Source organism: Triplophysa rosa, linkage group LG13 (genome assembly GCF_024868665.1).
Source record: "Triplophysa rosa linkage group LG13, Trosa_1v2, whole genome shotgun sequence".
Lineage (NCBI taxonomy): Eukaryota > Metazoa > Chordata > Actinopteri > Cypriniformes > Nemacheilidae > Triplophysa > Triplophysa rosa.
The window spans coordinates 21656258-21773757 of NC_079902.1; the positions used below are offsets into that span (position 1 = coordinate 21656258).

General features: G+C 39.0%; 9 protein-coding genes across 13 annotated transcripts in view; 3 read left to right on the forward strand and 6 right to left on the reverse strand.

Annotated features, from left to right (window-relative positions):
* si:dkeyp-115e12.6 (centromere protein F) overlaps positions 1 to 7789 on the forward strand; it is an 18630-nt gene extending 10841 nt beyond the window's left edge. For both annotated transcript variants that reach the window (XM_057349389.1, XM_057349390.1), the window contains exons 10-16: positions 984 to 1106; positions 1938 to 2073; positions 2468 to 4788; positions 4932 to 5119; positions 5343 to 5451; positions 5959 to 6811; positions 6906 to 7789. In XM_057349389.1, the coding sequence (XP_057205372.1) occupies positions 984 to 1106; positions 1938 to 2073; positions 2468 to 4788; positions 4932 to 5119; positions 5343 to 5451; positions 5959 to 6811; positions 6906 to 7036 (3861 nt within the window). In that variant the 3' untranslated portion in view covers positions 7037 to 7789. The remainder of the gene's footprint in view (positions 1 to 983; positions 1107 to 1937; positions 2074 to 2467; positions 4789 to 4931; positions 5120 to 5342; positions 5452 to 5958; positions 6812 to 6905) is intronic.
* Positions 7790 to 9584: 1795 nt separating this feature from the next.
* kcnk4a (potassium channel, subfamily K, member 4a) lies at positions 9585 to 18616 on the forward strand. 2 transcript variants are annotated; one of them, XM_057349559.1, is made up of 8 exons: positions 9585 to 10256; positions 10946 to 11061; positions 12127 to 12362; positions 13573 to 13687; positions 13765 to 13925; positions 14124 to 14310; positions 15747 to 15883; positions 16044 to 18616. In XM_057349559.1, the coding sequence occupies exons 3-8, from the start codon at positions 12174 to 12176 to the stop codon at positions 16890 to 16892; spliced, it is 1638 nt and encodes a 545-aa protein (XP_057205542.1). In that variant the 5' UTR covers positions 9585 to 10256; positions 10946 to 11061; positions 12127 to 12173; the 3' UTR covers positions 16893 to 18616. The 2 variants fall into 2 exon arrangements, with proteins under 2 accessions (XP_057205542.1, XP_057205541.1); XM_057349558.1 differs by having other exon boundaries at positions 12145 to 12362.
* Positions 18617 to 28868: 10252 nt separating this feature from the next.
* Positions 28869 to 34552, reverse strand: tgfb5 (transforming growth factor, beta 5). The gene is made up of 7 exons (XM_057348930.1): positions 33338 to 34552; positions 32181 to 32344; positions 31802 to 31934; positions 31573 to 31683; positions 30831 to 31008; positions 29882 to 30032; positions 28869 to 29405 (listed from the first exon to the last, which is right to left on the reverse strand). Exons 1-7 carry the CDS (start codon positions 33684 to 33686, stop codon positions 29247 to 29249), a joined length of 1245 nt encoding a protein of 414 aa, XP_057204913.1. The 5' UTR covers positions 33687 to 34552; the 3' UTR covers positions 28869 to 29246.
* A 1451-nt stretch (positions 34553 to 36003) lies between these two features.
* Positions 36004 to 37611, reverse strand: trmt112 (tRNA methyltransferase activator subunit 11-2). Its single transcript, XM_057348931.1, has 4 exons — positions 37438 to 37611; positions 36767 to 36868; positions 36533 to 36625; positions 36004 to 36344 (listed from the first exon to the last, which is right to left on the reverse strand). The coding sequence occupies exons 1-4, from the start codon at positions 37510 to 37512 to the stop codon at positions 36246 to 36248; spliced, it is 369 nt and encodes a 122-aa protein (XP_057204914.1). The 5' UTR covers positions 37513 to 37611; the 3' UTR covers positions 36004 to 36245.
* LOC130563434 (uncharacterized) lies at positions 37565 to 42838 on the forward strand. Its single transcript, XM_057348929.1, has 10 exons — positions 37565 to 37678; positions 37791 to 37919; positions 38476 to 38647; positions 38720 to 40144; positions 40221 to 40360; positions 40438 to 40639; positions 40720 to 40824; positions 41534 to 41718; positions 41803 to 41944; positions 42085 to 42838. Exons 2-10 carry the CDS (start codon positions 37905 to 37907, stop codon positions 42705 to 42707), a joined length of 3009 nt encoding a protein of 1002 aa, XP_057204912.1. The 5' UTR covers positions 37565 to 37678; positions 37791 to 37904; the 3' UTR covers positions 42708 to 42838.
* Positions 42839 to 43244: 406 nt separating this feature from the next.
* On the reverse strand, positions 43245 to 60495 carry atg2a (autophagy related 2A). 2 transcript variants are annotated; one of them, XM_057348928.1, is made up of 42 exons: positions 59953 to 60495; positions 58886 to 59048; positions 58431 to 58580; positions 57810 to 57912; positions 57313 to 57451; positions 56990 to 57208; positions 56655 to 56757; positions 55778 to 55945; positions 55516 to 55658; positions 55349 to 55424; positions 54991 to 55243; positions 54781 to 54922; positions 54592 to 54690; positions 54261 to 54428; positions 53891 to 54155; positions 53662 to 53749; positions 52579 to 52747; positions 52348 to 52490; positions 52109 to 52257; positions 51864 to 52018; positions 51549 to 51699; positions 51250 to 51434; positions 51095 to 51175; positions 50897 to 51003; positions 50715 to 50807; positions 50557 to 50627; positions 50326 to 50402; positions 49339 to 49509; positions 49132 to 49258; positions 48822 to 49045; positions 48492 to 48721; positions 48284 to 48419; positions 48002 to 48214; positions 46951 to 47052; positions 46761 to 46845; positions 46514 to 46667; positions 46358 to 46427; positions 46193 to 46275; positions 45945 to 46066; positions 45604 to 45758; positions 45284 to 45436; positions 43245 to 45060 (listed from the first exon to the last, which is right to left on the reverse strand). In XM_057348928.1, exons 1-42 carry the CDS (start codon positions 60121 to 60123, stop codon positions 44824 to 44826), a joined length of 6093 nt encoding a protein of 2030 aa, XP_057204911.1. In that variant the 5' UTR covers positions 60124 to 60495; the 3' UTR covers positions 43245 to 44823. The 2 variants fall into 2 exon arrangements, with proteins under 2 accessions (XP_057204911.1, XP_057204910.1); XM_057348927.1 differs by having other exon boundaries at positions 45945 to 46102.
* Positions 60496 to 61171: 676 nt separating this feature from the next.
* On the reverse strand, positions 61172 to 71628 carry nxf1a (nuclear RNA export factor 1a). Its single transcript, XM_057350079.1, has 22 exons — positions 71319 to 71628; positions 69782 to 69838; positions 69164 to 69320; positions 68886 to 69030; positions 68553 to 68636; positions 68092 to 68196; positions 67773 to 67853; positions 67608 to 67677; positions 66978 to 67066; positions 65208 to 65315; positions 64941 to 65050; positions 64782 to 64818; positions 64416 to 64484; positions 64274 to 64329; positions 64103 to 64195; positions 62916 to 62974; positions 62709 to 62824; positions 62580 to 62622; positions 62425 to 62497; positions 62074 to 62256; positions 61727 to 61787; positions 61172 to 61557 (listed from the first exon to the last, which is right to left on the reverse strand). The coding sequence occupies exons 1-22, from the start codon at positions 71383 to 71385 to the stop codon at positions 61519 to 61521; spliced, it is 1902 nt and encodes a 633-aa protein (XP_057206062.1). The 5' UTR covers positions 71386 to 71628; the 3' UTR covers positions 61172 to 61518.
* A 127-nt stretch (positions 71629 to 71755) lies between these two features.
* si:ch73-22a13.3 (inositol-trisphosphate 3-kinase B) lies at positions 71756 to 77497 on the reverse strand. Of its 2 annotated transcripts, none has more exons than XM_057350082.1 (8): positions 77133 to 77497; positions 75948 to 76762; positions 74685 to 74769; positions 74117 to 74330; positions 73443 to 73647; positions 73077 to 73178; positions 72628 to 72699; positions 71756 to 72532 (listed from the first exon to the last, which is right to left on the reverse strand). In XM_057350082.1, exons 2-8 carry the CDS (start codon positions 76722 to 76724, stop codon positions 72290 to 72292), a joined length of 1698 nt encoding a protein of 565 aa, XP_057206065.1. In that variant the 5' UTR covers positions 76725 to 76762; positions 77133 to 77497; the 3' UTR covers positions 71756 to 72289. The 2 variants fall into 2 exon arrangements, with proteins under 2 accessions (XP_057206065.1, XP_057206064.1); XM_057350081.1 differs by having other exon boundaries at positions 77124 to 77497.
* A 101-nt stretch (positions 77498 to 77598) lies between these two features.
* Positions 77599 to 81903, reverse strand: bscl2l (BSCL2 lipid droplet biogenesis associated, seipin, like). The gene is made up of 8 exons (XM_057350083.1): positions 81341 to 81903; positions 80948 to 81029; positions 80577 to 80720; positions 80105 to 80239; positions 79134 to 79231; positions 78828 to 78972; positions 78658 to 78751; positions 77599 to 78500 (listed from the first exon to the last, which is right to left on the reverse strand). Exons 1-8 carry the CDS (start codon positions 81598 to 81600, stop codon positions 78229 to 78231), a joined length of 1230 nt encoding a protein of 409 aa, XP_057206066.1. The 5' UTR covers positions 81601 to 81903; the 3' UTR covers positions 77599 to 78228.
* Positions 81904 to 117500: the final 35597 nt, after the last annotated feature.

A 117500-nucleotide genomic window follows, 5' to 3' on the forward strand; every position in this document is an offset into this window, starting at 1 on the left:
CTCTCTCTCTCTCTCTCTCTCTCTCTCTCTCTCTCTCTCTCTCCCTCTCTCCCTCTCTCTTTCTGTGAATCTCATGGGAGCTACACTTTGTGTGTCCACTGGTCAATGTACTAATGTCACCTCTCCGTGTCTCTCTCTCTCTCTCGTCTCATTCTCCCGCTGCTTCTGTGTTTTCTCATATGTTTCTATTCCTCTTTTTCTGTTTTATTCCCTCTCAGAGGATACAAGAGCAGAGGTCAGTGTCGTGGTGTCAATGTCAGTTCTGTTTGAAACTCATAGCATGGTTTCGCTGGGATGTCGTGTATTGAGTACAGGAAGGAGATATAAGGATTTGACCTCACACATTCCATCTCATGTTTCACCAAGTAAAAATCAATTCTATTGCAGTGTTTAATCTTGGAACAAACAGGTTGTTTTAGAGTCTTATTAATCTCTAATTATTGGTTCAACGTTGGACATTTCACTATCAATATCATTTGTTATTTGTTATTTATATATTTTATGATTTGTTCATGGGCTGATAAGAGCTGTGTGTTGAAATTAAGACACACGTAATACAAACATACAGTATAGGTCAATGCAGAAATCAATACGCATACAGAAACATTCTGAGCTGGTGTGTCACAAAACTGATACAAATGACCTGACATGAGGTTTTACAATGTGAAGTTTGTGATTCTGATGCATTCTGTGGCCAAAATAGATACGTTTCCACGTTATAAAACATTATTAAAACAGTGTGACAATTTTAGATTTTAGTTTGATCGGGAAATGGCGTCATGTATGTTTCCTGATAAACCATTTCATGAGTTGAATACACTCGCAAGCATTCATTTGTTTGTCATGGGTCATATAACACTGTTTGCGTTTGACATCCTGCATGAGTTTGATTGACGTGACTCAATATCCAATTCAAACATCTTGATGAAGATTTCATGAGACTTTCTCCCGGCACACCCACTAACCCTTCAGCTGTCTGTCAGGTGTGTTTGCAGAAGCAGGGTCTGGAGAGAGATCTAGAGGATGTCAAAGGAAAACTGAAGAACACGGAAGCTGACCTAAAAGAGAGTCAGAAGAGAGAGACTCAGACAGAGGCCAAACTCACGGTACAACACGCACACAGACTTCAGACTCCATCAACCAACACATTTAGCCAGAAGGTTTTCCTTTGACTTGCTGCGTTGAACCAGGGAGAGAGAACCAATGAGCATAAAGAGACACTAAACAGGCCTAAACATTTAACCTAGCTGTCTAACTCTAAAGGACAACTTGGATGTAAGTTAATTTAATTTATGAACCATTTTTATGTTTAAAAAGAAGTTTGCCACTATTTGTTTCTCCAGAATCGTGTTGCCAAAAGTAGTTGTACTGTAGTTATAATAAGATCGAGGCTGTCAAAGAGAGGGACACAAATAGGCCCGAGCTCCCGGCACTACAATACCGTTACTGACTCAGCAGAATTCACCGGCAGCCCCATTATCTCATTAAGACTTAGGTTTCACTCAGGGGCTCGGGTGTAATCGCTTTATTTTTAGTCTATGTATTGTCCAGCATAAGGGCCATGAATTATAATCGCAGAAACCTTTCTGTGCAGTTTAAAGCACTTTATATAGCACAGAAACCAGCGCTTGAGGGCAGTGAAATAATATACACGCCAATCAGATTATATTACAGTGTTAGTTAAACTCTTTGTCCTATTAAATTCTTTCGTTGTGTGTATTTTAGGTGTGTGTCCTTGTCAAACATGACTCTCCCCAATCATGCCTTTTTGTCTTTTATACAAAACTTCTTTTTGATTTAATTACCATTCATGAAAGTGCATTTCTGTATGTAGAATGTAGTTTGTGTCTGCGCTGGGTTGATAAGTGTACAGTATTATCTTGTTTAACAAGCTGCTTTAGCTTTGTTCTTCATGCACCTCTCCTCTCGTCCTGTAGGAGGCGCTGAGGGAGAACGAGAACCTCACCGTGTCTTTGGGGCAGGTGAAGAAACAGGAAAAAGCTCTGCAGGAGGAAGTGAAGAGGTTGACAGATGAGCTTGCCGAGGCCCTCAAGCTCATAAAAGAACTGCAAGGTGAGACGGGGCACAATCTTATCCTTTGGGGGGGCATTGTATGCGGTTTAGTAGGCACACCTTGTTTCTCAGTGTGTTTTTGTCTCCCCCTGCTGACCAGAGTTAGACAGCGCACCTCACAAAATGTCTGTGATGTTTTTAAGAGACAAGCCAATCAGACTCCAACTGGTTACCGGAATTAACATTCTGGTGCTGTACAAAACCAGTTGACAACTAAATAGTGAAAGTTTTGGTAGTAGATTGCGTTTTTGTGCAATTGTGTGTTTGTAGTTGTGTGTACTTTTTTTGCCAAGTTACACTCTGAGCACAACTACACAACATACATTTGAATATGTCTTTAATAAAATGTTTAAATAAAGAGCTAATTTTTTGTTTATTTGTGGCTTTCCTGCAGCTCAGCTGGCGGCTCCTCCTCAACCAGTGTCTGTTCCTCACTTCGGCTCTACAGGAGACTGTTTCTCTCCCTCTGTTTCCTTCCATCACGACCGCTCTCCTCCTCACCAGCACTCTGCTCAGAGAAAGAGAGCACCACAAACCGGCCGAACGAGAGAAGAGGAGAGGATGAAGTACCCCTCAGGCAGAGAGCCAGGCGAGGGCATCGATTCTGAGCACATTGGCAACTTGGGGTCTGAGGAGTCACAGAGGTTTAGAGCGAAATGTGTTGATACACAACAGAGCTGCTCACTGAAATGCAGTGACACTGATGTGGACATCTCACTGACGGAACAAGACACCGGTATAGAGGACGTGGACACAGACTCGTTCATGTCTGACTCAACCCTCAGCACAAGGTCCAAAAGTGAATCGGGCATCACTCGCAATCTACAAGACGTCACGCACGACACAACAGGTAATGTAGGAAAATGTGACTCTGCGTCTCTTAAAGATCTGAAGAAAGAGAACTCCGAGCTCCGTGATGAACTCCGAGATGTGAATTACGAGCTTCAGAAGCGTCTGGACGACCTGGAGTCCCAGAGGAGGGCGGAAGCGGAGGCCAGGACCAAACTCAAACAGCTGAGCCGCAAGCATTCGACTCAGACAGAGCAGCAACGCGCCAAAGCTCTGGAGCTAAAAGACAGCATGGCCAAACTGGAAGCTCAGCTGGAGCAGGAGAAGAAAGAGATCACAAAACTACGAGAAAATCTTGACGTGTTAGAAAGAGAAGCTGAGAAGAGGCAGGAAGAGAAGGAGAGGGAGCAAGACGAGAGCGCCGAGCTGAAGGAAGTCTTAGCTGAGATGGAGCGAAAGGAGACGTCCGTGGAGGAAGAGATGGAGAGGATGAGAAAGGAGCTGGAAGACCTTCAGCGCAAACTTGAACAGGAGCGAGAGGAACGGGAACAGGAGAGAGAAGAAGAGAGGAAGAAAATCCGAAAAGAAGAAGCGGAGGGACTAAAGATCGCACGGCTACAGGAAGAGCTGGACAATCTTCGGAGGTTTGGTCAGTTGGAAGACGAGATATCCAAAGAAAATTTTCCCGTCGCTTATTTACAACTAGACCACCACCTTAACACTAGCAACAAAGACTCTCCTGAATCCATCTGTGACTCTGTGAACCTTCACAACACTATGATCTGCCAGGAAACCAGAGCCGTGGAGCTTATTATGGCTCTTGGAGCACAAACTAACCCGGGGACAACCACAGAGGGCAAGACGGAGATGGAAGAGCCTCTGGCAGTAAGCTTGGACGACACTACCATTTTAGTTTTGGAGATTGAGCGTTTGAGGGTAGAGAGAGATCAAGAGGCAGAGAATGCAAAACTAGCTCAGGGAAAGCTGGAAGATCTGCAGAAGCAAGTGAACACTCAGACCAAACACCTGACCCACGCTTTTGAAAGCCAGAGCAAGAACATCGAGAACCTGCTGAGAGAGTTGCATAATAAAGAGTGCGCCCTCCAGAGGCAAGCTGAAGAACTGCAGAAATGTCAAGAGAAAATCACGCTTCTTGAAGAAGCACAGCACAATAGAGAGGACGTCGTCTTCGGTGAGGTCTCCATGCATCCGGAACCTTCTACAGAGATCTCGAGAGAACTAAGCTGTGATTCGGTTATAAGCAACATGAGCATAAGCGACCAAGAAATGTTTAATGATGATACACAGCAGATTTTGAAGGACTCTAGTTTACAGCTGCCCGTTGAACACTCTGTTAGCCGAAACGTTGAACAAACCAACACTAAAGATGCATCTGATAAGCTACAAATAGCAACTGAAGCTTTCAGTCCACATGAATTGAACTGTGAATGTCCTCCATCTTCTAGTGTCAATTCTGAAGGAGTGTTTACCAAGAATGCTCAAGAAACTGAAAACTCGTCTGTAACGAGTTCTCGCTCGCAAGACGAACAAGTTCAGAACGTTTCAGAAGACTCCACAAAAGATGATTCTGGGTCGGAAAGGGTGACGAAGGAATTACAGGAAGCTGAAAATCAATTGAATGTGTTAAAGACTCAGAATGAGACGCTCGGTTTGGTTAATGAAGAACTGCTGTCTGTCAAACGAGAAAATGAAGAGTTGAAAGCAAAACTGAGATGGTTGGAGAAAGACACGTGTGCTGACAGGACCTCCAAAGAAGATCAAAACAATGAAAAGCTAAATGAAGAAGGTTTTCTAGACGGCGCCGCCTCAGGACGGGAGGAGTCTGTTGTTCCTGATGAAAACTCTGAAGATAAAGGGATGGAGGGAATGAAAGAAACAGCAGAAGTTCATGCTCTTCATAAACGGGTACATTTAAAATCAACATTTACCCATTTACATCTGTGATACATGTCACTGGTCCATGATTCATCTCTTATATTCCAATGGAATAAAACAATGGATCTGTTTTTAATGTTGTGGTGTTTTTCTTCGTATTTTGTGCGTCTCAGATCCAGACGCTACAAGACCAGATCCAGAACCTCTCTGAGCAGAACAGGACACACGCCGAAGAACTAAACCTCTGGAAGATCTCTGCCATGGGAGAAACGGCGGACAGCAGTTCTCCCTCCATCACGCTGAGAGAGTTCCAGATATTCCTCCCCTGCAATTCTATCAAACCGTGCACGCAACAGACAAGGTAACACACTGCTGTTTGACTGACATTTGTTTGAGATGAATTAGCGGTGAGAAATATAGTCGTGTAAATAACGTTTCTTCATATTGCGTTCGGAGTGCAAGATACTTAAAGTGAATTATGAGCATGCTGGACTGGAGATGATATGTTTTGGGGAAGGTAAACATAGATTCTGTGTAAGAGAGATGTTTATACAGGACGCTTCTGTTTCTTCTGGCTGCTTTAGGACCACAGACATGACACATCAGTGTGGATCAGAGGACGGGAATGAACAGACCAACTTGCCTGAAACACAAATGACACATGCTGGGAGTAAATCTCAGGGACCTGCTGAGGTATCGTTTAGTAATTAAAATGCAATACAATCATTAAAGGTGCAATGTGTCATTTTTTAGAGGATCTATTGACAGAATCGCAATATAATATACATAACTTTGTCTTCAGAGGTGTATAAAGACCTTACATAATGAAGCGTTATGTTTTTATTATCTTAGAATGAGCTATTTCTATCTACATACACCGCGGCTCCCCTTAGATGGAATTCTCCATGTTGTTTCTACAGTAGCCCTAAACGGACAAACTGCTCTACAGAGCGCGTTTCGTAAATACGTTATCTCATTCGGCGAAGAAGTGTAAACGCGACGACATCTTTGTGCTGTGTCGGCCACCTTAGTGCTTCGAAAGGGAGGGGTGAACCGTTGGTTGCAGTTCGCAACCTCACCACTAGATGCCGCTAAATTTCGTACTCCAGACCTTTAAAATATAGATACAAAAAAGTTTAGTTGCAGGTGAAAATTACAATATTAGAATATGCTGTTAAAGTGCTGTTTACTTGTTTTCAGGGCCTAATGACTGAAAATGAAACGATGATCACAAAAAACACTCAAGAATGTGCCACCAGCTCTTTTACACGCCGAGATGAAACTCCTCCAGTCTGCACGTCACACACGACGACTAGTAACAATAAAGATGGACTATCAGATCTTCAGCAGATTGCCTTAATGTCTTCTGTGTCTCACGGCAACACGACTGGCGCCGTAGCAAACAGCCAGGAAGATGCCTTAATCAACATTTCCATTTCAAGCGAATATCAGACCAAAGTAATCAGCACCAAGCCAATCGCAGTCGAGTCCCGTGAGATCCATGATTCCCAGAATTCTGTCTTGCGCACTGCGCGTAATCAGATTGAAACCAAGGAAACCGTTGCTTTGGATAAACACGGGTATCGCCACGGAGACGCAACGGATAAACAGAACAACCGTCACGTCGCTGAGGTGGGTTCGGCATCACAGACAAATGAGTCTTCTATGGGTCAAAGGGCAGAGAGCGACGAGGTTAATGGAGATGGTAACAGGACAGAGGTCAGAGAAGTTCAGAGTGTGTCTACACAGACAGAAGAGAGCGGAGAGTTGAGTGACACGACAGTGAAACGCTCTCTCGTCCACACCGGCACTCAGACGGATAACGTGCCGCTGGAGACTGATGAAGATGAGGGTCACGAAGGACCCGCTGACTCGCCGCCCCTCTCTCGCACCCTACAGTCTGTTACAAACCAGCTGCTGTTGTCCAAGGCGTTCCCCATGAGTGACCCGGCTCACCTCGCAGAGCGCATAAGACAGAACCGCAATCGCATGTCTGCGGCATATGACGACACTGAGTATGAACCGTACGGCCTGCCAGAGGTTGTTATGAAAGGTGAGATTAAACAACCTGTGAAGTATTGTATGTTTGCATTTTTGATGTTTTTTAACGTTGCTAAGGTTTGAAATATCTTCTTTTCTCTCCATAGGCTTTGCCGACATCCCCAGCGGGCCAGCTTGTCCATACGTCCTGCGCAGGGGGCTTCTTGGTACCGACGCAATGCCCCTCCCACTCAAAGAAGCCACACCCCAAGACGAAGATGAAGACATAGAGCCATAGCTCTCACCTCATAGCATAGCATTCTACTAAATCCCGTAGGTACTGGATTTCTGTGCATATGTTTGTGATGCATTTAAAGAAACATTTCACATTTTCTAGACCCTTTCTGTTCTTTCCGTTCAATGCTGAAGGAACATCATTGCCACTTTAATCATAATGTAAGTGTCAATGGTACCAGGTCACCACAGAACACTCTGTCTCGAGTCATATACTTCAGATTGAAAGACATTGCACTTTTCTCCAGCTGAACTGCCTTACGGTGTATTGATGTCATATGTTTTGGTTTGTGTAGTGGAGCCGTTTTCAGCTTCGCTTATGTGGATGTAATATATTTTTGTTTGCATAGAGGTGGTGTTAGCCCCTGTTTTATATGAGACTTGAATTTTGTGAATAGCTTTATTTATTGACGGACACTACTGTGTGTGTGTGTGTGTGTGTGTGTGAGTGCGCGTGCGTGTGTGTGTGTGTGATGACTCGGATCAAACCTGAGCCTGTTTCCGATCCTTGTATGGTGATTCACTGTCAAAGCCTGTTTCTCTTTCTCTCTGTCATCTCACGGCTTTATAATGCACACTGGAGTATTTATATTGTTTGTCAGTTGGCAAAGCGGCGTTGGATGGATGCATTTTTGATGTAATAAATTTAATTGACATCATATGTCTTTTATGCTCCTCAGTGTGTTTATTGTTTTTCTGTGATTAGTGTTTTCAGTTGGGAATGTTTACATTGATTAAAATGAGTTATTAAAATACATATGGCAATTTGTTTTGGGGTTTTTTCATCTGCAAGTATACATAACAGTCTGAAGTTTTTAGGAGATTCATTTTCAAGGTCATTCCAGTCATTTTCATGGTTGAAGAAAAAGGGGATAAATCTGTGCTGTGCTGTGCTGATGTTAAAGTTGCTTGAAGGATTTCTTGGATGAGCTTTTATTTCACTGTGCAGATATTTTAATTTACGGTATACTTCATTCCGATTGGTTCATTGCAGAATTCTGCAATCCAATATTTTCGTACACTGAGCAATTCTAAATATTGGTTTTCTTTGACAATTTTACCATTTTAACATATTGGTTCTGTCTCTTGACTGAACGGGTGGTTTACAGACTGTGTGTTTAATCCAGACCGAATGCATTTCTGTGGTAACAGCTGGCATAATTTCGTCACGCACACCTGCTTCGGTCATGAGTAATTTACACGGTTTAAGTGCGACCTGTTTGGAGAATAATGTAATAATAGATCGAGTTAACCCGTGTACATGATGTTATGCACTTGTGTTTTTAAAAGCCAAACATTAGTCAGAGTTGGAGCAGAAATCAAAGACGCGTCTGGGGATGTGATATCCCGTATCAGCGCTTTAAAAGGACGCAAAGGCCATTTGGGTCTTTACATCAGCCCGGTCACAGAGTTCTGTTTAATCTCCTGTGTGCTTTGCTTGGTTCCAGAGGGCCCGCTGCAGTCCTTATAGAGAATGTTTTGAATTCTGAGCTTTAATGTTTCAGGTTATTGCTTAACTGTTGCACCGCTGCTCACAGATGAAAGGAGCTTGAGGAGATGAGGAGACGGTACAAATACATTTACATGTCGTTTCATTACCACAGATAATATCGCTAAAGGTTGGTTTAGATTTTATTACCACACATAAAATGTCTCCTCCCTACACTTTAGGCTCTGTAAATGGCAAAAAATAAGAACAGTAAATGGAGTGGCCTGCCCTTTTATAGCTGTTTATATATATATATTTCTTTCTTGTATCTAGCCAATCAGAGACACCCTCAACCTGTTGGTCATTTTTCACATTAAGGTTGGATGTCTTCAGGAGGAGGGGTAACAGAGGCAGTTGTGTGTAGATGAAATGGGCTGAGATCATTATTGCAACAGTAATACAACCAAATCCTTTTGCCAGGATTATATTTATGTAGCGGGCCTTATTGCTTTAATGAAACAAACCTTAAAGATAAAAATTGAACAAATTAAAACGTAAGCATTTTTAAGGCTATTGGTATTTCTATGGAGGCCATGCAGTATTTAATGTAGGTGAAAGTCAAAGCCATTTATATATAGTTTATCTTCTAGTGAAAGAATGGGATTTGCCATATTTGGTTAAAACGCCTTTAAAAATGTTTAGTCATTTTAATAGAAAAATAGTAGCAATTATATAATAATATACTATAACTTATATATGATAAAACCTGTTAATTGTTAGGTGTGAATATGAACAAATATGAATTATTAAAAAATATAAATAATTTATCAGTACGTTATATTTAGTTTTACTGTAAAATAAATGGGTTCTGAAAGTAAAATGTCCCATATTATTTACACTTCTTTGATAAAAGTCCCTAATAATTAACATGACATTAACTATGACAGTAAAATATTGTTAATTATTCTTTTAAATCCTTTACATTTTCAGTTTAAAATAGTAAACGGTGGTTCCCACAAGTGACTCTTTACATTTAATGATATTTTATTTAAATTGTTTCTTATTTCTAACCAGTTATATATATTAGGGTGTTCTGTTACGTTTTAGATTGTTTTATTATTTTTTATACCATTATTTATTGCCACGTGTTACTGATGATGGTGCTTTGTTTTTTAAGTTTTGGCAACGGTCTATGTATGAAAAGTCCACTGGTGATTTCAGCACTTGACCACCTTCATTCGGTTTCACTAAATCTTATTTTGCCACTAATAGCTCAATTTTACTGCTGGTATTTATGATTTATAACACAACATGTGTGAGCTTGTGCTTATACAGTAACGACGAAAGAAAAACCACATGCAATATCACAGAAATGAAAAAGTATTAATAAACCGAATATCTGGTGTCCAAGGTTATTTTGGGAACATAACGGAAACACATTCCCCTTTCATGACACTCTCTCCGTGATTTCCATGCAAACAGATGAAAGATAAGTAGAGAGAGATAGAAACAAAAGGATTAGAGAAGGTTGCTCAAACATGTCGAGGTAGAGATGAATAAACTGTCAGCTTACATTTGTGTATAATTTGTGTGTCTGCCAAGCCATCGTCTCTCCTCCCCCTTCTGTTCTTCTCGTCTCGTCTCGTCTCTGCTCTTTCTCCGTTCTCATGTTGGCAGGTTCCCGTAAGTCCTGGTAATGGGGAAAGACCTGATGAGTTTGTATATCTTCACGCTCATCTGCCGGAGGAAGGGAACTCCTGATCTCACACACGCAAGTCAGAACTCCACATCTGAGGTAAGATCGCACGTCTTCAATAACTTCTCAAAATCTCCATCACTGTGTGGAATAGTTCACGTCGTGTTGTAAAATATTGTATACTTGTTTGTTGAATTGGGATTTGTTACGGATTGCATATTAGGTTCTCGAATAGTTAACATTTGCAAATAAGATGGTCAATCTTTGTTTCTATGGTGGCAGACAGTGTTGTTGTCGTAAACAACGCGTTTGATGTTTGCAGTGCAGGAGTTCACTATTTATTTACTTAATTAAAAAAAAGACTTTTTTACGTTATTCATGTAACGTAATGTTACCTGTCATTGATTTCTGTTTGTTTCAAATTCATTTATTGTTATTTTCAATTTGTTTACCTCCCAAACATTTAGAGGGCAATGCATGTTAAGTCCAAGATAGCAAAGAATGCATTAAATTAAAATGTTTCCATGTCCAAAAAGTGACAACTTTATATATACCGTAAAATATGGTACTTATAAGCACGTCTTAGGAATCCCTGTTGAACATCAAGATCTTGTCAGAAGAGTGCAGATCTGTTTACGTGGAGCTGTGCCAGAGGCTCTGTTCTGATGCCGTCATGTGTTGACTTCTTACCTCTGTGCCTTCACTCTCCTGTCATGTGTCTGGACTGGGTCAAACGCACTGAAGCGCAGACCTGATCTGGGGTCAATATTTACTGTTGTGTTTCATAGGTTTCTGAAGAAACCAATGAAAGAGGCTGAGCGGAGGAAACATCAAAAGAAAGACAGACAGGCTGATATGGAGGAGAACGAGAAAGCTGTTGGTTTGGAAAGGCAAGTGTTGTAAGGTAAACACTTAAGCTCTTTTACATCACATATACACCGGGCTGTTAAAATATTTGGACATGTAAGCCACACTTATGTAAAGGTAGGAATGTTATTGCGAGGTTTATAAACACGTTCCGGTTGTCAAGCATTAGTGGAGCACAAACGGCGTCACTTGTGAACCTGAGAGGAATTGACTTCACGGGGGTCAAAGTCTGACTGGGAGATGCTGGCACTACTTTAACATGCAGCATCTTTCTCCGTTGATACGAAAAGATTGATTTATTCACCCTCATGTTGTTCAAAACTTGTATAGGACTCTCTTTTCTGTGAAACACAAAAGAAGATATTTTGAGAAATGGGGTCTAATGTTTGGCTACGAACATTCTTCAAAAAATCCTTTATGTTCTGCAGAAGAAAGTAAAGTCATACAGGTTGGGATGACATGAGAGTGAATAAATGATCATTTTAGGTGAACTATCCCTTTAAGGCCTGTACGAACACACTTTATTTTTCATGAAATACTGCTGTGGAAAAATAAAAAAAAATTCAGTTTTTTTATTTACTATTTATAGGCACGTGTTTAGGTAAAATGTGAACATTCTGTGAACTACTAAAAACATTTAATATAATAATAAAAATATAGTCATTTTCATTTAGTCGCAGAAAATGAAAACTGGAGAAACGGGTCAAAATAACAGAAAAGATGCTCTGTGTTTTTTTCAGACCTCAAATACTGCAAAGAAAACAAGTTCCTATTCACTTTTAAGCAACACAACAGTAATATTTATACATGTATTTAGTAAAAGTTAAAAAATGACTTTTCATGTGATTTTTATCACAGTTGACAGTACATGTGTCTTGTCATGCTGTCAGTCTTTCACATTGTTGATGGATGACTTTATGTCACTCCTCAGGTTTGATTTGTGAACAGACACTGGTCTGGAATGACCACAATACATCTAGAAATGATGATTAAATAAAACATTTGAATGGTCTCTTTCTTCGTTTAAAATATTAAATTGTCGGGACCTAATGCTTGGTGACATGGGAATCAAAAACTCTTCTCAGCTTTTGTTTCCATCCAGAACGCATGTGTTTTTCAGTTTGACGTCACCCAGCGCTCGACACAGCCATGCGCAACTCAACGCTGTTGACCATCCTGGCGGCTGTGCTGCTGTATTTGGTGCTGGGAGCTCTGGTGTTCGGCTGGCTGGAGTCCTCCAGGGAGGAATGGGCCCACCGGGAGCTGCTGACCTCCAGAATGGCTTTTCTACAGAACCACAGCTGTGTCAATCCATACATTTTGACAGAGTTCACCGAGGTCTTTATAAATACACTCTCACGCTAATATACTTTACAAAAACACATTTAAACACCCTGCAAAAAATTTACATTTTAGTAATTGTGTCTTGTTTTGCAGTACAAATATAAAAAAAACATCCTAAATCAATTCCAAATTCAATATACATTTACTTGGCAAGAAAAGTGTCCTAAGATCTTGCATCTTGTTTTCTGGGAAAAAAAGGTTTTAATTCATTAAAGCATTTAATTCACTTTTTTGACCTCCCTGTCAGATACTTTTGCTTGTTTTTAAGCAAAGACGTCCTTAATTTAAATATTTTTGTTCAGAAAGCAAGATTTAATATCTTGGGTCACTTTCCTTGAAAAGAAATACACCTTCATTTATCGGTGCAGTGTGTCTTTTTTTAGAGGATCTATTGACAGAATCGCAATATGATATACATAACTTTGTCTTCAGAGGTGTATAAAGACCTTACATAATGAAGCGTTATATTTTTATTATCTCAGAATGAGCCATTTCTGTCTACATACACCGCGGCTCCCCTTAGATGGAATTCTCCATGTTGTTTCTACAGTAGCCCTAAAGGGACAAACTGCTCTACAGAGCGCATTTCTATATCCTTCGGCAAAGAAGCGACATCTTTGTCCTGTGTCAGTCACCGTAGTGCTTCGAAAGAGGGGGGTGATGGGTGAAGTGAACCGTTGGTTGCAATTCGCAACCTCACCACTAGATGCCGCTAAATTCCAGACACTGGACCTTTGAGAATTTTTGAGATTGGGAAAACAAGACAAAAATATAAAAAAGTACATTGTTATTGATCATGTGTTTTTCATAATATAATACATTTAAATAATAACTAGCTTAGCATGACAGAGGGTTGTTTCCATTTCCATTTATGCATTTGGCAGAAGCCTTTATCTGATACACTTCAAATTGTATTCAAGTTATACAATTTTGCCAATTTTGCTAACTAAGTTGCTAATGCAATGCTGTCCATATGAGGTCCAGAAACAGGTTAAAATGTTTTTCTACTTAATAGACCACTTTTGAGAATACATTGTATAGTTAATATGTGGCATTAACAGTGAAGCATTTCCAGACTTTTGAATCCCACTTACAGAATATTTTAGTATTTTTAAATGAAATAAAATATTTTTAAATAAACGATTTTTTGGCATCAGTTAAGACCCTGACAGTTCCATGAAAAATGTCCTCTCCTCTCCTTTAGAAAGTGGTAGATGCCATTGAGGCGGGCGTTGATGTCAAAAGCACATCAAACTTCAGCAGCAGATGGGTGTTTTCCAATGCGTTCTTCTTCTGTGGTACCATCATCACAACTATTGGTGAGACTGGTGCACTTTTCCCGTCAGAATATCAGAACGATTGCGAGCTTCACGATCTCCTCTCCTATGGTCTTTAGGCTTTGGAAACATCTCGCCCAAGACTGAAGGTGGTCAGTTGTTCTGTATATTTTATGCTCTGGTGGGGATCCCCATGTTTGGCATTCTGTTAGCAGGGGTTGGAGATCATTTGGGCACCCTGCTGCGGAAAGCCGTGGCAAAGATTGAGACTTTATTTCTGGTGAGTCTCAACTATGAGATTATTCGATTATCAATGATCTTTGATAATGTGGATAAAGGGAGGGAATAGTTAGTGATGGCATGTCATATTAATTCAATTCATGCACCATAAAGAGACCTAAATAGCCTGTTTCTTATTAGGGTTTTTGTGACTGTCAAGACATAATTCTACAAATTTTATTTATGTTTTCTACCACAGCGCAAGGGTGTGAAGCCCACCAGCGTCCGCGTAATCTCCGCTGTCTTCTCCATCCTGATTGGCTGTTTAATCTTCATCGCCGTGCCGACCATGGTGTTTCAGGAAGTGGAGAGCTGGAGTCTGTTGGAAGCAGGATATTTTGTGGTCATCACTCTGACAACGGTGGGCTTCGGGGACTACGTGACAGGTGCGCAAGACACATGAAGTCTACCTACTTACATACGTGTAATTGTAATCCATTATTTAGTTACAATGTCATGTGGCAGTCTGATAATTGTGTTTAGGAGCTCAATATTGTATTACTGCAGGAAGTTTTGTGGTTATTGGATCCAGACAGCCATAGATTTGCAGTCATTTATATCAACTAATTTTCCTTTTTTAAACCTTGACACTAATTGTGTTAAACCAGAGCTGGCAGCTTTCTGATAAACAGTCTCATCTGGCACAGATAGAAGACTAAATAGTAAATAAATGTTTCGTTTTATGTACATATGTATCCAAAGTGACCTACAGAACATTTGAAGACTTCACAGTCAAAAGCCTCTAAGATCCGTACTTCCTTTTCGCCATTAAAGTGAAATAACTTTTCATATAAACATCAGAGCCTGATCAAAAACAATCATTTTAGAAACAAAATGACGGCTTTTGCATCTGAACTTTTCATTAAGTGACAAAAATAGTCTGCGATGATGTTGAAGGATTTCTGTCATTTGCCATGGTAAATTTGACTTGTCTATGTTAAAAAGAGTAAAAACTGCATGTACTGTTAACACTTTCATTTGGTAGACATCACAAATATCGCCCCCTGGTGGTGCATGATACGACACACACACACAATCAATTGTATATAATTTATATAATATATGTAAATAAATATATATATGATTATATGATATTATCAATGTTTAATAAATATGCAATTTCTGATTAATGGTTATATAAGTTATAGTTTGTGCATACTTGTTTATATATCATTGAACAATTGTAACTAATGCATAGCAACAGCACACGTGAACTCACGTGATATTGTTCCATCTTTTTTTACTCTGCTACATCAGTAATGAAAGTCCTCAATTCACATTACAATAACAACAACAAAAATAATGGTGCTTGATCTGAAAGTTGGTGAGGCACTGGCCTAAATCTTCTTACCGATGTACTTAGTGTGTGTTCTTTCAGAAAACGTACAGATTAGTACGGGACAAAAGGCCACGCAGCATTAAGACCCACCATTAAAAAGATCAAGTTAAAAAAGTTATTGATCAGATAAAACACACTTTCGTCTGGAGACAAACCCTTTTCTGTCTTTAAATCCTTGGTGATGCCTTGTCCCATTGGTTTCTATCGTTGACGCATCACTGTCAACATGGTTTGTGTTGAAATGATTTTCTGTGGTAGTGGTCATGCCACAAAAGCTGTTCCTTGAACTGCTAGAAGATGTATTTATCCCAGAATAAGTTCCTGTAAGGGGATAATGGTGACAGCTCATGGCTTCAATCTTTGCTGGGCTCAAACCAGCAATCTTCCAATTATTGCGGCTCGGAGCTTTGAAGCACTTGGCCACACGGCTCCTGTGAATTATTACAGATGTGAAATATTATTATTATCTTTCCTCTACCCCAGAGAACAGACGAGATGGCACGCCCCTGTATAAACCATTGGTGTGGTTGTGGATAGTGTTTGGTATGGCCTATTTTGCATCCATCCTCACTATGATTGGAAACTGGTTACGGGTTTTGTCTAAGAAGACTCGTGCGGAGGTGAGAGACGGTGTTTGAGCAGACAAAATATTATGAACACGAATGATGGGAAAGCATTTTAAGTCTGGTTTTCTTTGCACAATACCTTGAAATAGAAGCCAGTATATTTGCAAAGAAAGACGTCCAAGATAAAACATGTTTTTGTTTACTTCGCTTTCAGATGGAGGAGCTGAGAGCTCATGCCACAGACTGGACTCAGAATATTCAGAACATGTCCATGGACTTCCGCATTCCTGTCCCACTCGATCTCAACGACCCCTTTCAGCTCCAGCGCAGACGCAGACGGAAGCGCCGTCGCCATCACCGCCACCCGAGGGCGAACGTGACGGGATCGGCCCACGGGATCTCTCTAGATGCCGCCGCCGCTATCCGAGAAAACGGGCACCTGCTGGTTGTCTGGCCTGAATCTGTGTATACCCCAGCATGTGAAGCGATGTCCCAGTCCAGATCATGCTCGAGATTAGACGCAAGATATGAAACGAGACCAGGATCCAGGCTGACGGAGGGAGCCGGTTCGAGATCCATCTCACGGTTAGAACCGAAAACGCCACCCGGATCCAGAGGCCTTTCCGGGTCTCCTTCGGAATCCGGATCAGAATCGGCATCAGGATCCATCTCTGGGTCCGAGACGCCGTCGGGATCCTGGTCGGAATCCTACTCGAACTCCCGGAACTCGGACGAGCTGGAATCTGGAGAAGAGTGCTCTCAGAGGTCACCGGGTAGTGTGCAGGACGTCTCTGTTCTTATGGTGTCCTCCCGTTCACCGCCTCAACCCTCCCTGCTGGACTTCTTCGGTGAGAACTTGGCGTACATCGATGAGTCGTCAGACACTCTTAGCGACCGGGGGAAACCAGCCGGACCGAATCGCCCTCGTAAGCCCAAGAGGAAGAGCATGAGGAGACAAATTCCCCATTCGCATCCCATTGGACTACTAAGAGATCTCAGTTGTGAAATACAGCCGTTGTCGCACTCTCCGACCCCTCCACCTCAAACCTCACCCAACACATGAGAAAAAACACTTATGACCAAGACATTATTATGCGGTGTTATAAAATGCATTCTGTTGCAACGCAAACGTCACGGGTTCGAATCCCAGGGAAAACGCACACCGATCAAATGCTTGCCTAGAATGCACTTTGATAAAATGGCTAAAAATATCAAATTGACTAGCAGGTTTTTGGACAACTAGTCGACCCACATGGCATATCCCTTCACCAAGTGTTCTCGTTCAACCGCACTCCTTCAACCGGCTGTTTTATTTGCTGGAGACAAGTCAAATATCCAAGTTGTCGTCTCATAAGTTGTTCATCACAGTTAAAAGATGCCAGACAGTCCAGACACATGAATGAGCTGTTGGCTCACGGGTCATGTCCCGATTCCACACGTCTCTTACCCTCATGTTCCTGTCTGCCTCCACTGTCCTATGGATAAAGTAAAAAAAAAGATGGCAAACATCTTAGATATGTGTGTAAATATAGCATCAATGAAATACAGAGAGTTAAGGAGATTTCTAGATTTAGTCTAGAAATGTGGGTCACTGTGTTTTTTTTATACAGTAGATATTTAGGCAAACTCAAGTTCACTGTATGTGGTATCAAGTCTTGAACCAGTGTATTGTGCCTTTAACTCACAGATGTTAAGTTATTTTGTGAAGTGATTTTTTATAGTGCCTTGCATTTATATCCCCCCTTTATGCCTGCATTATTTAGTGTTTGTTGAGTAAAGGAAGTGCTATACGTATTCAAACATCAGTTCTTTATTAATCCTTGCATTTCAAACAGAGACAGTTGCTGCGTCCCAATTCGCCTACTTAGTCACTAAAAGTATTTACTGTTTTTGTTATGGAAAAGTATATACACTTTAGTGCGTATAGCTAAACTGTATGCATGCACTGGGACATACTAACAGGATACGGAAGTGGCCGTTGTTGCCTAGACGACACTGTGATCGTTAAGTGTCAAGAATCTATTATATCAATATATCTATTCTTTGCATTGAAGTATTTATTCATTCATTATTTCATATGAAATGTTTACTGTATACTTACATTTATTGATTCAGCGAAGCATCTTTAACTTTATGAATGCAGTGGAGTGTCACTGATCTCCGCCCTCACGCAGTAAGTTCACACTTCAAATTTTCACGGAAACCGAGAATACTCATGTTAGCATACTATGATTTGGGACGTACTAATTCTATTTTCGAATACTATTTAGGATGGATGCGAATTGGGACGCAGCAAGTGTGAAAAGTGAGCGGCACTTCTGTCACAATAAAGTCAGGTGGAGTTTGAGGATCCAATGGAGTTTCGATTTCTTTGTAATACATTTCATTGGTTAAATATTTGTATTATATTCAGGCCCTGGCTCGACTGGGGGGGGCAATCATATGTTCTGGTTGGGCAGATATAGTCATAGTTCATTGCATGCATTTCTTTCCCACAGATTCAATTGACGGATAATTATTTAATAGATCATACAAATAAGTATTTAATAATAGGTATTTAATTTGTTATTATCTTTATTGTCAGCTGGATATTTTTGGTGGGCCCAAGAAAAATCTGGAGGCCCCCCTAGCCCCCCCAGACCTAGCCTATGGTACTCGCCTTCATGTGTATGAATTTCATTAGACACAAAATAATATAAAAACATTTCCCTCTACTGCATATCTAAATTCCACAGATATTCTTATGTGAAGACGTCTGTGTGATGCTGAACAACATCAATTCTCGTTCATCACATCTAGTTCTTTCCTGAAAGAAAGTGTCATGGGTTTGAAATGATATGAGCACAAGTAAATAAAGACAGAATTTAATAAATTATAGTTTTATATTTCGCTTGAGATACTGTATGCAAACATTACATATACAGTATATATATATTTGAACAATCGTCAGAATCTTTTTTATTTCTCAAATGGAGCACATCTGAGAACTCCATCCAATCTCCCGAGCTATGAAGAGCACCATCTGAACCATTTCTCTGGGTCACCAGCATGTGACTTCAGACTTACGTCAGTCGCCCTCTTGTGGTTATCTGTTGAAATGAGGGCCGCATTCACCTTCACATAGACCGGTTCTCTTTTTCTTCATCTTTCTGAAATATTCTTTGTTTATGTGTTACGTAACAGGTTTACCGCGGTTTAAATCATCCTGAAGTTTGCACACACAGTATATTTATACCGCGGCTTGCGGCTGAACTCTCATACACAGTAGCCCCGCTCTAAACACACTTCCCAGGGCAGATAGCCATACGTTCCAACTGGTACACAAACACTGATATAGAACACAAACACAAACAGCATGTTTACAGACACGTGGAAGCTGTTTGGACCGTGCAGGGGCTAGATGAGGTTTTAAATGCTCTTGGTGTGGGAAGCTTTAGAGAATGAGAGCGAGTGAGATATATCCCAGCGTGAGACAGCTCCAGGAATGGCTTTTGTAAGGCCCTGGCTGTGGGGATAAATGCTGGTTGCAGAGCGAAGGGGGTATTTAGAGGGAGGACGACAAACACATGGTGGTGGCTTACAGAGGAGCTCTTCCGCAGCGTTACCAAAGCACCCTTAAATTCTACCTCTGCAGCTCAGCCCCACCTAAACGGCCTCCACACCCACAGCCAACCGGATGCTTTTTTACCCATTCCACTTAGAAGTCAATTGTAGTCTGCGCGTGACTAGAGTCCACCTCTGAGTTTGTTGTAGAAGTGAACAAACAAACACCTGCAAAGAGATTTTACAATCTCAAAGTGATAGTTCGCCCAAAACTCATCCTTATGAGGTTTAAAACCTCTTTCTTCTGTGGAACATAGAAGAAGGTATTTTGAGAAATGTCTCGGTGGTTTTGTGTCCATGCAACGGGACCGATGTTGTTTGGTACCAACGTCCTTCAAAATATCTTCTTTTGTGTTCTGCAGAATTTTGAAATGACATGAGGGCAAGTAAATGATGAGAGATTGTAAATGTTTTGGGTGAACAATCCCTTTAAGAAATATACGATGTGGACATTGTTTAAGATAACATATTGTAAATGTGATCATGTATACAATTGTATTAGTTTAAAAATAAACATTAGAATGTAAAAAATGGTGAAGACCTAGATTATACTAGACATAGATCTGTTATTTGTTTTAGGTTTTCTTTCAGTGTTATGGTTAGCGCAGAATGTTTTCAGGCATATTTGGGTTTGAAAGGTTTTGTTCCTAGAGGTTAGTTTTGAGAACTGTGACAAATCAGACGAAGAAAGTCATCTCGCCACGATATTTCAAGATTTAGAAACCTTGGTCTCAAAAAGTCTTAAAAGCCTTCTACGGTAAATGTTCTGTTAATGAAAAAAGATGCGCTTCCAATGTGTTCTTATATTTGAGCTGTCTGAAAACATTTGCTCCTGAAAACAATGTCATTGCTGTGATTGTAGCCTCAGGTCTTGATTTCAGCATTACGGTATGGAAAAAAATGACTGCTTTACCGGAATAACAGGATGATATTTGATTTCATATTTGATTGTCTCTGTGTGATCGATGATCTATCATGTCCTCGCAGGAATTGTTCCATTCTCAGATAGCCTTTCAGAACTGTCGGTGTAAAACAGCATTGTTGAATCTTTGAAACACTTAAAATAACACTTTTGTAACGTTAAGAAAGCTGACCGAGTGTTTTTCATGGGTCATTCAGAATGAGATCGAGTTAAACCCATGAGTTTAGCTGAGCTTTAAAAACATTATTGAAAGTTTCAGTCTCTTCTCTGAAGAAGTCTTCAGATTGTCTGAATGTAATTCCTCTGTTACTGTGCAGCTGTGATCAATAACAGCTGTTTCTTCACTATTTCTTTTACTCTGAGGCACATACAGTATAGTTGTTGTGGCAGGGGAAATTTTGAGTAAGTCTAGAATTACATTCTCGTTTTTTTGTCCTAGGAGTTGATGCAACCAGAGTACGCAAGACAATCTCAACACATATCAAACGTAAACATCACAACAGGTAATACATTATATTATATCCCGGTGGAGACCTAAACCTGAATGCACACCAACACGTAGGGACCAAAATTGAGGTCCCCATGGGCAAAAAAGCTTATAAATTGTACAGAACAATATGTTTTAAAAATCTAAAAATGCTAAAAGTTTTCTATGATCTTTAGGTTTAGGGGTTGGGTTAGGGGATAAAATATACAGTTTGTACAGTATAAAAAACATTACGCCTATGGACTGTCCCCACGGAGATAGTCAACCAGACATGTGTGACCACAAAAGGGAAACTAAAGTTTGTGTTTATACAGAAAGTCAAACCCCAAAATTTGTTTTTCTGAAATGAAACTTCTGAAACTGCTGTCCTACATGAGATAAAAACGACATTTATGTCGATGAAGGAAAAAGAACTTTCAAATGAATGACGGCTCCATAAAAAAATATCTGTATGATGTTGTCAGATGATTTCAAATCATGTCTTAACCACCGAATTGGTGTTTCCATTCTATGGTTTCAGTCTTGATTCACTTTTGGCAGAAAATATGAATGAGTTCAGTATTTCAGTAACACCAACCTCATGTCTTGAGATGGCTGATAGTTTTACAAAATACTCCCCAAATTACATAATCCTCAAATTTAAATCAGTTAAAGTTTCTCTAAATGTGTTCTCTGCTCTCCCTCTCCCTCTCCCTCTCCCTCTCCCTCTCCCTCTCCCCCTCTCTCTCTCTCTCCCTCTCCCTCTCGCTCTCCCTCTCTCTCTCTCTCTCTCTCTCTCTCTCTCTCTCTCCTCCTCCTCTCCTCTCCCTCTCCCTCTCCCTCTCCCTCCCCTCCCCCTCTCCCCTCCCCTCCCCTCCCCCTCTCCCTCCCTCTCCCTCTCCCCTCCTCTCCCCCCTCTCCCTCTCCTCTCCCTCTCCCTCTCCCNTCTCCCTCCCCCTCCCCCTCCCCCTCTCTCTCTCTCTCGCTCGCTCTCTCTTTGTACTCTGTTGATGCACACACAAGATTTCAGTAAAATCTCAATTGTTTCACCCAGAATTAAACGTATATCGTATACATTTATCTCCGGACAATCTCACATATTTTAAAAGAGAATTTATGTGAAGTCTGCAATTTGAACTTGAACAGTTTTGCAAGAACTTGTACATGGATGTTCTGGGCTGTGTATTAACAATCCTCTCATTCATATCTAGTTTAATGTCTTCTATAAGGAGCTTTAGGAGAAACATCTAAGACTAAGTTGACACATAAATGAAACTATTGAAGACTCCATCTCTGACAGGCTGTAAGATTTTCTTCTGGGTTCACATTAGCTTTATATATAATCATGCATGTGTAAAGCAACAATGCAACACTAAACATATAAACGAACTATAAATAAGCCACTTGTACTTCATTCATGCGAGCATTCACAAGACTTCCTGTAGGTGCTTTTATAGAAGCATATATTTTATGTAAGGCTCAAGGAATGCAGTGATACATTTTTAATGAAATAATTCGATCCAGACCTACGCGACACAGATAGAGGTATGTGAAAACCCACATCTGCTTGTTGAACGTTTAATTTCAAAACCATGAGCATTAATCCCTCCCCTTACTGCTATAACGGTCTCTGTTCTTCTGGGAAGTCAATGTTCCACTAGATGTTGGAGCATTGCTGTGGGGATTTGCTTCAGTTGAGAGCCGCGAGCATCGGCGAGGCCAGATCCTGATGTTGGGTGATGGGATCTGGCTCACGGTCCTGGATTCATCAATGTGTTGTTCAATAAAGTTCAGGTTTGGGCTTTGTGTCGGTCAGTTACAGTAAGTTGTTCCACATCAGGTTCGGTAAAGAAACCATTTCTTGATGACGCTGGCTGCGTGCACAGGAGCAATGTCATTCTGGTGCACAAAACTCTTGCCACAAAGTTGAATGCATGTAATTCTCCAGGATGTCATTGTGTGCTGTAGAATTAAGGTTTTACAGGCCAGATGGACTTATTGACACTTAACTATAGTGAAGATGTTGGTTTTGTCTTTTTCTTTATCCTCTAGGTTTTGCTCAAAGGTTTACTTGGTAATGACAAAGATTTGTTTCATTTAGTTTCTTTTAATATCTGTGAATATCTCATGTCCAGTTTCTGGGTGTAGATGAGTGGGGATGGCTACCTACTAGAGTATCATAGTTTTTTACGTTAATTTTATTGCTTTTTATTATTTATTTGTTTATTCTTTATGTTGCCATATATAGGAATCAAAATTTAGTTTAGTTAAAGTTTTTTAATTTTACTGTTTCAACCGTTTTATATATTTATTTATTCCGGGTTCCCGAGGTTACGTTTCTAATATTAGTTTAGTTTAAGTATGCGTAATAATAGGTCGATATTTTATTTACAGAAACGTTTTTGGTGGACTATAACAATTTGCACATGTAAAATTCAATATTTAATATATCTGCTTTGTTTTTGTTTTTTTAACGGGTGTGAATTTAAGGATATGGCGAGGAATTAAAAATATGATCTAAGATGCTGGAATGGCAACTAATTCGTGAGCACATCTCTGATTTCTTAAAATTGTTTTTTTTTATATTGTTTATTTAAACCAATTTGGAATTTGATATTTATGACCTCTAACTACTCCCACATGCTCATTGATTGACGCATAAAGTTTTGATTTTGTCAACACAAAGTAAAACTGCACCCTTGAAGCCAAGAAGTCATTTCAAAGAGTCTAAATTAAATTTGATTACACTTGCACCAGACTGCGCCCCAAAAAGCTTTCACTGTCATAACAAGCCAAAGATCCGGTGCTTTTCACAACCATTTCTCTAAATGGCCTAGATTTAAGCAAATGACCTTAACCGCCGTCTTAAGGCTCACACGCTTGTGCGTATAACTCTCACAGCACATTTGACTTCACACCCCATGAAAACCATGAGGCCCAGCGCTGCGCTCACACACCTCTTCCTAAACCACACGCTCCTCAGACGGCCCATCTTCCTCTCTCTCGCCCCAAGGTTTAGACTTTCTGCTCGCCTGTCTGCTTCCGCGTGCTGAGTCAACGTTGCGCAAGAGACGATAAGTCGATTCATTGAGGTCCGTTATGTAATGATTTTCTACAGCTCTTCGTTCTCCTGAGTCCCTTCGATAGGACTTTCTAAAAGTTGTTTTCTTCGAGCGAGAGACTGAGGCATTGGCTCAATTTAGACCTGGCAGCCAAACACAGAAACCCTGTCATTCCCTACAGATCAGTCTCGCTGGCCACAGATAAACATTTAAACTGCAGGGACAAAAAAGCTACGTTTCCACTCAAAAACAAACTCAAACTCTTATGCCAGCAGCTTTAAGGTTTGAAAGGACACATTGAGGGGAGAAAAAATACAAACAGGGAGTAAATGTGGGTCAAGTCAATATTCTTCTCTACGTCCCACAGTTCAGGATACTGTGTATTGCTCAGCAGGGTGAGAGGGGGGAATCAAAGCGATGACACGGCTCCTTCTTTTCTGAAGTCCTGCCATTCATTTTCACCCACTGCTCGTTTTGCCGCGTCACCACAAACCTTGAACCCCAAGCGTTTAAATTTGGCGTTCCGTGAGCGGCCGGTGTCTGGAAATTGTTCACATCCTGTTTACGCCGAAGGTTTTCTAACCTCGAACCGCATCTGGCTGGCGAGTCCACCGGTCAAATCTGCATTTCCAGCGAGAGCGGACCACACAGTCATCGTCTGAAAAAACAACATTAACCGGCCACTTGCTGTGCGACAACACGACTTAATCGACTAATGATCGACTTTGGGAGAATTCTAAATATGTGATGGAAAACAAATCAAAAGGCCACAAATAAAAGTTTTATACAATCAAAATTTATTGTTTTAAGTAAATAATCAAATATAAACTTCACCAAAAACTATTTACATTTGCAAATTTCAAAAATAAACCAATCTGCAGTACACTTTGTTTGACAACTAAAAAGAATGAATTGCTGGCGTATATTCTCAGTCACTGTTGCGATACGGATCATGCGAGGAGATACTGTCAAAAAGCTCATCTATTAGAATATGACCGTTGGTTCCTGTTTTTAAGATGCGTGCTGTATAGATGATTTTCCACCTGTCAATTTACATTAAAGACCTCGCCATCCGTCAAGGTTTGTGAGAAATTGCCCTTATTAGGATGTCAGTTGTGTTTGTTACTCGTCCACCTGTCTCTCTCTCTAAAGACTGCTTCAACGGCACTTACAGGACTTGACCACCATGTTAGAGAGCTGTTCCACACGGGGGGTCCGGCCGAGGAAATAGACGATGGTAAGGGGCTCCAGATCCTGCGGAACACAACACGGAGACGCAGAGGCTTCGGGATTCATCTTATTATACAGCGGAAGAATCTGAGTGTGGAAAAAAGAAACATGTAAGCGGACAATGAAAGTACAAGTGTCTAAAAGAAAATATTGTGCAAATAATATCACGTTGCGAAACGATGAGATCACCGATGAAATCTCACAAACGTGTCTGTCATTAGAGTTTCAAAAGAGATGTCAACAATGTCACAAACTGAGCTCAGATTTGTCAAGTCTGCAATCAAAAGTCAATAATATTATTGAATTTTTTTTTCATTGAGTATACCCAAATCCAGATTCTTTTACCTCTACAAGCTACATTGATTTTACATCTCCATACTCTTCGTGGAATTATCTCTTTAGTTTCTGTTTTATTACTTCATAGCAATTTTTGGAGAAACATCTCAGACTAAGTTGATACTTCAATGAAAAACAACAGAGAACTCCATCAAATCTCTCGAGTCATATAGGAGCAACTTCTGAGCATTTTTTAAAGGCTGAGCATTCATATTTTCTTTCCTCACCATGTTGTAGTGATTGTTTGCGCTCCATAGGTAAGGACAGTTCCCTGCGCAGAAATTTGCTTTGTACCCTTTTGGTTCGTGGATCNATCTATCTATCTATCTATCTATCTATCTATCTATCTATCTATCTATCTATCTATCTATCTATCTATCTATCTATCTATCTATCTATCTATCTATCTATCTATCTATCTATCTATCCATCCATCCATCCAGCAAAACCAAATACGTTCTAATAAGAAACTTAATAAACCACATAGATTTTGCCTGGTTGTGGTCTCTCTCTCGCTCGCTCTCTCTCTCTCTCCCTCCCCCTCCCCCTCTCTCTCTCTCTCGCTCGCTCTCTCTTTGTACTCTGTTGATGCACACACAAGATTTCAGTAAAATCTCAATTGTTTCACCCAGAATTAAACGTATATCGTATACATTTATCTCCGGACAATCTCACATATTTTAAAAGAGAATTTATGTGAAGTCTGCAATTTGAACTTGAACAGTTTTGCAAGAACTTGTACATGGATGTTCTGGGCTGTGTATTAACAATCCTCTCATTCATATCTAGTTTAATGTCTTCTATAAGGAGCTTTAGGAGAAACATCTAAGACTAAGTTGACACATAAATGAAACTATTGAAGACTCCATCTCTGACAGGCTGTAAGATTTTCTTCTGGGTTCACATTAGCTTTATATATAATCATGCATGTGTAAAGCAACAATGCAACACTAAACATATAAACGAACTATAAATAAGCCACTTGTACTTCATTCATGCGAGCATTCACAAGACTTCCTGTAGGTGCTTTTATAGAAGCATATATTTTATGTAAGGCTCAAGGAATGCAGTGATACATTTTTAATGAAATAATTCGATCCAGACCTACGCGACACAGATAGAGGTATGTGAAAACCCACATCTGCTTGTTGAACGTTTAATTTCAAAACCATGAGCATTAATCCCTCCCCTTACTGCTATAACGGTCTCTGTTCTTCTGGGAAGTCAATGTTCCACTAGATGTTGGAGCATTGCTGTGGGGATTTGCTTCAGTTGAGAGCCGCGAGCATCGGCGAGGCCAGATCCTGATGTTGGGTGATGGGATCTGGCTCACGGTCCTGGATTCATCAATGTGTTGTTCAATAAAGTTCAGGTTTGGGCTTTGTGTCGGTCAGTTACAGTAAGTTGTTCCACATCAGGTTCGGTAAAGAAACCATTTCTTGATGACGCTGGCTGCGTGCACAGGAGCAATGTCATTCTGGTGCACAAAACTCTTGCCACAAAGTTGAATGCATGTAATTCTCCAGGATGTCATTGTGTGCTGTAGAATTAAGGTTTTACAGGCCAGATGGACTTATTGACACTTAACTATAGTGAAGATGTTGGTTTTGTCTTTTTCTTTATCCTCTAGGTTTTGCTCAAAGGTTTACTTGGTAATGACAAAGATTTGTTTCATTTAGTTTCTTTTAATATCTGTGAATATCTCATGTCCAGTTTCTGGGTGTAGATGAGTGGGGATGGCTACCTACTAGAGTATCATAGTTTTTTACGTTAATTTTATTGCTTTTTATTATTTATTTGTTTATTCTTTATGTTGCCATATATAGGAATCAAAATTTAGTTTAGTTAAAGTTTTTTAATTTTACTGTTTCAACCGTTTTATATATTTATTTATTCCGGGTTCCCGAGGTTACGTTTCTAATATTAGTTTAGTTTAAGTATGCGTAATAATAGGTCGATATTTTATTTACAGAAACGTTTTTGGTGGACTATAACAATTTGCACATGTAAAATTCAATATTTAATATATCTGCTTTGTTTTTGTTTTTTTAACGGGTGTGAATTTAAGGATATGGCGAGGAATTAAAAATATGATCTAAGATGCTGGAATGGCAACTAATTCGTGAGCACATCTCTGATTTCTTAAAATTGTTTTTTTTTATATTGTTTATTTAAACCAATTTGGAATTTGATATTTATGACCTCTAACTACTCCCACATGCTCATTGATTGACGCATAAAGTTTTGATTTTGTCAACACAAAGTAAAACTGCACCCTTGAAGCCAAGAAGTCATTTCAAAGAGTCTAAATTAAATTTGATTACACTTGCACCAGACTGCGCCCCAAAAAGCTTTCACTGTCATAACAAGCCAAAGATCCGGTGCTTTTCACAACCATTTCTCTAAATGGCCTAGATTTAAGCAAATGACCTTAACCGCCGTCTTAAGGCTCACACGCTTGTGCGTATAACTCTCACAGCACATTTGACTTCACACCCCATGAAAACCATGAGGCCCAGCGCTGCGCTCACACACCTCTTCCTAAACCACACGCTCCTCAGACGGCCCATCTTCCTCTCTCTCGCCCCAAGGTTTAGACTTTCTGCTCGCCTGTCTGCTTCCGCGTGCTGAGTCAACGTTGCGCAAGAGACGATAAGTCGATTCATTGAGGTCCGTTATGTAATGATTTTCTACAGCTCTTCGTTCTCCTGAGTCCCTTCGATAGGACTTTCTAAAAGTTGTTTTCTTCGAGCGAGAGACTGAGGCATTGGCTCAATTTAGACCTGGCAGCCAAACACAGAAACCCTGTCATTCCCTACAGATCAGTCTCGCTGGCCACAGATAAACATTTAAACTGCAGGGACAAAAAAGCTACGTTTCCACTCAAAAACAAACTCAAACTCTTATGCCAGCAGCTTTAAGGTTTGAAAGGACACATTGAGGGGAGAAAAAATACAAACAGGGAGTAAATGTGGGTCAAGTCAATATTCTTCTCTACGTCCCACAGTTCAGGATACTGTGTATTGCTCAGCAGGGTGAGAGGGGGGAATCAAAGCGATGACACGGCTCCTTCTTTTCTGAAGTCCTGCCATTCATTTTCACCCACTGCTCGTTTTGCCGCGTCACCACAAACCTTGAACCCCAAGCGTTTAAATTTGGCGTTCCGTGAGCGGCCGGTGTCTGGAAATTGTTCACATCCTGTTTACGCCGAAGGTTTTCTAACCTCGAACCGCATCTGGCTGGCGAGTCCACCGGTCAAATCTGCATTTCCAGCGAGAGCGGACCACACAGTCATCGTCTGAAAAAACAACATTAACCGGCCACTTGCTGTGCGACAACACGACTTAATCGACTAATGATCGACTTTGGGAGAATTCTAAATATGTGATGGAAAACAAATCAAAAGGCCACAAATAAAAGTTTTATACAATCAAAATTTATTGTTTTAAGTAAATAATCAAATATAAACTTCACCAAAAACTATTTACATTTGCAAATTTCAAAAATAAACCAATCTGCAGTACACTTTGTTTGACAACTAAAAAGAATGAATTGCTGGCGTATATTCTCAGTCACTGTTGCGATACGGATCATGCGAGGAGATACTGTCAAAAAGCTCATCTATTAGAATATGACCGTTGGTTCCTGTTTTTAAGATGCGTGCTGTATAGATGATTTTCCACCTGTCAATTTACATTAAAGACCTCGCCATCCGTCAAGGTTTGTGAGAAATTGCCCTTATTAGGATGTCAGTTGTGTTTGTTACTCGTCCACCTGTCTCTCTCTCTAAAGACTGCTTCAACGGCACTTACAGGACTTGACCACCATGTTAGAGAGCTGTTCCACACGGGGGGTCCGGCCGAGGAAATAGACGATGGTAAGGGGCTCCAGATCCTGCGGAACACAACACGGAGACGCAGAGGCTTCGGGATTCATCTTATTATACAGCGGAAGAATCTGAGTGTGGAAAAAAGAAACATGTAAGCGGACAATGAAAGTACAAGTGTCTAAAAGAAAATATTGTGCAAATAATATCACGTTGCGAAACGATGAGATCACCGATGAAATCTCACAAACGTGTCTGTCATTAGAGTTTCAAAAGAGATGTCAACAATGTCACAAACTGAGCTCAGATTTGTCAAGTCTGCAATCAAAAGTCAATAATATTATTGAATTTTTTTTTCATTGAGTATACCCAAATCCAGATTCTTTTACCTCTACAAGCTACATTGATTTTACATCTCCATACTCTTCGTGGAATTATCTCTTTAGTTTCTGTTTTATTACTTCATAGCAATTTTTGGAGAAACATCTCAGACTAAGTTGATACTTCAATGAAAAACAACAGAGAACTCCATCAAATCTCTCGAGTCATATAGGAGCAACTTCTGAGCATTTTTTAAAGGCTGAGCATTCATATTTTCTTTCCTCACCATGTTGTAGTGATTGTTTGCGCTCCATAGGTAAGGACAGTTCCCTGCGCAGAAATTTGCTTTGTACCCTTTTGGTTCGTGGATCCACTTCCAGTTCAAGTCCCGACGGAAGTCGATGTACAGAGACCTCAGACAGCAGTCCTGGTCAGCCCTGAGAGAGGACAAAAGATAAGAGCAAACCATCATTGAGTTTTCCATGTTACTTGCTAAAAGTTTTTTACCCAAAAGTTTTCTTTCCACTATATGACTAGTGGAGCAAAATCTGAACGTGTTCCAATAAACGTTACCACAGCTAACTAATCCACTGAAAGCTGCGATTCGCAACTTATTTTTAGTTAAAAATGAACAAAACCAGTTTATTCGTCCAACTGAAAAGTGTGTACTTAACCTTTTAACAAGCGTCTCTTTTTTGGCATTGTATTTATTGCAAAAACAACTTCAGAAAATGAATGTTGAGTCTTTTCAAATGGTGCATATAGTTTTTGATGGTTGATTGAATGTTAAAGTAAAACAAAGATAATAAAAAATGCTAAAACGCTAAAAAACGCCTACGTGCCCTGTGCATGTTAAGTTTACCCCGATTCACAATTATAATAATCATTTATAAGTTGTGCATTTTGTGGGAAGTGTCCATTTTACATCGTTTCGCAGATTGTAGTATTAACATATCCACATTAAAATAGCATTTACATCCAGGACAGACAAAATACAGTTTACAGTATCAGACATGACACTCCCCAGGCAGGTTACCGCATGTGTTCTCTTAGGGTGTGTGAATTTTGGGTCATGTTCTCGATATCTCTGCATGCACGCATTAGATTGCAACCCAAATTTGATATAAATGCATTGGATTGGTTGTCTGTCTTCAAACACACATCCACTCAGAGACACAACCCTCTCTCTCTCGCTCTCTCTCAAAATCTCTCGCTCGCTCTCTCTCTCTCTGTACCGTGAGCATATGGTTGTTTCCGCTGCGGATCTCTTCTTGCGACTTTTCTTGGTGGGGTTGTCCAGACGGTCGCTGGGTAACAGGGTTAGTATCAAGTGTGGAGTTTTAGTGCTAAATTCAATCCGTCCTTTAGTGGCACCTGGTCTTCTGTTCTGTTTTATGATGTCATCATCAATCCCTGTGGAAATATAATATTACTTTCAAGCTTTTCTTTTAATCCCTTTTAATAACAGACTGTATATAAGGGAACACTTAAATCAATAAATCAAATTTTATGCATTGTATTTAGATTTCTAACTTGAATGTTTGGATCATAGAGATCTAATGTTCCCTTAATGTGCCTATGCCCAAACTTATCCAAAAACTATATAAAAACACGTTTTAATGTGAAAGAAATAATGAAGGAAAAGCAGCCAATAAGTGTCCTGCATACTAAGGGACTTCTGTTCAAAAACTATTCCAGGATGCATACATTTGTGCACACCCTTTGGACACGGGTGAAATCCTCAAAACATTTTAAACACGAGGCCACTGGATTCATTTGCCAAATTTTGCTTACTACATGTGGGAAATACTAATAAAAAATAAAAAACAAGGTGCATCCAAACGTTTGAATAACAGTGAAAAAAATTGTGCAATAATACATTTCATTATATTTTGCATACATGCATCACCATGTGACATTACAGCATGCATTAGATATGGAATCACACAAACAAGATAACATTTAAAGGATAACAACCTGCAAATCTGGCCTCCAGCTCTTCACTCTTGTTAGGAACGATGTTGTTTGTGGAGGGGACAAATGTGCAGCAGGGACAGTGAACACTGATCTTGAGCCCTAGATTTCTTTCTGAGAGAGAGAGAGAGAGAGAGAGAGAGAGAAAAGGAAACATTTCTCATTTGAATGCTAATCCTGATCTAACATACACAATAAACATATGTTGAAAACCATGAATGAACTCACTGACCTCTGAGCGCCATCCATTCCTTCACAGTCTCTGTGACGTCGACAGACAGCCACGACCCTTTGGCACGAGGATCGACTGTTCTGGAGTCGATGTATCTCTGAGATGGAGCTGTTACATGATCAGATTTGAGAATCTAATGGATGTAAAGATCACAAGTTAGTTGTTATTTTTGCCACTAGAAATACCACTATATTAATCATAAGCTGGTTACCATGAAAACCATAAAAAAGTATGAGTGTGCATGTTAACTCGCATCAATACAACTGCCATTTTAACCATTAAACCAACAGAATTTGTGCAATGGTTTCTACCGTTGCACGTGCACATCTGGAGAATGAAACTCTTTTGACTGTGAAGTTCAGCACATGCATCTCCTCACCTGGTATATTTCCACGCGCTGTTCTGTCGTGCGCACCTGCGGGTTTGGCACTCTGAAGATGCGAAATTCTGCTTTGACCAAAGTACTCGAGTTTCGCTCCACGTTGGTGACATCGAAGACCACCACCCTGAAGTACGGGCTCTGAGGAAGCGGATGGATCGAGTCTGTGGGACAGAAGCAGGATTCTCACTAAGGTCTTTTTGTTTACACGGTGCGGTCTGTGTTTGGTTTTCAGATGGTCGACCTCAAGGAAAGAAAACTTGCTGCGTTTCCAAAAACGGCAGATGTACTGCCTAACCCCGTTCTGAGCAGCTTCGTTGCGACTGATTATTGAACCAAAGCTGCCTTATGCAACATTAAATGTTATACAACAAATGTGTGCTAAAGAGGAGATGCTACATCTGAAACTAGGCGGTTGTTGTATTGTAAGAAAAACAATATTTTGCATTAAAACATTTACAATAAAATATTTCACAATTACAAATGTAAGTACTGCTAAATTCTATTAACATTTATAATGCTATAATGCAAATCCTTGCTTTTATTATAGTAACCACTTATTGATTATTGCCATGGCTTTTTGCCAATCCAATGTTTATTAAATACTGAATCGTTTTATGCATGTGCCACCAAACAATATGTGACCCTGGACAACAAAACCAGTCTTATGGGTCAATTTTTCAAAATTGAGATTTTTACATAATCTGAAAGATGAATAAATAAACTTTCTATAGATATATGAGCTGTTAGAATAGAACAATATCTGGCTGAGATACAACCGTTTAAAATTCTGGAATCTGAGAGTGCAAAAAAATTTAAATATTGAGAGAATTGCCTTTGAAGTTGTTAATCAGGGGCACTGTGGCAGACCATCCACTCACAAAAATAAAGTTTTTATATATTTAAGGCAGGAAATTTACAAAATATCTTCATGGAACATGATCTTTACTTAATATCCTAATGATTTTTGACATAAAAGAAAAATCGATAATTTTGACCCACACAATGTATTTTTGTCTTTTACTAAAAATGTTCCCGTGCTACTTAAGACTGGTTTTGTGATCCAGGGTCACATATGTCCAAAGGACTGGACCTTTGATCACACATGTACATCCACAATGCATTCTTAAAACAGTCCATGAATTCAAAGCACTCACTCGTATCTGTGCGCTGTGGTATCATATTCACCCTCTGCACTTCTTTCGCATAGTAATCCTCTTCACTGCTCTCGCGGTCGCACGCGGCTTCGGCCTGACGCGCGCGCTCCTTCAGCAGCTCTTTCGTGCTGTTGTAAAGTAACATCACCTCCGCCGGTACAGACTCCGGCGGCGGACTGGATTCGCGATCCGGTGGACTCCGGATGCGCAGCTTGCTTAAAATCTGTCCGCGCACCGCTTCGATCCTTTTGGATTTGTGGTCGTCCAAGTTGTATGACTGGCACGTGGAGAATCCCTCCGCGGACACGGATAGTTTGAGAACGATCAGAGCCAGATTAATGAACCACATGACTGATTTACAGGATGAGAGGATCTACTGTAAAATCGTCTGGATGTCCTCGGGAAGCGCGCCGGCGCAGCGCGCACACTGTGCGCAATGGGACAAACCCAAAGTGCGTAGGTCGCTCTGCTCACAGTGGGTATTCACCAGGTGAATGAGCTGCTCTACTGTCATGCAGGGTGTTTTTTCCTTCTTTAATCACTTCCGATGATTTAACTTATGTGGTCAAATATCATTTTAAACGGTCCAGCTAAATACAGATTTCGCTAAATGCGCACAAAAAGCACAATACTTAGGTAAAAAGTGGGTGAAATAAAGGCCTAATCGCTTCTAGTATGCTGAAATTTCTAAAGCAACGCTCCATTGTAGCTATAAAAATAATAAATCTGTATGGAATAATATAAACAGACCTTTTCATTGCTTTCCCATCGCGCTATCCTGGATTTTCAGTATTTACCGGTAAGGTAATAAACTGAATAGTCCCTCATGCGTCTCTGGTATCCAGGGATCCAAAAAGAAACTCCAATTGCTGCTTTGAATTCTTGTGGTTTCACTTGGAAATTCAGAGAGGACTTCTAGTTCTTTCTCTGTAGGTTGCTCTCAGGTTATTTTCACATGAGACACAAGTCGTTTATAAGAGATCAGGTCACATTTTATTTCTTCTCGATTTTTCTCCTTTTCAGCATCGAGTCAAAATGCACAACTGTCGTCCAAATGTGTAATCATGTCGTTAAACCTACATTAGAAAAAAGAAATCCCATGAAAAATGCGCCAGGTTGAACTGGATTTACGGTATAAACAACGAGACTGGCTGAAAATGCTAGTCTAGGCTGGACTGAGAGTGATCCGTTTAAGGCAGAAGGGAAAACGAGAAAACCATCAACACGTCAGAAGGTAAGGTGAGTCTTTGAAGGTGAGATGCATTATTTCACATCTCTATAATTAAAAACACAACGCCCTTTTGTGGGGTTTAAATCTACCAACATGCTCTAACTAACTCTCAGCCAAAACATGTCTCTAAAGACGCTGTGTTTGTGCGTGCGTGCGTGCGATCGAGAGAGAATCGATTGGCACATGTGGTAGAAAAGCCAACACTTACAGTACCTTTGTATCCTTTGTAAATATACATCACATTATCTATACAAATGTTCATTCTTTAAAGCAAAAGTTAGTGTTCAGATAATGTAAAAAGTTAATAAATAAAATGTTTCTCTTGGAAGAGTTTTTTCCCTCTTGTTAAGCATTTTAGTACGCAGCGGCAATGTTGTGTAATTATGAAACAATGTTTCACGGCAAATAATACGCAATTCAATACAAACGATAAAAACAAAGATTTGTGGAAAAAATCAAATATTTCTGTTCACTTCGTGGTTTTAGCAAACGAATTATTTCTAATTGTTAGAAAGAGAAACGATAGCTATCCAAATAGTTCCATCCTTTCATGTTTCATTTGACTTCCACTCTCATAACTTTCCTCTTATTTTAATTACAGTTCACAGACATGATCGTTAATCTTTCAGAAACGGCTTTATAGCTGCTCTCCCCCTCTCAATTATTGCATCATTATAGTTTGGCCATGTGGGCTGTAATTGAACTTCTTCAAGCACAGAGAAGCTACAACAACACACATGCCTTAGAGAAATTAGATAGGAAGCAAGTAGGACACACCAGAGGGCTGACATTTTTCATGGGATGATATCATTTCCAAAGAACAACTATATTCTTGTTCAAGCACGACTTCAACGCTTGATCTTTTATACTGGAAAAGTGGAAAATTCCGACGTGGGTTTGAGCTCGCGCGCGCCGTCTGGTGGCAGGTGAAGGTAAAGCTCCAGGGCTTTTCTGGTGGTTGGTTGCGGTCTTGCAATATGAGATGTCAAAATAGACCATAGAAAACAGCATACTCCGTTTTTTTCCTTTTAACCTCCCTAAACTAAATATAGTATTCGCTTTGCCACGTCATCTTGCTCTGCGAGCTTTCTGTGTGATTTGAAAAAATCTTTGGCTGCTCTGCACAGAGGAACTACTATAGCTGACCTACTTAAACTGAACTCTGTACAGTAACAACAATCCAAAATACACATACACAAAGTGTATAGTGTTATATATATGTGCATTTATAACTTAAAAATACAGATCGGTATAATTTCAGATTAATTCTCATAACATGACACAACAAAATACTTGTATAGGTGTTTTCATCACACATCTTGAAAAATAAAAGACTTGAGAAGAAATACATTACATTACTGCTTTTCCAACATTCTGAATGGTGACCACGACCAGCATTGAAGGAAAGTAAATCTTATAAAGAATTAAACCGATACATATTTACTGAATACTTTATATAGTACATAACAGAATGGTAGAAACAAGAAAAGTACAATTAAGAGGAATTCAAATACAAATGAATTTGTCTAAATTTAGATTATCTTGCGGATTATGATCAAACGTTTTTTTTACCATCCAAACTGTCTAAACAAACATGGTTCAGTACACAGTATAAACCTTTTGTCTGGGCTGCTGTAGGAATTTGATAACAGTGAAAAGGGTGTAACAGCACCCCCATCACTCGTCTTCATTGAGTAACATGTTGGGAACACCTTTGGAGATGGGGAATTCTCTGCCAGACTCCGGGCACTGTAAAGATCCCTCTATAACCTCAACCTGAGAGCAGAGAATGCAGAGAATACAATTATCAGCGCTAAAAACTTTTCTTTAATTGTGTAAATTGGGCTTGCACTTCTGCTGTGTATATCAATCAAAGCTTCAATATAAATGACCTCCTTTATTAAAAACACAGTTAGCTTCCATTGAAACAACCTTATCTTAATGCTTGAAAGTGGCTTTCTCACCTCCAGCAGAATTCTGTGAACTTTGCGCAGAAAATCTTCATCGTTTTCATAGTTTGGTATGAGGGTGCTGGGCAGGTCTTGGGAATGTCCAAGCTGTTAAAAACAACTCATTAGATCGTCATGATCAGAATCATTTCTCTACAAGTAAATATTCTAGGTAAAGAGATGCATCTTCACTGTGTCACATGCTGACAAAACAATAAATATATGGGTTATATATCTCTGCAGACTAACCACTTCTGCCGCCTGGATCAAGGGTCCCCACTCCAGCTTTGGTATCATCCGGGTCACGAACTGAGGGTTAAAGTCCACCTCACTCACTTTGACCTCTGTAGCCTTGATGCAAACAGGATCCAAGACATAACCGTACAGAAACAGATTTATTACTACAGTATGTTACTATTCGGTTGTTTAGTCTGACGTCACGCACCACCATATATGGAAGGTCATATCCTGTTTCCGGGTCCAAACGCTCAATGGATGCTGTAGGCAAACAACAAAAAATGCTAATATGCGCTCATGGCGAGCTGTAAAACTATCGGAAAACCACGATCCTTTCTCTTCGTGACGAAATCCCACATGGCCAGTCAGTGATTCATTTTTCATAATTTATTCAAATATTGATGTCGGCGACTCCGTAAGCCTGGTGACTGCAGTGTATACTGTGAGTTAATAGATGCTCTGCTTAAATACGCGATGCGAGTAAACAGTGCTCATTAACAGCTGTTTAAGCTGTAGCCCCGCTTGAAACGAATAGATGCTTGGACCCGGAAACGGTGTTATTTACGTCACCACTTAACAACCGAATATATTTTAAATATATACACGTTTAACCAATCATTTTTATCCATATAACCCATGTCCAGATTTCTAGAAGGGAATATTTATTCTGTGCGCAAGCCTACCTTAATATTGAGCGGGTATCCTTTAGTCACGCCTTTCACGTGGGATGTTAGCATGTTATGCGTTAATAGCTTCATTTCGACAGTATGTAGCTAAATATTTCTGCAACAGATAACAAAAGTTGGATTACAGAAGCATAACAACCACATGTGTGTAAAGCGCTGACTGTGTGCAACGGCGAAAACAGCACGGGGGAAAACAACCTGCTCGTTTTGGTTCCGCCACCTGAGGATCAGTTTCAAAGTAAGTTACTTAAAGACTCGGATACTGCTTATTTAACTAATTTTACGTTTAAAACAATTTAAATGATTTGCTTGCCATACAACACAATTGCATTCTGGTGATCTATTAATAGATAAATAAACAGAACAGAGGAGCTGCAGAGTCGCCGAGTCATGACGTTACAGCAGTTTCCGGACAGCAGCGCAGGGTCGCACACTGTACGAGATAATTTTATTGATAAACAACGATGGCAGAGAGCGTGGTAAGTTGTCTTTCTAATGTTTATTTTGCTAACGATGCGGGTGCATGTTGGGCTTTAAGCCGTTACTTGCTAAACAATTGTTGACACGTTTCTCGTTAAATCTTAGAAGCCTAAATGGGACGTTATTCTTTATTATGCGATTACTGTTGCTTTGTATCCACGTCAGATCAGTGATCCATGTATTTGTATTTTAAGAAACGCCAAGCTAAGATAAAACAACTTCATGTGGCGCTGGAAATGACCGCGAGAGCGATTCGATAATAGCGCACTGGCGCAGCTTTCCAAACGCTCTCGCGGCACTTCGATGACGTCATACTCCGATTGTCTGCGCAGCGCTTATTTAGACGAATACACGTGTTTTTTTCTAATGAAGACATCCAGCTATGCATTAGGTTTAATTGTGAATACTGATGATGTCAATGATTTACATCTAATAGTCTCGAGAGCTGTGTATCACCTAGTAGCAGTTGCACTATGTCGTAATGTTGCATTTTAGTGCTCTCAAAGCTGCGTAAACCAAGCACCTCTATGTTCCTCTCTTTCCCCCTGTTTTTAGAGACATGTTACGATTCAACAAGGAAAACAAGCACTTCAGTTGCAGAAATGCAAAGAATGTTGCAACAGTTTCCACTGCCCCTTCTGTGCAAGGAACATCTTTAAACCAACAAGACTTTTGAAATTAAAAATGCATCTCAAAAGTCACTGTAAAAAAGCGATCGTCCATGAAGGTATGAGCATGACTTGCTAGATATACCGTGGTACAGTATTTTCCTGACGTATAGTTCCTTTTTTTCTTTTAGACTTCACTGTTCACAGATGTGGATTGGGCTGTAGACCGTCTCTTCATTATCACTGCATGTACTGCGCGAGCACAGTCCTAAGGAGAGATGATTTTAAAAACCATTTGCAAGTCTGTAAACACAAACAGCAAGTGACCGCAGAAAAACGGTCAGCCGCAACGTCACACGTAACCAAAGAAACATCATCAACCTCCACAGAAGCTGTGACCGCTCCAGCCGTCCAACAATCACCCGCCTCCAGCACCAGTTTAATAGCTTCATTATCATTAACCTCCACAGAAACGGTGACCGCTCCAGCTGTCCAACAGTCTCCCTCCAGCAACGGTTTAATAGCTTCCATGGCGAACTTGAAAACAATAAGCCCATTGACCCAGGCCGAGACCCCACCAGCCACCGCAGTTTACTCGAGCAAGGTTCCCGTGCGAGCCGTTGTCAAAAAAAGGTGCCCGATTTGCAGTGCCCTCATGAATAAATGCAACATCCAGAAGCATATAGACCGCAAACACACCGAAGGGTCTATGAACGACATTAATGCCACGTCCCATCTCACCAGCCAGTGCGTTGATAAAACAAACGGCATGTTCACAGTCCGCAAAACCGCAAAGGGACGTAGCGTGCCGCTTCACGTCCAGTTCAAAGCATGGGGAGAAACTCACAGAGTCCTGTGCGATTCCAGTGAGTGTCAGTCAAACATGGAGCTCGCTCAGAGAAGCGGCCTGCCGTCTTATCAGTGCAAGCACATCCGATCTGTGACCTACTGCAAGTCTTCGGCTGAAGAGGTGTCGCTGACCGACAAAGTTTTAACGGAGATGGTGAGAATGAGATGGATAAATGAGGAAACGGAAAAGACGTGTCTGGCTCAGCGGCAGCTTGCAGAAAGCCACCGCGCACCCCTTTCCGTCCACACCACGATTGCCGTGCTGCCGATGAAGAAATGCATTTCGGTTTTCGAGCCCAACCACAGTCAGTTGTGTCGTGTCATGGTGGTATACAACACGAAATTGAACAAATGGTTTTGCCCCTGCGCAAAAGTGCGCCGTTCATGTATACACAAACACGTTGCCCAGTGGCATCTGTTCCAGACGCATCGTGAGCTGTTCCAGCCGACCCCGAGGGCTGACGAATCGCTTGCAGGAGACCAGTTTGACTGCTATTTCGAGGGGAAGGATGACACGGATGATGAGACCGCGTATCCGCCAACTGGTCTGCGATTGGAAAACTTAGTAGATTACGTGTTCCAGAACAAGAAGATACCTGCTGACCTACCGGAGAATATTCGCCTGCTGTCGACGGAGACGAACTACCCAAGAAGCCTCTGTCCAAATGAAAGCGTATGTCAGAGATGTCCAGAAGCTGTTCCTCTTGGTGAGCCTACCCTGATAACACAAACGGCAAAAATACTCACCAACTGGCACGTCATTGAAGGTAAGAGATGAAATGATGCAGATGCTCGTGCATAGCTGTAATGCCATCTAATGTATTGATTGTTTTCCAACGTTAGACGTCGCCGTCTACTATAAGCAGTGCCCACAGTGTGAAATGTGTTACCGGTACCAAGAATGGAAAGACGGCCTTCATAACTACAACGATGACATCATCCTGGACATACCTTTGTGTTTAACCCTCAGAAACCTCTTGGAGGTAACACGTAGCCTAATATATAACTCGCCAAATATTAACGCAAGCATTATTTTGAAATTGAAGTCTTCGTCGTTTAGGTCCACACTTCAGTGAGCAGAGCGGTGGAGTTTTTGCAGCTCATGGCGGGTGTGGAGTTTCCACCGCCGGATACTGTTCTGCGTGCATACTTGCACTTTGAAGCTCTTACGGAGCACGAGTACAGCTTCTCATGCGTCTCCTGTGGAGATCATCCGCCGGTGGTCATTATGGGTTTACACAGACAAGCTTTGCAGTCCTCAGGTAGGACGATTCTAAAAGGCGTCTGTGTTCTTCTTTTGCACTTATTTTTCAACACGTTGCTCTTTTTCTTGTGTTTTCAGTGAAGCACGTTGAAGAACCGCCAGAGAATTTCAAAGGAGAGATCGATGTGGAAAGATTTTGGGAGGCCGTGTCTAAAGAGATGATCGCTCGAGGTTTTGTTGAGAGTATGTGCGCATGCTCTAGCGTAAAAGAAAAGTAAAATGATGCATATTTAGGCTTCTGAAATTCATTTAAAGTATACCATTTTGATGTGTTCTCTATTCAATTGGTGAAAGGCAAAAATAGAAGTATGTTCATAAGTGGACTTCTGAACCTCACTTTTCAGCCACAGGTCAATTTTAGAGACCATTCCAAATTTGTATTTAATCGTAATTTAATCTAGATGTATTGTGGTCATTCCAGTCCAGTGTCTGTTGAATTTCAACAAAAACAAACCTCAGGAGTGACAAAGTCATCAAACAGCAACGTGAAAGACTGACAGCATGACAAGACGCGTGAAAACTGTGATAAACACAGAGAGTATCACATAAAAATGTTTTTTTTTTTACTTTTCTAAATACATGTTGTGTTGCTTAAAAGTGAATCTGAACTTGTTTTCTTTGCAGTATTTGAGGTCTGAAAAAATACAGAGCATCTTTTCTGTTATTTTCACCTGATTCTTCAGTTTTCACTTAATAAATGCAAACAGAAATAATATTTCATTTGAAATTTGGGAGTAAATATTGTTAGCACTTTACAGGATGAAACAAGACGGATAATTTTATCTAAACACAATACATCGAAAATTCAAAATATTTTGAAACGGTCTCTTAACTTTTTCTGCGGCTGTACATACAAATAAATTGATAATTATTGTTCTTTATTATGTTCCAGGTGATGTTCATAACCCATTTGTAGTTCCTCCATCTTTGCACTTCTGGGCTCCTTGGATTGGCAGAAACACACGGCTCTCCGACACGGTGCTCAACACGGAGTTTGAGAAAGTTCACTCCACGAATTCGGTTTCAGAGAACGTGATCTCAGAAGACAGACTCACGGAGGAACTATTCAAGCAGAAGGTTTGTCCGTTTCAGAGTTCAAAACTTTTTTTTTTAAGTTAACCATTTGTTACATTAACGTTAATGAAATGATCTTTTTGATAGGTTGATGTGATAAGGAGCTTGTGCGCAGACTGCGGTTTGGACTCCACTGGATCTCACAGTGACCTCCTGCTTAGATTGACAAATGAAATGAAATCCAGGCCAACGTATAAAAAAGTGTTTGAGAAGATCTGGACTCCCGCTGGTGAGCTGCTTTCTTGTTGAAGAACAAGATTTATTCAAAGTATTGCAATATTGTAACTCACAATACGGTATGACTTCCATGCATTGCTATTTTTATTTCCGCGGTCTTATCTCCCTTTCATTGTTTCTGTTGTGCATTAGGCGGCTGGGGTGTGATCATGTGTCCCTGTGGGGTTGTGTACAGTCTGAGAAACAACCTCCGAGCTGAAAGCCCTCAAGACTTCGCCGATTTGTTATTGTCATGGAAACACATGCCCAATGTCATCATTTACGAGCTGGCGGATGATCTGGCGAAGCACACTAATCTAAGAGCACCGGAACAGGTACCGATCTCTCCGTATGAAGGATGCTTAGCGGAACCCACTCCAGTTAATATAGATCTGGCCAGAAGAGGAAAGCTGCACGTGTCGTTACCTTGGCTCCAGAGTAGGAAGACGGTGGCAGATCTTCATGGACATCCAGTCACAGGATCTTCCAAGCATTACGTGCTGTATGACCAGATTCCTGAAGGAAATCCCAAAGACAGTGGAGGTGTTTTGAGGAACCTTGCATCTGTACCTCAACTGGCTGGAAAAGTGAACCGCCGGATTTTAGAGCAGCTGTTCGCTGAGATCAAGCAAAACGGCTACTTTTTGAAGATGTGGTCAGCGTCAACACAGATGTTTCAAATGAGGAACATCATTCATCATTATAATCAACACAAGAATAACAAAGCCATCAACAGGATGGGCGATCTGTGTTTAGTCAATCTAAGTTATGTTTAGAGAAAGTGATTTACCGGATATTCAGATCAAACGCTGACCAACTACGCGTTTATAACTTTATAATGCTTATTTTGCTTTATTACCAGTTAAATTTGTTCACTGGATATAAAGGTGGTGTTTGAGTTGTTGTTAAACGTTTTTTGTATTGTATATAATTAAACGTTGATCTTTAAATTCTCATGCTTCGTTTAAACTTTGGTTTACTTGCATTGTCCATATTTAGGGAGTTCATTTGCAAAAACGGATAACTCGGTTTTTAGTTTAGTTAGCTGTATTTTCTTGAGTTATTATTACTTAATCAGAACAACCCAACTGCCGTTTGATATTACTTGGAATGCACAATAAAAAAAACATGATTTTCGTAAATGAACTTTTTAAATGATAATTGATAAACACACGTCTATAAATCATCACATTTGATACTGCATAAAGAAGAGCAGACGAAAAAGTAGAAATTTTACATAAATCTAATTTTGTCAATAAAAACAGAAATAAATGTCTTATCCTTGTGGATATCACGTACACCAGGAATTGTTCGAATGCACAATTTTATTTTTTGTATTAATTTGTTTGCACATTGTCTTGGTACTATACAGGTAATTCTTACAGCGTATTATATCAATATAATTACAGAAGAAATAAACGTACACTGGCGGTAGCTATGAAGCATATAGCCGGCCAGTCATCGTAACGTAACGACCATCAAATCACAAACATGCATGCTCATACACACCCACTCAGAACACACACTGTACACATAAACACAAAATATCCCAAAACTCACTTCCCTCACACGGTATGCATTTAACGAAAATAAAAGCGAGAGAGAATGGGCACCAAATGCTTACCATCACTTTTACATTTCATTAGCCATTATTACAAATATGTAGGAAGGCAACTAATGAAATGAAAGCAAGCATGTTTGGTTTTGGAGAAAACGGCCAAATAAAGGGTAAAGCGAACAAAACTCGTCAAGATTATGTATGTGTCATATTTTAAGCCAAAATCAAAAGAAATAAGAATTATATTTTGCATTAAGCAAGGTGTGTTTTCAGGATTTTTTGCCTTGACTGTTCGGCACACTTCATTAACGTGATGCAAGAAAAAAACAAATGCTGTTCTGCCTTTTGCTGATTTTAAAAATGACCGCAGTCCAGTAATTGTTTAATTATAATACAACTTAAAATCATTGTATTACAGTATTTAGAATCATTTTGAAAACATTAAAAATGGTTGGATGCATTTTGTTAAAAAGAAACTATGTAAAGATTGTGTCATAAAACTAATATAACAAACAATGTAACGTGTCATGGCATAGGCCGCATTTTCTACCGAATCATTGTTTTTATTTTTGACTTATCTCTTTGATTTTGGGGCGAAAGGTTTGCCAGACATGTTTCCTTGAGGAAAAGACAACACGATCACATTCTGAAAAATACAAAGTAACAAGAATGAGTTTCTTGAATTACTGTGACTTTCAAATAATAATGTTAGTTTAGGCTCAAGAGATTTAAACAAAGGGAAACTTATATTGAAAGTGTTTATAATGTCAATAAAGCAGAAATATGGCACTAGGACATCAGGAGAACAGACTGTGTTTGAAACACAATCAAAACATCAGAGGACAAAGAATCATTTCACTAGTGTTAAAAGAATCAATATATATAGTAAGGCCACCTCAATATAGTCATTTTAATGATCGATTCGCCTTACTTAAACCAGAGATTATGAACAAGTTTGTTCAACTTTACGTTTGTAATACTTCAGAGAGAAAATGTAGGTTCGGCCAAATGTTGAATGAGCAGGAAAAACATCTGGTCTTGAGCTCACAGGTAAACAGCGTTACAAACTGATATGATTGCATACGTAATACATCAAGATGAGGGTGATCTGCACTTTGAGAGCGCCGCTTCTAGCTAAGTGCAAAACCATTTGCATCGTACAAAAAAAAGTGTGCAACTGTGTGGAGGCCACTTTAAAATCTAGTTTCCTTTAAGAGTTTGTTGTCCTTCACTTTTGCATTTGTGCTCAGGAACAAACTCACATTAATACTCGTACATTCATTCACGCTTCATTCACACTAACAAAAATCTGACTTCTTCAACCCCCGTCAATCTCATTCTTGGCCGTCTTCTGTGCGCCATTTCAAGAAGTCCTCTTTCCGCGCGTCCGGTTTAATTTGGTTCCTCATGCCTCCGAGCAGGTTGGACGTGGCCTCCGAGGCAACTATTAGGGGGCGGACGACGGTGGGAGGGATCTGACGCAAAACCCCGCCCACTGCTCCCGGAAGACCTTTCTGCTCGTGCCCGCGAGATGCCACATCGCACAGGGTCTGCGCTGTGTCAATCACTCCCTGTGAAAGCCCAGATCACAATATGCTTTAGAATACCAGACCGATCATAAAACCGTTTAAAAGTTTAGATAAGCAAGATAACACATCATGTTAAAACGCTTTTAGAGTTAAGCCACTTGTGAGATGACTAGCATGAATAGCAGAATAGCTCAAGTAGATGAACAGCAGTCAAAAGATGTATTTAACTCATTATTAACCTCATAGAGACAATACAAAGACGTACTTCTCTAACGGTGTCGTAGGCCTTGGCCACACCCTCTCTGAGGTCAGCTGGTTGAGGGGTGCGTCTGGGACGTTGGGTGGGCCGTCCCTCTATAATGTAGCGTGTCAGAGGAGGGGTCGGAGATAAGATGTCATACACGGTCTCAGCAGTGGCCTTGAAAACGCACAGGAATAATAAAGCTTTCCATTATTAAAGTCACTCAACCACAGGTCTCCGTAACTCTCAGAAAAAGAGACAATTTAGCAGCATCATAATATCATATTTATAATAATATGTCCTTTTTTTTACAGGTGTATCGCTATATTCGGACGTGTGCACACCTGAATTGCCTGCACCAGTCTGTTGCTGAGCTCCAGGGCAGCTGAAGCCGTCGACGTGCCGAATGATGCTGCCCCCCTCTGGAGCCCTCGAATAATGCGCCCATCCTTCCGGTACTGTTCAATGGGCATCCAGAAGAGATCCCGCACGCCGTGAACTACAGAGTGAAAGGTCAAGAATAAGAATGCCTTTATTTGTCCATCTTGTTGCTGTCAATTTATATATTTGACATGCGCTCTTAAAGGGACATATGACATGAAATATCACATTTCTAATGCGTCACATCACTGATCCAAACAACACAGCACTACAGTACACACAAGCAGAAAAGACCTGCACTCACAGAGTTGTACAACAGAATGCATGGGCCCCACACCTCCCAGAATCCCCGGCAGCTGGTTCTTCCTGATGTCAGTAAGCCACTCGTTCACAGCGTACTGAATCACCTTATCAACACCCAACAGCCTGAGAGAATAGAGAGTCGTGTGTAAGGCTCCTAAACTAAGTGAAAATTTGGCTGTGTGAGATTAGCTGGGGCATAACAGTAATGCAAAAAGAGTTTTGAGATTCAAAATGAGAGTGATTATTTACCCATGTCTACAACACAATCTCTTCAGCTTCAATTCAGAGCAGTTCAGCTGAGCCAGGCCAATCAGAATGCCCGCAAACGTTCCCTAAGAAACAAGAGGGATAGCTTATATAAACCTAGGCTATGTTCTGATGTGTACCAGTCATTTTTATGGTTGATGTTCCAACCTGCTCAATGACCACATGCTTTCCGTGATAGTCCAACCAGATGGGAACTTCAGAGGTGAAGCGGAACTCTCTACAGAAAGAGTGTAAGACATTAATTATGATTCATACGTATTATTGGATATTGTCATGCGGTTTGATGTCAGTCAGATCTTATACCTGAAGTAGATTGGTTGGTCAGAGGAAGAGGAGGAGCCGGCAGAGGAGGAACTCTGCTCACTGTAGGTTGTTTCTATTGAGGCAGCGAGATCAGGACCCAATCCAGAGCCAGCATCTGTGTCGTCTGAATGCTTTTGAGGAGCGTCAGTCCTCACTGGAAAGACAAATGAGAAAAGATCACACATTATGTGACCGGCTTCAATTTTTCGTTTACAAACACATTTGGGATTCCCTGATCTAGACTCACCCTCGGCCGCAGGGTCGACGGGTAGGTATGGATTAACTCCTGCTGCCAAGTTACTGAAAAAGTCCTTCAGGAAGAAAAGTGCATCCTGGAAAATGAAAACATAATTGTGTGACTTGCGCTGAGCTCTTTTGAAAAATATTCACTTTTTTGCTAAATAATGACCGATATGACGTGACCGAGTATAGTGTACCTGGTCAATGTTGAGTCGCAATGGTAACAGACTCACTCTGAGACAACATTCTGGACCGCCCAGACCTGACTCGGGCATCACCTGCAGCGCTTTCACAGTCAGCTACACAAACCAAACAAGAAACAAAGTTACAGTCAACAACACAATCAACATAAGAGAGAAATAATAAATACAGGAAGGAAGGAAGGAAGGAAGGAAGGAAGGAAGGAAGGAAGGAAGAAAGAAAGAAAGAAAGAAAGAAAGAAAGAAAGAAAGAAAGAAAGAAAGAAAGAAAGAAAGAAAGAAAGAAAGAAAGAAAGAAAGAAAGAAAGAAAGAAAGAAAGAAAGAAAGAAAGAAAGAAAGAAAGAAAGAAAGAAAGAAAGAAAGAAAGAGAATAAATAAATGAAGATACAAATAAAGAATTAATAAAGAAAGAAAACTAAACAAATAAAGAAAGAAATAGTAAAAATGAATGAATAAGTAAAAGATAAAAACAAAAATTAAAATAGAAAATGAATAAATAAATGAAATAAATATAAAATAAATATAGAATAAAATAATAAAAACAAATACAATTAAATTAAGAATAAAAAACAAATTATATAAAAATAAAGAAATAAAAAATAAAGGAAGAAAATAAATAAAAAGCAGAGAGAAAGTCAGACACAAAATAAATAAATAAAATGTAAGAAAAAAAAGAAGATACAAAGAAAAAACTAACCAACAAAATAATAAAAAATAAAACCCCCGAAATAAATGAATGAAGAAAGAAAAAAAGACAGGAAAGTAAGAAAAAACAATAAGACAGGGAATAAATAAATTAAATTAATAAATAAAAATAAATGAAGATACAAAGAAAGAACTAACCAAATAAATACAAAATAAAGAAAAAGAAAAAGAAAAGAAAGAAAGAATAAATGAACTAAATAAATTAAGGAAATAAACTAAAACAAAAGAACTATAAACTCAAATGAACAAAAATAACTGACTAAATAAATATAGAATAAAAAGAAAAACAATGAATAAATTAAGAAAGAAAAACGAAATAAAGAGGAAAAAAGGCCAGCTCACCATGTTGGAGTGTGCTCTGCGTGGCATGCTCTCACTGGTGTGCAGATACAGGAACTTGTTAATTTGAGAGGAAGCCAATCGATCTCGCACCTCCAGCTCCTGAACGATAAACACCTGACGGGAAATAGGCTGTTCGCCAAGCCCCGCCCCCTCTGCGTCCTGACCCGGCACAGCAGGCAACAGCACCGGGTACGTCTCGTGCTGAAAACTGACCTGAAGAAACGGGAAGTATTTACAGATCTACCAGTCTCCCACAGGTGTTCCATCACATACTCTCTTTACCTTCGTCAGCTGTATCTCCATGAGCAGCGTGTGCTGCCTCCCACTGCCACCAACCCAGCGCCAAGAGTTCTGAGGACGTGAGGGTCCAGCTGAACGAGACGGAGACCCACGTGCTCCGGGAGTGGCCGCTCGAACCCTGACAAACACAAACATCTCAATGACATGTTTGTAACGTGGGATTTACTCAAGACCGTGACCTGAAACGTACTTTTGACTGTGCTGCGGGTGACCGGAGCTGGGTTTGCCCCCGAAGTCTTTCCCACCGTACAGGTGCCAGATAACGGACACTTCTCGGAGCACCAGTCTGTTCTGAGGCACTGGAAAGCAGGCGGGAGCGCGCAGCAGGTCTGAACTGCCACGTGGCCGTGAGAAATACCCATCACGCACCTTTATAGGGCCCTGAGAGAGCAACGTCACCACAGGCTCACCGTCTCTAGGCTGTCAGAGACAAAGAACATTTTGATAAAAAGTTATTTGATAAAAGGCAAAAGCAAGCGATTGAATGGCGCGGATACAGAAAAGATTTGCGGATACAGACCGGGATGCCCATCCCAGGAGCTTCTAGGATGCAGAAGTCATCATTATCTGTGGAACATTCTGAGCCTTCCTCTGACATCACATCTGCATGAACTTCCATAGCTGTGGTCACCAGTCCGTCAAGATCAGACTCCTCCCCTTCCAGTACAGAGGGGCGGGGCTTAGGAGCTTCTCCCGGGAACAGGTAGACCGAGACAGGTGAGGCTCGTCGGGTGGATGGGGAGCCTGCTTGTCAAACACAGAGAGGACTCATGAATGTTATATTACACACATACTGCTACAGACGTCTGCATCAAAACTCAAAGTCTCACCTGAATCTTGGTTCTCTTCGTGTGGGATTCTCTCCGTGTCAATCAAGGCATCTGTGAGATCACATTGGTTAATCTCTGCCGTCTCCGCTGGTGGGCAGGGCGGAAGGGAGGCGGGGCTTTCTGACAGCTGAGAGAAACAGACCGCTCGAGTTCAAACAGCAAGAGTTTGAAGATAAACAAAAATAAACGGTGGCACACAAATCTCACCAGAAGCTTCTGTCCGGCGATCTCTGTAGGGGACGTGTGGCGAGGGGGGGGGTGAAGGTCACCCTGAGAGACCAGATACTGCAGCATGTTAACAAGGGCAGCGCACGAGTCCGCACAGGTGTGCACGTGAACGACGTTATTAGAACAACGGAGCTCGAACAGCGGCTGAGTCTGGAAATATCGCAAAAAGAAAATGACTCATAAAAGAGTAATCATGACAGAAATGATTCGTGGGTAGTAAACATAAAATCAAAAACGTTATTAGTAGGGCTGTCAAACGATTAATCGCGATCAATCGCATCCAGAATAAAAGTTTGTGTTTACGTAATATATCTCTGTGTACAGTGCATAATAATTTTGTATTTATTAACACATACACATACATGTATATATTTAAGAAAAATCTCAAAATTAATAAACATTTATACATAATTATGAATAAATACATGTAAATATTTCCTAAATATGTATTCATGTGTATGTGTTTGTATTTATAAATACAAAATTAACATGCACAGTACACAGACATATATTATGTAAGTACAAACTTTTATTCTGGATGCGATTAATCGCGATTAATCGTTTGACAGCCCTAGTTATTAGTTTAGTCATTGACAACTGTAGTTGTTCTGTTCTAAACCTAAGGCAGGGAATAAGCTGCAGGATAAAAAATCGAATTACAAGATTGACAAACCGACACCTTGGAATTATAACTGCATTCTGAGATATTTAGCGTCAAAGTCTTTGCAATCCATTTGACTTTGTAGATGAAACCCTTTTTGTTTTCTGAAAAAGTTCCAAAATGTACACAACGGAAAGAATAAACACCTTGATGTTGAAGGGTATAATGTTCATGTTTATGTTATGTCGAATACCTTTATAACACTTACACGTTATTGAAATTGCGTTACTGACAGCACACTGTAAATATAAACAAATAATTCTAATGTTATGAACGGTTTATGTGAGTGATGGTGTGACACTAACCAGTTTACTGGAGTCTGTTCCTTTCCATGTGGTGATGGCCAGTTCCAACAGATCAATGTCTAACACACACACATAATCTAAGAGAGAGAGAAAATGAGCATTACATGATGCCTTCATAAAAACTCACATTTTGAAAACTATTCTCGACATTTTAATCCATTTGCACTTAATATTGCTTAATATGAACATTTCAATCAGAAGAGTGTCATTTGCTAGTAAGTGGAAACATACCTCGCCTCAAATCCACTGTGTCACTTTCACATTTATCAGACAGGTACAACGCAGAGTCATCCAAGATAAACCTAACAGGAATTACAGAGCAGTTAGATCTGACAAAAAAAAACAAATCCTCAGTAGATCTGTCAAGATCAGAAACGGGTCGCCAGTACCTGAGGTGAAAGGTCGCGGTGTCCACGATGATGTTGCTGGACAGAGAGAAGGACTCTGCGGTCAACAAAACTCGCAGAGAAAGATAAAGAGGTCTGAAGGACAGAAATGACAGAAAAATGACATCTACTTTCAAATGCATGTAGGGATATTTGATAAACTACTATCGTGGGTAGTGTGACACCTGTAGTCGACCGCACATGTGGCCAGGTGAGTGTGTAGAACTGTGATGACAGCAGGTGGGGTGTATCCTAAAATATCATCATCTATAACGTCAAGGAAATCAACTATCTGCATGAAGAATAGAAGAAACATGCACATTAGATTACTCTGACACACCGGTAAAAGAGATGTCAACTTTATTTGTCATGTGACAGCCGACCTGTTCGTGCCAGCTGTGATTGGTCAATGCCATGTGATGTCGTAAAGTAGCACCGTGGAGTCGCAACGCCACCAGAAACTCCTGAAGAGAAATGAAAAGGGTCACAAACGCACACAAATCATCGTGACGGGCAAACAAGGTAGGAAAATACAAACCTTGACATTTCTCTCCAGGTCTAATGTGATTTGGATGGCAGTCGATAGCATTTGGATGTTGGTTTCTCTCCCGCCGACGCTGCTCACCCCTACCTCCGTGGGGTAAATGGTGGGGTCCAAATGACCTGGGGGTGTGAATCTGGGCATTTCTAATCTCTCGGGGATGGGGGAGTCTGGGACCTCCGCTGTAAAAAAAGCCCACAATATTGACATTGGGCATATGAAATATCCATCTCCATCGCATGCCAAAGCACCTTACTTTAAATTTTAAATTGATTAGTTATTCGTTCACAGGTTACCTTTATGATAGAGCTCCACTTTTCTGCTCTCTATGGTCAGGAAGTTAAGATTTGGATTGTTCTGGTGCTGCGTCACACTAAAAATCTTCCCCCCTTCCAAGTCCAAAACGAGTTCTCCATGACACCGTTCCACTTTACGCCCAGCCTCGTTCTACAGAAGAAGAAGAGCATGGCATTTGCCACGTTAGGAATATGAAAACAGTTTCTAACATTATGCCAGCGTCTGAAATCTTCGGCTGCTGACTAGATCACGAAAACTTCTTAATTCTCAAGCGGTGACATAATATGACTTTCTGAGCGTTTCCTGAGAATGACCTTGCAGTCAGTCATGGCTTGTAGGCGACCCTTGCCAATCAGCACGGTTAAACAGAGCAGACTGAGGGCGTGGCCAGACTGAGACGCCGACTGCTTTCTTCTCTTTGATTGGCTGGCTGAGTAAAACTGAGGCTCCTCCTCCTCAGAGTCAGATTCTACAATAAGTAGAAACACAAAACATTAGGATAGAGTTTTTATAAAAAAATAAAGCACGTCGTACATTGAAACATGACATGGAGACTGACCCAGTCTGAAGGCAGATTTACAGAGGTAAAACTCGTCCTTCTCGGGTCTGCGCTGGTGAGAGGGAATACGGGCACCTCGTGAAGAGAAGGAGGGTGCTGGGGGAGGAGGAGCGGGAGGAGGCTCCCACATCAACAGATCATTATTAATCCTGGCATAAGAGAGAGAATGAGTTGAAATACACTGTTTGAAGATAAAATAGCAGTTTTTAAATCAGCGTGTTGGTGCGAGTGACTTCTACCTGTTGTAGATGCTCTGGAAAGCTTCTTTGCTGGGCAGGAGGATAAAAGCTACAGGAAACGTGATATCAACCACATACTGACACTGACATATACACTGAGACTGAAACTCTTTCATTTCCTCTGGGTCAGCTGGGATCACCATCTGAGACAGAAAGAGAGAGGCGTTGCAATGATGGAGAGAAGACAAAAGGTTCTGTAAATTACTGAATGAGAAAAAACAAAAGCGAGACCTCTTCCGTCTCAAACATGGTGCGGTTGGAGGAGAATGGCGAGCTGGTCTTCTCTCTGAGCTCACAGGGATTCTCCAGAGACATGGAGGCCAGACCCAGATCTGTGTTGAGCCCTTCACGCGCGCCTCGGCTGTCAGAAGCTGCTCCCTCATTCACACGCACCTGAATCCTACAGACAACACGGACGGTTGAACATCAGAACACTATTTACATTTGAAAAGGTTTTTGAAATGTCATTGTACAAATATTTCTGGAGATTTCAGTCTTTCCTCACGAAATTCCCCAATCCAATTTAGGCAAATCTGAGTCGTTGACCGTGTCTCCTCTGTTCAAGAGACAAGATTTACTTTCTAAAGTACTATAGACTAACCCTAACAGAAAACTATTTGCTGTTTTAAATGTTTTATTTTGTTGCATTAATGTTGCTATTGTTGCATTATATAATTAAGTATATATGAAGAGTTCCAAAATGAGCTGGCTTTGTTTAAAAAAAACAAAAAAAAAACATGTTTTTTTATTGTGCATTCCAATCAATATCAATCAAACTGCAGTTGGTTTGTTTTGATTAAAGCCATAATAACTAAAAAAAAAATACAGCTAACTAACACAATAAAAACATGATAACATAATAAAAAACATGATTTTAGAAAATCTCATTTTGGAACCAAACTCTTCAAATATTCTGTTTTTAAAAATGACAACATCCCAAACGGGACCATAAAAATATTGGTAACAATAAGGTGCTATTTGTTAAAAATGAGTTAATGCATTAGCTAACACGAACTAACAATGAACAATACTTCTACAGCATTTATTAATATGAATTCATGTTAATTTCAGCATTTACTAATACATTATTAAATTCAAACGTTGTCACTGTTAACATTAGTTAATGCACCATGAACTAACATGAATAACTGTATTGACATGAACGAACATTGACAAGGATTAATAAATGCTGAAAATTGTTAGCAAATGCATTTACTAATGTTAACTAATAGCGCCTTATTGTAAAGCGTTACCGAAATATTTGATCAGATTTGTACAATATAAAGGAATAAATACAACTAGTCACTTTCTCACCTGGGCATGGCGTCAGGGTTGTGTGGATCTGGACTCTTCTGTACACAGATGCAGGGAAATGCTTCTCCCTCCCAACCCTCGTACACTCCTAAAACAAACACAACACCACCTTCCAAATGAACCACTTTTCTCAGCAGAGTATTCAACTAAATCTATAGATGTATTGTGCACTAATAAGACCAGGCAGGCATATTTATTAAGACCGTTTTGAAATCGTGCGTTTTCTCACCGTGTAGATCTGTAAAACAGGCCTCCAGCAGTTTGGTAAGTTTGGCTCCAGGGCTGCTCGGGCCGTCCTGAGGAACATCCGGCCCCTGCTGAGACCTCAGCTCCAGGTTGGAGATCTGCAAGCTCAGGATCTCACTGCACACCGCACGCTGGCTCAGGGGTCGCCTCAGACCCGGGGGTCGAAGGTCAGGGACGGGGAAACGCACCTTCAGCACAGCGTGAGGAGATCGAAGCACCAGGGAAGAGTGAAGCTCTAACAACTGAGACTGCAGAGAGAGGGACAAACAAAACATCAGCGCCCATTTAACCAAACGAATTACAGGTCAGGAAGAAGAATTGGTTAGTATTTCTAAGCAATAAAGTCTAGTGACCTCTGGTGCGTGTGCTTTGGTTCTTTGGGGAGGTGTAGGACAATGACTCAAGGCTTGTAAGATGTGCTCCAGTCGGCCCAGAATATCCAAGTCCAACTCGGAGCTGAGTTCTCCGAGCTCAACCTGTAGAGAACTGTCTCTGCGCACCACACGCCTCCTGGTTCCACTCTACACATCAGAGAGATAGACAAACAGCGTCATACATACTGATACACACACTACAAACATTTACATGGCACATGTGCAAAAACGTTTGTTAAGAAAGCAGTATTCGTAATAAAAAATGGTTTGATATTTTGTCCGTCACATATGGATCACGCAACTGTGTTACCTTGCGCATGTGCTTCTCACACAGACTGTGGTGGAACTGAGCGCACGGTCTGGCAGCCGCACCCATCGTGAAGAGACCAGCCGACTGGAACTGCAGAAGCTGGGAGAACAACACGCGTGGTAAAATATGTGAAACGAAGCGACGTTTCCAGAACTTTTTTCTCATAAACAGCCGAGATGTAGCGTGTACCTCCGTGTACTGCGGACCACCAGAATCCCACAGGGACTCCAGTAGCTCCAGCCTGCTGAAGGAGAGGTCGGAGGTCATGGCTCGGGTGTGCCGCCCTGCGCTACGCATCTCACACGCCAGCTGCACCGCGGCACCGGTCACCCTGGAGACCGGAGGAGAATCAGAAGATATGCACGCAGATATATATAGTAAGTGAGCATCCTGCTGTACCTGATGTGAGAGTGAGGACACGCTTTAGCAAAACTCCCGCGCAAATTTTGGAAGTCTCTCTCGCTGAACATGCCATCTTTAAAGTACGCAAGCTCCCGGAAAAACACCTGCGACACCTCGGCCAATGAGGAGAGCCCGTCGGGCACGGGGGGCGGTTCCTGCTCAAGCAGAGTTAGCGTGACTCCGCCCAGCGAGAGGCGGAGCAAGGAGTCTGGTTTCATTGGCTCGGATTGGCCACCACGAGACGAACGTTCTAGAAGAAAGAAAAACAAGTTCCAAACTGTTGACTGACCGCGTGACATCACGTACTGTAAGTTATAGAAAGAAGTGTGTGTTTGTTTAAAACAAGGATACATACTTGAGGGTCTGCTACATTGTGGTAAACTAGTTAAGGATCCTGGTACAGGATAACGACGAGGACAGTTAAGCATTCCCTGCAGGTTAAATATGATAAAAGAACGAGCCAATCACACGCTGTACAAACACAACCACATGAACAGAATAAACGTCTTTAGATGTGCAGACCTGTGGAGACAGAGGATTTGACTGGGCCACGCTGCTTTGACTATGAATGGACGACTCCATGTCGCTGTCCGAATATTCACTGCCAGAGCGTGTGGACAACACACTGCTGGTCATACAGCCGGCACCCATGGAGTAAAACATCTCTGAGGAAATAAAGAAGTCCCATTTAAAACATACAACATGATGAACACGGATTGTATGTCAATCAGTCAACTCGTGTAACTATAATATCCTCAACCAGACATTAGTTTTCTGCACTCGCCTCCGTTCTCCACTCTGTTGACATAGGGCTCTGCGTCCAGCTCCAGGTCTCTGTCCATCATCTCTGCATTCAGCTGTTTACTGAGATCTTCCTCAATCAAACGCAGATCATCAGAGCCCAGAGGTCTGGACACCCCTCCACCGGACACCCCACCACCACGGCTGCCTTCTACCAAACACAGAACGATAAAAACATAAAACACAGTAAAGGCCTGTTCGCACGAAGAACAAGTTGCATGTTTTAAAAACGTTTCTAAAAGAATAACAACCGGGCATTTCCAGCTTTATGGATGTGACATTTTCAGTCAAAACTTGAAATATAAATTAATAAAGTGCCATGGGATCTTTAATGACCACAGGGAGTCAAGGACCTCGGTTTAACGTCTCTCCTGAAGGACGGTTTTCTTTACATGGGTAAAATCTCTGACATCTTAATCTGTCATATTAAAGATGACATTTGCATGGAATTGCCCAACTATAAATACACAGACAATTCACGATGATTCATTTTTGTTCAAGCTTATGAAGGATAAAACATTGACAGCCAATCAAAAGCCCATTTGAATTTAAAGGGCTCACGCTTTTACGAAACTGTGCGCTGGATTATAGCTAGTGATCTAGTTGTTATCCTTGGTGTGAACGGGCCTTTATTCTTCTGGACAGATTAAACATGAACATCAACAACTTCATCCCGTCATCACGGAACGTTTTAGAAAACGTACGATAAATGTACTCGAAAATGCACTTTTATGACAGCGAACTGATCTTGGATGTGTACAGCTTTGCAAATGAGACGCAAAGAAAAGGCTTGGGTTAAAAGTCAGAATCTGTGCGAGAGATGAAGAAACATTGTGCCGATGACCGTATGAATGGGGTACCTGACGTCTCAATGCAGAGGGCAGACAGGAGGTCCGTCAGGCGAGTCACTTGACTTGGGGACAGCAGCAGGTGGAGGCAACCAACCTTACCGTCCAGCTCAAACTATGAAAAGAAAGACATAAATCAGACCCTCAGAGACTGAAACCACTGGAATGAAATCAAACCGGAGATATTTTAGGCTTGACTGATGTGATCTCTCATGCACACCGAAGCAAAACGATTATAAAATTTATTTATAAATCTTAAATGAAATATTCTCTTTTTAACTTTTGGTTTTGCTTATGTATAGCACTTAGGAATAGACAAAATGCTTTTTTCTCAGTCGGACACAAACCTTGGGTCCAGGCAGCATTTCGTTCTGTTTAATTTTGACCGTCGTCTCTATGAATCCTGAGCATTGCCCGATCAGCAGGGGTTCGGGCGGCTTCTGGGTATGATGCAATGGTTGAGAAGGTTTGGAGGCATCGTCTACATCTTCACCCTCCTCATCTTTCTCATCCGCCTTCTTCATGCCCTCCCTGCTGCCCACCATAACATCCGAATGAATCAGCCCCTGTAACACACGAAAGAGGATGAAATAAGACACAGTCGATAGCAAACCAAACCAAAATCAGACTTTTATAGTTGTATCCCAAAGTTTGATATTCTGACCCTGACCTGTGATCCTCCCAGGGTCTCATAAAGCAGCTGTACAGAGTTAAGCTGAAGGATCTTGTGCAGGAAAGCTGGTGGCTGGTGGATGTCCACAGGCACTGTCTGGCTTGAGTCTCTCACAGCCTCATCACAATAGTCCACCCTGCAGTACCGCAAACCGCCACCGGGGACACAACACAGTTCAGTCACTAATAAACAAGCGTATTCTAGGAAGAGGTGTGCGTTTATGAGAGACTATGACTGTATCTGTGTGTCAGTGAATACGTCATCACAGTGTTTTCAGTTGAACCGGTGGATCCACTAAAAGAATGTCTGAAAAGTATTTAACAAAAGGAATGTACAGTATTTTCTTTTACATTTTTTGAGCAATTAGAGGATTTGTTTTACAAAAAAGCATGCCAAGGTCAATCTAAAAAGGACACATTCTCAATATATTATACAGTATAAATAAACATACACTACGGTTTAAGATGCATCTGTGGGAAGATGTATATTCTGACCGTTTAATGCGCATTTCTAAGGCAACCCCCGTCTCGGCATCCAGGGGATGGTGTTCTACTCGCACTATGGTGTCCAGGAAGGTGACTTTAATTCGACGTAGGACTGCAAAAGACAAATTGAATATATTATATAATATAATACACAGACTGACAGGCAGAAATACAATACTGTAACGCTGATATCCAGTAAACAGTGCATTGGAAATTTGTTTGTCATGAAAAGATGATTCGCATTGGTCAATAGTGGCATTCTGTAGTTAAATATTTGTATTTTTTGAGCACTACAATTTTTCCACATAACTTTGCCAATTTTGTGCGTCTAATCATTACACTATCTAAAATCAATCATATCTCATATCCATTTATGTCTAGATGTATAATAAACAAAATAATGTTCTCAGTTTTAAGAGCTGACCATTGATTTATTGTCTGAGTTTATTTTACCAATAATGCCTCGTTTACAATTAATCTTCAGACATGAAGACGTGAACCACATGAAACTAGACATAAAAGACTGCCGTTAATCAATAACAATTGTGATATACAGGCAAAACCCAATTTAAGCCTAAATCAGACCAGCACATCCAAAATATACACAGTCTCAAGTTGACTGATACACACCCGTCTCGATGGTCTGTGCAAACATTTCCAGCCCCTCCAGCGGAGCAGGCGGCTCTTCGGACGCCTCTGGGGGGTCCTTCAGGCACTCCTGGGCCAGCTGCATGCTGGACGTCATACACGAGGACCACCCTTGGGAGTCCCAGCTCCCACCTAACAGAGACAATTTTATGAGCCATAAACACTGTAGAGACTGAGGAGCACATGACCCAAAAATCAATAAGTCCCGCCCCAAACTTACGCCATTGGTTAACCCAAGACAGTATGCTTGAACAAACATAGCATGTTTTGATAAACGCCACAATGTTTTTTGCTTTTCAAGAAGCCTATGAATAGCTTATAGAGAGTATTTAAACCAAAAAAGGACACACACACACACGTTTTAAATCATTACATTTGGCACATCCCAGTGCTGAATATGTGGTTACATTCTTGTATCACGCTAGATAGACACTTACTCATTCTGTATTTGGGTCTGCATGTTATTTGCAGTCCAGTGACTTCAAGGGTGCAGTGGTCCGTCACGAGCGCCGCCCAGGGAATAGTCACCGAAATGCTGCTCACAAAACCTTCGACAATCTCTAGCGGAGCTCCTAAAGACTCCAAAAACTCATTCACCGCCTGAAAGAGAAGATTCAAAGTGCATGTAGAGCATCTAAAGGTGGACAACATGCCAGGAAAACAGAACAACATGCCAAAAGAAGTGGTGGCTTTGAAACAAGGAAAGGATGATGTGGCTCCTGTAGCTCAATTGGTAGAGCTTTGCATTAAAGGTCATGGGATCGAATCCCACATAGTTCAAGAGTTTGAATCCCCCCAATGGGTTTGACTCCCAGGGGTCAAAGGGTCGAACACACATGAGTTTGAATATTCCAAAGGCAATGAGATACACAAGATCTTGGGTTTGAATTCCACATAGGTCATGAATTTGATTCCCAGGGGTCATGAGTTCAAACACACATGGGCTTGAATTCCCAAAACGCAATGGGTTTGATTCCGAAGGGTCATGGGTTCGAACACACACGAGTTCTATTAAGAGGTTATAGATATTCAGAGAATACTCAGAAGGTAAAATGATACACAGGGTCTTGAGTTCGAATCCCTCAAAGGTCATGAATTTGGTTCCCGGGGTTACAAATTCAAACACACTTCGAATCCCCCAAAGGTCATTAATTAGATTTTCAGGGATTATGGATAAGAACGCACATGGATTTGATTCCCTTGAAGATTATGGGTTCGAATCACCCAAAGGTACAAACACACATAGTGACACAATGTACAACGCTGCGAGTTGCTTTGGATAAAAGGCTTGAATACATTTGTGACAGATGACACACACAGCTAAGTGACCAGACCAAGAATGTGAAAGCAAAAGTGGTCAAAACACCAATCTCCTCAGCAGTGTGAACTTGAAAGTTGTGTTGATCTCAAATGTTTCCAGCCATTGCGAAACAGTGGCAGGGGTAAATGAGAGGCACATGGTGGACATATCCTAAAGAAGCCGGCCTGGACATGTCTCACTTACCCAAGCGTCCAAGTTAATTTCCCGAATGACACCGCTGCCATTGTACAGGTCCAAGCTCAGCTGGTCCAAACTGAGTCTTTCCTCCAAAAAGTGGCCCAGGTAGTGCTGCAGGAGGTACCGACAGGCCCGTTTCTTTATTGAGCCCGACCATGGGAAGAGCCACCGAGACATAGGGCCACGACAGACGGGGAGAGGGAGCTGAGAGGTGGCGGAACAAGAGACCAGTCCTGCATAACAGATTTAAGGGCCCTCGGTAGTGTGTGCAGACGAGAGTAACAGAGTGAACGCGAGCTAGTGTGGACAAGAGCGGACGAACCCGTCTAACTAACTTCCTGTCCTTTGACACCAAAATCCCCCGAGCCTTCGCGTTTGGACCTGGGTTTGTACAGAGCGCCTTTTAAAAACGATTATTTGCGCTGAAACGAGACGCTCCGGTCCTTATTTTGATCGCATATGTGAGCGAAATAAGCGATAGGTCCTCTACGGCTCTCGGAGGCAACGGGTTGTTTATTGTTTTCATACCAGGACTGAACGAGTAGCGTCATGACGTCATTGCGACTGGAAGTCGGAAGTTGCACTGCGAAGCCGCCATGTTGGGAAGGTCAAGCCACCAACACTGAACAGTAGTACTTGTTGGATTTAACGTTGTAAACGTGTTTTAATTACACATAGAAGCCAGGTTATTTAAAGTTGTATTACTATATCAGGTTTGATATATTTTCTATAAACCTTTTTTCGTTAATGCACTTACATCCCAGCTAAACATTCAGGTTCTTATATCACCTTAAGAAGTGTCGGATGAATACCAGAAAATAGTAAAATAATCATATCACTATACTGTGCCATTAAACTGTACTTAAACTTCCAGAATCTGTTTATTCATTATCATTATTAAACAAAATCCATATTTGTGAATAGCGGTAAACACAAATTCTCTAAAATACAAGTAACTTTTAGTTCTTTCAAAATCAAAACAGATTATATTTGTGCTGCACTTACCAGTGCTACTTTATGTCTACAAAATCAATTTCATATTGAAGCCTTCATGTCAAAATCCTAAGAATAGTTAAATTGTTTTCAAACAACTTATGGTTGCAAGTTTTTCCTCACACAATTAACTGCATTACATTTTTTTAATCAAAAGAATCCGTTTTCATATAACAATGACTTGATGAGGTTTATATTCGATGTCAGTCTTGCACAGAAAACCAGAAGAAAACATGCAATAAACGTAAACTTTATTTTCTTGTAAACATTCACGTAAACGTTTATTACTATTTAGTAAAACGAAAAGGCACGTTGGATTTTGAACGTCACAATTAAAACAGAAAAGTGCTTTTTAAAAATGATAACAGAATCAGTGCCGTGGTGTCATTTGTTCAAGTTCAACACAAGGTATAATCGTTAATAAAGAAAAAACAAAACTAAAATTCAACAATGTAAAACAAACCTCCGCGTTTCATTGCAGTTTGACACATCACAAATTAAATGCCAAACAACAAATAAAACTATGTACGTGCACACAAGTATACTTTCACGTGCATATCTGCATGTTTATTGGTGTCTTCACTTTATAAAAGCTACTTCTGGAATCTTCCCTTGTTCCTACAAGAGACAGAAATGTGTGAATGAAACAAAATGGCTAGTTTTACATCCATATAAAAGGCTTGACATGAAAAGATTTCTTTGTTTAAATTCAGTCGAATTTTTATGTGCGGTACATGTGTGGATTTACGTTTAAGGCCCTCGAGTCAGAACACTTTTGTGCTTTTACCTTTAGTTCTGTAAAAATCTGGGCAGCTCGATGAAAATCCCAGGCATTATCCTGCAGACATCTGACAGCAAAACAAACACCTTCAATACAAGACTTATCAACAGGATAACACTGAACGGGGTGGGTGGTATGACCAAAATCTTATACTCTGTAATAATGTAAACCATTCTTACCAAACATCCACTAGATGATATGTTTCTACCGTCTCGCTGCATTTATTATCATACCACCCTTCCCACTATTATAACTAATATTCTAATAGATATATACATCTGGTTCTTCCCAGTAAGTATACAAGTGTGTAAGAGTATGTTTGTATTAGATGTAATTCCTGTTTCCCCTCTCACTTTTGAGACCATTCCAGGTTCATTTGAGAGCTCTGGGAGAAGGCAGAGAGCATTTGCTGCTGGAATGCAGAGAGGGTGGACACTGGGCCGCTCGAGGCGATCGGGGCAGGTGTTGCGAATGCTCTGTGTTTCTCCTCAGATGTGGCCGTCCTCAGGTAGAGTGCATCGTTGACCACACACAGACTGCAACACACAACCAAGATTCTTTTACTAAGAGGAAAATTTGAGCAAATCAGATTGCATGTTGGGAACAGAGGTCGCGTTAACCGAAATGTTTCTGTCATTGTAAGTTGGGAACCATATCAGAACGTTATTATTTAGTTACGGTTGTGTTTTACTGGTCTTTCCTACCCAGAATTTGGAGCTGGAACTGCGATGAAGACTCTGGTAAACGCCCTGATGAGGTCGTTCGAGCTGCCATCAACTACATCAGAAAAACAAAAATTAAGATCAACATGTTTGTTGATCACCACAGAATTACATCACCATTTTACTTTTACCCTCACCCTCTTTGAACACTCCATTCACAGTGAACGCCAATAAAGTGCTCTAGGGAAGAGACAAGATGACATTTATGTGTAAAAAGGAAAACAAAAGCTTCAGTGATAGCATGCAGATGTCATTGAAGAACTTACCGTATATGTATTAACATCGATGGTAAATGAAGCGAAGTCGTGCTGGGTCTTGGGCAGTTCATTGATGAAGGCGACAACGTTCAGCCGGGACCTTTTCAGCAAACGGAAGCGCGTGTCTGTCAAAGAAAGCAAAAGAAAGTTCAAGATTTTCAGGTGAAGCCAAGCGAAGAAACTCAAATTGATTTGTTTGTCAGGTACGACACTTACGGGAGTCTTTGACCTGCTTCATATTGCGGTTGTCTTTTTGATACTCTCTCAATAAGTACCTGTGTAATCGAAATTAAGCAGTGACATCAGCGTCTCTGCTTTAAAGATTTTTAACTCTTGTATTATAACAATTTTTATGACCCTTCATGAATTGAACGACTACATGCAGTCTTGTACTAAATTGTAACCAAAATGTAATTCAGATTTAGATGAAGTACAAAAAATAGAATAAAAGTTCACACTATAACATTACAACTGATTGTATGTTTCATTGTAATAACATCAAAGCAGCAATCTGTAACTTGTAAAATGACTTGAGCAAGTACATAAAAAGCCAGCGTTCAAAATGGTTTCTTAACCTTACCCCAAATTGCAACAGTGACACCGGGTCCACACAGGACTCGGCACTGCACGATGCGACGTGACAAAAGACATTAGAACCCATTATAATTGTACATTTTGTCCACACTGGATGCGGCGCAGCGCGACAATCCCATCAGAACAAGCCGTGTAAACTATCTTAAAAAGTAACTATTAATGTTCTTAAAATGACATTTTATGCAGTGTGTAATGTTTCTGTGTGTAAATGTAAGCAGTCTGCCAAGTTGTAAAGCCGAAAGTGAACGAATAACAAAGTTATTGGCTTGTGAAAAAAGGAGTAGACTCTAAATCACGCGAACGAGTCACTCGTCTGTCGTTCGAATTTCAGTTCCGGGTTGAAATTGCGTCACTCGGTGTAATGCCCGCCTACATTCCATTTGCGACGCTGTAGACCAATCACAGCAGTGGGCTGACAGAAAGGAGGGGATTAGACGGATGAATCGCTGAACGAATCATTTGAGAGTCAGTCAAGAAGTAAGGTAAGAATAACTGCCTATGATTAGAAAATGAAAGTGTATTTACACTCCATAAACCAAAGTAGGGCATTAAAAATCACAAAATATTTCTTCTTTAAAATAATGATTTATAGGTACGAAAACCTCAAACCATGTAAAGATAAATGCATAAATTAACCCTCAATGTTTCAAATAAAGACAGTGATAAGGAGTCAAGTTACAGATTGTAGCTTTAAGTTCTTTTTCAGTCTCGACAAAGCATGCGTACATTCAATTTGGACAAACTTTTAAATGCCAAATGAAACATTCAGTTGCATGTGAAGCACATGAGGATACAGAATAATGCTGAACCTGGAGACATCGGTGCTGAGGGAGAAACAGGCTCCATCATGATATGCATCCAGCAGCTGCTGTCTGTGTCCGGAGTCGTACACGCTGTAATACCTGCCACGAAACAACACATCACTGCTGCCAAAAACATTAGAACCTAAAACACTTACAAATGAAAACACTTGCACTTACTGTTGGAGAAAGGGCTGGATGACGGCGCTGATTTCATCTGAGACAAAAAAGCTGCCCTGGATTGATTACACATACACATCCAGTCAAAAACCTCACATGGACCTGCTTTTTACGTCGATGTAACAGTGAGACCTTCATTTACCTTACAGGGAGGAACAGCAGTGCCGGGGTCTACACCAAAACAGATGGGAGGCGGAAGGACATGACCGTCCTGCAAACACAACAGCATTAGAAAAAGATTGATTCACCTCTAAATTACTTTTATTAAAAGCCGCTTGCAGTGCATTCAAGGAATGCATTTTATCGATTTGTGTGTTTCCTAAGAACTTGTGTAATGAGACATTTCTGAGTCAAATAAGGAAAAGAGGATATGAGAGCGTTTTTTAAACCAACAGAGCCACACAGGAGTCGTGGGATCGGGGAATTTCCGTCCTTGACAAATGAATGGTTGACTTTATACCTGATAAACAGAACGTATTCACAGAGAGTTCATTTAGTTTAAAATTACCAGTTTGAGAAGGCTGGGAAATCGCTTCCGAACCGCTCTGTCAGTGTAAGAGAAAACAAAGACAAAAGAAAAACACAAGCACTGTGCTTTTCATTTTTTTTTTGGTTAGGGTATTTATGTATTATGCATATAAATCCAACAAGATAGACAGACACTGACCTGATATATGTGGTCTGATCTTCAAAGTTATCGCACAGCGGGTTCCTGTCCAAACACAGTTCAACCAGCCCGAGACCCTTGAGGTTATCCAGTTCCTGTTCGGACTTCAGCTACACACACACACACACAGATAGAAACATAAATAACACGTTAATGCAACAGTACATTAAAGCGCGAAGCAAACAGAAACAGAAGAGTGCAGAACAAACACAGCCCTATGTGCAACACTATGAATCATGCAGGCGCAGTGACCCGAGCATCTCTCACCTCATTATGAGACAGATTCAGTGCCTTCAGTCGGGGGGTTTTCTTCACCAGGTCTGCAAGGTCAGTCAGCCTAAACAGCTTGTTGTTGCTCAGATTCAGACATAACAACTGTGAAGGATCATAAAGAAAGAGCACACAGAGAAAATGTTACTTTTCACAACAATTTGGTTTGAAACTTCTGCCAAGAATACTGGAACACTGTTTCTCAAGTGAAGACATTTTTATTTGGACTAAAACATTCTGGGCCAGAAAATTATGGTTACAAATATTTTAACTTAATTATTGCTTTTTAAATTATTTTTTATTTACGCAATTACTTTAATTTTAATATTTGAATATATGTTTTTTCATTTATTACTGGTTACACATATTGTAACCTAATTGTCATTGTCATGTTTTATTTACATATAATTACTTAAAAATGTCTTTTTTTTTAATTACTGGCTACAAATATTGTAACTTTTAATAATTGAAATAATGTTAAATAAAATGTATTTTTGATTTACATATAATTACTTTAATTTGAAAATTAAAGTATTTTTTTATTACTGGTTACAAATATTGTAACTTTTAATAATTTAAATAATGTTTAATAAAATGTATTTTTGATTTACATATAATTACTTTAATTTGAAAATTAAAGTTTTTTTATTACTGGTTACAAATATTGCAACTTAATTATTGAAATATTTTTTTGATAAAACATATAATTACTTTAATTTTAATATTTAAGGTTCTCATTTGATTACTGGTTACAAATATTGTAATATAATTATTGCAATAATATATATATTTTTAAATAATTACGTATAATTACTTTAATTTTAATATTTCAATATTTATGGAGGGGTTATTTAGTTTTGTTTTGAAAAACGAAAACTGAAGTTTTCAACCTGTTCTTGTAACAAAAATACCATCATAACACCGTATTCCAAGATAAAAGCTTCAGCAATTATCGTCATATGTGACAAGTATATCACATGCCTACATTAATAAAGGAATATACATCTTATGAAACGGATTGGCTTTCACTGCTGTCAGATCTCAGATGGTCTGAAATGGCCTTGTCGCCCTCTATGACCCTTCTAAATACCAGTTCACTCATTTATTTGTAAACAACCCCCCACACCACTAAATTCTTGGTGTCACATACACAACACCTCTGAGCCGCAGTGCTCATCAGCGATCATATTCATTTCCTGAAAACCTGTATAAGGTATCAGTCCGAGACTTACAAATGTGTTTCCTGGAATCCGAGTCAAGAGTCTCACACGCAGCTGTTAAAGGCAGAGTAGGCAATCCTGTCCAGAAACGTTTTTTTTGTCATGCTGGTTGGAAGTCTCTTAACATCCTGATAGCGATCGATAAGTAAAGCGAAACATTGGTATTTTTATAATTATATATCATCTGTGAAAGGCGTAGGGTCAAAAAAGGGTTTGTTTAACCTCTTCCACCAGCTGAACACTTTGATCTCCTAGTATTTATGTCCGGATATTGTGGAGGAGCTTCACTGGATTAGATGCTGCTTTAATATTTATGGTCATTGGCAGTCAATGTGCAGCGAGAACTTGGTCTCTGACACAGTTTTGAAGCGATCAAAGTGAATGTCATGCAACCAACCAACCAACCAAAACCCCACCAACAACGTTGCAACCACGCAGAGCATTTTGAAGTTCAGCATGTCAAAAGACAGCTCACATTTCCTTCACAAAATGTAAAACCACAAATGCAATGTAAACTCTGTGACCTGTTTAGCGTTTCTCATCTTACCTCAGGAACATTTTCCTCGATGATTCGTAACGTGGCCTGCATGCAGCTCTTTCGGTTTAATATCACTTCAATTTTATGTGAAACCAAGTCTGGTGGAAAAAAATTCACATAAAAGACAAATTTTTACATTTAGAAAAGTACTTTACCTAACACTGTATGGTTAATAGTTCACAACATAATGGTTGAATAACCAGCCTAGTAAACAAATCAAGAGACCATTTCAAAACTATTTTTTTATTTTTCTGAATTTTATATTTATAGGTAGGGGTTTAGGTAAAATGATCATTTTTGTTAATTTCAAATAACAACATCGTTTCTATTTGCATTTATTTGCAGAAAATGAAAATTTGAGCAACAGGTCGAAATAACAGAAAAGATGCTCTGTATACAGAGTTCAGATTCACTTTTAAGCAATACAACAGTAATATTTCTATATGTAGGAAATTATTTTTATGTAATAATCTCATCTTTCACATTGCTGTTGACTGACGTTATGTTGGATGACGTTTACAAATGCTGAATAAATAAAAACAATCTTAATTTTGGTCTCTTAATTTTTTCCGCAGCTGTATTTTGCGGTCAAAACACGGCACTGCAGTAGTTTGATCAGTACAGGAATGCTAGTTTTACCATGATCAGTGCCGATGCTGCTCAGATCAAGACAACACTGGGAACCATTGAAACGTTTAGACATGCATCTCTGTAAAAAAGAACCATAATATGAAGTATTAGTGCAGCAAGAGAATGTCTGAAAGAAAAGCTGTTTTCATTCTTATAAGAAGCTGCCAATCACACCTTTATAAGCTCCAGATCTTCTTGCTTCAGGTTATTTTGGTAGAGAGGAGGTTTGACCCAAGGGGTCATGATAACAACCACCTGCAAAACAATATTCTATAGTCGATACTGTAATATATAAACTTCAAGTCACTGAAACACGTGTCTTGACATTTAATACTGCATTTAGATACTGTAGAAGCCTTACTAAAAATAAACAGATTCATTCATCTTATTTCAATGTTGACTTTAACTGTCAATCCTACATTTCTAATTACAGGCACATATACAGTAGAAATGATAATGAATTTTGAAACCGAGTAGAGGAACGGTACAGTACTTTGTACCCTTCACTGTCTGTGATCCTGCATGATAGTTTGCGTAGGGCGCTGGCTGCGGCCGCATCATTCAGGTAGAAATAAACGCTGTGACCGTCTGTAGAGTACTTGATACAAACACATTGAGACACTATCAGACAAACACAGATTTACTAGACAATCTAACAGACAATTTACTAGAACACGCTTGTACTGTACTGTATGCAAACATTTTGTATACTCTTCAATGAAAGAAAGTCATTCAGATTGTAAACAACATGAGGGTAAATAAAAAATGACAAAGTTTAACAAGAATCAAATTCTATATTAAATAGTTAAATTAATGGGCAATAAAAAGTTAAAGATAATCAATCAACAAGCAAGACGAAAATAAATGCATGCCTCTCATAAAAGTTAGATCATCAGCTCTGCTGCCCCCTAGTGGACTTTTTAAAAACACCCTCTCTACGTTTGGATTACTCACCAGCAATGGACTGAAAGGTATAGGACTGTGATCCTGAAGTGCTTTTATCAGCCACTTCTTGTCATACTTTTTCCCATGCGGTATCTGTGCAACAGATGTTAAAGATTTCAGCCCACATCTAGAAAACTCACATGCTCCTATTATCACATATCAACCATTTAAATTAATTCATATCTTCAGATAAATAACTGGACTTTGGGTTTCACGGTACATTTTGATCTGTTCATTTTGCACTCTTTGTTTATTACGGATTAAAAATGACCATAAGGACATTTTCTCTGCTGTGAGTGTGATGTCAAAAAAATGTATAGTGCTTCTCCGTTTGACTCTTACTGTCATTCTGAACCACGGTATTCCTCCTCCACCTTTTTCTCTTCCTCTCTCCGCCCCTCCTGCTCCTAAACTACTTCCTCCTCGTCGCCCTTCCATCCACCCCTTTCCTTTCCAGCCACCCCGGCTGAACTTTCCATATGTAATCCTGCAGCACAAGTTAACATGCATTTAGAATTACACGCAAACATTTTAAACATATACAACAACAGCTTTTATTAATCAAGTCTCCCACAGGCTCATTAGGGATTGTTTATCCTGACAACAATACATTCACCGACCCGTCAACAATGCCATCCTGAAACCTGCCACGAGGTCCAAAGTTTCCCAAGGGTTGAGCACGATGCTGAAAACCAAGTGAATCACTGTTTACATTCCTGAAGGACCTCCGACCTTCACGGCTACAAAACTGCTTGTTGTCGACACGACCATCACGCTCTGAAACACAAACACAGAGCATGTACTCGAATATACAATAAAAGTTCATTATTCATTACATTCTACAAATACTAACAACGTCTGTTTTCTTTTTTCAGAAATCTCATGTTGTCACCTGCATTTGAAATGTACAGTTTGTTATTTACTGTTCTTATTTACAGTATTAAACAATTGTTGTAGACTTTCCTAGCTCACATACAGTATGTGCATATGAAGAGTTCAGGTTAAAAGCCACCTCCTTCACAAATGAGATTGTGATGTTGAGGGAATGCTCTCCACACATTGTATACGTTACTCAAATCATTTGGCTTCAAAACCTGCTAAATACCACACTATGCTCGGTCTGAAATACCCGGTATTGCTGAAAGTAAATGTAGGAGCCTGATAAAAAAATGCTAATTTAAACGAAAAATCATCTGATGGATTTAGATGGTTTTGTAACTCTTCATATATCGTTTTACCTGTCGGATTGTTGTCAGTTCTCCACACCGTTCTCACCACTGCAGTGCCATTGGGTTCTGAGGGAAGGGTAGATTATATCATAATTTTATAACCTATTTAAAAAAAAGAGCAGCGAGCTGCGTTTTTTATGTCGCTAAGCACCAACGGAATAAGCTGTCCTGTCATATTAACAGCAAATTAAAAAATGTCCAAGCATCAGAACGCTTTTCGCAGCAGGCAGTGTCGTATCAAAATCTGACTCCCCGTCAGATTATGACTCCCCTGTTTTCCCCTACGAAGTTTAGGGTTAGGATTAGGTGTGGGGGCGGGCTTTAGAGATAGGTACCAATCACAAAGCAGCCTCCTAAGTGAATGAACCAATCAGAAGTAGGGGAGTCAAAATCTCACGGGGAGTCGAAATTCGGTTACTGCCAACAGAAAACAATTTTTAAAAGGCGCCTCTTGTTCCAAAAAACGCGTCCTGTGTGATCGAATTGTCCTAACTTGTCAGATTTTCCTACCGCAGTGCAAAAATGTATTTAATCTAAACCACATCGACAAAATAAACAGGTAGGATGATTTTGCCCTGTCAGATTGTCCTGCCAGTTTAAAATAAACACATAGAATGAGTTTACAGTGCAAATACCCTATCAAATTGTCCTACCAGAAAAAAATAAATATGTAGAATGAGTTAACAACGAAAATACCCTATCAGACTGATGTAGCAGTATAAAATGAACAGGTTGGATGATTTTACAGCGCAAAAAACATCGGACGTACACTCAAAATCAGAATGCATTGTTGGTAAAAAGTAGTGAACAAATGTAGGGAATGAGTTGTCTACTCCGAATTCGGACAACACTACAAAATGGCGGACACACGATACAGTGCACTATATAGGCGACGAATTCAGACACAGCTAATCTGACGGGCTGGATGAAACGACACCTGCAGGTGTCCACTGAGTAACAGAAGCCAATTTAAAACCAACTGCTTGCGCAAAAAAATGCCGCACATAATATAACATATTAAGTTCATCGTGCCTTACGACTCAAAAAATTAAAACTGCGCTCTTTTAAAAAAACATACCGTAGCGGACTACTTTTCCCACAATGCCTTGCGAACACTTACGACTTAAAAAATGTTTTGCTAGTTAATCAACACTTACACTTTAACAAGAAGTAGTACAGTTGTTGTAAAAAATGTAAATAAAAAAGTCATTTTAGATCGCTAATGCTATAGCAACTTTGATTTTGACTTGAACCATCCTTAGCAACGTGACAGCGTAAAAATGACACGTTCCTGAATGAAACACATTAAGGAGTATTCCAATCAGATTTATCACAAACGAATCAGTACTCACACTCACAAACACCGTCATAATCCACTTTTACATAATCACTCTCAAAACCCAACACAATTGATGTGATGTTTGACCACACCTGTCAATCAGTCGGTATTAATCAATGTCATACAGTAAGCAACTCTTATTAAGGTCCAGTTAAAGACGCAAACCATGTCGATTCAATAAAGTATAAATTATGTGAACTATGGTACCTGTACGACAAGGGTAAACGCGTGTTACCACGGACAGGTTGGGGTAATATTCCCGGGAGCAAGTCATCGTGCACCAACTAAATCGATCTCATATTTGCGCGCCACTGCGTGCTCTCAACGCTGCACGTGCTGACAACGTGCTTATTGTATCTAAGCAGATATTCGTGAGCATTACTATTCAGACGAGAGCAAAAATAACGTTCTCTTTAACTGACCAATATGCACACAAAAGCTTTTTTCTACTATTAAAAATTAAATGTATGATCTGATTACATAAGCAGCGATAAACCTTTTATATGCGAGAGCCTCACATTTTTATATTTCTTAAATGGTTCCATATTTATTTTTTATTAATTCTAGTAAGCACAGTCATCACAAATGAGACAGTTAGTAAACTACACTCAGAGTATGGAAGTGTCATTTTGATTGTAGATGTAAAATAATCTGGATTTGGATCAATTTAATGTGAAATGTTTGAGTCTTCAGTGTGTATTGACTGCGGACTTGACAAATCTGAGCTCAGTTTGTAGCATTGTTAAGACCAATGGAGACATTTATAAAACTTTTTGACTATTTCTCAGGATAAATATTTGAGACAAAAAAGTATCCACTTGTCTCTATTTAATTGCATTGACATCTATGAGAAATAATGTTATCTCATCTAGGTATCTCATCTCTGATTTCTCTTTCCCATGGGTAGACAGTACACAAGCAGTGCCACTTATAAAGCATTTAGTAGACAGATATGTAAAATGGATAAAGCAATGCCGTTACATTTCACAAGAATCGTTGGCCAAACATTGCAAGCAATTTAATGTTTTATTAATACTGTTAACTGCTGCGTTAGAAGATCCAGTCTTGTAGTCTCATTGGGTTTTTATCTAAATATTGTGCTTTTACAGCCGTTTTCCTTTTCAGTGGCAATAAAATAAGCTTCTTTCCTAGAGTCTCTAGCTGTATCCAGTGTAAAATCAATGGAAATCTGAAAGTGATGGCTCTTTATCTTCCTCTGCTTGTCCGATGGCTTCACCCAGCAGAGAGATGAGGGAGATTAGACCGGTGAGGTACCCGTCCTCCCTGTTTCCCTCCACCCATGGAACATCATGCTTCAGGTGGACATTATCTGGGGTTGGGATGGTCTTCCCGAAATCAATCATCCATATGTTAGCTTTGTTGTTGCTGTCATGGACGAAGAGCAGAGAACTTCCTATGATCTGTGAGAAGATGTTTAGAGGTAAGGGTGAAACCAGAAAAAGTCTAATTGGAATGAAAATAGTGTAGCAAAATAAAAATAAAATTTTGTACTGACCTCATGCTTGCTAAAAAAGGCTGACAGCTTTAGCGTTTCATTTAGTGCTTGTAATCTGGATTTGTAGGCTTTCTGGGATACACAAAGTGTAAAGCGAGAATATTTTGTTTTAATATGCCATGATCTGCACAATTGCACTTAATTTATGAAGCAGTCTTATCCAGCAGAGACTATGCACTAGTGAGGTCTGCTTAAACGAAACCGTATTCACAACAAGATCAAATACAAACATTTTCACATAAAAATATACAAAATATTTTATATACATGAAAGATTATGAAGACAATTTTTAATTTGGAAAAATATGCACAGATTAATTGTTCACCATAACACCAGACATGTATAAGAAAGTATTACCAATTTTACTTGTTTGTGTGATTTTTAAGTATACAGAACTCTACAGTAAAATAAGTAAACACAAAATGTAATATGAAAGCACGTGCACTCACTAGAATGGGAACCTGCCTTTTGGTGAAGGATAAGAGGGTTTCTGTCACTTGGGCATTTGTGCAAGTTTTGTAGAAATCTCGTAATACCTTACCATTTCCCATCTACAACAAAGGACAAGTACATTTGAAAAGTTTTTAAATGATGTCAAAAAGAATCAAAATGTTGGCCAAAGCATCACCAAAAAAATAATAATATACAAATAGCCAAAAATGAGTGTCCTGTTTGAAATTATACAGCATCTTTCTTTGTGGTCTAACTTTTGCTGATGCCTCATTTAATTCGTTCTTAACTTTGTGATTAAGCTTGTTAAAATGTCATTGTATTTGCTAAACTGCTGTACACAAGACAATGGCTGTTTTTCATACCACTATGCCCTCTACACGAAAGCCGAGTGTTGAGGTAGTGCTGCTGTCATCTCTCCACTGCATGTAACGCAGCTTCGTTACGCCTCCGAGTGCGTGTTCCTCCTCAGTGGGAGCTGCCGGATCTACTTTCACCATCTTGTGATACATATCAGTCCGCATGGTGACGTTAGATCTGGCTTTAATGATCTCGTCTTCCTGGTAAGTTCTACGAGTAATGTCACAAAGCACTTGTGATTTTTGTGATGTATGTGTAATTGTGTTATTTAGAATAACAGTACACTCATTATAAGTATAAAATAAAAATATGAAATAACACCAATGTAACTGTGGGAATTATGTTTTCTTAAAACTATTCTGGGCTCTTATTGACTGTTTATTTATCTCTTATTTTTTATTAGTTGGTTCCATTCATCCATTTCAACATTTCTTTTTAATACATACGTTTTGTTTTGTAATAAAATCAATTATAAATACACATTTTAAATTATGTGAAATAGATTTGTAAATTAAGAGTCTTCTCCAGAAACTCTTTTAAAACATTTAGATGCCTTCGGATCAAAAGCTTTTTAAGATCATAACTTCTAAATCATAGTGTACATCATTTGTTTCTATATTTTTAAATTATTTAATTTAATTACATTTGGATTTAAAGCAATTATTACGTTCGCTCCTACCTGACACCCATTTTGCAGTCCATGATCACAGGATACTTAAGACCGCTCAGTAGATCTTCTAGACGGATGTACCGATCTCCATCCTGACTGATGTGCCCAAAATATTGAGGCACGAACTGATAGAGCGCATCTGACATGAGGGCCTGCAGGCAGATGTTCTCTACCTCACAAAACCTCTTCAGCACCTCTCCACCCTCACTCAGCTTGACATTACCTGAAGAGACCACACAGACAACACCATGTATTTCTAAATTGTAAGGGTCAGCTTCAAATGAGACGCCGGCGCATCTTCACATATGGTGTCGTGATAAACTTTCAAATTGATCATTATTTGCTATTATTGCTATTGCATGTCATTCAAGAAGCCTACTCTGTCAATTACTAAGATATCGTTAATGTGTATATTATTTTATAAAACAGTGAATAGATTACTAGATTTTAAAGAAAAATTATAAAGACAAACTATTTTATAAGAAATATATAAATGTGTGTTTTTTCTTATGGACTGAAATAATGAGGTTATGGTCAGGGAGGGAAACAAATCCCTGATTGACGAAAAGTGTCATACCTTGGTGACCAGCCAGTTGGATCCATGGGCTCTGTGTACGCTTGGACCACTGCATCATGGTCAGAAACGTTCTCCATGATCGACACTGGAAAAGAAAAAGAGTTCATTTCTTTTGACAGTATTTACAATATTGTCAATGAAGCTTTTTTTTTAAAGATGATTTTCAATTGCGCTATTAGTATGCTATACCTTTTTAACTTAAAATACTTTAGAAGTACACTATACTTCTCAGATATGTAATCAGAAAATGTAGTTATGTATTGCTGCTTCACTTAAAGTGATAGTTTACCCAAAAAAATCATTTCTGTATGCAATATTTACTCACCGTCTTGTCAATTCAAACCTGTATGACTTTTTTTCGCGGAACACAAAAGAAGATATTTTGAAAAATGTTGTTAACTGGACCTCATTCACAATTGGTTTTGTGTTCAGAAGTGAATGAGGTCCAGTGCTGTTCGGTTACCAACTTTCTTCAAAATATCTTCTTTTGTGTTCTGCGGAAGAAAGAAAGTCACAAAGGTTTGAAATGACAAGAGGGTAAGTAAACGGTGGGAGAATTTTCACTTTTGGGTGAACTATCACTTTAAAGTAGGCTTTTTTAAAAATAAAAAGTGGGCCAATTTAGTCCCAAGTTGCATTTAAACACTACACTTACAAGTATACGAGTACTAGTACTTACTACACTTACTCTGGCTTGTTTCAACCGATGGTTGGATCAAATGGACGTTAAAGCGAATGTCAGGTTTGTCCGTATTTTATCCAAACCAGAATTTCTTAGCGTATATAGGCCTAGTTAAAAATATACTTGATCTTTGCTTAAGTATACTTAATAAAATGTACTTGAAGTTTTTGTAAGGGTGCTATCATAAATATTTTACTTAACGCTATAGAGTTTAAAAGTATACCAGATTAAAAATATCTAGAAGGTTCACAAGCCTCACTCTCTTCAAATCTTTAAGAGGTCACTATTCATCATGGAATTTGTGGACAGTTGGCAGATAACAAGTTTGTTTTGGAAAAACTGCAAATTCGACAGTACGCCACTCTATCTCTGTCTACAGGAATATGCAAATGTCCTATTCAAATAAACGTTATGTTATGGAACTCTTTCAAAATAATGCAAATTTTCTGGCACATTTCACAGCACTGAAAATCTTTTTCTGAAAGTGCACAGGTCAAAAATTCACTTTAACCGGTCTTACGAGATTCAAACACAAAGGTATTTAGTCAATGTTTGTTGCCTTTCCCAAAAATCCCACTCACCCTGCTCATGGTCTTTCTCCTGGCCGCTGCATCTTCCCCTTCGCTGAAGACCTCGTCGCTCTCGGCTGAGGAGTTGTTGAAGGAAGAAGACGATGAAGCCGAGGAGTGCAGGAGAACCCGAGAGAGGACAGGATGAGGAACAAATTCTTTCATTCCTCTGTCTTGATCCTCACCGTCTCTCTCCGTTCCTCTGTCCATGTAAAGTTCACCATCCCTCGACGTGTGTGCGTGTCTTTGTTTAGCAACCCAACTCCTCTGTCTGTGCCTTCTGCTGTCAGTCATCTCTCTCTCGCTGCTCTCATCGTTGTCCAGACATCCGCCAAGTCTCTCCCTCATCCGGTCCTTCAGCTTTTCCTTAAGTTCAGTCCTGCCTTTCCATTCATTCTTTGAATCTTCTTTACCAAGAGCTTCATCTGCCATCACTTGCTTCTCAATGTCTTTGTCTGCGGTCATTTCCTCTGTAGATCTCGTTAGTCGTTCTAGATATTCCGGTTTCATATCCTCTTGTTCCTCATGTGCGCTCGTCTGCGTTCCTAATGGTTGTTCTAGTTTGGATGACAGGACGGCTTGAGCCGAGGCCAGTTTAGGTCTGATTCTGAGGCCTGTTGTTTTGAAACGATGACTTTTGATTGAAGATGAAGAGAAATCAAAAATGTTTTCTTCTCCGGCATCTCTCGCGACCTCCCCATCACCTGCATCGCTCGCTTTTCCTGACAATGTGCTCATGCTTTGCATTGGAAAATCCAAACCTTTCATGAAGAGGCTTGAAATGCTCATTAGAAATAGATGAAACACCTCTTTTGTTGTTTTGAAGTCTAAAAGAAAGAGTCTTTTTACCAAAATATATTTTTTTTACAAAATATGTAAATAATTTAGACAGACAGATAAATAATAGACATATATAAAATGACATATGTAATATTCTATAAAATGACGTGAACATTTGAACTCTTTAAACTATGTACAATATAGAAAAGGTATAGAAACTAACATTTTGCAAAATACCAACAAGAAATGGTTTTTTAAAGAGGCACAACATGTTTCCTGCACACAAATTGAACCGTTGGTGAAAAAATCTCCCACAGAGGTTGCACGAAATCTTCATTTGTGTCTAGGAAATAACTCACAAACATTCAAAACAATTGCTTATAGGAAAAAGTACCAACTCCCACGTACCAGACTCACCAGTGTTTCATCACTCCAGCCCTTTGGTACCAAAGACTTTAAGCTCCAAGTTTTACTATCAACGTCCAGTGATTTGCATAATGGGATGTAACACGTTTTCACAACAGTTTTCAACAATAAGCTCTTTCGTGGTTGATTCGAGGACTCCCGCAGTCTACAAAAGAGAATAAAGGATCTTAGTCCCAAACACATTTACACTTATTAATGTGATAGATGCTTTAGCCTTTTTTATTGTATCAGCATTTCCTTAAATTAAACCCAATGATCACAAAACGCATCAATTTAACTTTTAAATCACGTGAAAAATATATGATTTTATATATTTTGCCTTAATGTGTTTATCACTGTTGATATTTTGTTCATTTATTATTCACATTAAAATGCAAAGACAAATGAACGGTCCTTAAAAAGGTTAGTTTCTTAATCATTTTTTTTTAATTTAGGGCTGAAATATGACCTGGACGTGTTCAGCGTTAATCCTTTTATTCAATAAACATAAGACAGCCACATATTACTGCAAGTATAAGGACAGAATAACTGCACTAACAGGAAAAAAAAGGAGGGCTAACATATAAACACACTGAAGAAAAACTGTAAATGTAAAAAATAACATTTGGTGACATTAAAAGGAACAGCGCCAGTGGATATCTTTCTGTGATGCATTATGTGTTTTCCAAAGAGGATCACATGGAAATAAATGCAAATTCATGTGTTACTTTCCAAACATAAGCCACAACCAAATAGCATTTTTCCTCAAGGCTATTTAGTATCGAAAAAACAATGATGCTCTACACTTAATATTATATTTAGCAACAAAGAAAGTTTGGACCGGTTGAAAGTCAAAAGTGCTTATAAATATCATCCTTTCAAAAGTAGGGAGAAAAACCCTAAACTGGTGAACATGGTGGAAAAAGATTCATGAGAGCTTTTCCTGATCACTTTTGAAATAATATAACTCGGTTTAGCAAAAATGTGCATATTAAAAAAAGAAAAAACTCCTTTAAATAAAGCCATAACGCTAAAGTCAGAAAAGCAGGTTGCCTTTGCTCTTCATAACCTTTACCCTTGTTTAGCAGACAGTTACATTTCTTTGGCATCATGAGCTCAAACAGCTCAAACCACCACCATTCAAGTTTTTATCTCCAGTGTCTGTTAATGCCTGAGATGTTTGCAACATCACGGCTGACAAATGTCTTTGTCTCAAAATCATTTCCCCATCCTCGAACGTACAGATGGGTTCATCCCCCACATGTTCGCTCTCATCCACCCCCATGTCTGGAATGGATTCTTCCATCTCGTCTGAATTGCAATCGGCGGTGTCATTATTTCTCATCGCAATGGGGGAATCCAACATAGATTTTGTAATGACTGAATGAATACAGAAAAAATACAATGCGTGTTAAAATCAAGAAATTGATATGTCAGATATTCAAACTTACGGTATTAAATTCTGTAAAACAGCTTATTATTAATTGTAAGATTTTATCCTTTTTATAACTGTTAGTATGAATAGTAACATGTGGACCTTTGCTTATTCCTTCATGCTGAGGTTCTGACTGATCATTCAATTCCTCTCGTTCTTTCAGTTCGTCTTGATCCATATCAAACTCAAAATCAGCCTGACGACAAGAAAACACATATGAGTCTTAAGTAGCACGGGAACATTTTTAGTAAAAGCAAAAACTTGAAATGAACCTCTTGTCTGCCCTCCTCCCCAGGTGACCTGAGATCACCCAGACTGAACTGCAGGTAGCTGAGGACCATGATCAAACTGAGGAAGGCGAAGTTACTCATCACCCCGATCAGAGCTGACGTCAGGGGGAAATGATACAGCAGGTACCTGTGCAGATCAGAGCGACAGGACTGGATGTAAAGACCACAAAATCACCACACGCACACACACACACACACACACACACACACACACACACACGCACACACGCACGCACACACACACACACACACACACACACACACACACACACACACACACACACACACCTGATGCCTGTGAAGTGGGCGAAGATGTAGAGATTTGCCCCGTAGATTTGAATATTCTGGGAATGGATCTCAATAACAGCGCCGGCAGTGGGTTTATACTGAAGAACGAGAGACAGTTATTAAAGCAACACTTTGCAACATTTGCTCACGGGTTCCCCCGTGTGGTTGATAAGTGCAATTGTCTGTTATTAGTGTCGTAGCAACACATGTGAATTTGTTGACTAAGCTGACGGAACCGAAAGGATGGAGCAGACAGGGGATGGGCGGGGCTGTGTGTACCGACCCGAACACAGAACTTATGAGGCTGCTCAGATAGCGGCAGGAGTAGAATTCGTCCAGTTAAGAGTCGTTCTACCACTGAAATAATTTTAGAGACAATATTTTAAGGTCGAAAAACTACAAAGTGTTGCTTTAAAGGGATAGTTCACCCAAAAGTGAAATGTCTTTCATCAGTTACTCACCCTCATGTCATTCCAAACCTGTATGAGTTTCTTTCTTTTGCGTCACCAAATTACATTTTACCCATTGACTTCCATTGTCTGAACACAGACATTTCTCAAAATATCTTCCTTTGTGTTCCACAGAAGAAAGAGTCATTTATAAGTTTTGAATGACATGAGGGTGAATAAATCATGACAGAAGTTTTATTTTTAGGTGAACTATCCCTTTAACTGTGTGTCCATCAACCAATTTCACAATTCAATACCATTCGATACCGGGCTGGCCTACAAAAATACATCATCATCACAGCACGAAAGGCTGCACTGTAAAAAAACCTGTAATTTTATTGAATTTTTCTGTTCTTTTACAGTTTTTTTACATGTATTATGTAAAAAAATCACCTGTAAATTAACAGAATTTAAATATGGTCACCCCCCGTAAAATTACAGAAAAAGTAATGCCAGAAAATGTCAGTATTTTAAGGGAATAAATTCTGTTGCTCATTAAGTGAGGAGGTGAGAGACACTCACAGAATCAACTCTGAACTCGGAGTACAGCTCCACCATGACTGACTGCTTCTGTTCGGACACTCCGCTTAACAGCATCGGGGAAAACATCATGGTGTCCAGAGCCTGAAGCAGTGACGAGCGATAATGGAGCATGGCCTGAGACAACAGAGAGACAAGTGAGAGATGCAAGTGTACGCTGGTGTCCCCGCAAGGCTTACAAACTAGCTTCACAAGCCTATGTGGTTCCTGTAGCTCGACTGATAAAGCTTTGTGCTAGAAGCACAAATGTCATCATATAGGTTCCATTTTCGGGTAACACACATAAAAAATGTACAACTTGAATGAAGAAACTTGGATTACAGCATCTGCCAAATGCATAAGTGTAAATGGCATAAACCTGGACCAGAAATTCATGATCTATACATTTACACATGATGTAAACATTTGAGATGAGCATGAATGTCAGAAATGTGTTTTTGTGTGTCGCACTTACAGAACGTGCTGATACGTCAATAATCTGACCGGTTTTGGAATAGGGAGACATTTTGACAAGGAACATTCCCAGCTGTTGATTGGCTGGAGACTCGGGCATCTCGAGCTCCAGTGTGATCTGATAGGGCTGACTGTATGTCATTACCTGTAGTGGGCAGGTAGAAACAAAAAAAATCATTTTCTCCGATTACCTGATTAAACATTGTGATGTCATTTGACAACATTGTAGCACACTACTGTTTAAAAAATATCACACCTTAAAAGAAAAGTAGTATACAGTATATACTGCATAGTAAGCAATATGATGGTATTCGAAACTGCATTTACCCAGACATTTCAAGATTTACAAAAAAAAAAAACATTACAATTCACCTCATGTTTTCCATTCTTCAAAAGAGAGACGTTTGCAACAGGAAAAGAGCACATGGCATGGTGAGGGGTCGAACAATCTGTCCTGCAAAGAAACACACATTTGACAAAGAAAGAACCTTTCGACAGTCTATTAAAAGCAATCTGCAAAATTAATCAGCAATCTAAAAAATATTTTTATAGAAACTATAATAGAAATCCAAATGACATCAGTGGATCTCAACTTTGCATAAGAAAGGTAAGAGATTACACAAAATGATTTTGTAATACTATGAATTACAAAAGCCAATACGCAAAATTCTTAACATGACATGTACCCAACATCAAAATGAATATATTGATTTCTACATGACTCTACACAAATCAGGTCTCACCTGCGCTCAGGTATGTCCTCACCTGTAGGCGAAGTGGACAGGTGTGATGTAATTGGCCGTGGGCATAAAGGAGTAATAGAAACTGCCGTAGAGAAATAAAGCCACCCATAACACCAGCAGAATAACACAGATCATAATAGCCACCTCCAGAAGCTTCTGTCTGATCCGCGCAAGCACAACTGGCATCACCTCCATGATCTGAACCACCAGTCCACTGATCTGAGGTCCCATGTCCTGCACGCCAGAACCGTCAGTACTGTACTCGTCCGTGTTCTGATACATGATTTATTCTCTTCTTCCTTTTGGTTTTTCTGTCCTTTGGTGTTCTTTTAGCTAATTTGTCTATCTAAACCATCCTCTTTACTCGGCATAAAGCACCCATTTCTCACCAGCAAGCTCTTGTGTCTTCTTTAACACAACTTTGCCCTTGGAGCGCTGCTGCTTGACTTTGATTCATCTCAAATGTTCTGTATGAACGAAGGAGCTCTTTGTAATGTTCCTGGAGTAATGGACTGTGAAACAGCAGATTCTGGGAAGAACGGGACAGTCCAGTGAACGGCTGAACTTAAAGGCCCCGGTGGGACCGCGATGAGACTCATGACCAACATGTGAGGCAACAGGACAAGACGTGCTGTTAAGAAATACAAGTGGCATGAAATATCCAAGACGAATCCAACTAATATCTGTGAATGTCAGTATACGTATGACCATAACCTTTGTGTACTTTAACAATTTTAGGAGAAACATCATAGCTGATGAGTTGATACTTGAAACACAACTGAGAACTCCATCAAATCTCATGAGCTATAAAGGAGCAACATCTGAGCAATAACATGTTCCTGCTCCTGCTAAAATCACAAGCTCTGTACTAAAGGTGAAAAAAATCAACAAAGTGCTTTTAAGAAAACGTAATTCTCTTTGTACAAATATCCTTTAAAACATCAGTTGTTTTTAGAAGAGTTCATTACTAAATTCAACTATATTATACAATAAAATTCATTATAATATAAACGATAAATATAATATACATTAAAAATGATCAAACATGTGATGTTGACAGGGTTGACAGATAACCTGTTGACACAAATGAAAAACCTTAAAATCTACAACAAATGGAGAGAAAAAATACTTTTCATATTTAATGTTTAAGTTAAGCACAGCTTTGACACGTTGGAAACACAAAAGTAGGAAAATGCATCCTATTGGCAAGACAAAAAACAGCTTTTCAGGATCTTTTAAAAAAAACTATGTACACAGAAAGAAACCCTTCATACTTCTCGCTTTGTTAAATGACCCAGATACAATCACTTCAGTGATGTACACCGGTGTGCAAGCTTTAAATTCTAATCCATCGACGTAGACAGCATCATCTGACCCAAACAGAAGCGCACAGCCCTCACCCAGAAGATCTGTGACAACAGACACGGTCAATGTGACTCAACAATCTTTCAATAGACACACAGATGACAGTCAATAATATGTCAGGATGACTCAGACACTGTTATTATGAGACTGGAGTTTACAGCTCACTTCAGTTTATTCCTTATAACAATAACCTTCAGACGCCTACCTGATCTGTTCTGCACACAAACTTACTTAACAAAAGAACAACAGAGAGAACAAACAAGCCTTATGTACTCTGATCTTCATTACTGCCTCTGGCAAGTTAAAGACTGTCTGTGTCTTTGTCCTCCATGACATGTTTTTGCACTGCGGAGGTTTTTCCACTAGATGGCACTAAATATCCTTTCCGTAACCAATGAAATCAGTCCTTTTTGACTTTAGGCCAAGACCCTCATTCTCCAGACATTTCTCACAATACATTCTAGAACTTGGCATAACTAAATATATACAGTATATTTCTTATAAAAAATAACCAAACACTAATAAATATGTTGACTTATTGCTTGTTTCGTCTTTTGTAAAATCAACTTAAGTTATATTTGTTTTGTGTGCAATAATGGTGATAGTTATTTTGTAAATTAGTATTTTCATTAGTCGTTTTCATATTAGCATAATTAATTGTACTTACATTAATTATGACGAATTAAATTTAAACTTCAAACTAATAGTTACGTTGTTCGGATTAGGAGTGTGAACAAATCCCCAATCCTAAATATTTTAGGTGTGTAACTTGTCCTACGCTGTTTGCATACAGACTTAAATCACCTCAAATAGTTATCTGTTAAGAAGAGCTGTGATATTACATTCCTAGTGCCTGATGGACAAAAGACGACAAAAAAATCTCACAGACTTGCACTGAAGCAAGACCTGAGCCACATTTTTCTACAAGGAAGAATTTCAGAGAACTTGCGCTGGGCTCTTTGGGTTTGGACCAGTAGCACCCTCCAACCCACAAGTTCAAAATCCACGAGTCGAAGTCGGGTTTTGGGTGGATAAGCACTTTCATTGAAGCATTTTCTTATACAAACTATAAAAAATCATGAGAGCTTATATAATCACAAACACGAACTGTATAAAAATATCAAACACTGTGCCAGCTTCTTCCATTTCTACAATAAGTGCTCTAACTGTGCTGCACTTGAAAAGGTGCCATATTCAGCCTGATTTTTCATGTGCCAGACGAGTGAGTGAGAGAGAGAGAGAGAGAGAGAGAGAGAGAGAGAGAGAGAGACAGAGAGAGAGAGCAAGGTTTTAGTTTTATCCCTTTTAACGTTCTTTTCAATGTTGTCAGGTACTTCTTTTCCATATCCAGTCCGTTTTGTACTATTTACAAAAACAAGATTCTAATTAAAAATTTATTAATAGGCATTTTTAATACTGGTGAGAGCGGAGAGAGGAGGAGAAGAGAGAGAGAATGAGAGAGGGAGAGAGAGGAGAGGAAGAGATGCGAAGGTTCAAGATGAGTATGAGAGACTATGCGAGGGAGACGAGAGAGAGGAGAAACTAGAGAGGAGCGAACGAGGAGAGGAGAGAGAGTAGAGAGTGGTGATGAGATGATGAGGGGAGAGGAGAGAGAGGATGAGGACAGAGAGCTCCGTGATTGGTTAGCTCTGTGAATGATTTTAAATGATTGTCTCAAAAAGCCGGAAGCGTGCATAAATTTCCTAGGGGTGGACTTTTGTTCTGAATTCTGGTTGGTACTTATTAAGTGAATTATATTAAGCATGTATCCTCCAAACGTAAGAGGTCGGATTTAAAGCTTTGGTAAATAGAGAGGTGAGCAAATAGACTGGGTGCAGTGAGAGTCTAACTCTTCTCCTCTGCTTGTCTGTTTTCTAACGTCTCTTCATATACAGACACAAGCACTTTACAGGCACGACTTCAAGGTCCTACACCAACTGGGCACATACGATGCCAGCCATACAGATCACGCACAACGTACGCACATCCCACCCATCTAACATCCCCAACACAAAACACACTATACTACGAATTACACATTACACAAGGACACGCACACAGTTCTCACACCACCAGACAAAGAAGTATCAACGCTTCATACAATGTAAGCGGGCAGCACAACTACACAGGACCAGTCACTAATCAACGACATACACCCGAAAGTATGACTGCACGCAACCGTGAATTTATCACCTCATCAATATCGATGACGACTTGCACGGCACGGCACACGCACGCACGCACGCACGCACGCACGCACGCACGCACACACACGCACGCACGCACGCACGCACACGTTGGGTTTCCATGTTTTATGAGGACATGTTTTATGAGGACAAAAAAATGTCCCCACAAGGACAAGGATTTTGGGTATTGCCATCTTTGTGGGGACATTTTGTCCCCATACCGTAGGGTTTACCCTTCCCCCCCCCCACACACACACACACACACAGGCACACACACAGGCACACACACACACACGCACACACACACACAAAATACTTTGCTATGACTCATTTGCAATTCATACACCCTGCTAGTACGAAAGCTATGATAAACAGCTGCACTACGGCTCTTGCTCTGTTAACATTACAGAAATGATGCATTTTTAATGCACTTCTGTAATATTTGATGATGATTGGTCAGTCAAATTAACTAACTGATGGTCTGGGCTACACATTCATGCTCTGCTTGTTTCTTGTGTGTGTAATGATTTAGATTACGGCCTGCAATGTACCGCACAATTACACAGAATTTACAGCATAACTAATTGTAACAATAATGTACCTCTACAGTATATCTGTAGGTAAAGGGGAACAATATGCAAAGTTTGGGGAATAAAGAAGTCAGGAAAGTAAAAAAGAAATTTATACTGTAACTATTTTAATATTATGTATTATGCATGACCTGCAGTGTACTATACAACAATCTTAGCGTGAACATACATTCAATTTTTGTAATCACAATGTACTCATAAATAAGTGACTGTGGATATGAATTAAGGACTAGGTTCTTATTTTATTATTATAGCAAACATGAAATAAGGGGAAATTATGTGTTCAGTTTTTGCGAAGTGTTCAGAGTTTTGTGATTGATTTTAGAATTGTTGGTCACAAATATTTTTTTGAGTTATGAGCAGTGTTGGGTAAGTTAGTCTGAAAAAGTAATTAATTACTAGTTACTAATTACATATTCAATAGTGTAATTAGATTACTGTATAAATTACTCTCTCGGAATTTTTTTTAATTACTAATCACTTATTACTTTCTATATCCTACATCAACCTTGATTAGAATTGTTTCAAGGATGAAACGGCTGATTTAATTCATTCAAATAAATAATTACTAACTACATAAATTATTCTTATTAACTGACCAAAGTATACAAATGTGAGGATACAATAGAGCATACATTTTAAAGTTAAACTTATAATTTTTATGTCATTGCCACTATTGAATATATTATTTAGTTCAATTACATCAGAAGTAACTGTAATTAAATTACAGCAAAAACAAGAGTAATCCCTTACTTTACTTTTTCAAGGGGAAAGTAATTAAATTACAGTAACTAATTACTTAGTAAGTAGTTACACCCAACACTGGTTATGAGTTATTATAAGTTATTTTGAGTGTGTACAATGTGCAAAATCAATGTTGATCTTTTCACACTATAATCCAGTAGTTCAAGAGCGGTTTGATTTAGATGTTTATATGGCATGCAGTTACCTCATAAATATTTTTTACATTTTCCTCACTCCTACCCCTTCATTCCCCAAACTTTGCATATTGTTCCCCTTTATCTAGATATACTGTTGAGGTACATTATTGTTACAATTAGTTAAGTTGTAAATCCTGTTTAATTATGCGGCACTTTGCAGGCCGCAATCTAAAGCGTTACCCTTGAGTGGTATGTCATACCTTGTTTTTTATTCTCATATAGTATAAAAGACAGCGGCACGGTAAAATGGGGGTAAACCAGATGATTGACAGGTATTTTATTCATGCATTCAGGTATTTACAATATGCAGAAACAAAACCTCATTTCTTTTTATTCCTTTGAAAGCCATTAAAACACAGCTGGTGCATTATATACCCAATTTTTACACCCAATATTTTCACAATCGGAATTCAAACCAGAGGAAATAAATGGTGTTGCTATTGGACCCATCAGCGTTAAACCCGGTCCAGTATCTTGTTAGTGTATTGGGAATGTTTTAAGCTTTTATATGACAACGTGGCAGATGTCCTTTTTCCATTCGGGTGATTTCTTATTACACCATAGTAATAAAGCCATTAGTGACCTCTACTCTCTTTACCACGCCTCATAATCTCTCTCTGTCTCTACCGTCCTTGCTTTACCAGCCTTGTCTGATGTTACCAATAGTCATTTTGTGAAATTTGAAAGATGTGCATACAATTGATTTATAGTCTCTGCGCAATTACACAGATTGCGAACATATTTAACATACGAAAACATTACATTATTGCAACATTCAGTAAAAAGTGTTTGAAAGTGTGTCATTTTTGTACCACATACAGCATCAAAGAGAAAATAACAACCGTCCTCCATTGGTTGGACAAACAGACAGTCCTACTCTAAACTCACTTTTAGGAATATTGTATTTCCAGACACAGGCACTCAGCTGCTCGACACAGAGGAAATAAAAGGTAACACATGTCTTGACACCAAACATGTTGATCTCTGCTTAATCCTGTCCCGGCCTCACAACACGCTGATCGCATCTGTCCCGTCCAGCACCAGGTGTCACCCAGACTTCTCATATAGTCACCAATAAAACTGAAAGGCAATGAGCAATCTGGTTCAGTTGAATAAAAATAGGACAGACAGCATTGTGTGGGTGTTTCCAGGTCTTTATTTATCTCACCGATCCGTGATTAGACCTTATTTACATAAACCTCAGTCAAGAAGTCTTTGTTTATTTTTAGATTGATCTGTTGTTTTTCTACGAAGCACGCATTAAAATATGAATTCTGTCATGATAATGAGGAATGTTTATGAGCTCAGGGAAATGTTGCTCTGCAGTCATGTAAATATCTGTGGTAGAGGAGCTTGGCTCAGGTGTGTTCATTTCCCAGCATGCCTGTGATGTGAGCAGCCAATAAGGGCAGGGATGAGACCCTTCCGGGTGGCCATCTGCTGAAGATACGCTAAAATTCACGCACACACACACACACGCACACACGCACGCACGCACGCGCACGCACACACACACACACACACACACACAAACGGCTTGGCTCAGCGGGATGTGTGTTGGATTAATGACAGAAAATGGTAGAAGGCATGAATCTAGAACCCCACCTGCAGGTGTGTGACGTTCGGCGGGGTATTGGGTGATGACACTTCAACAACAACACACACACGCACGCACACATGCACACACACACAATGTAAACATAAACACCATTATGTAAACATAAACACCAAAACATATTAGACAAACAGACACAAACACACAAACATTTGCAAATCAACAAAAACTGTAACAACACACACACAGATTTGTAAATCCCNAAAACATATTAGACAAACAGACACAAACACACAAACATTTGCAAATCAACAAAAACTGTAACAACACACACACAGATTTGTAAATCCCACACGAACGCACAAACACACACACACATGTCTGGTTTATTATCTCCGTGGGGACAATCCATAGGCGTAATGAGTTGTATACTGTACAAACTGTATATTTTATCCCCTAACCCAACCCCTAAACCTAAAGATCATAGAAATTTTTTTGCATTTTTAGATTATTAAAAATGATTGTTCTGTACAATTTATAAGCTTTTGTGCCCATGGGGACCTCAATTTTTGTCCCCACAGTGACACGAGTCCCCATGAGTTGGTGTGCATTCAGGTTTAGGTCCCCACCGGGATATACAAACATGAACACACACACACATACGCACACACGTGCACACACACGCATGCACACACACACGCAAACGCACGCACACACACACACACGCACGCACACACACACACACACACACACACACACACACGCACACACACACGCACACACTGTAAACATAAACACACACACACACACAATGTAAACATAAACACACACACACACACAATGTAAACATAAACACACACACATTATGTAAACAGAAACACCAAAACATATTAGACAAACAGACACAAACACACAAAAATTTGCAAATCAACAAAAACTGTAACAACACACACAGATTTGTAAATCCCACACGAACGCACAAACACACACACACACACACACACACACACACACACACACACACACGCGCACACACGCACACGCACGCACGCACGCACGCACGCACACGCACACACACGCACACACACACACACACAGAGTGACAGGCGTGCATAATTAGAATGAAGAGATGTAAATGACAAGTGTGTAGTGCTAACACAGCTGTCAATCATTCAGATGAAATCAGTGCTGAGCCCTGCGGCTTACACTCCACCTCATCTGTTACACACATCATCAGAAAGATCCCTGCAGATATGACAGCGCTGAAAAAGGAGAGTTTTAACAATGACATGACACAGTCATTGTTAACACTTTACACTGTAAATTATAGACCGGGCATCTAAAATAACAACCATAAAATCACTTTATACTGACTATGTGATTTTCTTTCATTGCTCAGAGGTCAAACTTGTACCTCATTCCACACGTTGTTCGTTGTTAATGAGTTTACATGCATTCATTTAATCTCTCATTAACACACATTCACGTTTTAAGGTCACATGTCATGTTTCATAGAAACACCGCCTGTGATGTCATTCAACATCACATTCAGCGTATGACATCAAAACCTTTCATTACAGCGTTCACGGCTCTCATTTTGCTGGCAATTATTGTTCATTGTTGTTCCATGGCTTTGGTTTTTGATCAATTGCGTAAAGCATAAACTGGCTGATAAACGCTCACCAAAATAGAGTTTTGGAAGAAAAGAGTGAATCGACTTTGTGTTCAACTTTGACGGAAAGACACTCAAATTCTGTTAAATTACTGTTTACAAAAGTAGTCTGTCAAACTCTTTTATTCAATTTGCAAACGGTTAAATCCAGCAGCAACACGGGTCTTTTACAGATGTGATCGCTCGGAGGTGGTTTTTAAGTATCAACTTGGACGTTTCTCGTAAAATTGCTTATGGAATAAACCAGAAACAATCAACACAGTGAGTAGAGTATAAGGCACAGAGCCACACATTATCCTGCACTTTGTCCTGTTATTGAAAACAGTTCATATATTATTAATGCTACAGCTTAGACAAAGATGTACGACTGCTCCTCTGTCCTTCAGCGGCTTCGCTTGGTAAAGTCCTGTAAACGCCCGAGCAGACATTAATGGAGACGGATCGTCATGCGTTTGATGTCGGCTTCATTTTTACCTAATTATAAGACACGATTTGGCTGCGTCTCATCTTTGCAGACACAACAGATGGATATGTTTGCACTGTGAAGGTCATTTGATAGCAGTGATGGGGCAGATTGCTCTCTCTCTCTCTCTCTCTCTCTCTCTCTCTCGGTCTCTCCTTATTCAACCCCTCTCATCCCATCCTTCAGAAGTCGTTCTGAACACGAGCTGATGTTGCAATCTGAGCGAGTGAGCGATTTGGACTTCTTCAAAGTAGAAGCGCAACCTTGAGAAGTACTGTAGATATTTGATATTTGTAGGGTTTTTCTATGATATCTTGGCTTTATTGTCTGATTGTACTTGTTTTGGTGTGTGTGGTGCACATCTGACTTTGTGTTTGTGATGGTGTCCAATGCCAAACACAAATGATTTGGCCCAAATAGTCTGCGTTTGGCTCATCAATCACTCATTAGCACATGGTAATGAATTTTGCTCCACATACAAATGCAATTTAGCAGGATTCTTACATGAACAACAACGTTGCTTGATTATAATTTCTAATATACCGACTAGAAATAGAGAATGAAACTGATTTTGACCAATTAGATCCCAGAGGAAAATTGTCTGGTTAGGTTTTCATTATTGCTCAGATGTTGCTCTTTCAAAGCTCCAAATTGATGGATTTCTTTTGTGTTTCACTAAAGTATCAACTTTGTCTCAGATGTTTCTCCTAAAATTGCTTAAGAGAAATAAAAGCAGAAACAATTGTTAAAATACATGAAACATATGGAGGTGTAAAATGAAAGTAGATTGTAGATGTAAAATCATCTGGATTTGGGTAAATTTGATGAGAAATGTTTGAGTTCATATTGAGATCTTGAACGATATTGACTTTTCTTTCCACACTTGACCAATCTGAGCTCAGTTTGAGACATTGTTGAGATCTCTTCTGAAACTCTAATGAAGACATTGTGAGATTTCTGGCACTTTTTATCAGGAGAAATATTTGAGATGCAGATATGCAGAAAGTTTCCATTTGTTCTCCATTTAATCTCATTGATGTCTATGAGAAAGAATTGAGATATTAAGGATATATTATATTATATTCTTATGGTACAGAGCAAATAAAAGAACAAAAAAATACCATGCACCAATGAATAAATCACAAAGCCAAAGCACAATAAATGGTGTCATTTTGATTCCGTGTTAGTTTATTAATCTCCCTTTATGCAAAAATGTCTTAATAACGTCATGAGGATAGCATCACAAAACTCTTACATTTTCCTGATGAAGTTGAGCTGAAGATAAACGCAGGCCATAGTATCTGATGTTCACTTAATTCTGACAAATACCGTAGGAGATAAAACCCCAGCTAATCTCCGACAGATGCAACGCGCCATTACCTAATTCTAATCTCAAATCATTACGCTTAAAATCAACACAGCACGTTTTTCCATATTTTTGTAATTACTTCTGGAAGAGAGATTTAAAATAGCACCTAGATTAAAACATAAAAGACACTGGAAAGTTTCCTCGAAAGGATTTTACACTGTTTGGCCAAAACTCATTTATACCTTTGGAAACATGTGCTAATACTGTCATCGCTAATGCAGCGTCTGTGGGGAGTAAAATGAGTTATCTTGAGGAGAAAAGAGATTAAAAGAGAAGCGCACACCTCGCTTGGCTTCCATTAAACTGAAAGAAAAAAAGTTGAATGTACAGTAGTGCTCACAGATGAAGGCATCAGTAGAGCACACGTGGCTTAGTTTATCTGTTATTTGTTGAAAATGTTAAGACGTGAACTTTATTTCCGTTTTACCCCTAACCATGGTTTTACTAAAGTAAAAATCTAGTAACCATGTCGTAATTGGTATGTTGGATACCATTTGTATTACCCCACTTTTACTACAAATACCACGGTTAAACTACAGTTATTGTAGCCAAACCGTGATTCATTTGTGGTTACCACAGTTTAACTATAGTGACCAGGGGTAAATTTGGGAGGTCTGTCAATCACAAGCCTTCCTTTTGGTGTCACGGGTTCGATCCCGTAATGACTGACCACTTCCTAAACAACAGCAGCCGATGTGTTAAAACATGTAATAAGTGTGAGGGTGGCTGTGTTGGTACAGAAAACCCGTCTAAAGGTCAGTTGCACATTTCAAAGGATGAGTTCCTGGTGTGCTCATAAATAAATTAGTGTGGGCTGAGCAGATCTGCTGTCTTAATGGTGTCATTAACAGCCACAGCCTATTGAAAATGCCAAACCTGCTCACCGTTCATAGATAAAAGGGTATGGATGTATCTGAGGAGTTTGTACTTCCATGAGATAAATCAATGAGTTTGCAACTCAGAGGAACAGAAAACATCTTTCAGTTCTTGCAAAATAATTTTAAGGACAAACTGTTGTATAGTGATGAAGATTTACAGATGTATCAAAATGCTTAGTATCTAATTTAACAACAATGAAAATGAAATACATATAATATATAAGTTTAAACCTGCATTCATTAACAATTGCCTCTCTATCGCCACCTCTGTTTACTACATAAAATTGCAGGTAGACATTTCAAGGACAATCCAACCCCTTAACGCAAATGATAAATTGTGCATCTTGGTGTGTGATGAGTTTTGAGTACTGACTGCTTATTTACCCAATCAATTCAAATGCTTATTTTGTTTATTTTTAACGTAAAAAGTTACAGATTTCAGCTTTAAATATTGGTGTAACTCATTCTGCATCATTTGTGCTATGGACAGAAATATATCCTCAAACTGCACAGCTCGATGAAGAGAGGTCTGCTTTTATTTTTCTAAGCAATCGAACTTACGATTTTATCTAGTGGTCCTAGCAACACCTGACCTGTTCAAGCAAAGGCAACAGTGTTTTACAGTGTAAGATTATTCACATATTATTTATTAAATATTATTGTCCCAGGCCTCAGCTTCTGTTTTCAAAGCATTTCTGTCACTGTCTGGCAGCTTTACACGAAAAAGAAATCACAAAAATGAGGAAAATGATTATATGTATATGATGCAAACAGAGAATAATGTTATTAATAAAACTAATGTTAACACCCAAATTGCTTGGAAATGACACTTAAACAGGAGAGAGAATTGTAAGAGAAAAAGAATTGAGTCCAATAAATGACTAGCAATCTTTTGATATCTTGCCATAACGTATTTGCTATTGCAATTTAACTATTTTAAAAATCAACTTTATATTTAACACATACAATAACAATAAAAGCTAATATTTCCATATTTCCATTTAAAAATATTTTGGTGTGCCCTGAAATAAATAGTTTGGGAGCCCTGTTTTATAGTGATGTAACTACAGTGTCATTTTCAGAATTATTAAAAAAGGAACTACACACTTAGACACTGTGATGGTGAACCTGACCCAATTTCACCATCTCCATATGCCCATAAAACATTATTTAGAACCAGGAACCAGGCATGTTGTGCCTGTCGTCATGGAGACGGGATGGATCTCAGTAGTATAGTTGGTACCATGCAGTGAGAGAAAGAGATGAGTGAGATTATAATGTTCTGGAAAACATTTACCGCAGACCCGAGGCCCATCTCCTGAACTAATGGACCGGAACAGATGGGATGGATAAAGAGTTCTGTGTATGTGGCACTGTACCGCCGGGTCACCAACTGCTGGGCTCTTTAATGAGCGATGATGAATGGCAGCGGATTGAACAAACGCTGAAATCACACTCCAGCGTTTTCTCTATGGGATGGACACTTTCCGTGGACGCTTGGTCAATTGCTGATCCCCTCATTTTTGCACAGATCACGGCTGTAAACCAAAGCTGTGTGATGCAAATCGAACTCAACAGGTCAGAAAATGAAGGGATTTACAGGTTGATCAATCACTATTTGTGACCATTCCTAAAAATGCACATTCAACTGATTTGAGGATGCACTTACATCCATGTGTTCAGCAGGCACTTTTACAACAAGATTGATATTTTGAATTCCTCCTGATCAAATATAATCAACCTCCAGTCTTTATCTACTATAAAATCAAATCATTCAAGTGCAAATTTAGTTTGTCCTCCTCATATCTTCCCATAAATCCTCACATTTCTCATTACAGTAGTAATCATCCATTTGCTTCAGAATAATTGGGAGTGAGCGTTGACAGAAGACACACTAACCCTCATAAATGAAATGAGACAGAATAAAGGAGTGATAAAAATGAACTGCAATTTAAAGTAATTAAACCATCCGGCTTCACTCCCTCTTAGAAAAGAAAGATGATCTCACAGGGCATCCCATAATAGCCATTCATTTCCTTTAGGATCTAAAAGGCTCTTCAACGACATCAAACCGATGAGTAAAATCACACACTGTCAACCTCCACAAACATCTGAGAAAGTTTTTAAGGTGTGATATAACAGGTGAGATAGCTTTGATCCGTCTGAGCTGTTCATCTTCACATGATTCTCAGAGGCTTAGCGTCAAATGGACATCACATTAGAGTTTCCTTCAAGAACAGACGCTCTCTTAACATTTGAACCTCACAGAAAGGCGGAATGGTGAGCGCAGTGTGAAACACACTCCTGAACAGACGCAAAGTTCTTAATGCATAAATGTAAATGTTAAATCATCCAATCCCAAAGGGCAGGGTCTCGTGCAATCCACTGGGGTTTGAGCAGGCCTGTCTTAAACCAGGATGTCAATAACACCTGGAGAACACTTTCCTTTATCAACCTGATCTGGCACACGCGGCCCCCGAAAGCTACCAGCATCCATAAAGCATCTGGATCCAAGTAAAGGATTCCTGGTGTCAATTCTAATCATTCTAATTATCAATAAAATGATTCATCCCATGTGATATGAAAGTGTTATCAAATCGTTACATCAGATACTAGAAGATAAAATCCATGTCATTAACTTTTTCTTTATCATCCTCTCTGACTCAAAGGAGACCACCCAGAGGAAACTGTTATTGCTTGGATGTTGCTCTTTCATACCTCAGGAGATCTGATGGAGTTCTCAGTTGTGCTTCAAGTATCAATTTAGTGTCAGATGTTTCTCCTAAAATTGCTTATTAGAAATAAAAACAGAAACAAGTGAGACAATTGTTCAAAAGAAAAAGTATGGAGGTGTAAAATGAATGACTGACGAGGTCAAACAAACTGGATTTGTGTAAATGTGATGAGAGATGCTTGAGCAAATAAGTGGCTTCAATAAGATTGACTTTTGATTGCAGACCTGACAAATCTGAGCTCAGTTTGAGACATTGTTGAGACTCTTTTTCTCAGGAGAAATAACTGTGATGCAGGAGACTTCAGCTATAGTTTCCATTTGCCCTACATGTCATCTCAATATAGGATAAATAATTTATAAAATATTTATATAAATTATTTAATAAATAATCTGTGACTTTTGACAAAAACATACTTTTCACCTTCATGTCATTCCAAACCTGTATGCTGTCATTTTTGAGGAATACAAAAGGAGGATTTCTCATAAAATTTCACATTCTACACAGACAACTGCAAATAAATTTGGATCAATAAGAAAGTGTAGATTTCCATTTAAACAGTCCGACAGGTTTTTTTTAACATGTTGGACTGACAATATTCATTTCATTTGTCCCGTAATGATATGAGAAAAACGGCAATTAGATAGGCACAGGTTATTCCTTCCAGAATAAAGACAAATCATCTGTAAAAACTGAGCAGAAACACTCAGAATTGTGTTAGATTATTATTCTACGTGGCAAACTCTCGCTCGGTCCATCTTTTTAAATTAATTAAATTCTGGAATAATAAAATCTACATAATTGAGTTTCCTCTTTTATGTTTTCTTTTCTGAACAGCAGTGAAGTGTGAAAAATTGGTTCCTCTAATCAGATTAAACCCATGCAGCTCATTGTGTCACTATAAATTTATGTCTGCGGTACAATGTGTTCATTTAAACGCGAGTGAAAAGCACATCACCTGGCCATAAGAAACACATCAGAGGCTCCGTGACAGCAAGGGTTGTCTTAAGACACTGCAAACAGAAGCAAGAGCATTTAATTTCATGAAATAAGAGGGAACAAATCATTCAAACTGCTATTTACGCAACAATGCAATTCATAAATAAGACTATCAATAAACTATTTTTAATACTAAAGTTGTGTTATGCTGAGATTTCTTTACACTACACTGATGAACAAATAACACTGCTTTGGGAATGAAACTCATAATTCTGAAGCCTGTATTATTTTGCTTGTTTTACAGCACGTGGCGGATCAGACATGATGGTGTCTGATGCACAAAACAGCTGATTCTCCAGGCGAGAAAGTGTTAATTATCTGAATGCTCCTTAATGATCACAAAGGGCCCTAAATCAGACATGAAGACCCTCGCTCGGCTCTTGAAATCACAGGTCGCAATCAGCTCATGAGTGTGTCATTATACTCACATTCAGCCCTCGAATACACTTACATACCGTCTCTATGTTACATACAGTATGCATACAAGAAGAATGGAATCTGTGTCTCTGGTCCGTGAAGAACATCGTATATGTTCATATGGTAATGAAAACCTGGAAATAGAATTTGAATAAAAAGAAAAAAAAAAGAAATGTTATGGTCTAAAAATACAGAAAAGTTTAGGATTCTGTACTATATTTTCACAAATCAAATATAAATATTTGTGAAGCTGACCATGTTAACTTGGTACAAAGGTCAGATTTCTTTTCTTTAAAAGATTGAGTTGAAATACATTTTTTGCACAAACTTTTAGACTCTCTGTCATTAGAGCAAGGAACATTTTTTATGCGGATAACAATTTGAATGAAGCCTAACACAGTGTCAACAAACGTGTTGTTCTTAATGGGTTTGCCGTGTCGCGCCACATCCAGAGTGGACAAAAAGTAAAGTTTTGTAATGGGTTCCATTGTCTCTAGTCGTGCCGCGTCGCATCCAGTGTAGTAAGGTTGTCAGTCTCTTTGGATTAAAGTATTTGCCAAATGCATACAGGTAAATGTAAAACATTAATGTTATATACATATCTCTGTTTCTGTACATTTTCATGTGGATTGTTTGATTGAATCAAATTAATTATTAGAGCAAAAGGGCCAAACAATTTTAACACTTTACTTAAAGCCTCTATGTATAATGCATTATAAAGGGTTATTAAAGGATATGATGGATTATAGTTGTGTTGTAATACATTAAATGTTGTTGTTAAGAATTATGACCAAATTACAAATGCAAAGTGTGAAGGTCTTTGCATGTACAGTCCGAAATTTTCGTATGCGTTTTTTCGTAATTTGGTGCTCTTTGTGTCTCTGAATTGTCAAAACACCTCTCAAAATGCTTGCTACGGATGCGAAAAACGCAGAAAATCGAACCCAGTCCGAATTTTTTTATGACAGACGAAAATATCGGAGGCAGTGTGTAAATGTGATTGACACAACGTGAGGTCGTATTTATTTTTCAACGCAACGCAAATTTCGGACTCAATGTGCAATGGCCTTAACAATGAATTGATTAGTGTTATAATGTATTACCTGTAGTTACAATCACTAGACATTATAATGCATTATAAGGTGCATTACAAGGCATAAATAATACATTAAAACTACTTTAATAATGCATTGTACACTTTACTTATATAATATGTTACCTAAAAGGGGTTTGATTTCAATCACCTATGTGAAGTCTACATGAAATCAATATTGCAACGTTTTTTGCCTTTTAGTATGAACACTTTAGCCTAAGTATATCTATAAACTGGTTTTAAAATGTTTTAAAACATTGACAAATTTCACATTGCATTGCAAAACTTTGTCTCTCACTTACACCAATACTGAAAAACAATTTTAATGACATCATTCTGCACTTTAACTTCTAATCAAATTGCAGACACTGAGGTAAACTATATGCTATTAGCTATTTGAAAAGGGGGAGGAGCCATCAATACCCCCTTAAGCATTGAGTGTTAAGCGTAATGTAAACTTTCCATTATCACTAATAAGCTTTTCTCTGTCCCACCTGAGCCACTTTTTATGTACTGTACAGCAAGTCCGTGTTTAATTTTAAATGCTCACACTTTGCATTTGCCACCCAATTTGCCATCCAAAACGCCTGAGGCACGGGCTCCATCAGACTGCAAAACTGGATGACAAACGTCGGGCGGGCGGCCCGTGCATCCCGCTGTAGACTGCAAATGCCAGCTTCATTAGGAAAGGGTTTTCAGGCGTCCTGCTCTGCCAGATGCCGGGCTCTTTGTAGTGCCCCCTCCAGTCGATATTTAACATTTTCACGCTCGGTGTGTGGCCCCTCTAAGGACTGTACAAATGTTTAAAAGGGCAGAGAGTTTGGGGAGCTGAGATTAGACCTCATAGAGACTGCAGATGTCACACGGCGAAGGGCTCTGTGTGTATGTTTATTTACTCTTTCAGAATCCGTGATGAATGGAAATCCCTGCGATGGCACGGTGATTCAAGACCCCTAAAGAAGGAAGGAGAAAAACATGTAAACCTCACAGCTAATTGAATTTTCTGTAATACGGTGCGTGCTTACAGTGTCAAATTCGACATGAGCCCATTGTAACCGGCAAATTAATGTTGTAATATCTACACAGTATTATATTGTTTCTGTATGGTCTACTAAATTATTCCTGTAGTAAAGCACTGCATTAGCAACATGTTCCAGGGAACACGCATATTAATAAAAAAGCATATCTTAAATGCATTGTAAGTCATTTTAGACACACATCTGCCAAATGCATACAGTAAATGTAAATCTGAACAATAAGATAGGCTATGTTCACATTTGACTCCTTTAAAAGGTGCTGCCTGTAATAAATGTACTGTATTAAATCAAAACAATACCTTAATATGTTCACAGACATTCAGGAAACATGCTAAGTTCATATATCGGTTACTTTGCGAACTTACTATATTTTACAACTTAGGAGGAGTAATATACAATTTTATTACGGTTATTTAAACAAGCCAGCAATATGGCCCGTAAATCCGACCTCCGGAGGACGCAAACTCTGAAACGAGCTGCTGATTGAGTTATATTTCTAAACAACAAAACCACTGCAAACTTAAAAATTAGCAGATAAACTTACAGTGTAAGAGTTGATGCTTTCCATTACACTCCTGTCAGTGTCTGGCAACTCCTGTGAGCGTCGAGTCTGAGGAGGAAGGGGGCGGGGAAAAACCCTCGCCAATATTTTGAAATTGATTATTGTGAAATATTTTGAACCGCTAGGTGTCAATATCACATACGGCTCCTTTAAGATGCTAGCGTCTGTTTTACATTATTAATCCTACGGAGTAAACCGTGTTTTCAAAAAGGTTCCGAGCGCTTTTTTAAGCGAGTAGCGAGACCTGTCGTTTCCATGACAACATGCGAGGAAGGTGATTGGTCGAGCAGGTCAAGCTCGAAAAAACTAAATGGAGCATAGTTTTGTATAAATTGAAGTTTAATTTTCACTTTCAATAACTTTTGATTGCATTTCTAGTGAGAAATTAGTATTGTAGTTTTTAAATATGTGATCGGTTATTGCAAAAACGCTCTCTGGTTATATTTCAAATAGAATGCCTATGAAGTCTGTTTCTCTGAGCTGCCTTCTTGCACAAACACCGCCTCTGAACATTGCCGGCTGCTATTTGCAACCACGATGCTGCAAGCTTTTTTTTCCGCTAAAAGCGCTATTGTCAACTTTTTCTTGTCAAAAAATAAGTCAAATGTGAACATAGCCTTACTCATTTGAATTTTTGCAGATACATGCACTGGATGCAAAATAGCACAAAGAGTAAAAGTCATTGCAGGGATTACCACAGCAGAAAACCGCCAATGTTATTAAGAGATTATGACATAACATCTCACTTTTAAAGAAGAGCAAGGAAGTAATAGGAAATGCTACTTGGTAACACTTTACATAAAGCATTTATAAATAAGTCATTTACAAATGCATTATGAAGCAGTTATAACTGCATGAATAAAAAGGGGGATTCTAATGAAATACCTGCCAAATAGTGATCCATTTTTAACTCACGTGTTATAAATGCTTAATAAATGTATTTATTCATTATTTATTTGACTCGAAAGCAGGTTCATTATTATCTTGATGTTGTTCGCAATATAGGCTGTCAGACTGGACAGTGTAGGGTGATGTTTTTCTTATACCTGCTCACTATTTGGCAGGTATTTCGTTAGAATCTCCCTTTTTAGTCATGCAGTTATAACTGCTTTATAATGCATTTGTAAATGACTTATTAATCATTAATGAACATATTTATAAATGCTTCATAAAGGGTACCTTAATGTAAAGTGTTACCTGCTATTTTTATGAGATATGAAGGATTGTAACGTTTCACTTTAAAAATGAATCTTCCGCAATGCTGATGAACTGACGGAAACAACCACCCACACACACACACACACACACGCGCACGCACACACACACACACACACACACACACACACACACACACACACACACACACACACACACACACACACACACACACATAAACAGTCTTGAACTTTTATAATGCTTAGTTTTTTAGCTGAGCTGAGATATCTATATATACAGTACGCTACGAGGTGAATTGCTCTCTCACTTTTTTCTCTCGCTGGTGTTCAGCCAGAAGAGGAATGGCAGAACGCCCGTATAGAAAATGAAGCTGTGTCTGTATCTCTCTGCTCTCAAAATGAAAGGCTGAAGAGAAACTTTAACCCTGACGGGAGAAGTTCAGAAAGGATGGGAATTAAGAACGCTACTCTTTTAGAACAGGCTGTGCACCTGTGAGAAGGTTTCTATGTTACCTTGACATATAAACTGTATTCTGGTTAGAGGCGGATCGACTGATATATTGATTCATCCGATAATGATGTACCAATGAGAATCAATCTTCGCACAAAAATGTCAAACCTCAAAGTTTTATTTAACATTACTGACAGCATTAATTAATTTAGCACAAAATGAATGTACCAAATAAACTTTAAAGTGAAAACATGAACTTTAAACAAATAGTTTCCGCAATGCTGAAAAGTTCAAGCAGTAAATGACAGCGATCAATCACAGGACTATCTCAGTTTTTTGCAACGGTATACAAAGTATACTTGATTATATGTTGCACATTTAGGGGCGTTTCCCAGACAGGGATATCTTAAGCCAGGACTAGGCCTTAGTTCAATTAAAATAAGTTGTTTTTAAAAATATACTTTACAAAAAAGCAAATCCTACTAAAACACAAATGAGATTGCACAACAGGCACTTCATACATTTTTGTTTTATTTATTAAGTTTTAACATTTGCATTGACAGTCAACGGCCCCCCCTTCCCACACAGCAAAGAGAGAATTGACATAACCCTAAATCAAAACATATTCCAATATTTTCAAACTTAGCAGGAATCAAATATCCCATACTTTTTCAGTCAATGAATAATAGAAAACTTATAATAGAGATGTTGAACATAACAATAAACAAAAATAGTAAAGGTTCCAGAAAGAGAGAGAGAGAGAGAGAAAAATCACACAGCGGTGATTATTATATATACAGTAGGTCACTCCATCTAAGAGGCCGTTTACAGGAAAACTTTTTATGTTTTGGCCGATCGTTTTTAAGATAATGACGTTTGGAGGGACTGAAAACGCAAACTTTTGAAAACGGGTCTCAAGGTACAAGTTCTTGAAAATGGCGCCATTATTGTCTCTGTGTAAACACTGGAAAACTCTTCAAAGTTTCTTAAAAAAGGAGTTCATGTCTCGAAATGTGAGTTTCCACCTCGTAAATTAGTTACGAACTGATGAGATTATATTGAAACCACCCAACATTTTCTTAGAAATATCATTCAATTCAGTTCAATTCAATTTTATTTATATAGCGCTTTTCACAATGTGAATTGTTCCAAAGCAGCTTTACAGGAGCAAATAAGAAAAACACAGAAAGGTCAAACACAGCACAGTGCATGGTGTTTATAGACCAAGCAAGATCATTCTAATAAATAATATCTAATAAATAAATAAATGCAGTCTCCCGGTGAGCAAGCCAACACTGCACTGCTGTGGCGAGGAACACAAACTCCAATGATGAATAATGGAGAAAAAAAAACCTCGGGAGAAACCAGGCTCAGCCGGGAGGGCCAGATCTCCTCTGACGTGTCATAGCTGCACTCAGTGACCCCGACCAAAAGCCACCGAGCAACGTCCACGAAAAACAGGGAGAGCCCACCAGCCGCGACCCAGGAAGCCCCATCCGCCGAAACCGTGCAGGTCCAACCCGGTCCCATTCCGCGATCAACAACAGACAACAGAGGAACAACCAGGGAAAAATAGTAATGGCATAATTAACTTTATTCCTCTGTTGTCCGACATCGACCACAAAACAAGACCAACCAGACCAGACCCACACAGTCCCAACAAATGAAACACCCCAAACCACAACCAACAAGCCCCCCCACTCCCCACAAACACCCACCCAGCAACCTCCAATCAAAGTCACTGAGTGCAGCTATAACTTCAAACTGCTGTCATGTGATGTAAGTTTAGCATTAAATACCAAGTATTATAAATTTAGCATTTTTGCTCTCGGTTGGGGATGGAATTGTCTGAGCTGGGCTGGTCAGATGGTCGCTTTTCTCTTGGGTGGTGATGGAATTGACTTGGATGGCGCTGGGATGGTCAGTCAGTCCGCAGGCTCTCGCAGGAGGATGGCACGGGATTTTCAGATGTAGCTGACGTAATCTCTACCCATAGACTTTGGGGCGATGGAACCGGAAGTCCTAAAATGTTAACCTGCTTCTGGGGTTTGCGTACAAAAATATGTTATCTCTGCGGCTCCCTATAGACATCATAACAACACAGACATTAGATGCAAGCGTTTCCAGAGGCTATAACATAATACAATGCAGCAGAGTGACAGGACATCATTGTGCAACACATCGGAAGAAACCATGTGTAGAAGACAAGGCATCTCAGATGATTTTTCAAAAAGTGTGTTCTTGCTTTAGGGCCAGACCGTGACGTGTGCATGTGTGTGTGATGTTTATGCAGAGTTAATGATTGAATGAGTTATTACCGTACGCACCAGGCCGAGCAGTGGGCAGGATTCTCAGACACCATTTTCCATTTCGCTGCCTGGCGTTCTGCTGTTATTGACCATGAAATGATGGATGGTGAGAAATTGTCCCGTTTCTGCATAGATCAATAAAATAAAAAAGCTCATGGAAGAGCAAAAATAGACAGAAAATAGTGTTACAGACAGCAGAAAAACATCTAGTTGAAAAGTTACACTGCTGAATGCAAAGTATGGGTTTTTAACTCCAACGCAATATTTTGTAATATTGCCCCAGTTTGCATCTGTCGAAACTCATCTGTTTGTGCGGCAAAATACACCAATTTGGCCAGAAAAGCTTGTTTGATGCTTTACAAGCATCAATGCAGAAGATATAAAGTTTACTCTGTATTACATAGAACACGAATGTCAACTACAAACTAAAAAAAATAGAAGATATCAAAAAAGAATAAAGCATTTATTCCCAGTGAACAAAAGCGAAGACAAGCAAGAATAGACTATTACAAAATCATTTTAAAAGCACAGATTGACATGCCACTTTTATCCAAAGCTCCATAATTATACGATCATTTAAAGACTATAAAACGTTTAAAAATGAATCTGTGCACAGGAGAGGATATAAACTACATGCAAAGAGGCAGTAAATGTGATGAGAGGAAGAAGGACAGAAGAAAAGAGCAATTCCCGGCACATGATCACTTCACTTTCCTGTCAGACGTGTTGTCCACTTCTCCAGCGGCTGTCAATCATGATGTCCTAATCCCAAACACATACTGAGCACTCTTTGGACCGTGGATCTGTGAAATCACTTTGGGAATATGTGTACTACTCACACACAGAAAAACAGAACGAGAGTTGAGAAAAAGAACCCTTTGTGTTTCAGATGAGTTCAAAATGGGAGGCCAAACTAAACATCACAAGAAAGAAAGCACATTTCACTTTTAAGAAGGTTATACTGGTATTAAAATTGGTTGCAGTGTAGAACTGATTGTTTTGAGGCGTTTATTTCCCCAGTGAGAATGGTAGAAATTTTGGTAGAATAGCAATAAAATGATGATTTTTATTAGAAAGGAAATGAATGCTTACTCTTTCTAAAGAGGCCACCGTGATGCTTGATGTGCTTGTCCATGTGGTTACTCCTTTTTTCTTTTTTAAAGAAGCTCTGGTTGGTTGCTTGGGCATTGTCCTATGTCTTTTAAGGTGATTATGAGCTGAAAATCTCTATTCTATAGTCTATAGATACCCTCCTTCAATATCTATAGGATTTTTTGGCACTCCGCCAGCCAGGTAAACCGGATCGATAGAAAAGAAAACAGCACAGCTCTCCCCAAAAAAGTGCATGATTTGACACAATCACATTTGGAGCACAAGCGGAGCGGGACAACTAACATGGCGATAGTGAATTATAAGCAATAGGAAAAGTGATTGACACAAATGAGACAATTGTTGACATACATGAGGAGTATGGAGGTGTAAAATGAATGTAGATTGTAGAGATAAAATAATATGTATTTGGGAAATTTGATGAGAAATGTTTGAGTTCATATTGAGATCTCAAACTCACTCTAATGGAGACATTTGTGAGACTTCGGTGTCTTTTTCTCTGGAGAAATATCTGGGACACAGAGACAATTGAAGTAGGGCTGTCAAACGACTAATCGCGATTAATCGCATCCAGAATGAAAGTTCGTGTTTAAATATTATGTCTGTATTCTGTGCATTTTAATTTTGCATTTATAACACAAAAATATGCACATAGGCCTACATGTATATTTATTTAGGAAATGTTAAGATGTATTTATTTATATTTACCAATAATTGAAATGACATATAAACATAATTGATTTGCGATTAATCGTTTGACAGCCCTAAATTGAAGTGATAAAAAAAGCATGTCTTTCTCATACTAACCGTTACATCGTCTCACTTGTGACATCGCATCGTGTTGTCCCGTATCTTACTCTGACAAAGTAAAGCATTATCGAGGCAGAGCAGGCGTTTCGTGACTTATTCCCATCATGCCCTTCAGAGGAACCGATTCCTGCTCTCCTGTGCAGTATTTGAGGGATAGGGATGTTGCCACGGCAGCCATATCAAATATATAATCCTCATCTCCTGCTACATAAATCCAGTGATGTATCTCAGCTCACATCAATGATAACAATAAAACAAGTCCTTGATATAATTAAAGTGATTGTAAAGCAACATCATGCTTATCTGTTCAAATGAGTTCATGTCGTGGCAATCTGCATAATTTGGGGGTATTTGTAATTCAACAGATTTTGCTGCGGGCAAACTGGCAAAACATGTTAAAGGGTTCATCAGAAAGATACGTTGGCTCACCTCGTTCTCCGCGTGTAAAGAATACCAATTGATATAAAAGTGGGGTTTTTAACGCCCTGTGGAAAAGGAAACATCACTCCAGGCCTCTGCCAGAAGCAAAAGAGCGCTGGAGGAAAAAACCCTCGAACAGATTTTCTTCAGCCTGCCGAGGGGAGATTAGCCATCTCCCTTTACCCGTGAAACAGCTCATAATCCCGCCACCTTAATCTCGTACGCCACACAGGACAGACCTTCATTTACGCGCCCCGTCAAGCAAACCTCTGAGCTCCTGAGAATTCAAGACAGGAGGAAACGTCACAGAACAATCTGAACGAGAAACACAAATCCAGGCTGTATAATAATGGTTTTAACACATGGCCTCACCATGTGTACAGAAAGAACCCATTTGGCCGTATGTGATCATTTCTTTTGTGGAATCAGGAGTAGAAACGTTCCCCTCGGTTGCTCTAAACCAAGCGCAAGCTCGATAAGAAAAGTCGTAATTGCCATTTCTTTTTTCTTTGAGGGCCACAGCGTATGAAATTTTCTGCCAATTATTATATAAAAGAATGGTTTATAAAATTCAAACTGTGTCGTACACTGTAAAACTTTGCTGTAGTTTTTGCCAGTAACTTACTGTAGATTTAATTACTACTTAATATACTTTCCGATTAGTACGGTTTTCAATTACTTTAATCAAAATTAAAACACTTTGACTTTTGAGATTCAAAATGAGCAAGAAGAGACTGGCATTAGCACAGCAACAAAGTAAAAAAATGGCATTCTTCCTAAGCATTATTCTCTTGTTTTCTGTAAAAATATTTAAAACTTCTTAAATTATGACACATTTACATACCAAGAAAAGTGACCCAAGATATTTAGTCTAGTTTTATGAGAGATAAATATATAAACTCGCTAAATTTCTGCTTAAAACAAAATTGTACATTAAATCTACAGTAAGTTACTGGCAAACCTGCTGCGAAATTACAGCAAAGTTTTACTGTGTAGATATGAAGGTATGTGTGCCAGAAGGAGTTTAATGGCTCACAATTTTACTCATAAAAAGGAGTTTCTCATTTTATATTAATTTAGATGATCTTTTTCAACAAGTAATCAGCATAAAGTGAAAATTAAAAGAATAAAAATGAAAAAAAAAACATGAATTCTAGAATTGCTTAGCTTAATTATAGGCGCAAATATAAAAATAAAATAAAAAATAAAATACATAATGTTAAAATTAATATTTTTCAATAATAACTATTTTAAACAAAAACTTTAAAAAAAATTTTTTATTAAAAAAACAGGTTTTTAACAGAGTCTAAATTTTAGGTTCTAAAGTATATTTTGTGTGAGCAAAGATGAACCATAAATCCAGCAATTTCATCTTGCCAGCATTTTTAATAAAAAAAACTAAACCTCCCGATTCCTAATGTGTCAAATGTGAAGTCTAATCTACATCTCCCTCCATCAGAGGTTTTGAGAAAATAACTGAATCAGCAAGATCTCTTATTGCTACAGTTCACAGCTGTCAGACCAAGTCGTGTTTGAGAAGATGAAGTGCCATAATACACTCTGTATCCACCTCATAATCTAATAAATAAGATGTGATGAATGAGCAGCTATTGACAATAAACATTTAATTTTCTAACCTTTCACTCATACCGGCGGAGTTTGGGGAAGGTTCAATGAAGACGATGAATCATCTGCTGATCATGAACTTCAACTAGAAATGCAGGACAGAGAGAGAGTGAAAGATTTAAAGGAACAGTCAGACATTTATGTGCTGAATTACTGCATGTTCTCTGTGAAACAACACCCTCCAAAGATATGACTGGTACTAAATCAGCAAGATGATTGAAAGACGGAGCGATTCTTATTGGTTAATAAAGCGAGGCCACTCACAGATTTTTTTTGCATGTACATTTAAAGGACCGTTGCGTAATTTTAGTGGCATCTAGTGGTGAGGTTGCGAATTGCAACCAACAACTCACTCCACCCGTCCCTTTCAAAGCACTACGGAGGCTGAGAGAGGATTAGGATGTCATCACGTTTTCGCTCCTTTCGCGAATGAGATAACGTATTTACGAAACACGCTCCGAGTTTGTCCGTTTAGGGCTACTGTAGAAACAACATGGAGAATTCCATGCAAGGGCACCCGCGGTGTATGCAGATAGAAATAGCTCATTCTAAGGTTATAAAAACATAACGCCTCATGATGTAAGGTCTTTATACACCTCATAGTTATGTATATTATATTGCATTTCTGTCAATAGATCCTTCAAAAAATATCACACAGCACCTTTAATCACTTAGCAGATGCTTTTATCTAAACCAACTTAAATGAGAGATCATTTAACATTTTGTTTACGAAGTCAACGATAGGCATAGTCTACAAAGATATTTTTGGAGCTATCCGTTTTTATTTTTTTCACAGTTTATAGCCGGCTGTCACACAGACAGGTGTGATTTCTTAAGCCACCCATTTTAGTGATATCTGTCAAGTGTTATGGACATTTTATGCATGATATTCACAACAACAAAAATAGCGTACAGCATCTTTCAAGAAATACTCATACAACTAGAAAAATTCTGTCATCATATACATTCACATTCGAGATGTGTGAATCCATACAGAAACCATAACTGTACCATACTACCACTGTACTGCAAGGGATTTTACACAACAAATCTGACCAAACGCCCTGGTTTAGGACAGGACTGTGATTAATGCCATGCAGCTTTTGTTGTTTTAGCCTTTGATATGAGCCTGCGGTTGCTTGTGTGTTACAGCCGATGAGCGTGCAGATCCCGGAGACAGAAAGACCACTCACAGTCAGATTATACGAACACGCTCTGCATCTTGAGCAGAGGATGTGACACTAATACTTTCAAGGATTTCAACATGCTGTCCAGACGCTGGAGAATACAAGAGCAGCCACACGCGCTCAGCTTCCAGCGGAAAGAGAAAATCAAATGCACAGCCATGTTAAGAGCTATCTGAAAGTATTGGATTCATACGATTCATTGAGTATGAGCAGAAGTTTCAAGAGGTCTTTACAAGTTAAGTGAACATTCAGACATCCGTTGACTTCAAAAATGATTTTCAAGTGCAGATCACGGTGATTTCACATCGGTAAAGCTTCCGCTGTAAAACAGAGCTGTGGCCCTATACAGAAAATAACGTTTTTTTTGGTTGATAAAGGACATCAAATTATAAGTTACAGTGAATAAATGTAATTAACATGAGGACACAGTAACTTTAAATTACACCCAAACCCCAAGAGTAGCTAAAAACTATTCATTCAGATACAAAAATACTGTAGTATATGTTAGATTTACGATAATAAACTTCATTACGCTGGGTATATTACCATACTACATAGTATTTTGTAGTATTAACTATCGTAAATTGATAAACTATAGTTAATAATGTGGTAGGCTATATGTTAATATTTATATAAAACTAAATCAAAGTATACCGTAGTATATTATAGTACAGTATATTTACTGTATACAGTATATATAAACTGAATGGTATACTTTAATATTCACTATATTAAACTAAAGTAAATTCAAGTATACCATAGTATATTATACAACACTACATTTACTAAAGTAAACGATAGAATACCGTAATATTAACCATAGTAAATTGAAAAACTATTGTAGTATACTTTAAAGTTTACTATGTTAAACTGAATTAAATTCAAGTATACTATAGTTTATTATACAACACTATATTTACTATAGTAAACTATAGAATACTGTAATATTGACCATAGCAAATTCATAACCTATAGTTAGTATTGTAGTATATTTTTATATTTACTGTAGTAAACTGCAGTAAATTCAAGTAAACTACTGTATATAATACTGTAATATTAACTATATAGTAAACTGAAAACTATATTTAGTACTGTAGTATACTTTAATATTTACTCTAGTACACAAAAGTAAATTTATAAACTGAAGTTAACTGTACACTACAGTATACTTTAATATTTACTATAGCATGATTCAAAAACACCTTATCTAAGAATTTTACTACAGGTTACTATAGTAAACATAGTATACTACAGTATTTTTTCATGTGTGCAGTGTTTAAGAGTCCGTCACTGTGTCTATAACTTTTAAAACTAAATTTTCTGCTCATTTCAGCACACAACACAGCGCAAATCATCTACATCACAGTGTAAACGCTGATGTGTGTGTACAGGCTCTCCTGCCCTGTCGCCTCATTTGTTTGTCGCCTTTTACTATTGACACAGTGCGGATCAATAGATCGTTTGAGCTTCAATTGCCTAAAAAATAATTAAAATTCCTCATGCTTTTTAATGATTTAAGAGATCACTAACCAATTATTGTGAAAGACTTCAAACTCCCATATGTCAAAAACAACAGATCCATCCCAACTCTTTACCCTTCAGCAAGGCTTTGCCTTCAAAGCTTCAGAGCTTTACCACAGCTAAACAGAGATCCCCTCTTGAAAACACAGCACGCCGTACGCCAAGTCAAAGCTGCAGTTTATAATGCCCATCAACGCTGCTCATGAGTAATAGAGTCTGTGTTTGGAATAAGCCCCAGAGCTCCAGTCGAAACTACTAAATGCTGCGTCAGGTGCCGCAGAAGTACTGAATGCAAAATGAATAGCTCCTGGTTAACATCTGCTTGATATAAAACTTTAAATGCTAGTACTCTAGTGCTAGTCACATAATTAATATGCAGTTTATGTCCGTTTAATGTTAGTCAGTTCACTTGGCGGCCATCTTGGTAAGGCCCTCCATTTCACAGTTTTGCATTGTTGCAAACTTGCTTTAAAGGAATACACCGTAGAACAAGCATTAGGATTGAATGTAATCACACTGTTATCATAACAATATTAAGAAAATATATGGTGGTCACATAATAGTGGATTCTAAAACAAGCATATCCATAGGACAAGTGTCAAAAAACGGCACATCCCAGGTCCCTGCAAATTCAGGATTTTGTGAATGTAAAGACTGAAATAATGATGGGTACACATCAACATGAACCTTTTTAATAAATGAATGCTCTTCAGAAATACCTGCCATTCCATCTGATGCTTTATGAAGTATGTAAATGATGCTGTCGTAGTAAAGCAAACCCAGCAAGCACACAAACACTGCAACTGAGAGAAAGGCTTTAGAGAGTTTTAAAAAGTGATTTTGTGGTTTAATACATTCTGATCAAATTTCACATTCTGTTTTAATGCTCAAGTATAGTTGAGCCCAACCATTTTACCACTGGACAGATCCAAGTCAGAGATTTCAACATAACCTCAAACAAACAAAAAAACATTATTTTTAGCTAAACAATATTAGTGTACAACAATTGTCATTTGTGTATAAAGAACTTCAGCAGAAAGATCTGGGGAAAGATCACATAACTATAGCTGTTTCCTAAGCTATATGAATAAGCCAGTCTAGTTACACACAGACATCCAATGAATCTGCTGAAAATATAAAAACGCCCCATTCTACAACCAGGCACAATTTTGTTTGCTGGGGTTGTGCCTTCTTTAGAAAGACTCAGGTGACACACCCTTTACTGTGATCAATAGTCACAAATCAAACAGTAATCCAGTGACTGTTTGCTCGAAAACATTTTACAATAAAAAGATAAACAGCCTATTTTGTGAAAAAGGAAAATATGTTGCTTAATTTGATGTTCTGTCGGAGTCAAATTCTGGTAAACACTAACAGAAAAGTCTTTATACTGGTACAGACAGCTCATTGGAGTGAAATGTTTTTCTTGCCCTCACAAACATTTTGATACAAAAGTGTATACTGAAACTGGTTGTGCAGAAAAAAAAAATGCACAAATCTTTTAGTATAAAAGTAGTATTTTAGATTCAACTATCTAATTCTTTTTTTATTAATGGAAGCCTTAGACTGACTAAATGAATGAAAAGCAGCAAATAAGAGCCTAGAATAGATCAATCAATGCTGTTTAACATCACCTCAAGGGAAGGCCTCAAGAAGCTGCTTGATTTTAAGGGTGACAATACACCAAAGATTCTAAAAACCAATCCAAAATTATTTTCAGTTTTTCCGAATTTACAATTATGTGTTTAGGTAAAATGATTATTTTTGTTTTATTCTGTGATGTACTAACAGACTTTCTCCCAAATGTCAAAAAAAATTGTTCCTATTTGCATTTATTTGCAGAAAATGAAAACTGGAGAAACAGGTGTATTTGTTCAGACCTCAAATAGTGCAAAGAAAACAAGTTCAGATTCACTTTTAAGCAACACGGCAGTAATATTTGCACATGTATTTAGGAAAAGTAACACTTTTTTTAACCTGGATTTTTATCACAGTTTTCATGTGTCTTGTCATGCTGTCAGTCTTTCACATTGCTGTTGGATGACTTCATGTCATTCCTGAGGTTTGATTTTGTTGAAATTCAACGAACGCTAGACTGCAATGACCACAATACATCTAGAAATGATGATTAAATAAAAATGTGGAATAGTCTTTAGTAGTTTCCGCAGATGTATATATAAGGGAGTACTGTGAGCCTAACCTTTTAAACAATAGTGGGTTATATAAATATTATTATCGTCTAAATATACATACTAAGTGTGTTTATCTCTTGCCAATGACACAAACAACAGGCATCTGAGTAATGTACGAGGAGGTGGATAAATGATCATTGTTACCAGCAATTGATTGGTAGATGAGTGAAGACGACAATGAACGAGCAGGAGAGAATCTGGAGGCGGGTGGCAGAGAACATGTGCGCGTGGGAGATTATAGGTTACACATGAATGGACTGATGTTCAGATAAACCAGAGAGGATGTATGGATGGAGAGATTGCTGATGGATCAATGACGCAAACACGCGCACACGAGAGCTCTTCACCGGCCCTGCATCAGTTAACCGATCGTTCTCCTATCATAGTAAAGAGGAAATCGTGTGATGTGCACACGCAGTGCCCGTGTGGTTCGGTATGTTTTTGTTCTAGTGCAAATGATTCGAGGGTGTGCGTGGCTCCATCAGGGAACGTTAGCAGTACAGTCATTACTCAAGACGCCACGCACGCACGCACGCAGAGAGAAGTTGAACGCTACAGCAGATGTTCAAATCTCGCTGTCTCTGGATATCCCGCAGATCGCAGGCGAGGGATTTTCTCGGGGCGTGAAGAAATAACGCAGACTGATAGAAAACAGAGGAAGGGAAATAGGGAAGAAATGAAAAGCAGTATGTGGGGGGTTTGTGTACTCATGTACGCTCCAGGCGACGCAGAAACGCATCTATCATGTCACGCTGTTTCAAGTCAGTTCTTCGATGGGCCCGTGTTCTCATTCACTCTTGGAAAATATTCACGTCTCACGATGTATGATTCTCCATTAGTGATTTCATGTTGTTGTTGTTTACCTGCAATGATAATAAGTGACTGTGTTACCTGCCACAATAGTCTCACATGCAAGGTGTTTTGAACAATTATTGAGAAAGAAAGCCAACATAAACCAGGCAAAACTCAAAAACCTAGTAGGCCACCGTCTGTACAGAGGCTTTGGTAATTCAAAGGCCGTTGAATAAATAAATGCATAGTGTAAAGAAGTTCTGAATAAGTAAATAAGTTACACATACAAAAATACATTTATCCAAGTTCTTTTAATTAGAAAAAGTATATATTCAAGTCAAATTTTTTGCACTACGAAATGTTAATTATACTGTATGATTAAAAGGACACAAGTATAGCCTACTTATTTTGACAGAAAAGGCTAGGTATATTTGCTGTATTCAACCTTTTGGTCAAGGTATTGCATACATAATAGTATAATGAAATATTCCAAGTACACCTGTTTACTATCTGAGTACTTGAAGTATACTCAAAAGTATACCTTTATGAACTAATGCATGAACTAAGTGAGCCAATTTTGTCACAAGTAGTATTGAAATGGTACACGACTAGTACACTGGTTTTCATATAGTTACTGCATAAAGTATATGTAAATATGCTGTCCCTAATATGTACTTAAGTATACTTAATAAAATGAACTTACAAAAGCGTACTTATTTTTGTAAGGGTGCAGGAACCCAGATTTGACCAGCTTGACATCAAACCAGCACTAACCAATGTAAACCAGACTAGACAGACATTAACGTTGGTTATTTCTGCAGAATTCACTTTGAAATACAACATGTTCTGTTTTTTTCAGGGGGCGTAATGATACATGGTGTGTGAAAATCATGAAAACGCAATGTTCACATCCGTAGAGGCGTATTTTCACACATAGGTCCATTGGATGCAAGATGACACAGTGATTCTTTTCACACCAGCCTCAGCATCAGGACCGCTGGTCAAGTGGATGCAACAGTGCAGGTGTGGGCGTGTTACACATCAGCCACTGTAATGTTTATAAAAATGAAAAAACATGCATCCGCTGTAATGTTAAAGATGATGGTTAGTGAATATGAGGATGATTACTCTTTCCGGCCCACATTCCTTACACATTCACCGCTACTGCGGTAAAATAACAGATTTTAGCTTTGAAGCGGCATATAGTGAAGCTAATCAGCCATCTCTTCATATCTCACATCAACAATCAGTTGAATGAGAAAAGCCTCCAGGGGAGAAACATCCCGGCAATAATTATGAGCATGAGCATGATTACTGATGCTCATGTAAACGGCAGGGGCTAAATACCGGCAAACACTCCAGCGTGCCGTCAACCGACGGATTCCAGCCGTGGATTTCATTTCGAGTGTGTGATGTCATAATCGAGCGCAGAGTACATGCTGCAATTTCTCTCTTTATCTCCAAGAAGCATGCTTAGCTCTCCAGGGCTCAAACTGAAGCACTAAGTAAATCACAGCTGATTCACTAATGAAAAAACTCCACACGCACAGACTACTGAACATTTAGTGTACAGCGCCAACTGAAATACACACGCACGCACACACACTGACGGATAACTATGTAACCCACACAGCTCAGTTAATGTCTACACCAGTTAAAAACCAACAAATACAGTCTCACCAGCTGAAATGCTTCCCAGAAGAATCACAAATGTGAATCAACACAAGAATGAAATACGTTGCGATGCATAATTCTCTGCCCCGTCTTTCTGACACAACATGCAATATGGTCCGTATTTGCACCTGGACAACATCTAGAAATATAGGTAGAAACCGAGTGTTAAACTATGTTCAGAGGCGGTCAAGAATACATTTTTATTCACTATTTGGATTTTTTCCATCCAAATTGAATGCTAATGGATAGCAAGGGGGATTTTATTGGACAGTTTATATACGCACCTGTGCAAAGGATGCAAGAACAATTTTTGACCATTTTTCCTCGAAGAGAAGCGTTGTCAATTTTACTGTCTGGCAAAACATCATTTAATGCATATTCTCGTAGATTACATGCCAAGTATGGATCAGAATTGTGTGCACTTCAGATGATAATATTAGAGCAGAAGAGGACCTCTGACATGATATGTGGGTGTGTTTATTAACAATGACTGGTACAACCGAGTACAGAGGCTGTTCTGAGTTTACTCATAAATCACACGGTTTCTAAGCGAGAAAGATTCATGTCCGTTATATACTGACATTAACTGTCTCAAACAACCAATCAGAGAAGCAGTTAGATGTGTAAAAATATTCTGTTAAAGGAGGAGTTCACCAAAAACGTCATTACAAACCTGTGCGACTTTCTTCTGCAGATCACACAAGATGGTGTTTTGAGAAACTTTGCTAACCAAACAACATTGGACCCCATTGACTTCCACTGTATGAACAAAACCCACGAGACATTTCTCAAAATATCTTCTTTTGTGTTGCACATAACAAAGAACCTTATACAGGTGCTGAACAACATGAGGATGCATACACGATGACAGAATGTATATTTTTAGGTGAGATATTCCTTTAATGGTAGAAAGGTATTTTGTACCCTGGCCAAATGCACTCTATTTGATAAGAAGTATTAAGACATTTTTCTATTGAAGATAATAAAACACAACGATACAGTATATCTAAAGTGTATTTACATTTCAAAGTACACTAGCAAACAATGTAAATGGCGTAAATCTAACAAAAATGGACAAAACCACAACACCCCCAATGGCAGGCGTTTACAGGGCCTCATGCCGCTTAACGGAGTTCTTGTTTAATATTCAGAGCTGAGTGATATTAATTCAACAAGTTGCATTTTTTTCTGCCTGTGATTTATTGCTAACTGATGCAGAATACTTAAAAATGCCGAGTGTGTTTTAATTCAGAACTCCACTTATTTACAGTCTTTAGAAAAAAAGACCTAAAAATGACCATAATGTTACCTGAAATGATTCATTAGCTCTCATTATGAATAATTGTTTTCATCAATATTTTAAATATCTTAAATAATTTGGAGTTTCATTATTTGATCCAACTATTCTGTCAGAACAAGACAGACGCACACCATTAAGACACACACATGACCGTATACACAATACGTGTTTTTAATGCACTATTCAGCAAAACCAAGTGAAGTGTCGACAAGCATATATGCCCCTTTGATGTCTTCCAACGCACCTACAATCAAAGAGAACTTTAAATCCGCGTTTACTTTTGAGTACAGACGTGTGGCCTACTCCTCTCTGCATCACTCCAGAAGCATCAGGAGGCAGAACAGCTATGGAGGACTAAACCTGCAAAAATTATAAATAAATAAATGTATAAATAAATAAATATATAAACGAATAAATGTAATAATATGAAAATAAATAAAGGAATGAATGGTTTGATAAAACAAAATAAATCGTTTTAGCTATTATTGATCTTAGCTTTAACTTTTCTTTTCATTTTTTAAATTGATTTATTATTTTTTGTGTCCATTTTTTAATTATTTTTAATTATTATTATTATTTATTTTTAGATTATTTTATTTATCATTTCCTTTTATTTTTACATTTATTTATTTATACGTTTATTTATTTTTATATTTATTTATTATCGCATGTATTTATTTCCACTTTTATTTATTTATTCTTGAATTTATTCTTACTTTTCTGTGTCTTGTATGATAATTAGATGGGTTGCTCTTGCCTACTATTGGTTCAGCGTAGATTGAAGCGTTTGATCGATTACTCTTGACTTGTTTTGGACTAACGTCACGTCACTCACTGATCGTTTGCTTCGTGTATAACGTTAAGTAACTATGGCGGGCGCACAATTAGCTAGAGAGTTACAGCATTTAGCCAATGAAGTCGATAACCATGCATCAAATGACTATGTGTCATTCAGATTAGATGCATTTATTGATGATTTATAACAGATTGACGGCGAGATAAATGACAAAGTTCTCCCTCGGTTGTTAGCCTCTTTGCAGCACATTCAAAGTCTGTGCGAGTCAGAGGGTGCTATGCTATGGTGGCGTTACAGTTCAACTGGTGAAAATCATAAAGCACAAAATGTAATAAGGTTTAACTACACAGATGAGCTTGTAAACCGAAGTCGCAAGCTAACGCTTTGTCAAAGTGATAGTTATAAGCAGCCTTTCGGTTAGAAAAAGCGTAAAGATTTAATGTAACATGATGTAACATAATGTAAATGAATTGAGACATAGTGAACTTAAGTCACAAGTTAACACGGTAGTAATGAGCATCGTTCTTTCACTACAGGGGCCATCAAATGGAAACCATTCCTTCTAAAAAGACGTGGTTACTAAACGGTACTCGTAAACTACATTCCATAAGAGATAAATAACACAGAGGTCACAAGTTAAAACGGGCAAATTCCCTTGATTCATCCAGCTGCATATTGTTGTGTGACATCTTGATATTATTGCAAAGATCCGCAGCAGCTAGCATTGCGAAATAGCTTAGTGTGATTGTTACCGTAGTGACACGCTGCCTCGCTTTATTCATTGCATGGGTACGAATCCCGTGTCAAATCGCTATATTTATTTTTTCACCTCGCTTCAGCCGTTACGGGCGATCATACCAATAATTTGCAATCTTAACAAGAATGTCAAAATCATGTAACAAGAAAGTCTGTGTTTATTAGACATCTTAATATCAAGTCGTCTTGTGCTTTCAGAATCGA

Excerpts from the sequence above, each read along its gene's own strand:
- kcnk4a (XM_057349559.1), top strand. The coding sequence starts at position 12,174 with ATGCGCAACTCAACGCTGTTGACCATCCTGGCGGCTGTGCTGCTGTAT. Across the intron at positions 12,363-13,572 it reads TTTTGACAGAGTTCACCGAG|AAAGTGGTAGATGCCATTGA; the intron begins GTCTTTATAAAT and ends CCTCTCCTTTAG. Across the intron at positions 14,311-15,746 it reads CTTCGGGGACTACGTGACAG|AGAACAGACGAGATGGCACG; the intron begins GTGCGCAAGACA and ends CCTCTACCCCAG.
- tgfb5 (XM_057348930.1), bottom strand. The coding sequence starts at position 33,686 with ATGTGGTTCATTAATCTGGCTCTGATCGTTCTCAAACTATCCGTGTCC. Across the intron at positions 32,345-33,337 it reads ACCACAGCGCACAGATACGA|ACTCGATCCATCCGCTTCCT; the intron begins GTGAGTGCTTTG and ends TCTGTCCCACAG. Across the intron at positions 31,009-31,572 it reads GCTGGAGGCCAGATTTGCAG|GGATTGATGATGACATCATA; the intron begins GTTGTTATCCTT and ends ATATTTCCACAG.
- trmt112 (XM_057348931.1), bottom strand. The coding sequence starts at position 37,512 with ATGAAGCTATTAACGCATAACATGCTAACATCCCACGTGAAAGGCGTG. Across the intron at positions 36,869-37,437 it reads GATACCCGCTCAATATTAAG|GCTACAGAGGTCAAAGTGAG; the intron begins GTAGGCTTGCGC and ends GTTTGCATCAAG. Across the intron at positions 36,345-36,532 it reads TTCACAGAATTCTGCTGGAG|GTTGAGGTTATAGAGGGATC; the intron begins GTGAGAAAGCCA and ends CTCTGCTCTCAG.
- LOC130563434 (XM_057348929.1), top strand. Across the intron at positions 40,825-41,533 it reads CGCTCGAGGTTTTGTTGAGA|GTGATGTTCATAACCCATTT; the intron begins GTATGTGCGCAT and ends ATTATGTTCCAG. Across the intron at positions 41,945-42,084 it reads GAAGATCTGGACTCCCGCTG|GCGGCTGGGGTGTGATCATG; the intron begins GTGAGCTGCTTT and ends GTTGTGCATTAG.
- atg2a (XM_057348927.1), bottom strand. The coding sequence starts at position 60,123 with ATGTCTCGGTGGCTCTTCCCATGGTCGGGCTCAATAAAGAAACGGGCC. Across the intron at positions 55,946-56,654 it reads CCTCTGCATTGAGACGTCAG|AAGGCAGCCGTGGTGGTGGG; the intron begins GTACCCCATTCA and ends TGTGTTTGGTAG. Across the intron at positions 45,061-45,283 it reads CCTACGACACCGTTAGAGAA|GGAGTGATTGACACAGCGCA; the intron begins GTACGTCTTTGT and ends GGGCTTTCACAG.
- nxf1a (XM_057350079.1), bottom strand. The coding sequence starts at position 71,385 with ATGACTTGCTCCCGGGAATATTACCCCAACCTGTCCGTGGTAACACGC. Across the intron at positions 69,321-69,781 it reads AACTGACAACAATCCGACAG|AGCGTGATGGTCGTGTCGAC; the intron begins GTAAAACGATAT and ends TTTGTGTTTCAG. Across the intron at positions 64,485-64,781 it reads TTCCCAGCCTTCTCAAACTG|GACGGTCATGTCCTTCCGCC; the intron begins GTAATTTTAAAC and ends TTGTGTTTGCAG.
- si:ch73-22a13.3 (XM_057350082.1), bottom strand. The coding sequence starts at position 76,724 with ATGAGCATTTCAAGCCTCTTCATGAAAGGTTTGGATTTTCCAATGCAA. Across the intron at positions 73,179-73,442 it reads TTCGTGTAGAGGGCATAGTG|ATGGGAAATGGTAAGGTATT; the intron begins GTATGAAAAACA and ends CCTTTGTTGTAG. Across the intron at positions 72,700-73,076 it reads AAAGGCAGGTTCCCATTCTA|AAAGCCTACAAATCCAGATT; the intron begins GTGAGTGCACGT and ends TGTGTATCCCAG.
- bscl2l (XM_057350083.1), bottom strand. The coding sequence starts at position 81,600 with ATGTATCAGAACACGGACGAGTACAGTACTGACGGTTCTGGCGTGCAG. Across the intron at positions 80,240-80,576 it reads TTGACGTATCAGCACGTTCT|GCCATGCTCCATTATCGCTC; the intron begins GTAAGTGCGACA and ends CTGTTGTCTCAG. Across the intron at positions 78,973-79,133 it reads GCCCACTTCACAGGCATCAG|GTACCTGCTGTATCATTTCC; the intron begins GTGTGTGTGTGT and ends TGATCTGCACAG.